Raw genomic sequence first — 131745 nt, 5'->3', positions numbered from 1 at the left:
CACATCTCGTGAGAGTCTTCCTTCCCTTCCTTCCTTCCTTTCCTTCTCCATCCTATTCCTTCCTTCCTTCCTTCCTTCCTTCCTTCCTTTCCTTCCTTCCTTCCTTCCTTCCATTCCTGATCCTTCTTCCTTCCTTCCTTCCTTCCTTCCTTCCTTCCATTCCTTCCTTCCTTCCTTCCTTCCTTCCTTCCTTCTTCCTTTCCTTCCTTCCTTCCTCCTTCCTTCCTTCCTTCTTCCTTCCTTCCTTCCTTCCTTCCTTCCTTCCTTCCTTCCTTCCTTCCTTCCTTCCTTCCTTCCTTCCTTCCTTCCTTCCTTCCTTCCTTCCTTCCTTCTCCTTCCTTCCTTCCTTCCTTCCTTCCTTCCTTCCTTCCTTCCTTCCTTCCTTCCTTCCTTCCTTTCCTTTCTTTCTTTCTTTTCTTTCTTTCTTTCTTTCTTCTTTTTCTTTCTATACGGAATGTTATTGCTCTTATTGCTCATAACTGGTTTTTCTAACCTTTGACCTGGTAGTGCTGGTGTTGTCACTGGTTTGCAATTCTCCATGTTAAAAGTTCTTTAACAGTTTCTATATAATTCTCCTGATCTAGTTTTATTTCGGAGTAAGTTTTTGACTTTAAAAAGTAAACAAATGTCTTCCTTCTGAAGTGAAAAATATTTGTATCCATCGTACGCATCCTCACTCATGAGGCCACATACATTAGTATGAATCAGCTCCAGAACTTTAGCTCGACTAGCACCCGATTTATGAATCGGAGCTTTGTTTACTTCCCCATTACACACGCGTCGCATTCTAATTTGTAAGTTGCGTTAGGAAAACTTACCCCTAGTGCTAACTTATTCTTCAATAACGTAAGATCCAAAGTGACCCATTGCCATAGAACCACACCAGTCAGCAGCGGATGCTAACGCCACATTCTGTGAAGAATATAGTATTTTATAAACACCATTCTCTACAGTGCCTTCATGCGAAACTTCACCCATTATCTTACATCCGTTTTCATAATTTTAAAACCAGATTTCTCAAATTGTACTGACAGATTTTTACTTAGATACAATTTTGCTTACACTAAGCAAATTTGATGATAGCTTTGGAACATACAATACATCACTGATTGATCCATTCCCATTTTCATGAACTACCATATCAATTCCTTTAGCGTATACTACCGCCATTCGCACAAGATATCTTTATCTTGTTCTCCAGTGTCTTACGGTCACGCAACCGATTGCGTTTATTGGTCATTTGATTTGAAGTATCGGAATGTAGTCGCCATTGCGCACTTATAGAACGCAGTTGGTTCTTTTCTCTTTGTACTTTCTTTGCTTTCTCTCCATTTCTTGCTTCGAGTGCACTAGATTCTTTATTAGGGCCAACATCGTATGCGTCTTCCATTTGAAACAACTTAGATTTCATATAATCGGTTGTTAACGTTATGTTGCTGTTCTCAATGGCCAATCTCATCGGTTGAAATTTGTCTGTTAATCCTTGAAGCATCATCGCTGCTAAAAATTCATCATCAATTTCTTTACCGATGTCACACAGTTGTTGTGCTATCATGATATTGTTGTTAAATATTCTCTTATCGTTAAAAACTGCTCTAACTTTAGGCTCACAAACTTTGACAGCAATTTGCAGCGATTATTAAGGCCCTTATCCTCATAAGCAACCTTCAATGCATCGCAAGCTTCTTTAGCTGTCTTCGCGTTACGAACATGGGCCAAACAATGCTTTTTTACCATGAGACAGATTTTGACTTGGCTTTTTGGCACTTTTTACAACCTAAAGTATCCGTTTGAGGTGATGTCGTAGTGGTATATTCCCACAAGTCTTCATGAATTAGGTATAATTCCATCATGAACTTCCATGTAGAATAATCTGCTCAGTATACGAACATAGATACAGCTAGACTTGTGTATTTTAGCTACTTTGATAGCATTATGTCCTATTAAAACCTCGAGATTATCTTCAAGAATTCTTCAAATCAATTAACATCCTCACTGTTGTGTCTCAGTACCTACATCTTTGATGTGCTTATTTTTGTCAAGTCAAATTTACATCTACTTAGGTATATACAAAAATTAAACGGAAGTAAATAGTGTAAACACTCGAAATAAGAACAAACTTTGTATGAACGTATATGTTCTTTGTATGAAGCCTGAATCTTCAGACTTAAAAAGGTTCGGTGGTCTTTCCTGGGTCAAAATATAAAATTATTCAATAAAATCCCTGCAGAGGCTAATTAATCTGCCAATGAAAAAAATTAAAACGTATGTTAAGAAAAAATACATGGATAAAGCGTATTACTGATAAAAGCGAATTGGTCCTAATGACAACTTTGCCACTCCACACATAATCTCCCAATTTTTATTTTACTGTTTTTTATTTTTTATATGTAATTTTTATTATAATAATTTATAATTTTATTTGTAAAACATGTACGTGATTTGTTATCTTCAAGTGTCTGAATTATACTTCTATTTCGACGAATAAGATTTGTAATTATGTAGTCATGGGAATCGAGCATGTCATGCTCACTCAAATTGTAAATCTTGTGGTGGCGTCGTGGGCCAGGTCGTGTATGTATATATATATATGAGCGTTTCTGTTAAGATATAAAAATCGAAAATCTAGAATAATATAGAAATGACGCCTTAACAAAAGTAGGTCAGCCTGATGAGCATTTCTTGTTGATGTATAAAAATCGAAGATCTGGAACACCTGAAGAAGATTCGTAATGGTCCAGCTAAACTATAGGAAATATATATTTCAGTCGTATGAGCATCTTCTGTATAGATATCGTTACGCTTTGTCTGTACAGTTACTTCTAATAATTTTGACTCCTTACCAAACATTGTACGACCACGCGAACGAAGTCGCGGGCATCAGCTAGTTACTGAATAAATGATTTGAATTTGCGCTTGAACTCATGTTTCATGTATCACTCGATCTTACCAAGTTTTCTATGTTTACATCTCCAGCGTTTGCCATAACATAACCTATGTTGAGGAGATAGAAATCACTTGTTTATTTATATTATAATAAATACATTAAACCAATCATTACAATAATGTACCATCTCAGAATAACAACCAACTGGCATGATAACATATTTTTTTCTTTTTAAGTTGTCATATTCTAGAGATTAAACCTCTTTACTCTAATAGAGACACGTACCGGCGTCGGCGACTTTAGGTATAACTAAAAATGAAGCGGAAATCAACATTCAACTAGACACCGGAGACGAATACGAACCAACGTTACGACGAATATAAATCAAATAAATCTTACCAGTCCTGCGGAATACGCGGTAAAGATTATTACATTTTATTTAGATTCTTTTCTTGGAAGAAGAATACACGCGGGCTGCATATATAATACCTACCGCACACGATCGGCACATTTGGAATATATATGCTTCGAATCCGCGAGTCGACCGCGCGGAGTGGACACTCGTGACCCTCATCAACTATATCGTTAACTTTGAACTTATAGCTAGAAAAATAATAAAAACACCGTTATATTTTTGCCATACCTAATAAAACAAAAAATAGTTTTGTTTTCTATTCCCAACAAGTTTCACACATCTTTGTTTCTGCGTGGAACTCCCTTGTATCCTTACTTTGCACGTGCTCTAGAAACACGCGTTTTTTCCGCACTCTTCTTATCTGTCTATCAGTGGCGTAGGTAGATACGTTGAGTGGGTGGCACCCGGGGCGGAAGATGGCAGTGTGACCCCATGAAAGTTAAAAATAATAAATGTTATAGTATAACTAACGTTATGGATCAATTAATACCTCGTATTCGATGGCTAATATACCAAGATTGCTATGCTGCTGCGATTGGGTTATTGGTTCCCGCAAATGGTTTTTTATTTATTTAACATGAAGCTACGGATTCGCAAACCGTCATGAACAATTTTAATAAAATCGAAACATTTGGAATTTGAATCTAGTGAATGATTGTGACGAATATATAAACGATTTTAAATTACACAAACAGCCTATGGCCTGTTTTTTTTCTGCCCCAGGGCCTTTGTATACCTACGCCACTGTGTATCAGATACCCGCAACTTTGTTCGCGTGCACTCTTTGACGGATGGTCATCGCTTATTAGTCCATCCTTTTCTTATATATTTAATATCATCATTATCACTTGCTAAACCTATTTTAAAAAATTAAACACATAATTCCAATTTTTATTTAAGTACTGCACAAGTTAATGAAAAGCAAATGAAGGAATAACTGATGATAGATGACAAATTTATTTTTTCCGCATGTTCATATTATGTAATCGACTAAGAATAATGTATGTGCCTACATGGCATCAGTAGGTACTCCGCGAAGTACTTATTAAATCCATGTGTAGGTATGTAATATTCGCTCGTTATAGGTGCAGAATCGTAATGTTATATCTGACAGAATCAAATAAATTTTGTTGTTCTAACTTTCATGTTTACATTTACACACATATGTATATATACAATTTGTTTTTTGTTTAAGTAGGTAGTCACATGTAGTAACACGGACTTTTTAATTTTTCCTTTCTAACAACTTCATTCTGGAGTAGTAAGGGTAATAAAAATTAACGGTATTACTACTGGTAGTAAGATTGGTACATAGTAACAAGTGCGACAAACGGATTTTTATACCTCAGTAGTAAATGCTCATCAAACTGAACAACTTTTGCTAAGGCGTTATCTCTTTAGATGGTCCGTTAGAAGTTTCCAAAAAAAGTGTCATAGCTATACAATAAGTTTCATTCAAATCTTCAAATCAGACATTTTTATTCTTACTCTATCATTGTTTCTTCATCACCCTAAAATATTTTTTTGTAAATATATTAAATGTATAAACTTTTCTGTTTTATTATATGTATGGATTTCAGAAATTAGACCTTCACAGGCACACTTTTTCCAAATTAAATATTATTTATCAATGCTGTAAATGGTCTTTACCATCAAGGAAAAAGGCTATTATCTGGAGATTTTCCCCTCAGACCGTTTGTTCTTCCCATAGGCGATAAGCTAGCAACCTGTCACTATTTAATCCCACCACACAGCTAAACATGGTCTTTGAGTTTCTCAACTCTTGGCTCTGTCTACCGTCTCACTAGTCCTATCACTACCACAGTGTGTAGATTTCAGTCTGTTTATCTACACATAGTATAGTAGCATTTATCATTAACTCACTGTCAGCCAAGAGTCAAGTCAAATGTCCAGTGTTGGGCAAAGGTAATATCTTGATGGAATAAAACAAAACATTGAGATAAATTTTGTTTATTTTGTTACAGAAATAATCACACTCCTAAACCAAACAGAGATGAAACATAGATAATTTTCCCATAATATGTGATAAGTATATATCAATAAAGTAACAACATTGCATTCACAATATTGTTTTGGAAATTGCAAATTAAAATTAATTATCACCTTTAACGTAATACATCATTATTTAAACTAAGCCTTATACCTAAATATAACCATATGGTGCAATGAACGACAATTATCTGCAATATATGGTAAAATTTATAGTTATAGAAGATATTAGAAAAATCCATACACATTTTCATCAGAAAAGGCTATGTAAAGGAAAAAGTCTTCATCATGATGTTCTTGGTAAAGAGAACCCATGGTAGCAGATGTAGGAGGAATGACGTTGTTGACGAAAAAGAAAAGTGCGTCTTCAGGTCGCAGGTGAATGCGTTTCCGAATCAAAAAGTAAAATTGGCCGACCGTAAGATCGGACGGAACCAGGTATTTCTTTTTGTCGAGGTCGCCAAGCCTTGCCTTCGGGGCTTTCTCAACAATTACTGGCACGCGATCTGGGTACTTCCTACGTATCTTTTCGCCTTCAGTCTTCCTTTTTTCAAAAGAATGTTCCTCTTTGTATTGGAATTTCATTTTGGGTATTATAACGTTCACTATAATTTCCAAATTTAATCACAACAAAGCCAAACTGGATACTACGACTTGTTTTTTGTTTTGCGTTATTGTCCGAATGCAATGACGCAATCAGCTGATATGACAATGCAATGAACGAACAAACAACAGACGAAATAATTCATGGACCATAAACTACAGAAACTAAGAAAATCGATGGATTTGTTGTTCCACCAGCCCACCACCCCGCAGGTGGGCTGGTGGATTTGGCGGGCGTGTGGTTCGGTCTAGTTAAAATAGGTATAGGACCAGACAAAAATTTATAAAATAGTTGTAAAATCTCAGTTTAGTGATTTTTTTATTACTATATTATCTAAAAGTTTATATATAAATATGTATTATAGACAATCTGTAGGTACTCTGTGAATGGACAGACAGATTGGGATCATTTGAGCCATGCTCACAGATATAAGAACATTCCTGTGACCTTTAATCACTACGTCATGGAATAGGGTGTATTACTGCATATTTATCCCGCCAGAGTACACCATTGTATGGGTACACAAAAGCTGTGCCGCCTTTTGTTATGTCGATTAAAAAGTTTATTTTAGAGTACTTTATTTATCTTTTCGTTACTGGGAAGTAATGATGAAGAAGAAATATTGGGAAAAATCGTTTTCCATAAGATAAAAAACTTCGAAAAATAATGCAGAACATAACCTAAAATAGTGTTATTATTTTCAGGATAATCCACTAAATCCTTCATTTTTCCTTTAAACTCGCACCAAGATTGCGTAAAAGGTATTTCTGTCGCAAATCTGTTTGTGCCCCTTAGTTGTACCAGTAGCGCCATCTGCGCTGAGTTTTGAGTAATATGCCCTATATAGATGTGGCGTGGCCACATATAATATTTATACATATAAATACTTTATTTATATATCAACATATATACTTACTATTTATAATAATATCATTTACCTCGCAGTACGACGAGTCGTGCCGTAGATTTGCAGTCATGTCGTGATATGTAACGGACCTAGCACAGCATGCGCGCGAGAGGTCGAAATTTAGCTACTTCCGCGCAGATTGCCGCTTTCACCGTCTCGTGTCACTCCGATGATGTCTGCTGCATCGTCCGCATGTTGCCTGCTTTGTCGTCGACGCTATCCCTGATGCATGCGCTATTTTACATCCTTACCGCCTAATAATTGTATTGGATAGTGTGTGAGGTGTTCATGTTACTATTGTGAAAGAAGATTAAATAGTACTGTTGGAACTCCACGAGTTTCATTTCATCAACTCGTCCGTGGATTCTACATATATTAGCGAAGTACTTACTAAATCCATGCACTAGGTACTACACTAACGGGACACAAAATCAATGGACATGACATTTTGACGCAAAGCATTGACATTGACGGCACTAAGGAAGATTAGATTAGTTTACTCTTTGGAAGGAAGGAAGACGACAGCAGCAGAAATATAGGAAAGCTGTACAAAGTCTACAAACAAGGTGATTGCAATCTATCCCCATAAAAGCAAAGCTTGTTTTTGTTTACATATTTAAAAAATAAACAAATTTATTTTAAGCGAGACGTTCTAATATTATACCTACATTATTTTATTATATTGATCATAATAATCATTTGTATTGATTTTTCAGGAAAAACAAATCAACCATGGAACCGAACCCCGTAATTATTGCAGCTACTGCTAAACAAACAGCATCTGTAAGTATTCAAATCATTCAGGTTACAAACTGTGCATTCTTGAAATTAATTCAATTATTTTATTTTTCAGCTTATATTTTTACATGGACTTGGTGACACTGGGTTAGTATCGTGTTCTGACTGATAGATCTAGAATTGTTGTATTTTATTTAAGTATAAGTAATAATTTTTCAGACATGGCTGGGCAAGTACCATTGCTGCTATAAGAGGTTCCCATGTCAAAGTAATTTGCCCCACTGCTTCAACCATGCCAGTTACACTGAATGCAGGATTCCGTATGCCTTCATGGTTTGACTTGAGAACTCTTGATGCTACTGCTCCTGAGGACGAAGAAGGAATAGTGCGAGCCACAACTTTAGTTCATGGGTTGATATCAGATGAAATTAAGGTAGTATACCTTTGTATAATATGTGCTTAGATTTTATGATTAGATTATTTTACTTATAACATCAGTGAATACTCCACCAACAAAAGCATAGTTTTTACATTGGAGAAGATTACTACAACTCGGTTGAGCTAACTGTGTACCTTGATGGAATGCGACGTCACGGCCACCAGGTACACAGTTAACTAAACTGGGTTGTACCTACATTGTTTTTTATCTTCTACTATCTTCTACATGCATTATTTTTACTAGGGTATCTTTTGTAAAAAATATCATTATATTTAATGTATAATGAAAAATATGCAATGGACATTTATTTACTTAGCAACCAATCAGATTATATTAAAACAAAAGATTACGAGTTATGGATTAAAATTTCAGTCATAATTGATTTAGTTACTACTTTGGTAAGTACTCCATATTTGGGGAATTCTGGGATAAGATTATATTATTATTATCTATTTTAAAAATCTTAAACTGAACTTAAAAATAAACTAAATTATTAAGATTTTATGGGCTATTAATTTTGTAATATATATACATATATATATTATATACCTATACATACATGTATATAAAAGATAGATAGATATGTACCTGTACCTGTAGGGCTTTGATCCTGTGGGAATTTTGGGATAAAAATAAAATGTTATTCCAGGTTATATTATACCCACATACCAAATTTCATAACAATCGGTCCAGTAGATTTTTCATGAAAGAGTAACAACACATCCTCACAAACTTATGCATCTACTTTTATTTATAATATTATAGTAGGAGTTAGTAGGAAGTAGATCTTTAAATACCAAAGGGACAGTGTTATTAGAAATGAAATGAGTGAGTCAGACTCACATCATAATTTAAAGGTTCAGTACAAGTTATTTAACAAATCCATGGTTTTGGGTTTCCTTTTCCATCTACTTGTTGCTTCTTGCCAAATTCTTGGTGTATAAGTACCTTATAGGATCAGATTTCTCTCATCTTATAGTTGTATTCCTTATGCCTAATATAGCATACTTTATGACTAACAGACAACAAAGTAAGAAATTCAATTCATTTGTATCCCTAGATTAGATTATAGAGAGAGCTGACAATGCTGATATCAGCATTGTCAGTAGTATATACCACTATACCCTATAATAATGTGTCACATGGTGTGTTTAATTTTAATTGATGTTTATTTGTGGTGTTGAAAATTGTAGGCTGGTATTCCTGCTAATCGTGTTCTGCTGGGTGGGTTTTCCCAAGGCGGAGCCCTAGCGCTCCACGCCGCCATGACGTACCCGCAGCCCCTGGCTGGTGTCATGTCGCTCTCCTGCTGGCTGCCAAGACATGCTCACTTCCCTGATGCTGTTAAATCACCTTTAGATTTGCCTGTAAGTGCAAAAGATACTTAACTCTTTATTGCCTCATTTACAGAGGAATTAATTACAACTAGTATTCAAATAAGCGCAAAGGCGGACTTATCGCAAATAAGGTAAGAGAAAGAACTGAACTAAAACCACTAAGTGTACCATCCCTCCTAATAATCATAAAATGATTTATTTATTGATAGGTGCTCTTTAAATATTTAGTATGGTCACGCGTAAACCTAGGGTTCCGAAGGTGCCATAGCTTACACAGATATGTGCAATATACGATTATTTGGAGACAAGTAAGTTCGTGACACGACAGGGGGACTTCGTTTTGTAATATGCTAGAAAGGATAGAATAAATTTTAAAGATTATCTTCTTTTATTTTTTAAAATAAATTGTTAATCTTTTCTTATACTATACATACATATCTATCACTCCAACCGCTTATTAGACTTTATTAATTTTTTGTGTAAATAAATACTTAATATAATTATTGTTCTATCTTGAATATTTATGATCTGCTATTGTTTTGGTATTAACAATGTAATATTTGCATAACAGTGACAGGAAGAAAGGGTCACACAACTTCATTACCTCTGTTTACTTTTGAACAAAAGGTATACAACATAGGTACAATCCATATTTTTTATTATTTTTATAAGTAATTAGGTGTTCAAGGCACGTAACGCTCGTTTCATCGTCATCATCAGCTATTTTTAACGTTACCACTATAGGGGCAGTGGCCTCCTTTCTCCATACTATCCACATTCATACTTCTATAATAATATTATTAAGAGGAAGCGTTTGTAAGTTTGCATGTAAGAGGGTAATCTCCAGAAGTAATTAAAAAAATTGTTTCACCAATTAGTATGCACATCGAAATGTCATGATGGACATAGGCTATATATTATTCCGTAAAATAACAAGGACTTTCCATGGTAACTGATTTTGCAAAGTAAATCGACGAAAAAACTGTCAAACGAAAGATTTCCTTACAAACGTTACTTTATTGGTGGGAGATAGGTACCTACATCAATAGTTTCTAGAAAAAATTGAGACCTATATAATACTTGCCCTACCCTACCCTATAAAAAAAGTCCACGGCAGCATATTTCTAGCTTCCATCTTTACGTTCTACAGCAACTACTTACTTATGTTTTAAAGATTAATTAAAAGCGGCAGGTGATGTTTAACTGGAGATATTTACTACAATTTTATTATTAATCCACATCAAAACAAAAAACAATTTATCGCCACTAGTACATAATATACCTACATGATTTTTGATTTTTACTGTATATAATTTGAATCAGTAGTTCACTAAATAATTTGATATACTTAACTGTATCTGTAGGCTCCCCGCCGCGTCTGCCGCTAAGCTAATAAGGTTTATTGTAACAGTGTACCTATAAATGTAATGTTTATCTTCCATATTTCTTTTCACTCTGTCCAACCTGATTTTATATGTTTTCTATATCATTGCATTCCATTTGAAACATACATATAAATTTTTTTGGAAATAATAAATAAGTAGGTAGCGAAAGATAAATGAAGCCCAGCCAGCTTCGGGATTCGGACTGTTTATGGAAAGCCTTTTTAACGAAACCCATTTCCAAACCGCCCATATTGTCGAAGAATCGTTTGACTGACGGTATGGGCCACTTCACCGACAAGGCAAATGTACACAATTCATATCAGCGACAGTACATTACCTTGAACGCCATATATTCGAAAGGCAAATAAAATCACACATATAAATCAACGGGTTTTATTTTTATCCACCTAGCTAAGATACAAAAATAATATATAAAAATAGTCACATACTTAATAACAAACAAATACAATATTACACACAAAAAATGTCTATGAGCGCATCTTCTCGGCGCAACTGATGGAAAATACGAATATTATAGATTTTTAGAGGCAGCTAATAATATTAATATTTAATTAATATAAAACTGATTATTTTTTAAATTATAATTTATAAATGTGTATTTTGATATGGAATCACTTTGACGTGCTTTTAAGTATATACGTAACTAACGATCCGCCCCGGCTTCGCACGGGTGTCTTATGTCACTCACTGAAAAAAATAATTAAAATCGATCTAGTAGTTTTGATTTATTAATTACTGCCCGTGGCCCGTACGCATTAAATTTGGAATAAAACAATTCCCCTTTCCCTATACCATGAAGATTTGATGCTATCATTGGAATATCTACCCAATAAGCAAAATCAGTACCTATAACTATCTTCAAGACTACTATTATTTTTACTTGTAAGCTACCTGGAGCATACTGTAAAGCTGGATTTGGGCGAATTTATAGAAACGTTCCCTTCCTATAATTATCTTATAATTAACTTCAGAATGTTACAAAGCACTTAGGGAAGCACTATTGTTACTAAATTGTTCTGAGACAACACATTTATAAGCTCTAACACTCTTTTTATTATCTGACCTGAGTATTTTGCTAGAGCAATCTTGTTTATAATGCACTAGTACTACTACTTGCTTGTCCTCTAAAAATACTGAAATCACTTTAGAAATAATTATCTATTTGGTAAATGTTGTAGAACGTAATTAGCAATTTCTTTTAATTATTATGTATATTTATCATCGAGCTTGTCATATTTATTATGTTTGAACTCATTGGGGATTTCATATTTATTGTAAATATGTACCTTAGTACCTTTTGATAATTTTAAAAGCGCCCTTCGAAAACAAGCTCATAGTATATTAAACGTAAAAAAATATTTTAATAATTCTCATATAAAATCGCCATGTTAAAAAAATAACTCTTCTTCAAGAAATTTTTGACTTTTATAGGTAAATTTGTACTTACAGCAGTCTCATCCCGGTAATTCGCCGCCATTTAAAAACAAATTAGGGTTCTCTATGAAATTGTCTATTCAATTCTTTTCAGGATGGTAATGATAAATTTACGTTTAGGACGGTGGCATTTTTGGACGTTGACTGCTTTTTAACCGAAGACGACTTTAAATAACTGAACGAATTAGAATGGCGTTGGAGAGTAACACATTTCTTTTATCAAAAAGTGATATGGTTGTGGATATTTAACAGACTCAAGACTACACTCGCACTTTATTGTTGAGTAAAGAAATATTAGAAAACTTCTTAATATAAAACAATTGTGGTGTAATGAGCCCACTATATACTATATATAAATACTATAGCCCACTTTTTTATGCCTTCATGCAATCCGCAATTTTTTTCTTACACAGTGGTTTCTTCAAAATCGCTGTTGTATTATTCCACAATATTGTCAACTTCTTCGCTTTCCGCGTTGTAGGCTAGGGGAGGCAAAATATTTTTCATCACGGAACCCTCATTATTGTCATCTGTATTTGCGCTTGACGCGCTAGATTTATTTACTGAAGATCTTGGTTCACTCATTCTACAAACCACTTTCTAATTTACTTAACTTTCTTCTATAACCACAACTCCTTTTAAATCTTTTCTAATCGCTTAAATCCATGATAATACGAGGGCTGCTATTTATGTATCCGGAATAACAAAATTAAACAAACATATATTATTACATATGGTTTTATTGTTTCTCGAAGTATTCTCCGCGATGATCTATGCACTTCTGCATACGATGAAACCAATTTTCAAAGCACTTTTTCCATTCTGATTGAGGTATGTCCAAAACGTGTGTTTTGAACGCATCAACGGCCTCTTCGCGGCTCGAAAAACGTTGACCACGTAATTTATTTTTAATGTTTGGAAATAAATAAAAATCATTGGGTGCCAGGTCGGGGCTGTACGGCGGATGACCCGTCAATTCAATCTTTTGACCCTCCAAAAAATTATTTGTTTCAGCCGACTTGTGGCAGCTAGCATTGTCGTGATGAAGTATGATTCTGCGTTGTGGGTTGTTCTTTCGTATTTTTTCAAAGACTTCTGGCAAACAAATGGTGGTGTACCATTCAGAATTAACCGTCCTACTATTCTCTAGTGGCACTGTAGCTACATGTCCGTTGATACCAAAAAAACAAGCGACCATTTGCTTTAAAGTGCTTCTCGCACGAACAACTTTTGTTGGATTCGGTTCATCTTGAAAGACCCACACCGTTGACTGCTGTTTAGTTTCAGGGTCATAAGCATAGATCCAGGTTTCGTCACCTGTGTAGATATTATAAACAGCTTTTGACGTGCCACGGTTGTATTTTTTTATCATTTTCTTACACCAGTCGACACGAGCCTGTTTTTGATCTACGCTCAAGTTGTGCGGAATCCAACGCGAACAAATTTTTTTAACAATTAAATGTTCGTGTAATATCGCGTGTATACTCGTCATACTAATGCCCAGAGACGCCTCTATCTCGCGGTATGTAACATGACGATCTTGCATTACTAATTGTCGCACAGCATCAATATTTTGTTGTACCATTACCGATTTAGGACGACCCTCCTTAATTTCATCCGTGAGCATAGACCGTCCACGTTGAAATTCCTTAAACCAATAATACACAGTGGTTTTCGATGGTGCTTCATCTCCAAAAGTTAAAATCAGTTGTTCGATGCACTGTTTTTGAGTTAATCCACGCCGAAAATCATAATAAATCATCGCGCGAAAATGTTCACGAGTTAAATCCATGGCAATGAAGACAAGCTATTTTCAAAATTGGCGCCAATTGAAAAAAACAAATGACAGGGACATTAAAAATATTTATTCTCTAGCCGAAGAGTTCTATTTTCAAATGTTGTAATTACTTTTTAAATATTCTAGAATTATTGGCCAGTTCCGGATACATAAATAGCAGCCCTCGGAGTAAGATAATATATTAACCTGAACAAAATGGCTGATGTTACTGACAAGTAACATATAAGAATCGTTGATCTTCTAACCCTCTTAAGTTTAATTACACTTTAAAGAGTCTTGAACAAGACAATAGACGCAAACTTATAATAGTCACAGAGTAGTACGTTATAATACCGGGCCGATACCGCCGCAAACAGTACGTCCCGCAATTTTTAAATCTGTAATATCTTCGAAAATATTCATTTAAATCATATGCTGTAAAGGGCCTTATAGATCTATATTAAATCAATAAAGTATTTAAGGTTGGGTAAGGATTAATTCTATATTGGTTAAAATCGCTTTGTAAATTAGCCATTATTTGTTGTAAAAAGTAAATGACAAAAAAATGTTATTATGGGATATCAATAAGAGATAGACATACGCCAACTGTCGCCGATATGGAATTGCGTACATTTGGCTTGTCGGTGAAGTGGCCCATAGGTAAATTCTTCGTTCAAAAAAGTTCTTCGATAATATGGCCGTTTGGAAATGGGTTTCGTTAAAAAGACTTTACATGAACAGTCCGAATCCCGACAGTTTCTTTGGCGTTGTAGCGGGAGCTAGGTTATCATGCTCGATCGCCACAAAGGGAAGATCTTCCCGCCAGGCTAGGTGTTGCACGCCATAGTGCGCATGCAACCTTTCCCCCGCTAAAATTGCTAGAAAGATTTGAATATTTATATTTTAGTATTTTTCTTTTTGTTGACCTATCTAGATTATATACCTAAATGTTAAATTAAATAAATGTCTGATTTTTACATATATATCAGACCAGAGTAGCTTAATCAGCAGTCGTGTTTTTTAAAATCAATACATATAATAAAACAGTAGAAAAAATATCGGTACATTTAATACATTTACCTAAAAACAAAATTAGGCAATAGAGTCATAGTAACAGAGTAAGAATATGAAAAAAAGATCTGTCTGTTTGTATGTCTTTCTGTTTGTACAAGCTAATCTTCGGAACTACTGGACGGATTTGAATGAAACTTTTTTGTTATATAGCTATTAAGCCTGGGCAACATAAAGGTATAAATGATTTAAAAAAATCTGGTAAAAATCACCTGATGGTGAACAATGATGGTACAGTTAAACTACCTATAGGAAATATAGAAATGAATGACGCCTTAACAAAAGTTGTTCAGCCTGATTTCTGTTGTGGTATAAAAATCAAAGATCTGGAACACTCGAAGATGAGTCATAATGGTCCAGCTAAACTATAGGAAATATAGGTTTTCAGTCTGATGACTTCTGTATATGTATAGGTATCTTTACGCTTTGTCTGTACAATTAAATTTTTTCTAATAATTTTGTCTCCAATAGTTCGGCCACGCGAACGAAGTCACGAACATCAGCTAGTTTCATATAATTTGTTATTGCTTTCAGGTATTCCAAGCCCATGGGGATTGTGATCCTGTTGTTCCCTACAAATGGGGCCAAATGACCGCGTCGTTCCTGAAGACATTCATGAAGAATATTGAGTTCAATACATATCAAGGCTTAACACATAGCTCATCTGAAGCAGAGCTTAAAGATATGAAAGCTTTCATAGAAAGGACTTTGCCAGCAGTCAAATGAGATATTTACTTAACACGCCTACATTTATATTTTAATGATAAAATGGAATAGATACATAATAGTATAATGTAAAGCTAATTAAAATATTATAATTATAATGAACAGGGTTACTTGTAAAACCACCAGCAGCAGCAACCTCGCTGTTCTAAATAAGTAGTCATCATAAAAAACGTTTGCCCTTCGAGTTTTGACAATTACCTTCATTTTATTTTCTTACAAAAATCATACAATTTATATAAATAATTAGCACACGTCTTCGTCCGCGTAATTCGCTTCGCCGCATTCCCGAGGGAAAATTTCGCGGGCAAAAGCTTATAAATGCGAAAGTAAGTTTGTCTATTTGTTTGTTACCTCATCACGCGTTATCTACTCACCCAATCTTCTTGAAATTTCGCATATATATAATTAAGAGATGGAGCCTTCTCCATCTCTTAATTACCCCCATGTACCCTACTCTTGCATGAGGTACTTTTGATCCCGGAAAAAAATCCCGTGGGATTTGCGAAAAACCTGTATTTTCTTATAGATGGCGCTAAATGCGCTGAGTGAATTTTAAATCATAATGAAGTAAAAATTTTTAGCAGAAAGGAAGATTATAGCTAGGAGACGTCCGCTAAGAAAGAAATTGTGAATTTTTTCCCCTAAAGGGGTGTAACAAAAGGGGTGTAACAAGGGTTACAAAATACTATATTACCCTTTAGGCGCGATTGGTCCAATTCACCTAATTCGCGATTGGTCTATTTCGCGCTTGGTCCACTTCGCGGTTGGTCCAATTCGCGGTCGGTCCAATATAAACTATTTCCAAAATTAAATAAAATTATACATGTTTCTTTAAATATATATAAATACAACCGCGAATTGGACGTTTTTTGGAACGCGATTTGGACCAATCGCGCCTAATTTTATTGAATACGGAGAAATAAACTGTCTCCGAGTAAACAGCTAGTATTTTCATACAAAAATGAATAGTAGGTATTAGGCGGGGTACTGAAGCGAGGGTGGTCGCTCACGCAAAAGCGCAACATAGGCACACGATTTTCGGGAAACTCGAAAAATTATTATGAATGTTTTTAATCTAATTGTGTTAAGTAAAAACTTGTTAAAAATGAAAGTCGTTGCTGGTGTTTTAAAAATAACTTTGTATATTGAACAGAACACTACTATCAATAATTAAGAAGAGGCGTTTAGGTACCTACCTGCATGGTAAACGATTTTCAAGTTGCTATTTATTAAATTACATAATATGAATTCAGTCTGTTAAGCTAAAGTAGAATATAATGAAGTACAGAAATATTTAACACATATTGGCTTTTTTTATAAACCTGTAGTCAACCTGAAAGTTCCCCGTAGATTTGCAATGGACGGCGTCCATGATGAGGTGTAGAAAAATTATAAGACAACGGGTAAATTTATTATAATTGTAGTAGGCACATAATGCATGTCATGATACCTATACCTACAAAAAAATATGGCGAAAAGTGGCAATGGGTCTTATATTTTCTCAACTAACTTAAGCTTAATTTGACAACTCTGCACGGACGCCCTATGTCCAAAATGAAAATTTATTTCGGGTAATAAAAGTGGTGAAAATGGCTTTTCTAATAGAACTTCTCATTTTACCACTAAATTCATAACATGGAATTAGTAAGTAGGTACTTGTACGAAGTACTATAACGTATAAAAAAACATAAATAATGAATTAAAAATCCTTATAAATAGCACGTAAATTAATTTAAAATCCTTATGTACTAATAGAAATATATATTATTCATAGCATACATAATACACATCACAGAAAATGGACTAAATTTTAATATTTTAATAATATAGAGAGAACAAGATTTGTTTTTTTTTGTTAGTAACGAACAAGCTCGAAAGCTACCTCACTGATTTTGATGAAATTTGGCACAGAGACAGAAGAAACATTCAGGATAGGAGTGACATAGGCTACTTTCTTTTTTAGTAGTTGACCCCAAATGGGTCGAAATTGAAAATGTGTAGGAAAAGGGAATAGCTTCAAAGTGCGGCTGTAGGATGAAGGGAAATCCGGTACCGGAGCGTAAATCCCCAAAATATTTGGGGATCCTATAATTAATTACAGATCTATCTTAATAGATAAATAGGAGATTAAAATTTATTTTAATCTTTACACATTAGAATATAATCAACCAATCTTTTAGTTTGACATACAAGACCATGACAAGACATTATCAAGAAAAAGTTCATTTCATAAAAAAAGATTTAAGCTATAACAAATACCATGTTTTGTCACTTTCTGTTAATGATGCCTTTGTACCCGGGCCGAACGCTATCAGCGCCGCCGGAATATTACGCAAAGCTCGGCGCAGATGGCCCTACTGGTACAACTAGGGTACCTACACAAACATTGCCAATGGAGGCAAGAAGCGATTTTCAATATTGTTGCAGATTTACAGTCAAATCTACCTTCTACGCAATCATGGTTCCAGTTTAAAAGAAAAAGGAATTTAGTGGATTATTTGAATAGGCTTTTAGAACACAAAGTGTTAAATACAAGACGAATTTGCTAGGTAAATGATTTAAGTCCATTGTAAAATACAATACCTTTATTATAATTATTGAACACTATTGATATCACATTGCACTATTTGTGAGATTGGAATATGGTATATTATTTTCGACCACCACTTCTTCAACATAATTAATTCACTACTTCCACGCAAAAACTATTCAAAAAATTCAAATTTATATCCAAAAAAATATAATCACAAAAAACCATCTATAGCGTTAACTTCATATACGACGACACATATCTATTTGATTTTTAGCTTCACATTTAGCATTAGCAGCTTTTTGTGGCGTTAAGTACACTTTTAAGACTTCAGTTTCAGACCAAGAGAAAACTGAAGGGCCTGAAAATAATAACACTATTTTAGGTTATGTTCTGCATTATTCGGTCAACTGTGGTGATAAACTGATATAAAATTGATTTTACTGAAGATCTTACCTGTATGAAGTCCATATTTTAATAAGTTTTCAGGTGTTAAATGTTACGAACTTTTTTACACCGTTTACTGGCTCGAAAATTTTACAGCGTAAGGCGGTTTCTCATAGTTTTGTGAAGTTTTTTATCTTTTGGAAAACGATTTTTCCTAATATTTCGGCACCCGAATATGTAACATTGTTGTAACAAACAAATGCTTATATAATTAAAAGATAAATAATCGACTTAGCAAAAGGCGGCAAAGCTTTCGTTTACCTAACACACAGTGCTGCATTCTGGCGGGATAAATGCGCAGTAATACCCCCTATGGCAGGGGCTACCCGACGCAAGAATCGGCCAAAGACTTTGAGATTGGCGGGAAAACAGGGCGGATTTAAATTTTGATATCCTTTTAAAAACGCCAAATATCGCGGGTACCCCCTTGGAGGTCGAATCTTCTCTCGAGCCTGCTTCAGTGACTCAAAGGGCACCTAAAGTAGCTGAATCTCCATATAGAACATTTTATATGCAAACTGACCCAGGCCCATATATGGTACAAGCAACTCTGATATCAGAACCCATGTCAGGTACCACACTGCATCCCCTGAAGTTTGGCAGCTTTTTGATGAAGAATGGATTAGGAAATATACTTCAGGATGGTATTAAACGAATAGGGAGGAACCGCATTTCAATTACTTTTAAAACATATAGTGATGCGAACAATTTCTTAAATGTAATGTCAAAAAATTTAGATTATAAGGTTGCCATCCCAACATTCAATATTTGTAAGATGGGCTTGGTTAAGGGAATCCCAGTAAAATGGACCCATGTAGATATAAATGAATTTACGAATATCGGACGGGTATGGATGGACCAATAGTTAAGTCCCGCAGATTGAGTAGGAGGACTGTAAACTCAGACTCAGTTTCATGGAGTCCTACTCAGTCAGTGGTCCTAACCTTTGATGGACAGGCCTTGCCCTCAAGAGTTTATTCCTTCTTTTCGAGCATTCCAGTGGAACAATATATTTTTCCATCTATTCAGTGCTTCAATTGCTGCTGTTTTGGTCACACTAGAAATAACTGTAGGAGTAAACCGAGATGCAGCAAATGTAGTGCGGAACCCAGTGGGCTCTCATGCCTGGTGACTGAATATGTCTGTGTCAATTGTTCTGAACCTCACATGGCAACAAATAAGCTGTGCCCTGAGTTCTATAGGCAAACAAATATCAAAAAACATATGTCTGAAAACTCAACTTCTTATCAGGAAGCAGCAAAGCTATTTCCCTTTAAGAATACCTATTCTCATGTAGCGACTTCCTTGCAATCCTCACATCCTCTTCTCTTCAAATTCTGTTCTTGACAATAACAATATCCATTGTTATAAGAAAACTATTGTTAAGAAACCTAAACAAGCACCAAGTCATTCTCCAGGTTATGATAAGCAGGAACATAATTCCTTGATATGCTCCATCTCCTTTGAAGAAACTAGAACTACAGGTACAGCTCTCCCAGCAAATAAGGCACCTTTACCCTCATCAGAGGAACTTAATAAGTTGTTATCAATACTTGTTAACATTATTGCTAATTCTAACCTTCCAGAATCCGTTGCTGTTACAATAATAAACAATATTTCAATATCAATTTTAATTATGTATATAATATATTTAAACATGGATCAAGTCCTCCAGTGGAACTGTAAAAGCATTACACCTAAAAAACATGATATAATCAATTTGATTAACTCATATAATTTATTTCTTTTAGCTATTTCTGAGACTTGGTTAAAACCCAAGTCCAACTTTCATATCCAAGGATTTAATATTCTTCGACATGATAGAACTGATCCAGGTTGTGACGGCATTCCTTACTCTTTTGTAATTCATTCCAGACCTCTTACTCTTAGATATTTACTAAACTTAATCAATGCGTTTGTAGACTCAGGCTCGATCCCTCCTTCGTGGAAACATCAAATTATTATACCTATATTAAAACCCCACAAAGATTCTAATGATCCTACATCGTTTAGGCCTGTTGCTCTTTCATCTGTCTTGGCGAAATTGGCAGAACATTTAATTAAACAAAGATTAGAATGGTACATAGAACATAATAATCTATTTCCCCCTTCACAGTTTGGGTTTAGAAAAGGTAAAAGTGTTGCTGATAGTCATGCTTTATTTACCACAGATATACTAACGTCCTTTACAAAATCAGAATCAGTTGTTGCTGCATTTTTAGATATTCATGCCGCGTATGATAATGTTGACTTAATTAAATTAAGCGAGAAGTTGCAAAAATTGGGAGTGCAATTGAAGTATGTCAATTTCATCTTTAATTTATATTCAGAAAGAACTATAACGGTGTACGTTCCTGGATTTGAAAATGAAAAACGAACTATTTGGAAAGGCGTTCCACAGGGGTCTGTACTTAGTCCCCTGTTATATAATATTTATACTTATGACTTACATTCGAATATAGATCTGGCATCATGTTGTGTGTTACAGTATGCAGACGATGTTTTAATTTATTCATCTGACACTGATATTCAAAAGGCAACAGGAAAAGTAGTACATTACATAAATTGTCAATATGGCTCTCGGAGCATAATTTTCGTTATCCAAATCCAAAAGCACAGTAGTTGTATTTACTCGTAAAAGGAAAATTCCATTCATAAAGTTTCAGCTGATAATGAAATGATTCCGATGTCTGATAAAGCTAAATTTCTTGGACGCTTATTTGACACTGCTATGAACGGTAGCGCTCATATTAACAATGTGATCACAAAATGTGGAAATAATGTAAATATAATTAGAGCTGTTAGTGGAGTTTGGTGGGGATCACATCCTAGTATACTTAAATTAATGTATAATGCTTTAATAAGAAGCCTATTAGATTTTGGCTCTATAACATTTTGTCTTGAAAATAAAACTGCAGTTCATAAATTAGATTTATTACAATTTAAATGTCTTAGGATAATAATTGGTGCAATGAAGAGTACACCAACAAATGCACTACAAGTCGAATGTTCCGAGCCTCCGTTGGCGTTACGTAGACAATATCTTTCCGATAGGTTTTTTTTAAAAAATCAACAATATACCAATCATCCGTTAAATTCAAAATTACGTACTCTCACTGACACCATTAATGATCGGGATGTATTTTGGCGTAAAAAGAGCATACCACACTTGATATCTAGCTACAGGAGATTTGAAGGCCTTCAGTGCTCAACTCACAAATACTATTGTCATCCTGTGTTTTCATACGATTACGATACTTTAATTTTTGAGCCAAAAGTAAATTTGTCCCTAGGCATTGTTAAAGGAACAATATTAGCAAACTCTAAATTTATCTCATATCTTAAAGATTTGGATTCTAAACCTGAAGTATTCTATACAGATGCTTCTAAATGCTTAGACCCTAGTAATAATAGTGTAGGAGTTGCCTTTTTAAGACATTCATCAGGCTATTTTAAACTTTTTAAATATCCAAATTTATTATCTAACTTTATAGGAGAAGGCATGGCTCTTCTTGAGTGTATTAGATATATTATTTAGAACAAAATTAAAAACTCTTATGTTTGTTCAGACTCGCTTAGTTTTCTTCAATCAATTTTATCTAATCCCTTCAAAAAACAATTTTCTTGTCCTCTTGGTGATATTGATCATCTTCTGTTCAGATGTCCAAAATATGACTCAAAGCCTCTTTACCAGTTCCTTATAGAACTCCGTGCTCCTCTTCCTTGTGATTCCTTTACAGATTTTAAATATATTAAAGCTCTTGCTTCTTTCCTTTCTTACCATAATATTTATGTTTAAAACTATTTATTTACCCTTACATTACATATGATAATATATGTATTTATTGCCCTCATTCTTCAACACCGCCTAAGTCCTATCCTATCGTCCAATAACAGTGTAACTCGACACTGGCAAAAATAAGCTCTATTGAAGAAGTTTGATTGCCACAAAGAAGAAAAGAAAAAAAAAAAAGAAGACCCAATGATCGCCCTATATTTATTGCCATTTGTCAGATCAAGCGATCAAAACAAAAGTCAATGTCATAAACTGACATCAATAGTCTAATTGATTGACACATAATTACACTTAGGTAGGTACATTGGGTGGTAGGTATCTACCTATCGTGCGTGTTGTGTTTTAGGAGAAATACGGGTGATTGTGTTCCACTTGTGTTCTGTGTCGCAACCGCAACACCATGGATGCTCCAAAAAGTAAAAAGCGACGTATGGATGTAGTTGGTATGTTAAAATCTATTTATGAACTGGTTTTGTTTTACTATAAATAAGAGATTAAGGGGCATAGTGCCTAGGTACAATGCCTGTAACTTAACCTCTGATTTATAGTAAATAGGTATGCATGTCCATCAATTCAATTTATGAAGTATTTTTACCGCCGAATTTCTAACTGCAAAATCCACTCTGCCTTTTATGATAGCAACATATTTACTATCATGATCTTGCAGTAGTGGGCTCATACTATTTTATTGGGAGTGACCATATTGTGAAATCTATATAGACTTACTCCAAAGTATTATTATATCCTTGACTGTTAAACCAATTCTCTTTCAGTTATTATTTGGAAGAAATTATAAGGAGATTAACATATATATTGTAACATTCTTAAAATTTAAAAGTCAAATATAAATACTCATTAATTTTCATTTAATTAAAATCTAAATTTTTAAAATTAATTCTGGCTTGAGGAGTAATTCACCTATATTTTTATGTTAATTGCAGGCCAAAACAATTTTGAAACTTCAACAGAGGACAGCATAGATTTAAAAACAGGATGTAACAGAAGAAGAGCGAAAAAGCATATTCCTAAGTTTCGTCTGAAAACTGCTGGAGAATGTGCATCAATGTTGATAAAAGCAAATGAACGCATCCCTCTCATGTTAACTGATATACAACACCTTTTGCTACACTCTTTGCTCGGGAATTTAAATTTATCACAGCCTCCACGTTGGTATGTGTTAGATAAATGCAACCACATCAGCCAAACAACATGCCTTATTTTGGAAGGAATTTCTATTTTACATTGGGAAAAATATGCTGAGACATTTGCAAGTACACAAAGCTTTTTTGATGATTTTGTTGAAATTCTTACACCATCTATTTATAATGGCTCTCTTGTGCAAGAGCTAGCTTTGGTGCCTTTATCGGAAGTTGAAAAAGAGGATATCATACAAAAATATGGTAGCATGAACTTGGCTTTAGAAGCAAGAAAAGATCTCATGGTTATGATGAAAGCAGTTTTTCCAATTGAAAGTAACAATGCACCTGTTATTGACGACACAATAAAAGATAAGTTTCCTAGAACCCAGTTGATATTGTCCGCTTGGCAACTTATTGAAGAAAACTATCCAATGCCTTTAAAAGGTAAATTGAAAGATACCTACACAGACTATGTTATGACAAAAGATGAGTATGAACCAGTTACAGCAAAGTCCCCTTTATTTGGATTAGATTGTGAAATGTGCTTGACTAATGCAGGCTCAGAACTTACTAGGGTGTCCATAGTCAATGAGAAACATGAAACTATTTATGAGACCTTTGTGAAACCTTATAATGATATCACTGATTATCTTACACGATTTTCTGGCATTACTAAATCGAAATTAAATGATGTCACTAAAAGATTGGAAGATGTCCAAAAGGATATACGTGAACTTCTACCTGCTGACGCAATTTTAGTTGGTCAGTCCTTGAATTTAGATCTTCATGCTTTGAAAATGATGCACCCATATGTTATTGATACCAGTTTAATATATAATTTCACAGGGGAGCGAACACGCAAACCAAAACTAAAATCTTTGGCTAGAGAATTTCTCAAAGAGGATATTCAGTCTGGAAAAAATGGACACTGTTCTGTTGAAGATTCTTTGGCTTCCTTGAAATTAGTTCAGCTAAAACTTAGTCAAAGTATAGAATATGGAGATGCTGTACACACCAATAGACAAAAATATAAAGAAATAACACAGACCAAGGAAATTGCGTTATCTATATTTAATCATATGATAGAGCAGAACAAAACTTCTTTAGTTGTTGGATGTGACAATATAACAGGTGATTATCACACTTATTTAACCCAAGCAAGGGAAAGTGTTATAACACATCTGAAGAAGGGTAAGCAAAAGAAAGTAAAATTAAATACTGTGGATGATGTTGATGAAGTCATTGACACCCTTGCAAAAGCTACCAATGAGTACAACTTGTCTATGGCGCATTTGAAATTAGACATCGAAAGTAAATCTGAAACAGAACAAGCGCAACAAATCCAGGTTGTTGATAGATGGGTAGCCACAATCTTAAATAGTCTCAAACAAAATGCTTTATTTGTTTTGGTACTTGGTGGCACTGCTACCCACAATGGAGTTGCTATGGTTAAAGTAAAAAGTACTTTATAATGTTGTTTTGTATTTGTAAAATAATATGTAGATACTATAACTATTACATCAAATAATGTTTCTATTCTGTAGTCATTTCATACAGCTAAGGAAGTGAACTGGTATCATAATGTAATCCCACTAGAATTTCCTTTGTGTTATTACAATAACTAACTAGACCACCCAAAAAGTATACTATTGGTTCTACCCAATTTTACGGATACTGAAGTGTTGAGTGTACTTGGATAATATTTACAAGTCACAGATTTCACGTAAATTCTTTAGACAAAATTTCAGCCATTTGTTTTCTGTGTTGTGTGATAAAGTGTAAAAATAAAGTTTACGATTACAGTTTTATTACACGTCTCCCGTACACGTGTTTATAAGATGGAACAGTCAGGGTGAAGGGGAGAGGTTAGGCGCTAAAGTCCCTTATTATTTTATTTTAACAGGAAGACCAACATCTACATTTATATAGGTATACAAGTAAACATAAAACTAGTTACAAAGGAGACAAAGGTTCTCACCAATATAGGGCCGCATCATTAAGGTAATAAATCATAATTCCACATATTGCCGTGGGATCTTATTCACAGTTTTGAAGCTAAAGAGAACATTACAAAACACATGTAATTTATAATAATTTAATTAATTAATATGTTAAAATATTAACCTACTTAGAGAGTGCATAAATTTGTCCCGTGACGGGATCGACAGCAAGGGAAGGGGGCAGTTCAGCCGCGATGTCCGCCAAGGCTTCCCATCTCGTCGCGCGACTGCTCGTCGACTGGCTAGGACTGATGGCTTCTTCTAATTTTTCTTCTCTGAATAAAAAAAAACAAATTTTAGGGCACACGAAGGAAATAAATTAATACAGGTGGAACGGCCAAAATTCGAAATCATTGTTTAAGTTTCAAACACCACGTAATATCGGACATCATGCATGTGTTTCTGTTTGTTATCATCTCCCTAGTCTCTATGATTGAGAAGGGCGGGGAGCGGAATTGCGAATACTTGTTAGGTAGTTTACTTTTACTCACATTATTTCTGTAGTTTCGTTATCTATATGGGAGAAATTTATTTTAGAAGATTCTTCAACCTTTTCGTCTATGTTGTTATATGTTGTATTTGTCAGTTCAGCTGAGCTTTCTGAAACATTTTTAGCGATATCTATGGTGTTTTCTGCATCTGCAATATATAACTCTACAACTTTTTCCACTACGTCTTCTAGCGAAGAAAATTTTTCTTCGAGTTGAGAATCTTCTTTGTATATTAGAGTATTATCTCCATCCGTGTCATATTCATTCGTGTAAGCATCTGAAAATAAATCTTATTATAAACTATAAACAATCTTTGGTAAAGGAGTCAAAATTATTAGAGAAATTGAACAGAACTGTACAGACAAAGCGTAACGATACCTATACAGAAGATGCTCATGCGACTGAAATATATATTTCCTATAGTTTAGCTGGACCATTATAACCCTTCTTCAGGTGTTCCAGATCTTCGATTTTTATACATCAATAGGAAATGCTCATCAGGCTGAACAATTTAAGGCGTCATGTCTATATTTCCTATAGTTTCGCTGACCCATCATGGGTCTGCATTAGTTGTTCTAGATCTTCAATTTTTATACCTCAACAGAAAACGCTCATCAGACTGAACAACTTTTATTTGCGCGTCATTTCTATATTTCCTGTAGTTTAGCTGTGCCATCAGGATCTTACATCAGGTGTTCCAGATCTTCGTTTTTTACATCTCAACAGAATATGCTCACCTAACCTAACCAAACAGGTTACTTTTAAAGAAAATGATATTTTACCTAAGTACATCTTTCGCCTGTCTTTCGTCCCATGTCTGTCTGTCGGTCTGTATCTCACGTCCACTTTAAATTAATACTTATATAATAGAAAATATAATTACTTATATAGAGACAAAAGCTGAAATTTGGAGTTATTGGTACCTAAGTATTAGTAAGACAGAGGGCCCTACACCTATTTGATCGAAAATCACTATGGAATACGAACATTCTACATATATACTTCATTTACATTTGCAAAATCATCCATATTGCCGAGAAGTATTGTGGTTTTGACACATGACTCAAGAGAAGCCCCGCCGGCCTCCAGCACGTGCCTCAGGTTGTCCAACGCCATGATCTAGAACCAAGACATGGGTCTGCACCCATGATGGTCCAGGTTAACTATAGGAAACTGTAGGAAATATAGAAATGGCGCCTTAACAAAGGTTGTTCAACCTGATGAGCATTTTCTGTTGAGGTATAAAAGTCGAAGATCTGGAACATCTTATGTATTCCCATGGTACAGCTAAACTACAGGAAATAATAGAAATGACGCCCTAATAAAAGTCGTTCAGTCTTATGAGCATTTTCTGATGAGGTATAAAAATCGAAGATTTAGAACACTCGATGCTGACTCATGATGGTCCAGCTAAACTATAGGAAATAAAGAAATAGAAATAAATTTGTTCATAACATACACCACAGGAAATGAACAAAATGTTAATATTACAAAGGTACATTAAATATTTATTTATTTACTATTTAGGAAGACTTCAGCTAAGTAACAAAAACATAGAAATAAGAGTAGGAAACAGAGAGCCAATTAAAAGTCTCCACAGGTAACATAAGAATAAGAAATTGTAAAATCTAAGCAAAAGGACAGTGTCACTAGAAACTACACTAGCCAGAAGTTATCTATATACTAGAAACTGCATAGAAATTTTAAAGAAGGAAAAAAGAAACAGAGTATTAAAAAGAAATAGTAATTAAAATACTAAGTAATCAATTAGCTGCTATCAAAAATCTACACTAATCTATCTAGATCAGAAAAATAATCATTGGTTAATTCATAATTCACGCCGTACCTTAATACCATCTGTGAATAAATCAAGGTCGAAGACATTGCTTAAACTGTTTAAAATATCAGCTGCTCGCCATGTGAAAGAGTTACTGCGGTAATTTGCTACAAAAGGGTACCACTCAGCTTGTGCCATAACGCTGATTTTCAGTGATACCAAACAAGATGGCACTACCAGAAAAGAGTTTGCAAGATAAATCCGCGAATCTCATACAATTGTATTATCAAAATAACAATGTCAAGATGGATGAACATTATTAATGACTGGGAGGAAAATACAACACAAATAACTATAACAAAAAACCTTAAAATATGAAAGATGAAACGAATAAAAATAATCTATTTAATCTAGGTATTATCACAGTACAGCACGGCTATGTATCTGATTGAGCTTTTAATAAAAACAATTTAAGACGAAGTGAAGTGAACTTAGAACTTAAATGAACTGATAGATTTGAAGTTGAAATAAAAGTATACATAAAAATGACGCCTTGACAAAAGTTGTTCAGCCTGATGAGCATTCTCCTGTTGATGTATAAAAATCGACGATGTGGAACACCTGAAGAAGAGTCATAATGGCCAGCTAAACCATAGGAAATCAGTTGTAATGAGCAAATGAGCATGTTCTGGATAAGTATCTCGTTACGCTTTTTCTGTTCAGTTAAATTTCTATAATATTTTTGACTCCTTACCAAAAATTATACGGCCACGGGAACGAAGTCACGGGCATCAGCTAGTTTAATATATGTTTTTATTAAAATGGTAGATAAGATCCAGCTTCAACCTGACGACATCGAGGAAGGGTACCTTATCTATGAGGTGTTACAGTTTGATTTTAGGGTTCCGTACGCGAAACATTGGCAATACAAAACTTTTTTAAAACTAGCTTTTTATAAGTATCTATATTAGTAGATTATAAAAATAAACTTTTTTTCTCTACTACAAAATAGTAGTATCCGTTGATTAGTATGTTTTATTTTTTATTATTATGATCTTTTGTATGGTAAGTATTCCAACATATTTACTTACCCTTATCACCTTGCCCATGAGAGGTTTCTGTTATAGATTTATTATTCCTAACTAATTGTATTGATTCATTTAAAGCACTGACTAAAGTATCACACGCAGGAAGCACCTTTTCATTTGCATCATTAGAACTGTTCAATTCATCATTATGTCTGTCATTTGTTGTATCTTCCGAAAAATGTATTATTTTATCTGAAACAAAAATAGGTGTTCATTATTCTACGAGGTCATTTTTATAATTGGGCTAAAAATAGAAATGTACTTAAGTAGGCAGGTAACTGTGTACGACTTAAACCTATCCAAATGGACGTCACGATTCACGTGCCATGTGCAATTAAAATTAAACCGCTGTTTCGTCTTATGAACTTTGCCTAGTACTTAGGTATTCCGGAAGTATAGCTATAACCTTAATATTGACCTCCAGGACAACCTTAGATAGGTACCCATGATTAATTTGTTTTATAAATACTAAGTACGTAACGTTAAATATTCACATTTTTGTTATTGTTATACTTATAAAATACTTGAGTTAAATCATTAAAAATAATAATAATAATTTTTAAAATAATAATTATAAATAAATTAATTAGTGTTAGAATTCTAGGTATTTTTGCCCCTATTATAAAGGAAAAAAACAATGAGAAATAGAAACGATATGAAGCAAGGAACCAACCTGTGGGATTAGCATGGGCAGTGACCATATTTGGAGAGCTGCTTGTACAGCCCATGTTGGGAAGTCTATACAGGCATGTGGGTGCCGATACTAAATAGTTGAAGATGTTGATGTGTAGTCGGCGGTTTGCGACGCGGCCGTGGCCCGGACGCCCAGACCAGCCGCCCGCACCAGCCTAACCCTACTGCCCGCGCGCGCTCTCAGAGATCGTATCGTAGAGCTACCTATTAGTGGAGGGAGTCCACTCAACTGACCTCGCACCCCCATCGCGTTTTTCCAATTAAACGAACATAGTAGGTACATTCCATTACACTGACGCGCATAATTTTACTGCCTTTCTTTTCACTTTCAAAATAAACGATAATCGGCTTTATTTAGTCAGCCGAGATAAAATGTACCTACTTTAATATGATTTGTATCTGTATGTTCAGTCTAGCTGGTATTTGGACTAGGTATATCTCAATGTTCTATTTAAAAAAGCGGTCAAGTGCGAGTCGGATTCGCCCATAAATGGTTCCGTAGCACCAAGTAACATAACATAAAAGGGGACACACATTATAACACTTTGGAAGTGTCCGCAAACTATTAAGTTTAGAAAAAATATATATTAGAAACCTCAATATAATTTTTGAAGACCTATCCATAAAATACCCCGTACTACATATAAAAATATTTTTTTGAGTTTCAGTTCTAAGTAAGGGGACCCCCAAAAATTGTTGTTTTGAGTATGACACTAGTCATTTTTAATTAAATATCAAAAACTACACCTGCGTGTGCTTTTTCCACCCACAATCGGGGCCCAACGAGAAACTCCTCAACGATTTACTGCACGGACAAGATACCATGACGATGATCCATGATACCATGACCAGTTTACTGGTAGGAATATAAAATTTCCGACAATCTATTCTTCTGATGATATCCTATATATACTGACTAGCTGCGCCCCGGAGCTTCGCTCCCGTGGGAATTTCGGGATAAACTCTATGTATTATTTAAAGTTCTATTCTACCCATGTACCAAGAAAGAAAAAATAACAAACATACATATACACATCCTAACAAACTTTCGCATTTATAATATTAGTACGACTTATTCAAAGATATTACACAAAACTAATTCCTACTCTAAGTTTGAATACTCTATTGCCATTTTTTGGTCCAAACCCATACTCAAATAGAGCTTAGAGGCAATCATAGCCCTTTGTCCTTAAATACAGCTGTTTGTAGTTCACGCAAAACCTCAACTTTCTGTTGTATAAATTATACCGCCCCGCCCCCTGGGTGCGCGCTAAATGTGCTGCTCGTGGGTTTCATGACCACCCACTCTAGGTCACAATTTAAAATAGTTAAGTATCTTATTTTTTATAAGTAACCAACGAACAAATCACGGTCAAGTGTTGCTAGTATTGATAAGGATAGAAAATATAGAGAATAAAGTACTTACATAATACTTTGAAATACTTTCGTCATAAAGTCAAGTTAACAACTCAATACCTGTATAAAGATGAATAGGTACTTACTTGAACATACTTAAATGCCTAATGAAATTTTTAAATGAATGGTTTGGAATTAAGTAGATGCCTAAGTGTGCATTACCAAGATGCATTTTGTGTAATTATTGCAACGCAAGTGCTAGTTCGTTTTATACAAAAACATACTGTCAAAGCACAAAAGGTCTTCGGTGATCGGTCAATTATAAAGTCTCGCTTATATATATTGGTAGGTTACCAACATATCAACATATATAAGGCAAAGTTGGTCATAAACCCCGATGTTTTGACTGGCCGGATTGTTCGGAATCGGCTGTTAACAACGTGCTAAATCAACCATCCACACGCACATTCTTTGGGCTGAGGCCGACTGTAGTTGAAAGGTCCCCGACCTACATTATATCAATAACAATATACTCGTATTAAAAACGTGCAAGGATGTGTGTATTTTGAACCTAGAGTAAAATGTTAATTAAATCACCGTCCCAAGATTAGGATTGGGCTACATGACTTAAAAAGCTTGCTAACACGAAATGCTCACGTCGGATTGGGAGAGCGCACCGTGATGTGGTGGTGATGATGGCCCAGCTGTCAAGGTTAAAGCTGCCGCGCCGCCGCCAGAGCGCAGAAGCGTCGGAGCTATTGGAGCATGTGAAGCCGACACGGAATGGATGAAGAAGATATAGGGGTGGTGCTGTTGACACCGTGTGATTTTTAGCAGAATCAAGCCCCACATACATACGAAGGTCTTTTCCACAAATGTTGCTATCTGATTTTAGTCAGAAACGTGTCTTAATCTCAACAATACATATTTTTGTGAGCACTTTCAAAATCCTTCATCCTTCGACTGCCGACTGCCAGATGAAGGACGGTTAATCCTATAGCATACGAGTTAAATGCATGAGGATTCCAATGTCAAAAAAGCTTCTCTCCAAGCAAAAAGGTGAAGGTTAAAAAAATTTTTATTTGCACTGGCAATGCGTGGGCAAAGGGTAAATTACACATAATAATAAAGCTGCTCGCTCGGCTGAATTAGTAATATTAACATAACCACATGTGTACCCCATTTCTTTGATGCGATTCGACATCTATATGTGTATTAATAACTATAGTATTAGAATATTATTATTGCGCAGATGTACATTTATCAACCCTGATATTCATAAAAAAGTTAAAACATACTTAAAGTACGTTTTGTCTCTTTCTGTTAATGGCAAATATTATAAAGTGCGAAAGTGACATAAGTACCTATGCTAACGTTTTTATGAATAACAGAAAGAAAGTCGGATAGAATACGTACGGAACCTTCAATAAGTATTAAAATAATTAATCAGTCAATAATTATCGAAATATATTCAAAGTTAGCTAATTAGTTATGTTCTAGAAAATGCGCCACGGTGTAAATGCAATTATAACAATAGGTACTACCTATTTATGTGGCAAATATGGTAGATATATATTAAAATATATAATAAAAGTAAAGTAATCAAATGCTGATACTCATGCAATCGATTCGAACATAGAGACCGCACCACGAAGATATAGAGATGAGAAACTATCAATAATATGTAGGCCACGTTGTTGTTTTCAGTAACGCCACACGGTGCGGATTCTAATGTTGTGTTTGAGATTCCTAAGTGCGGGCGCAAGGACACGGGCCCGCCTCGGCTACCACGAGGTCCCCGCTGAGGGCGATTGCCTCGATCTCCACTGCGGCACCCATGGGCAGCTTGGCCACTTGATACGTCGCCCTAGCCGGGTAGTCTTTCGGGAAATCTGAAAATTTCCATTATAATCTTGATCGCACTATTTATAACAATGTTCCTACCTACAAACTTACTTAATACAATAAGTACAATATTTTGTTCTGCGTGTCCAAATGAATTTTCGCGGCCACCAACCAAACAGTTAGGTTAGAAAATGAGATTTTACCTAAATACATCTTTCGCCTGTCTTTCGTCCCATGTCTGTCTGTCGGTCTGTATCTCACGTCACGTCAGAAAATATAATTACTTACATAAATACAAAAGCTGAAACTTGGAGTTACTGTTACCTAAGTATTAGTACGGCAGAGGGCCCTACACCTATTTGATCGAAAATCATTATGGAATACGAACATTCTGCATAGACTTCATTTACATTTGCAAAATCATCCATATTGCCGAGAAGTATTGTGGTTTTGACACATGACTCGAGAGAAGCCCCGCCGGCCTCCAGCACGTGCCTCAGGTTGTCCAACGCCTGCCGCGTCTCGGCTTCCGCGCCTCCACACACTAACTGCGCCTCCATATCTAGACCCAGCACTCCGGACACGTACAGGGTTTTATCAGTAAGAATAGCTTGACTAAAAGAGAGAAACGATCATCTATACATATAATAAAACAGTAGAAAATCCTGTATTGAATATATTTACATAAAAACAAAATAGGCGATAGAGTCATAGTAACAGAGAAAGAATTTGAAAAAAAAAACTCGTCTGTATGTCTGTATGTCTGTATGTCTGTATGTCTGTATGTCTGTATGTCTGTATGTCTGTATGTCTGTATGTCTGTATGTCTGTATGTCTGTATGTCTGTATGTCTGTATGTCTGTATGTCTGTATGTCTGTATGTCTGTATGTCTGTATGTCTGTATGTCTGTATGTCTGTATGTCTGTATGTCTGTATGTCTGTATGTCTGTATGTCTGTATGTCTGTATGTCTGTATGTCTGTATGTCTGTATGTCTGTATGTCTGTATGTCTGTATGTCTGTATGTCTGTATGTCTGTATGTCTGTATGTCTGTATGTCTGTATGTCTGTATGTCTGTATGTCTGTATGTCTGTATGTCTGTATGTCTGTATGTCTGTATGTCTGTATGTCTGTATGTCTGTATGTCTGTATGTCTGTATGTCTGTATGTCTGTATGTCTGTATGTCTGTATGTCTGTATGTCTGTATGTCTGTATGTCTGTATGTCTGTATGTCTGTATGTCTGTATGTCTGTATGTCTGTATGTCTGTATGTCTGTATGTCTGTATGTCTGTATGTCTGTATGTCTGTATGTCTGTATGTCTGTATGTCTGTATGTCTGTATGTCTGTATGTCTGTATGTCTGTATGTCTGTATGTCTGTATGTCTGTATGTCTGTATGTCTGTATGTCTGTATGTCTGTATGTCTGTATGTCTGTATGTCTGTATGTCTGTATGTCTGTATGTCTGTATGTCTGTATGTCTGTATGTCTGTATGTCTGTATGTCTGTATGTCTGTATGTCTGTATGTCTGTATGTCTGTATGTCTGTATGTCTGTATGTCTGTATGTCTGTATGTCTATATGTTAGTACACGCTAATCTTCGAAACTACTGGACTGATTTGAATTAAACTGTTTAGTTATATAGCTATTAAGCCTGGGCATAATATAGGGTATAAATGATTTTGAAAACTGGAACACCTGATTTAGACCCATGATGATACAGCTAAACTATAGGAAATATAGAAATAACCACTTAACAAAAGATGTTCGGCCTGATGAGCATTTTCTGTTGAGGTAAAAAAAATAAAAGATCTGGAATACCTTATGCAGACCCAAGGTAGCACAAGTAAACTACAGGATGTATAGAAATGACGCCCTAATAAAAGTTATTCAGTCTGATGAGCATTTTCTGTTGAGGTATAAAAAATTAAGATCAAGAACACCTGATGCAGACCTATGATGGTCCAGCGAAACTATTGGAAATATGGAAATGATGCCTTAACAAAAGTTGTTCAGCCTGATGAGCGTTTCCTGTTGATGTATAAAAATCGAAGATCTGGAACACCAGAAAAAGAGTCACAATTGTCCAGCTGAATATATATTTCAGTCGTATAACCATCTTCTGTATAGGTATCGCTTCGATTGTTGACAGTAGAATTAAATAGGCACATACGCTGCACTCTCTCTATACTATCAATATGAACCTTGTAATGTGGAGACCATATTAGACTAGCGTATTCTAAAACACTTCTGACAAGAGTGCAGAAAAGGTAAAGAAAAGAATGAGTGCTCTAAAGTCTTTAGTTGATTTAAAAATAAACCCGAGTAGTTGATTTGCTTTTCCCGCTATGCGGTGGTAAATAAATATAACTAAATATAGTAGGGCAAATCACACAGATTGAGCTAGCCCCAAAGCTTGTCTCGAGACTTGTGTTATGGGAATACTAACTCAACGATACTATATAACAAATACACATATAGATAAACATTCAACACCCGGGTCAATCAGAAAAAGATCATTTTCTATCATGACCCGACCGGGGATCGAACCCGGGACCTCCCAGTTCAGAGGCAAGCACTTTACCATTGCGCCACCGAGGTCGTCGAAGTAGTGTTCGCGAAATGTGAATCCCGAGATCTTTAGCAACACGTGATCTCTTTAGGTTACGGCCATCAATGCTGTAATCATTAACGATTACGTGACGCTTTTTAGTAAACGTGATAACGAAACATTTATCACTATTGAGGTACATTAGACATTTCTGCACCAGTTAGAAACAGCATTCAAGTAATTCTCTAACAGAATACAGTCACCCAATGAGTTTATTGTTTCAAATATTTTTAAGTCGTTAGCGTATAGCATACAAGTTCGTTAATGAAAACAACAAATGACAGTGGTCCCAGATGAGATCCCTGAGGCACCCCGACGATTTAACAGTGGAAGATGATGTGTAGTGTATCCTCTTAAGGCCACCAACTGACTTCTTTTATTAGGATAAGAATTCAACCATCGAAGGAGACCACCGTGAATACCGTAAAACGCCAGTTTGTTACGGAGTAGTATATGATTCACTTTATCAAAAGCTTTCGAGAAATCTGTGTATATAGAGTCAACCTGCCCCTTGTGGCAAAACTCTTGCATAGGTAGTTTTTATATACAATGTCTTACTTTATTATAATATACACACATAGGCTTCCATTAAAACGTCTTTTCCAAAATCACCCATTTAAAAAATGGACTATATTTTTTCTTCTACAGTTTTATATCCGCGTAATAACATAATATGTAGTTAGGTACCTACCTATACCTCTATCAAATTATAGGTTTTAAGGTCCAACAGTTTCGGAAGCGATGATGGATGGACCGACAGACATGATGAAACTATAAGGGTTCCTTTTCTTTTTTACTTCGGGTCCCTAAAAAAAACTGAACAGCTTGAGTACCTGTAAGGCCCAACGGGTTTGTAAATTTTCGGAGATGTGACGATGGTTTTTGTCACTCTATGAGCATTCGTTTTAGGATTATCTTCGGGCACATTCATTTTCGCTAACGATTCCATTTTTAGGTTGCCTCAAAAATTAAAATTATTAGATATTTATTTTCGAGTGTTATATTGTAATGTCTCATAAATGTAGGTACTATGACGATCAATAAAAATCTGATAGATTGACGGAATTGTACTACACTGACACTTTGTTGTTCTTTAAAGCAGTAAAAAGGTTCCGCTTTCCTACTTTTTCGTCCCTCTGTACACACGCGACGCACAACACAGCTGTTGAGTGTTGGAGCCCAAGTTCCGCTTTCCGTCATTATGTCACTGGGAAATCGCTCAGATAAAAGAGAGAGTGTAATCAGAGGGATGTAATAAGTTTGACGTGGATGTGTGCCTGTAAGTAAATCCACAAACATATATATATAGATCGCAAGATTAGCCGGCTAGATCTAGGTGCAGTCGGTCTCAATTGGCTATACCTAGGTGTAGCCTGCTTATGTTTGACTAGGCCTAGGTTTAGCCTTTATAATTTCAGCTAGACTTAGGTGCAGCTGGTCTTCATCTATATCCATCATCATGTATATCATGTTTTTCTTCAGCTAGCCTTTATCATACCGGCTAGACCTATGGACAGTCCATCGGAAATGATTTCTTGTAGATCTAAAATGTAGTACCTAGCTTTTTTATGAATAACGGGGTAGATGTAAGATATATTAAACCGAGCGAGCGAATCGAGCGAGGTCTATCATTCCACTTATTTTTTTGTATGTATGTTTGTAACGCGATAACTTTCGAACCGTTGATCCGATTTTGGTGAAATTTAAAAGGTATGTAAAAGGTATGTAAGCTGTCAATACAATTTTTAAGTTCGTGGGGCATCTAAATCGGTTCAGTCGTATTTGATATATTCATAATTTTGTAAAAAAAAAAATATGTTCGCGAGGTCTAATTTCGCGGCGCACCACTAGTTGTATACAAAATTAAGAATATGAATGATTATAGACTAAGTTTATAGTATCTACAATATCACTAGCTAAAACATGACTCAAAATTGGGTCACTATCATTGATTTAGTACCATGTATATGTACCATGGTCACCATCAATCACCAACGTACATACGCTTATCACGTACGTTTATTTTTTAAACAGTGGTCTAGTAGTATAGTAGTGAGTGCTTCTATCGTCTAAGTCTTACACCCTACGGCTGTATGGGCTTAGATATCTTTGCCTGTCCTTATGGATAAACGAAACAAAAAATTCTATACTCAATGGTCTATACCCAGTCAATACAAAAGACTTGGGTGTATGGGCTAGTACCCTTTGCCTCTTCAATAAAACGAGGGAATAAACCAAAAAAGGTCTTGTCATTGTCAGATTACATAAGTGTCAATTTATACATCCAAATCAAAATACGAAACAATTGTACCTAGGTACCTAGTAATTATTTTATTTTACTTAGGTAATACATCAATTATTTGTGTAGTAGGTACCTACACCTACCTACAAAATATAAGTACGCAGCGAATGAATGTTAAAATAGTTTACGTTGTGTAAATAGCGGAAATTTTGAAGTGAATTTATAATAGATTTCTTTTTAAATAATACGTTCATTGCTCATACTTAAATATGAGTTCTGATATTCGAGGTAAGAGTACGTGATATTATGTAGAAATTGGACATTTTGCAATTTTTTGTGTTTCTTGTTAAACAAACTAAAAGCCCGTCTCTCCAATACAAACCATTTAGTAGAGTACCTACAGTAATTTTAGTTTTCATCTTATCGTCTAGAAAGACTTGAGTAATATAATAGGATACCTAGCTATTTTCTACGGCTTTAAGTTTCAACGGCTGTCATTCACCAGTTCACTAAAAACCACCTCAATCCAGTTTTGTCTTGAAATAAGGTCAAACACACTTTCAGATTTGTAATAAGCATGGAGGAACAATATCCCTAATGTTTTGGGGATAGTTTGTAATAATGGCGAGTATCTAGACCAATTAGGTAGATGCTTGACCCTTAGGGAGCTGGTCTAGCAAAATCAGACTGCTCATAAGATAAAAATCATTTATTTGTCCAATTTTTTATGTAGACCAAGACTGTGCTGTTTGTCTACAAAAACAAGATTATCCAACTCAATTGCCATGTGGTCACATCTTCTGTTTTCTCTGTGTTAAGGTATGTCCTCATGATATAAGCCTCATGATTCACAAGCATATATGCTTGTGAATTATGAGGCTATACATTATCTATGGATCAACTGCTCATAATCAACAATTTATAAAATAACTCTTCTGTTAATGAGACTGACTGACAGACAATGTACAGCCGAAGCTACTGGGCGTAGGAAACTAAAATTTTGTGTGATCACTAAGAGAGGATTTTTGGAAATTCTACCCCGATTTTGGGTTTTAAGCATCCCGGTATGTTGCTTAAAACCCGAAATATTGTCAAAAATAAGTTATCAGTGGACACAAGTAATAAAAAGGCGCGAAGCCGCGGGCAAAAACTAGTATACACCTAAACCTACCTCAGGAACCACACTATCTATTGGTGAAAACTGCATGAAAATCCATGCAGTAGGTAGTTTTTGAGTTTATCGCAAACAGACAGACGCAGCAGAGAACTTTGTTTTTAATATGTAAAGATAAGGATATGCATGTCACATAGGTACTTTGTTTTAAAAGAAAAACAACTCATTTTTGGCATTTGCAGGGAATTGCTAAACAAAGCAGAAAATGTGCAATGTGTCGTGCTGAGATTCCACCTGATTATTTAGATAATCCTATCATACTTGAAAACTTGGAAAAACCAGTAGATAGCACAGTTGCGGCTGAAGACTACCAATGGTATTATGAAGGGGCAAATGGTAATAATTTGTCTCATGTGAAAAAATAAATAGCATTGGCTATGGTTGTCCATCTCATCATGTCAATGTCGATCAAGAGATGGGCCATCTCTTAAAGAAATAATCTGGGTGTAAATAATATTTTAAAGTAATTAATTCAAACCTTTAATTACAGGCTGGTGGAAATATGATAAACGAAGTAATGTTGACATTGAAGCAGCATACAGAGATAAACAGGCTGATTGTACTTTGCTCATAGTAGGAGAACTGTATATCATAGACTTACAGAATATGGTCCAATTGCGAAGGAATGATACAACCAAGCGTCGTCGTATTCGTCGTGATACAACTGTATTACCTGCTAAAGGTAGGTCTATTTCCTGCAGCACCATATGTACTTCAGTAAAATCACACATATAGCTGAGTGTTCTCATTATGTGGAATGAAACACAACTGAATTCTTGACAGTATTATTTGTCATTGTCTTCTCCATTTTTAGCTACTCAACAACTATATAACAGGTTTCCTTGTGATATGTTCCAAATATTTTGTTGTGTTACTGTTACATGTGATGGTTTATGAAAATACACAAGTCAGATGTGTACATACAAACTTATGTGACACAGGTTCCTGCCTGTGACACATAAGTATGTATGTACTTTAAAACCTGGGTTCCTTATGATTCACAGTCCACTATTCCCTCTTTGGGAGTCAAGCCTGGGTGCAACATCAGGTCATGCTTCTCATAATGATATTGACGACCTTGGTGGCGCAGTGTTAAAGTGCTTGCCTCTGAACCGAGAGGCAAGCACTTTAACACCGAGGGTTCGATCCCCGGTCGGGTCATGACGGAAAATAATCTTTTTCTGCTTGGCTCGGGCCTTGAATGTTTATCTATATATGTTTGTTATAAAATATAGTATTGTTGAGTTAGTACCCATAACACAAGTTTCGAACTTACTTTGGGGCTAGCTCAATCTGTGTGATTTAAATATAATAGGACAAATCACACAGATTGAGCTAGCCTCAAATTAAGTTACCAGCTCAATTTATCACTTATTCAGAAATTAGGCCTTCACAGGCACTTTTTCACGTAATATTCTAAATTAAATGATATTTACCAAAGCTACAAACTACTAGCATTTCGGAACGACCACTGCTGAGAAGAAATGCCGAAAGAAACTCATTCAAATAGTGTTGGTCCCTATTATGCCTTAGAAGGGCTTACCATTTTTAAAATATAAATTTATGTATATTTTTTATCAACAATAAAACAATGAAAATAAGATGAAACTAAATAAGCTTGTAAAAATAAACAAAAAATAGGATTTGAAATACCTAGGTACATATTTCAAATCCTGAAAAGAAGCCGTTTCCATTGATATTCACATATTAAAGGTCACAAGGTGATTTTACGAAACTACCTATTTTTAATTTTCAAATTTACACCAAAAAGTAATACCGAAATAAAAATTCATTTACATAAGTTGCTTGTTCGCCTTTGAGACATAACTTACATGTGTTCAAAATGTTCAACTCAATAGGTACTTAATTTCAGAGACGTACCGACCATACCTCAACTTCAAGATCAGCTATGGCTACGTAGCAAAATTTCATTGAAAATGTTTTGCACAATTTCCGTTTTATGTGGAAATTTTCCATGAAAACCTCTAAATTAAACTTGCCGTTCAAAATTCTAAGTCTCATAAAATAATAATCTTAGTAAAAAAACTATCGTTTATATAGGTGTAGCTGGGATTAAAATGAAAGATAATAGAGATCAAACAAAAAGCACAACGGAATCGAACGAGACAGAGCAGGGAGGCGATCCGATTCAAGAAGAAAATGTAATTACTATTCCTGATGAGAGCTACAATGACGTCACATCTAATAATAGTATTGCTAATATTTCATCAGATGTACATAATATTAGTGATAGCGTCGTACAAGCATTAAGGTAATTTATCTATCAATTCTTACTTCCTCACTCACAAATCTCATGATGAAAAATCCGATCTAATGCAAGCTCGTGCACTGACGGTCAGTGATGTATTATTCCGAACCTAACCCAAAATCATAACCCGGTCGCGGGTTAGGCTAGAAACTTCAAAAAAATACAACATTTATTATTCAAATTCAAATAATTTATTCAGAACTTTTAGACCTTCACAGGCACTTTTTCTCGTCAATTTTTATATTTATAGTTATTTCTCACAAGCTACAAACTACTGGCATTTCGGAACGACCACTGCTGAGAAGAAATGCGGAAAGAAACTAATTTGAACAGTGTTGGTCCCTATCATGCCAGATCGGCTTACCATTATTGTATCTTACAATGATTTTTTTTAGTAATAATATATAAAAATACATAATGTACATAGTCAAAAGGTATATCAAAACAGGTTATGATTGTGATCCGAGTGTTTGATTATAATATATATATATATATATATATATATATATATATATATATATATATATATATATATATATATATATATATATATATATATATATATATATATATATATATATATATATATATATATATATATATATATATATATATATATATATATATATATAGAAAAAATGTATATATACATTTCCTATCGTAACCCGAATTGTGATATAAGTAAGAATATAATATTATCTCCTTCTCTATATGGTACAGTCAATAGCACTTCAAGTTGCCCTGCCTGAACTCTATGGCGCTGTAATAGCGGCGAAATCAATGAATTTGGGTAGGTTGATATGCTGTTGACTATATATAATTGTTATGGTTTAATCTGTATTGTAAATTTTACCTGTAACTACGTAAGCCCTTTAATTCTTGCCGAATTTCATGAAGTTGGGTTTGGTACATACATTGCACACTATTATGAAAGAGTTTCAAGTCTTCATTTTCGTTTCTTTTATTTCAGTTCTATAAATATAGATGAACCAGATCAACCAGTCGATCCAGAGGATCCTGTCACTGAAGACACGTGATTGTAAATTCGACTCGAAAGAAATATTTCATACCATTACCATTCCAACACACTAAAGTATGGTCAAATATAACAATTACCTATTATATTGTTGCTTGATATATGTATTATACTACCAAAACGTAAGTAGAATAATATAGCTGAATAAGATTATGAAATGAAATCTGTTTAAAATGATAAAAGATAAAAAATGTAGTAAAAGGCCTGTTTAATTAATTTTATGTCCTACATAACTTTATTCGCCAATTAGAATAAGGGAAGCAGCACACATCAAGAGCAGAACAGCATTTTTGGAGAACAACAAGACCTGTTCCTGTTAGTGACTATGAAGTATAAATATAGTATTATCACTATATATATTACTAGATGCTGCCCGGGGCTTCGCTCTCGTGGGAATTTTGAGATAAAATATAGTCTATTGCAATCTTGGATAATGTACATTTGAAAGGTGAAAGAATTTTTAAAATCAGTTCGGTAGTTTCGGAGATTACCAGCCTCAAACATACAAACTCACAAACGCCTCTTCAAACAATATATAGTAAGTGATAATAAATCTACCAGTTATTTGCCAGGTACTTTCTTCTTCCCTTAATTATACCCTTAAATAATTCCCTTAAATATCATGTCTCCTTATGATAATATCATGTTACACAATATAACAATCTCTGAAATATTATTTAGCAGATATAACACACCATATATTTGTTTCCTATAAATATCTCTTTACTTGCCTCTTCCCATTAGTTGAAGTCTGCCCTCCTTGTTCTCATGTGCCTAGTTATAAGTATACCTGGTCATGTAGTGTGACCCGTAGTGATATTAGAAACCACTTTGGAATTTATACATATTAAATGATATACCTATACTGTTATATTTTAACATTTTTGTAAGTAAATAAAGCTCTATTCTTTATTATTTCATTTTTCAAATAAAATTGATCCACAGCTGGTATTGAGTGCCCTCACTTCATATTCATATTGGCCTTTATACCTGTTTTTATTATGGCACTTTAGTCCCAACAAAGAAGATTGGCCATTTTGGAACTAGAGTGTATCAAGTTTACATAGAAGTACGTCAATCGAAGGCTTGTAATAATAGCTAAATTTTATTTTATTATGACACCACGCTAAGATGTGAGGAGGGAAATAATTTATTGAATTTTTGCAATACACACACATTCATAAAACTTGTGTGAATAATGTAGCAGCTGTATTTAAAACAAAAAATTAAATAAATATAGAGCTAGCTTAACTCCTAAAGAACATACAATGAAATATAAGATTAGGTAAAATCAAAATTGCATGTTCTATGTTGCACTTCATACTTTGCACAGGTTAATTTAGTCTGAGAGAATTCATCTAATAACCAAACCGTGAAATGTAAAAAATAATAATAATATTTGGGAATTATTTTTTTTATACAACCCATTTGCAATATATTTATTGACATAGGTATTTCATTGTAGGTTTTTTTATCCACTTGATCCAGGAGATAATAAAGACAATAAAACAACAATATGATTGCAGTCCATCACCTACAGGAATTTTAACCAGCTCATTGAAAGTCATTGTATGGAGGGATCTTACAACAATAATTATTATAATATACAAACCGAAACTATTCCGATGAGAATACAGTGGTTACATGATTGCATCACCACTCATTTTACTTAAGTTCTATTTGAACTATAGCCCATGAATAGCACAATATGGCTGAGTGACATAACTTGAGAAAGAAATCAGGTCCAGGAGAACTCAACAAGAGTGTATGAAGCACAGCTGTTTTGTTGATGTATCTATGGCAGCACACAACAATATAATATTCTTGATAATACCTACTACACAATAAAAACAATGATGAAGTAAAGCTAAACTCATTTATTTTTTAATATCATTACACAGATGTTACAGATTACCAAGGTCTAATGGGGCTTTGGCTAGCATGAGTCAATATCCAAGTGTTGTGTGGTTTGGGCTTCATGGACATCTGTTTATGACGGGGATATTTTGGACAGATTACATATGTTCTTTCATCTCTTACTACAAAGTAGCAGGATTTACAACGTCTTCGCACAATACCTTTGACTTTAAAATTGCTAACAATGCTAAACATGGGTGTCCACGGAGTCAATAAATCTGATCCACTCTCTAGAACTGACGAGACAAGATTTGTTTGCCTTGTTATAAGGACAGGAGTTTTAATTGTTTTAACAAATGATAATAATCTCTGCATATTTTCGATGACCTGAAATCAACATTATTATTATGGTTTTATATAGGTTATAAAATATTTTTTACATTACCGAAAACTTATGAATTGAAATGATTTTTCTTTGTCCTTATAAAATCGATTAATTACCTGAAAACTATATTAATTATATCACAAAAAATTACCTAGTAAGTACCTACTTAGGTATGAAAGAAAAAAAAACTCTGTTTCAATTCAACATGAGCTGATAACGAAACTAGATGAGAATGAGTTTGACTTATCATCTTTATAAATAAATGTACTCTGTGGGCAGGTCGGCCACCTGACATTGACAGAATAAGACGAATGGAAAGGCAAGGGAAAGAAAGCGTACCTACCTACATAAGTACAGCTATATTATGTAGGCCGCGCGTGCAACTTTAGCTATAACTAATAGGTGATTCGGTCTGGCTGGTAGGTAGCTTGCATTATGTCAGATACAAATATTTAAAAATTGCAGAATTTTTATCTACCATCGTTATTTATTAACGTGTATTCTATTTCACACCACTGTATGTTAGGTACACAAAAGCTTTGCCGCCGCCGCACTATGTCGATTAAAACGTTTAATATTAGAGTACTTTATTAATCCTTTCTTTATGTAAGCATTCGTTTGTGAAAATATACAACTTTTTGCCTTGTTGTGTTTTGTGTCCTTAGTTGTACCAGTAGCGCCATCTGCGCTGAGCTTTGCGTATTATGCCCTATTAGTACAGCTACACTAACGAAACAATATACAATGTAAAACAATAACAAAAAATATACAATGTACAAATTTTACCTTTCTTCAGTTCATTTATAATGTATCTACCTATTTGATGATGATGTATAACAGATCGTATTATATATTTACTTGTCTCCACTTTACAAATTCTATATATTAGTCAAAACGTGTGGCTTGGCCATTTTGCTACCGTCACAAAGATTTCATAGGCATTCGTTCATTCAAGGATTTTTATCGCGCGGAATCCGCGCTCCGTGTAATAAGGTTGGATTTTTTGAGTTTATTTTTTCTTCAAAATTATATAGGTATTCAAATCTAAAGTATAATAGCTACGACATTCCGACTTTGTATGTTTAATGATTGGACTGATGGCATTCTGTCTTGAAAAGTAACTTTTTAGCATCATCCAAATCAAAGTTATGAGAGTTCAAAAAAACGACGAAACGTTTAGAGAAAATGTAGGTTCTGCCCTTGCGCTTCGCTTGGCTCGTCTTGGCGGGTGTAAAATAAACAGTTTCGATAGGCGACTGAAGCACGCAAATTTAAAACCACTAGCGCATTTTTTGCATCTAAAGTTTAAATGCGAAAAAGATGCAAACGTTTTAAATTTGCGCGCTTTTTCTTAAAATAAAATTGGAAATAGATGACACTAATGGTTTTAAATTCGTGTCTTTATTCAAAAATATTAAATACTTAAATTAGATGATTTACTTACGATACAAGATGGAAGAACAATATTTTAGAATAAAGTATATAATCATATATATTATATACTTTAAATATTGTTTAAATTAGGAGATCATAGAGTACGCGTGACACCTTAAAGTTTCCCCCTGATCTCCGAAATTATTGAGTTTAAATTATATACTGTTTATTTTATAATAATACCACATCTATATTGCAATCCACATAAATAGCCTTCATTTGAAACAACATGACACTTTAAGCAGGGTTTGTAAAACTTTTTAATTTCCTAATTTACCCCTGGAAAATTATTAAGACTTTAATAAAAAATTATAACTGAAGTTTACAACATGTTTATTTACTCTGCAAATCTATCTTAACAAATTTCATCTGATTTGGTGGAGTGGATTGGGAACAAGACTGACAGACACATGAGTGATCTTATAAAAGTTCTGTTTTTTTATTTTTCTTTTCTGTATTGAAGATATTGATCAATAAATATTTGTCCTCATAATAGCTGCCTGTCTATATTACTCAATAAATAAATAATACCGCCGCATACCTACATCTTAATCTGAGATTTAAATCATAGGTTTTTATAAGGAATCATAACCACAACAAAATAAAAGTCACAATTACTGTATTGAACATTTATTCCCCATTTTTTATAAAATGACTGTTACATAAGTAAATTGGAATGAAGTGCCAAAGGAAAACCTGTTATTTGATAAATTTACTTCCACTTAACTAGTTTACATCGAGTAAACACCATGTATTTACTTGTCTCTTACTTTGATAAGATCATTTAGATCTAAAGCTACACAAATTTCTTTCGAATCTGTGCGTGGATTCCTGTCCAATATTTCAGTAATTGGATAGTAATTGTCACGATTATCAACATTCCATCCAGAATACTGAAAAAAAAAAGTAACAGTCATAACAAATTCAGTACTATTGTTGATCATTTATACAATAAGTTACAAAAACCCTGCCTGATCTGAAAAGAGCATATAAATACCTAAAAGTTTTAAGAAAACAAAAAATTTAAGAAAAGAAAAAACTATAATAAGCATAAAAGAGTTTTGAATTTAATTTTCATTCATTTCCCTTTAAACTAGCAAATTCAAAGAAAGTGACAATACTCTCAAAGTTTGACTTGGTCATGAGGTCAAACCGTCTCCAGCTGACACGCGCCGCACCTCATGCGCACCGCACCGCACTCATGTTGCCATGTCAGTACCATTACCGTTAAAATTTAAATTTTATATTATTTTTGTTAGGGGTAATTTTATATACTTATTCTTTGGTGAGATACTGATAGATAGAATCTACACAAGCTTCATCTTCGGCCATGGCTTCGTCTGGAAAGAACCGTAATAAAAAGTAGCCTATGTCACTCCTGAAGGTTTCACCTATCTGTGCTGAATTTCATCAAAATTGGCCCAGTAGTTTTTGAGTTTAATCATTACAAACAAAAATACAAATCTTTTCTCTTTATAATACTAGTATGGATAATCACAACTTACCACACAAGTGCATTTATGGAGTGTCTTTCCATTGGATTCCATTGGAATGAATTTTTGTAAAAGTGCTTTGCCATCTATTTTCCACAAATTCAATTCATCCAACTTTGAAACGACTGTGTCTCCATCCCATTTGACATCAGATTTTAACAAAACAAAATTCCCCGACTGAAATAAAGTATTATAAAAGTGAAAGTAAGTTTAATGTTCACAATTCACTCTTAATCTGCTCAATAGGCTCAACCAATGTCTTTGTAATTTTGCATAAAAGTGGTTTGAAGTAAGGAAAATTAAAAAAAAATCACTTTAAAATGTAGTATGTAGAGATACGAGAGAGACCACACAAATTGATCAAGTGTGAATCCTATATAAAACTCAAAAGGTAACTACTCATCTCTCAAAGATTAAATAACTTACATGGAAATGCTTTGGTACATCCTTAGATTGACTTGAATCAGACTTATTGCCATCCGAACCATTTTTTTCATCATCAGACCCTTCTTCCTCATCAAGATCTCCCTCCTCATCTTCTCCTTCTTCATCTTCCTCCCCCTCTCCTTCACTCTCTTCAGATGTTGAGTTTTTACGTTTTTTCTTTGAATTATTCAATGAGGTTTTTGTGGCTCGTTTACGTCCACCACCACGTGCTGGTTGCTCATTCTGTAATAGGTATAATTTACTTAGTGATTAGATGTAGGTTACATCTAACTTGAACATTTCTAGATACTTATTAGGTTTTGTTGTCCATGAACATATTCTACTACTCTCATCAAATTAGTGAGATTGAAATAAAAACCATGAATAAATGATAAAAACTGAATAAAAACATAGCTATTATTATTTATTTATTTTACTGCCTTGGACTGAGCCAAGAGTCGCAAGTCCAATAACGGACAAAGATGTGACACTTTATATGTGTATTCATTCAAACACACATATATTTGTTTAATTTCGTATCGAACTCGAGGAAAAGAAACGGACGACTACGCTCTGTGGAGAACTCACTACACACGCCGGCCCTGCTGTAACATAGTATTTTACATAGGTTTATGAAAGATGTCAACAAATTAATTAAGAACTTCAATATTTCATAAATCGGCTGTATCGGTGTTTTTAAAATAGAAACTTTTTGGAATGAAGGTACCTAACCTTATATTCAGAAGCATTGACGGTGGCAATGGCTTACTCGCCACAAGATAGCGAAGCGAAATATTGGGCAGCGTGTTTTTACAAGAATAAAAGCTACATCGGAAGAAAAAGATTAATTTTACCGAATCGGCATCCGGCGTCCAATCTTCTCCTGAATCTTGGAATTCTTCTGGCTCACCAGCACCCGATCCCTCGGAATCATCGTCTTTTTTTACAGACTTTCGTTTGCGCATATTTAGTATTAATACAATTTACGGGAATTAAAGAATCAGGGAAAATTCTACCCACGCCACTAGCTAGTTCCTACAAAAATGTAGCTGTAACCGTACAGACAGAATCACGAAGCTTTTTCTTTCAACAAAACGACGCGACCAAGCAAGCAAGAGCCGGCAATAGACACACGGCTTGCTTTACTTCATCATAGACAAAGGTTTTTTTTATAAGCTCATAAACGTGATAGATGTCTCAGGACGATGTAGACAGAAAGCTATAGACTCCATTCCATTACACTCATACAAGAAAGAGATAGGCATATTAAAAATACTTGAAATGAAACGAGATAGCGCGTTGACATCTTTTGTCAGTTTGTCACCCTAATCTGCCACTTGTATGACATTAGCCGGATTTGCGCGGCGCGGCATCCGAATTCCGAATTTGAAAACGTCGTCAGGAATCCTGATTCGGAAACCGAACTTAACCGTGCTTAAGTCGAGAAGTTGTATTAAAATTTCCTATCTCAGTTACATTTACATTCACGGACTATTATATATAATCGTCCGTCGACGGTCGCCCGTCTGTACGACACAGATATTAGAACATTACATTTAAAACCTATGTACCATGGAATTACTTTGCACCACATATTTACAATAATGTAATGTTTTTATCTATTACTATTATTATTGAATTACTAGGTAGGTACTTCGTTGTACGGAGTACCGTACAACGAAGTACTTTTATACTAAATCCACGGTGCTTCGTTACAACTTGAGCATAGAGATAACAAAAATGGCGCTAGTTTCTTCGTAGCTGTCACATTTTTGACGTAAAATGCATGAAGTATGGCAACAATTGTATGGAAAATTTGTACGTTTTCTGTTCCCAGACTATTACGTTAGTACATAGCTAGAGTAGTAGTAGTTAGCTTATGTGTAGTTTATTTAAATATTTATTTCTGAAAACACTCTCCTGATGATTTACTTAAAATAGTATTATTTTTTTGATATTATAGTTTCCTGAGTAAAGCCATATTTAAGAAAAAGGTACCAGCCAAAAAACTAGCGTTGCATTAATTGAAAAAGTTAAAATGTCAAACATAATACTTTATGGCTTCTTGTCTTGCTCGTTTTGCTAGACTGGATTTGCGTGACGCAGTTTTTTTAGCAAACAAAATATTTTGGTTCATCAATTGTAATATACATTATCAAATACCTAATTAGTAAAAGATTTGTGTTTGTGAGCTACTGGTGGACAATATCCAACATTTTCAATGGTAGGTTTACATGTGGTATTTCCCTACGATCTGTTAGACTTGCGTTTGTTGATTTTCTGGTCTTTTCTTTCATATATTTGACCTTAAAAGTTATCTTACATACATGTGTACATGATATAAAAGCATTCTGAAAATTAAAATTGATTATTTTATACAAAATGTAGCTTTCATAATATGTGCATAGTGAAAAAAAAACTGAAAGTGACCTAGAATAATGTAAATTTGCCTACATTAGGTACTTAAAAAAGTAGACAGGTACATAGGTACGTAGAGTACGTACTTATCCTAAAATTGATCAATGAAATTTTTTCATCTTTACTGAGCCCATATTTTTCATAGAAATCCTTGGATTTCCGTCGTTTTTTGGCATTTATTATTGACAACATAAATTATATATGTATATTTCAAAATTTCGATATCTTTATTTTCAGAGAACATGGCTAAGGAAGATTTATTGGGAGTTGAAATGGGAAAACTAGAAATTCAACCTACTAGGCCTAATGTTATTGTCAAAGAAGATAACCCATTCACTAACCAAAACTATGGAAAATGTGTATTTACAAGACATATAAATAAGTACAAATGTTCTTGTATATTACCTAAAAGAAATATAAAACCTATAATAAACAAAAAGAAAAATAAAAAGGTGTTGAGGGAGCCTGTACTCAAATTACTTCAGAGTAGCAGTAAAAATGACCACAAGGAGACAAAAAATTCTTCAGACAAAATTGATTGTTCAACACAAAGCCTTCACTCAGATATTATAAGTTTGTGTGCTCTTGTTGATGACTGTAATCAGCTGAGGATATCTTCCAATGACACAAAAAAGTACTGTGTTAATTCAGCAGAAAATAATCATAATCATTGGTGGAAAAATAACATATCACAAGCAAAAGTAGTTAGAAAAACTGTAGTAGAACCCAATCAAGGAAGCTCTTGTTCACAGCAGGCTCTGAATCCACCATGTGATGTCACGATTGATGAATTAGCTAGTTATTTTGAAACATTGGTCCATATACCAAAAAAAATGTCATCCATGGCTGAAATGATGTACATTTAAAATGTTACTTGACTTTTGGTAATTAATTATGTGGTCCAAAAATGCCCTAACAGCATTTCTGCAAATTAGTCTGAAGTAAACTGTATTTTTGTGAAAAGGAGTTGTGATTACAATTCAATACTTCTTGATGATTTATTAAGATTTTAATGTTAAATATTTCTTTTTTAATGAAATTATTAAAATATATTCATTATTAGAACAAAATATGTTACTCTTGACCAAAGTCAGTAAATTGACATTAAGGGATATTCTATTCAAAATCAAATGATGTTTGTATAATGATAGATCAATTTCATAAATTACTAGCAGTCTGTCCTGGTTTCACTCAGGTAAAAACATATTAAATTATACATCTAAACCTTCTTCAGGAACCACACTATCTATTGGTGAAAACTGTATGAAAATCCGTGCAGTAGTTTTTGAGTTTATCTAGAACAGACATGGCAGAGGACTTTGTTTTTTGTATTATTATTATAATGGAATATTTCATGGGGTTCGTCTTATCTAATATTCCTATAGGAGTGAAGCCCCAGGATGACACTTGTCAACTATAGAAAAGGTATTGTGATTATGATTGGTGATATTTTGAGATATCAAAGGAACTTAATTCTTCTGCATATTCTGGAGTTGTGGAGTGAACTTTCTGCCTAGGTTTTCCCAAAAGACTACATGGAGTTTTTAAGAAAGCATGAAAAGATTCCCTCAGGGCTGGCAACACCAATTAGTATAATAATGATCTATTCTGGAAATGGAGATAAGAGTCCCAAATGCAGGTGGGCTGTATGCATGTTTGCGTACAACCAGTATATATACATTATATATATATATATATAAAGAAATAGTGTTTACCTCATTTGAAATTTTAATTCAACAAACTCAAACTATAGAGCTCATAAAAAGCATATTATTCTCATACACGAGCAAAGCAAATGTCATTCGATTTCGAATAGGGGATCAACAGGCATTTGCCTGTTTTTTTATAGTTAAGTAATTTGATAAAGATGTAACATAGAGGTCATTATAGGTAGTTGGAATTTAGGTATTTGAGTGGTTTAAAAAAGTATCCTATAGCATATAAGTCTGTATTTTTTGTTCAATAAATGAAGATGTACTAGGAATGTCTATTTACTGACTTAAATTGGAGTTTAAAATAATGATTAATAAATATATAATGTCTCAGTTAACTGATTTTTTTTTGCTTACTAAAGCCCTACGTGGCAAACATGTCGGTACAGCTCATAGATAAAAGAATAATAATGGTACAGCCCAATCCCACTTTAGCTTTACCGACTTGGCGCCTACGTCTACGATTCAAGTTTTGAAGTGCATTTCGGTGTGTCAAATAAAATGATGGGTGAATTTTACTAGCGATTTGAACTCCGCCGCGGGATATCATTAGTGTTTATTAAGTTGTACAATACACAGTAATCAATGTATCTATCCTATTTTATAAATAAGTAAAGTACTGGTACAATGTTAATTTTATAAATGTAATTTTTTTTTAATCGGACACTAATAAACCCTACACGCCGCCTAAACTCTTGTGAAATTCACCCCTAAACGACTTACACCCACAGTGCGCTTCACTGCTTGGCAGATCTTTTGACATTTTTCGATATTGGTTTCTGCGGGGGTGGCAATAGTCTGTCCTCGACAGAGATTTGTGGGAAATGGAAGAGGATCCCATACCTATGATAAAAATGTGATGGCATATTAGCTCCACCACATTTTTATCAATTTATTTCACTTATTACATACTTAAAACTAAAAAAATAATCTATACAAAAATTAGAACACTACACTAGGTAAAAGATTGAATAGTTCATACGCGAATATAAAACTTAATCGCGAAAAAACGCGGACGGAGCGCTAATCAAGATAAAAAGTTCTCCAACTCAAAATATATTGTGGCCATTGTGTGGTTGAGAATGTTGAGAGCTTCGGGTTGGCTCACAGATATGGATTATATGTAATGTTCTTATACCTGTGTTTTAGCGGAAGGGTACCTAAGCCTTGCCATGGCCTCTCCATGAGATATGGGATCGCTGGCATCGTCGGATACCTTCGGCGGCCGCATCGTTCATACAACAGTTAAAACAGTAATCTATATATATATAATATAAAAACGAAAAACATTCACACTCATCTCGAAAACTACAGAGCCTATGAAGATGAAATTTGGCAGGAAGGTAGATTGTGACTAGGAGACGCTAAGAAAGGATATTTTAAAATTCCATCCCTGGGGGGGTGAAATAGTGTTTGCCACTTTGTATGAAACTTCGTAATTTTTGAAGTGAGACACATGACAATTTAAATTTGTAGTTAGTAAAAAAGAAATCGATTTTGAAAATTACATTTCTATAGAGGTGAAATAGGTGTTGCAAGTTTGTATGAAACGTCGTCATTTTTGAAGTGTGACCGTACATTTTACATCTATCGTATTTTTTAATTTAAATTTGTAGTAGGTAAAAAATAATTATGCATTTTCTCCTCAACTCAACCCCTACAAAAGGGGGATGAAAAATTGTATGGAACTTAATACAATGTTCAAGATAAAAAGCTGAAAATTGGTAAACATACTCTTCATCGTTTTTGAAGTGAAAATAATTTGACATGAGAAAGATTGAAGAAGAAAATATAATAATGCATTATCTATTTTTAATAAATTGCATCTCTAGGGAAATAAATAGACACGTAAAATGTTTGATTTAAGTTTGTGATTATTAAAAAAAACGGGACGTAATACGTCATGGAAAATAGAACGGCACGCGTTGCAGAAAGCGGAAGTGGGAGACGTAGCGGGAAATGGGACGGAGACACGTCGTGGAAAATGGGCGAGGCAAAAAGTGCTAGTACTATATATGCGAAGTTTCAAGAAGATTGGTTGAGTAGATAACGCGAAAAGAGGTAACAAACAAATTTACTTTGGCATTTATAATATTATATTGAATTGGAAGAACATCTGCCAGTGGTCTCACTTTTCAAGAAAAGCTTGGAAATAAAACACATGGAACTTATTCCTACCTACCTACTACTAAGAACTCATGCAGTGGTGATCTATGTTCATGTGCTAGGTAACTAGGTAGGTACCTATTTCTCTGAAAATTCTTGAGACAACCTCATGTCATGTCCGTCCGCCCGTCAAATAAGAACTATTCTATATCACAGTCAATCTATTTAACACAGAGATAAATATATTTTCCTAACTCTTAAATTTATATTTACAAAATCATGTGATTTCCCGATCTTTAAATTTGTAACCAAACTAAACAACCCAGATAATGCAAAACACCAACCTAAGTTTGTACAAAATAATAATGAATGCCTACACATATACAACAAATTATTTATTTTTTTGCCTCGCTGTGGCTTTGGCCTCTATACTGGGTTTGTGGATCTATGAAAAACCAAATTTTTATAAGGTACGCTGATTAATTTCATTAAAAGGTATCAAGCTCAAATATACCTATACTATATTGCAATAACAGTGTAGTTGCAAGCTCCCATAGGTAGGTGGCACATACAATAGGTACAGGTTACAACAGTTTACCATATTTCTTTTATCTATACCAGTAAACTTACCCTTAGGTATATGGACATGCAATATTAGCGTTAAGTAATAATTATGTTTATTAAAAATAATATGCTAGGATAGATATAGAAGTAAGTACTTTTACATCTATCGTACTTAGCAAATTAAGTACTTTGCTTTGACCGCTGACTGATAATCATGGTCCAAACTACACCATACATGAAACCGATCTGCGTTAACTTTGACCTGATCGTATGCACGCGACAAATCTGAGTAGGTAGGCGTGCGAGACGGGAGTAACTTAGTGCTATTTGTGTTGTGTACACAGGTTGAAGGAGAGCCGAATAGGCCTGCGATGTCTCTTTGTACTTATTTAGTGCCTTGGGCTTTCCCAATAGGTATCTACTTAGTATAGATCCCTATGGGTAAGTATTTAGCTGAAGTTTGTTACCAAATTTAATCAATTCCTTTTCAGCTGATATTTAAGAAAAGTAAGCAATCAAGTATAATGAGCACAACCCATAGTCAAGTAATACAAAATGGAAGTTACAACCGCTTTGCAACAACAATCGCAGCCAACCACGAGATCGTCCGAACGATAGAGGCTGACGGAGTCAAAGATTTAAATTTGAAAAAACGCATGAATCATTCTGAAACAACAGAGTAGACAGACATACAAGTAATCTATATATCTAAGTACAATGCAGACTGCCCCGGATGCCAATTTAGTATACATGTTCCCCAGTTAAACCGGCCTTTTCTCGCCTGATATATCGGGGCAGACGGACGTCATAGACTTGCCAAGTCGCGGCAAAAGTATAATCCCTTTTAGTATCAGCAGCTTGCAGGCCATGGATGAAAATCGTAAAAAAGTTGTGAGTGTAGGTAAGTCAGAAAAAATAAAAAATATGCTCTTAGGTACTTGCTCCCATTGAATACTGGGTCCCTGGGTCCTTGGCCAGGACTACGCACCACGCGCACGCATCGTTCGGGGGCGACAAAAATTGATGAAGTCGTCGTAGCGCAGCAAATTATGAAGCAACGCCATTATTCATATTTATTTCAATTTTATACCAATTTATGTTAATGAATCTAAACAGTCAAAACCTTTGGCATGTGGTGAGTTTCCGCCAAATGTGACCATTGCATACCATCACGTTGATGTTGTAGGAATCAATAGACTGGATGAAAGTATTAATAAAGTACTCTAAAATAAATGTTTTAATCGACATAGCAAAAGGCGGTAAAGCTTAGGTACAACAAGTACCTAACACATAGTGCTGTATTCTGGCGGGATAAATGTGCAATAATACTCCCTATTAGACCAACAGTACTTTCTATCTTCCAAAGATAAGTACAGAAATACTCTTCTGCTTTATTCTTGTTTAGGCATTTCATGTAAAAGAAAATGTTACTTACTCATTCCGAACCGCACACAAACGGAGTTACGGGCACAGCTAGTTCAGGCATTTTAAGGTTAAAAAAAAAGAAACTTTAATTACATTTCTATTAATATATGTTGTATAAACTTCTTGACGCAATCAAAACATTTAATTGCAGGTACTTTTTTCTTTATACACGTTAGAAATCTTTAACATCTATGTAATTAATTTGTGAAATAACTAGTTAATAATGTAATAATAATATATATATTTCATAACAGAAGCAAAATATAATGTAGACACTACATACCTAGTTTTTAAGCAATTACCTAAAATGCTTACATTAATTAGTACATTGTTAGGTAAGCTTGGACAAATAGTGTAAACGCCAAGTTCGAATGAATAGCACTCATGTTTTTTATTATTATATATGCATATTTCCCGTTAATACAAGTAAAATACATGTATTTTTTCTTAATGTAGGTATATAGAAATCTGATGTAAGTAGGTGTGTCATGTGAAATAATTTAAAATTTAAATGTCAACCATTCTCATCGTGTCTACTTTGTAAACAAAACTATAGCTGATAAAAGTGAAAGATTCAAAAACACAATACACGAGACGACAACGCACAATTTTTTATGGGAAATTTTGCATGTCTTTATAACGCTACATATGACAGGATTTTGTTATGACAGAATATACACAAATTTTGTTATTTAGCACATAACAACTTTTAGTTTGATTGTAGGCACAGTCCAAAACATCATTTTAATTGAGTACCAAATCTGTATCTTGTTTATCAGTGAAGAAGAACTCCCTTGTCACACAGATAATAGTCTTAAAGATCAGGTTTATTTAGAAAGTGATTCAACAAGTCAAAATTTTAATTCTTTAATAATTATCTTATAATTATAATTTGATATTTTTAAATCGTATGGTTTTGTTCTAACATGCTAATGTCACTTTATATAATCTAATAAAACGCGTGGAAACATCACATGATGTACTAAACAATAATCATATTACACAAAAATCGAGTAGCCCATACAAAATGGATTAACTAAAATATCGTTGTTTCCTATGCACAAATAAATGGCATGGAGGTATTTAAAAAAATACAGAGTGATGTTTCGAAATTAAATTCAATGCCGGCTAGATACTATGGCGAGAGCGAGAGAGACGCGAATAAACGAAGATTACATAGTTTGTAGACACCTTTGAACAGCAATGTATGCCGAATCAGTCAGTTTGGCGAGATGTTCGCCGACATTTTCGAAACCGAACAAGCGTCAATCCACCTCTATGTTCAATGCTGTCCTCCGTACTACTTGGTACCAAGCAAAATAATTCAGTTCGTTCATATGCTACTATATACTCTTTGTTAGGCAAACAATGTATTTTTATTTAAACATACACTTTAATCAATTACAAATAAAGGATATAATTTATTATATCATGTACATTTGACTTATAGTGCAAATTTGGTATATAACAATTAAAATGAATATTTGAATAGCAGAGATTAACGTAAGATTAACACTAATTTGATGAAATAATTGATTTATTATGCCTTTAAATTCGAGTATATTCTGTACTTTACAATCAATACCAATTTGCAAACAAATCGGCGTTTCAAAATAATATTCAACTGTTTTGTTTAAGTAATTTGCATTTATTTTTTAGTCATCTGTGACTAAAATTATCCTACATCATGTCAGAAAATGAACAACGTAATATCATTTATTTATCTTACATCGTGTCAAAAAACGAACAACGTAATATCATTTAGGTAATTTTAAACAATTGCATCAAGTATTTTTTGCATTGGATAATGTATTTCTAGAATGGGGAATAAAATTGTACCTTTAGCTAAATCATAGCAACTATTTATAATCACTGGTGGATATAGCCATAACATACCCATTACTAAATACCAAATCACTCAAACAGTAATTAAGCAGGTATTTGACGAGTATTAGTTTAACATTTTTGGTTTTGTTCACTAAACATGCATATACATCAATCAATACTATGTATTGTCTTTTAAGTCATTTTTACACTTATAAGTCAATAATAATTCCATTGATTTACTTACTAAGATCATAATAGGTAGGTACTACAATAGAAAATATTACAATCGTAAAATAAATGAACATACTTAACGTAACAATAATGTGGTTTCGATCTAGCTTAAAAATACAAATATGATCTGTTTGGACATGATTTAAAATTTACGCACTGATCATCTTTACAATGAAGACATAAAAACGATGATTACATATTTGCTTACGGCATTGTTGTGCATTAATTTTTAAATTCATTATATTTAATATACATAAATACATAGAAATTATATAACATGATTGACTACAGTACCCCATGTATTGTCCAGCAAATCGCCGCTGTAGTGGGGTATTAGTGAAATATTATACATTATCATACACAATTCCACAGCTCACTTTGCGCACCATTATAAAAATAAATATAGATGCTCCTAAACTAATATTTCTGATTTATCTTGGCATGTGTTCACTGCAAACCTGAAAATTACAACAATAATTTGTTAGATAAATAGTTTTTACAAAATAATCTTATTGCAATGCCTGATGGACTTTTATTAATTATATTTAGCAATATTAACAAGGAGGAAGATTTGATACATGTCTGGCTGAAATGTGGTCAATATTTTGCCCTACGCAATAGATTTTCAAAGTGCCCGTGTGTAATGGATTGCTGAACATAGAGTTGAGCAGTCTCAATCTTAGGTGGCTAAATCCATTTATATCTAGTGGACAAGCATTATGAAAGCTAGATAAGTTTATATTAGAAATCCCCCATGAGGCTGACATAGTCACACAAAGTGCACTGAAGCCTTGTCAAAAATTTAGAAGAAAAAAATATATTTATCAATACATAAGGATGGGTCTTACTTATTAAGTCTATTTTAAGCGGGTCTGCACAGGGTGCACAATATGAGAAGTGCCCCTTTTGAGAAATGCACATTCTGCGAAATCTTACTATGTTTATTACTTTTACCAATCTGTGTAGCGAATTATTAATAATAACTAATAAAAGTAATTAATTTCAATTGATTATTCACATTTACCAAATCACGTGGTTATTATTAATAATGTTGTAAAATTATTAATAATTTTTAATTAATCAAATTTACCGTAACATACATATAACAATCAATATATCTAATAACTTACAGCAGTTGAGCAGGAGAGTGGTGCGTAGTTGGTCTGTGAGTTTGGAGAGCCTGGGAAAGTATTTATTGGCGGAGGCGGAGGCGGATGAGTGGCCAGAGGAGAAACCGGCGGCATAGTGTTCATGCCAGCACCGGTATTACTCGGGCTTCCTGTGGTTGATAGCCGAGAGAATGCTGCAAGAGCATCTGGGAAGTTGGGTGGAGTAGCCGGAGTATTACATGGTGTCATCAGTTGCTGAAAAATCAAAGCCAATTAAACTATTTTATTGCCCATACAATTAGACACGTGTACATAGCCATAATTGAAAATGTAGATGGGCTCACATCGCTAGAATAGAGTCCCAGCGATGGAAGCAGCGACATTTAGAATGGAGACCACAAGCACATACCAACCAAACAGCGAGATGAGTCAATAAATTACAGAAAGTCGGTATATTCAACATGCCATTATGTAAAATGGCGAATTTTGCAATATGGCTGCGATATAAAGATTGGTTGAAACTAGATTGGTATTTTTATTGAAATTTGGTGGAAATAAAATTAAACTAATTTTACAAAAAAACTATCTTAAAGTTAGTTTCATTTCCACAAATTATCATAAATATATGATTAAACATACAAGTTGTAAACATGGACAGGAGAAAATATAAAATTTAATGAAACTGTAGTTCTAGGAGGTTTCTAATAAAGAATCTTTCTGTCTCTCACATTTGCATGTTTCTAGGTGCATTTGTGGCTGTGAAACACCAAGCCCAGGGTCAGCATAAAATCCTTAAAATTTTGAAGACTATGGTTATGGAATTAATTAGGCTGGCTAAAAACCTTATGTGTGGACATCCTGGTCTGATAGTCCGTTAGAAAGCCAGCCAGCGATAGTTTCCTTATTAGATTTGCTCATCATGCTCTATTGTTACTTATCAGCTGCCAAATTAAATTATACTTAAATTTATGAACTTCAATGATAATATTGTGATCACTTTAGATCTACATATTGCTAGACCTATTTAAATGAAAATGAAATTACCTGACGATAATGTGGAGCTGCAATTCCATTAGCACCAGCTGGTATGGCAACTTCTTGGAAGAATATTGATAGTGCCGTCTGAAACATGTGATAAAAATAATCCAAATTTTACTTTGTTCCATTGAATCTATATAATACTGTATAAGTAGTTGCAGTGTCAAGTTATGTACTATTGTGTCTAAAAATTGCACTACTTTTCCATCTGAGCTACTATGATGGTCATAGGTTGCTTGATAAAAATGTTGATCACTTGATTTTAATTATGTTATTGTACTTAAGTTATGCTTTCACATGCCTATAATAGTAATGTTTACAAACTACACTTATAGGTAGGTACCTAGTTAAATTATACATTGACAGATGTTATGTAAAAAATGATAGGAAATTTTTAGGTTATGTTATTAAAATTATAATAAAAACAAAATAACCAATGTCATTTACTTTTGCAAGAAACTTGACATTATATCGAAATGTTATCACAAGATGCCACATTTTTTGCAGTTATTGCGTATTAAGTCGTCAACCAATGTACATTTAATAGGGTACGTAGATCTAGGACATTATAATGTGTATTATATACAAAGGTATTTATGCGTAAATAATAACATTAGATTGAGATTTCAATACAATCCGAAAACTTCTGTTTGCAATTTAACTGCACTATGAAGTATTTGTTTTCAAACCAAAACTTGAGGCTATTACAAAACACAAAATAAAGCAGCCATTTCATGATTACTGTTTGTTTACATATAAAAGAAATTTACCTCGAATTGCCAATGAGCGGCTTGTAACAATTGTCTTGCTTGTTCTTGAGCACATCCTGCTGCCAAAACAAATTGATTTATCATAACTTGCTCACGTAAAGCTGAATCCATTGTATTAAATAATAACTATAAATAATCGAAAGAGGTCCACCGACTGAGCAAGAGATAGCAAGGCAAACAAGCGAGCGAGCGAGCGACAGCTCAGCGAAGATACCTACCTACCTAGGTAGGTACCTAACCTATTTTTTTAAATCTTTTTTTATAGCTGCTTTGCTGTCAAGTCGAACCGTAGAAGCTCTATATCATTCACTAGGACGGCCGTACACGTTCGGTTTCTGAATTCCTGATTCAAACCTTTTTTAATACAATATACGAAAAGGATATGGGAATGGGGTGGAAAACGAAACAACGTCATAGACGGTGTGAAAGTCGAAAACATGAAGGTATCAGATATTTATTTATTTCATAAATTTAAAGCGAACGCAGACTTGTGTCACACCGTACGCGCCGCAGTAGCCGCATTTGATTTCTTGATATGAAGTTATATACGGCGGCCGATGCGGCGCGGGTGTCGTCATTCGCTACTTATTTATTATTTTAGTGTTTCTGCGATTTAAATAATTAGTTCTAGATTTGAAAAACCGCTTAGAATATATTAAATTAGAAAATGAATTAACAAAATCGAGTGTGATGCGTGTGGCGACAGGGACGACTGTGGTGACTGCGGCGCGGGCATATGTGTGAGGCCATCAACAAAAACGATAAATGTGGCGACTGCGGTGCGTGCGGTGCGGCCAAGTCTGCATTCACCTTTAAACATTTTTCATAACATAAATTTATCTGCTAGCACTTAGCAGATAAAGCATATGCTACACTGCCAGCTTCCACGTCTGTGCCACTTGTGTTGCCATTGCCATTGTGTAGTAACCCTTGAAAGAAGAGCACCGAATAGGGAGTATTACTGAGGATTTATCCCGCCAGAGTACCGTACTGTATGTTAGGTACACAAAAGCTTTGCCGCCTTTTGCTAAGTCGATTAAAACATTTATTTTACAGGTTTTTTACTTTATTAATCATTTTATTATGTATGCATTCGCTTGTGAAAATATACAACAATGTAGCATATTCGGGTGCCGAAATATTGGGAAAAATTGTTGATGAAAAACTTCGAAAACTATCATTGAGATATACCTCACGCTGTAAAATTTTTGAGCCAGTAAACGGTCGAAAAAATCTCTGAACACTTGAAGACTTATTAAAATATGGACTTCATACAGGTAAGATCTTCAGTCAAAATCAAGTTTATATCAGTTTATGACCACAATTGACCAAATAATGCAGAGTATAACCAAAAATAGTGTTATTATTTTCAGGATAATCCACTAAATCCTTCCTTTTTCCTTTAAACTCGCACTACGATCACGTAGAAGGTATTTTTGGTCGTAAATCTGCAATAATATTGAAAATTTGCGCTTTTTGCCTCTATTGGCAATGTTTGTGTACCTCAGTTGTACCAGTAGCGCTATCTGCGCTGAGCTTTGCGTAATATGCCCTATTGGCAATGTGTGTGTACCCTAGTTGTACCAGTAGTGCCATCTGCACTGAGCTTTGCTTAATATGCCCTATTCGGATTCCTTTTTCAGGATTCGGAAACCTAATGTGTGCGCAGCCCGGTCAAATGTCATTTTTTTTGTTACCTCCCCTTACACCTCCCTCCATGTCCCTCCCTTCACCATCACCATCAGGCAGAGGAACACGAACGAAATGACACCTTCATAGATAAGAATATCACTCCAGTTTTGGTACTTACCTAGTGTAACCTAGATTGGTACATACACCTACGAAAAGAAGGAGAGGAAGAAAAAACATTCGTATCTAATATACCAACCAACCGTTTCACATAATAATATAAACAACTTCAAGGTTTTGCAGTGTTGTTGCAGTGCACAATAAAATTTAAAGTTAAAATTCTTATCAATTATAAATTGGTGGTCTTAGTGAATCAAGAATTACCTACCTACTACAAAATTAATGTGGAAGTTCAAGAGCATCAAGAAAAACATAGAATAATAATGATGAGAGTTTATTATGGAAGTGTATTCTGGATCTGTAATGTGTTTATTTTTTGTTTGACTCATAATTGCTATGGGCATTTTGTCGATACTCAAGAATATGTGGAGAGAGAATTGTCAAGGCTAAAAAGATCAAGTGACGTAAATTTGTCTAGTTCTAGTGAAGCAATTCCTTCTGATGTTGCCAAGTCGGCTATAAGCTCGTCTACTGAAGGTGCCGTAGTATACGAGATTGGTCCCTCCAATAATTCCATATTATCAATTATTCAAGTTAATATTTCGTCATCAACTGCCCCTAATGTTTCAATACCCAGTCCTTCTGACCCTGCACCATTACCAGCTAAAGGTTCAGCTGAAGATGAACATAATAGTTCAATGGCCATATTCTTTGTTCTATGCATTCTGGCTTTGGGAATACTTTTGATTCACTTGATGTTACAAACTGGCTTCTCATATCTCCCTGAGAGTGTAGTCATTGTATTTCTTGGAGCATTGATTGGCATGTTAATTAATGTAATGTCTATAAAGAATATTGCAAACTGGAGAAAAGAGGAAGCATTTTCGCCAACTGCATTTTTTTTAGTGCTTTTGCCGCCAATTATATTTGAGTCTGGGTATAATCTCCATAAGGGTAATTTTTTCCAGAATATTGTATCTATATTACTCTTTGCCATAGTAGGTACTGCAATCTCTGCTTTTGTCATTGGGGCAGGTATTTATTTATTGGGGTTAGCTCAAGTGGTGTACAAATTGAGTTTTGTTGAGTCTTTTGCCTTTGGTTCTCTTATATCTGCTGTGGATCCTGTAGCTACAGTAGCAATCTTCCACGCTTTGGACGTAGACCCTGTGTTGAACATGTTGGTCTTTGGTGAGAGCATTCTCAATGATGCAGTTGCCATTGTGCTAACTACTGCAGTGTTAGATTCAAATGGTCCAGATATGTCAACTGGGGAAGCAATACTGTCCGCTATAAACAGGTTCTGGCTGATGTTCTTTGCATCTGCTGGTATTGGAGTGCTCTTTGCATTGGCCAGTGCACTTTTATTGAAGCATGTTGATTTAAGAAAAAACCCTTCATTAGAGTTTGGTATGATGCTGGTATTTACTTATGCACCATATGTACTTGCTGAAGGAATACATTTATCAGGTAATTGTTTACTTAAATAACTTGTGAAGACATACATTCATATGGTTGGAATGTTCTAAGTAATGATTAGTTATTGTCAATTTTGAATTATAAAGCTTATAGAAATGTTTCTCTGTTTTTAGGAATAATGGCAATCTTGTTCTGTGGTATTGTCATGTCTCATTACACTCACTTCAACTTGTCTACTGTGACACAAGTCACAATGCAGCAGACTATGAGGACCTTGGCATTCATTGCTGAAACATGTGTCTTTGCTTATTTAGGATTGGCTATATTCAGGTAAACAAATTATTTTTATGCTCTTTTTTGGTATTTGTAACTTGTAGTGCAACGGGGATATGTCTCGATTCTGCGCGATCGACGGACTACAAATAAAGAGGTGGTACAGGAAAAAACCCACCCATTAAATATATGATTGTGAAAAAAAAGAAATGCTGATTTAGAACGTATGTATCCTATTAACTATCTTATAAATCCAAGCTATATAGTCATTCAAACTTTCTATTTACTTTACGAAGTAGTAAATGGAATTATTACTTTCAGTTTCAAGCATAGGGTTGAACCAGCACTTGTTGTATGGAGCATAGTGATGTGTCTGCTTGGAAGAGCAGCTAATATTTTCCCTCTTGCTCTATTATGTAACAAATTTCGAGAACATAAGATCACAAAAAAAATGATGTTCATCATGTGGTTCAGTGGTAAGTTATATGCATATAACTCAATGAATAAAATGCCCTTACTTGACATTAATTGCAATTAATGTCAAGGCATTTACGAGGGGAGGTCAATAAGTTCGCGGAATGGAGGTGTTGGTGGGGGTAGGTTTACTCGTCCAGGTAGTTACTAGTTGAGCACCTCATTAAGAGTATATGTATCAAGTTTGAACGTAATCGGGTCATTAACTTTTGTGTTATCGACCTGTAAACAACTGAATCCGGAAGAAATCAGCTAGTATGGAGAAAATTGAACACCGCGCCGTTATTAAGTTCCTTACCAAGTAAGGAAAATCCGCTCAGATTATTTTTCAAGAGCTGTTGGCTGTTTACGGGGACTCTGCCCCTGGAAAAACCATGGTTTACAAGTGGCATGGTCTTTTCAAACAAGGAAGAGAGTCCATTGAAGATGACCCACGCTCCGGACGGCCAATTGAGGCCACCACTTCGGAAATTGTCGAAAAAGTAGAAAAACTTGTATTGGAAGATGCCCGGTTGACGAAGAAGCAGCTTGCAGCAATGGAGTATCCGAAACCAGTATTTTGAATATTCTACATGATCATCTTGGCATGACTAAGGTCAGTGCAAGATGGGTTCCGAGAATGCTCACGCCACTTCAAAAACGTGAACGTGTCGAGTGTTCTCGTCAGTTTTTGGAGCTCTGTGGAGAGAGAAAGGAAGAAATTATGGCCCGGATTGTTACTGGTGATGAAACCTGGGTTCACCACTATGAACCTGAGTCGAAGCAAGAGTCGATGCAGTGGCATAAAAAAGGCACACCTCCTCCAAAGAAGTACAAAGTGACACAATCGTCTGGCAAGATCATGGCGACTGTCTTTTGGGATACAGAAGGCATTTTATTGATCGATTACAAAGAACGTGGTGTGACTATAACGGGACAGTACTACGCTTCTTTACTGGAAAGATTAAAAGAAGCTATTAAGGAAAAAAGAAAAGGAAAGTTGTCAAAAGGTGTGCTCCTTCTGCTTGATAACGCACCCGTTCACACGTGCCATGTTACGACGGCTGCCATTCACCGATGCGGCTTCGAACAATTGAACCACCCACCCTACAGTCCAGACCTGGCACCCAGTGACTATTATCTATTTCCAAAAATGAAAAAAGAGCTGCGTGAAAAAAAAATTGGCGACGATGAAGAAGTGAAGTCGGCAAATTCGACCTATTTTGACACTAAAGATAAATCATTTTTTTTCGATGGTATAAATAATTTATTTGAGAGATCTGAAAAATGTATTAGAGTTAAGGGAAAATATATTGAAAAGGAAAAATAGTTTAATGTTTAATTTCAACTCGCTTCCCCCTTATTCCGCGAACTTTTTGACCTCCCCTCGTAATTATTGCTCCAATTAATGTTACGGTGAGGCAATAGATTCTTCCTCATTGTCTTTAATTTCAAGTGTTTTACATACTATTATTTTTATTTTTTATTATTATAAGTGCGAAAATCTTTGGCCTTCACGGCTAAATCACTGGATTGGTTTATATGAAATTTAGAATTGATATTGAAGACCAGAGGCCAAACACAGGCTTCTTTTTTAAGTCAAGTCCTAAAGTGCCGAAATGTCGTGTGAAATTTTATATGAAAAACTAAGGATTTTAGTTAGCTCTAAATAAAATATACAATAGTATTATAGGTAGTATCTACACTACAATCCCACATTAGCTATACATAAAAAGTCAAAACATACTTTAGGCTGAAGTATTGTTTTGTCGCTTTCTGTCAACTTCGTACGATAGTGACAGACCATATTTTAGCTTGTATTTTAATTTTTTTATGAATAATGGGGAACGTCATCCACTTTTACATTAGGTACTTAAAAATATATGTTTATATCTGATGTTATAATACGTTTACAGGGTTACGTGGAGCTATTTCCTATGCTCTTTCTCTGCATCTTGGATTTTCTGACGAGACTCGTCACGTCATTATAACAACAACTCTTATCATTGTGTTGTTTACGACGCTATTTTTCGGAGGATCGACGATGCCATTGCTGAAGTTTTTACGGGTAATCTACCTATGTATTTATTTCTTATCTTTTGGTCATGCATTGCGCTAGCGGACCTGGGCGTCAGGAGAATAAAGATTTAAATTTAATTTATCCTCTGCTCCCTCTTCCTCACAAAATGTAACAGGGTTTTTGTGTAATATAACATAAAGTTTAAAGTTTATTATTATATAAAGTTTATAAAGTTTGTTAACCTTACATACATAATATTACAGGCCAATAAAAAAACTAAACGCTCAAAGTCATTGAGGAAACAAAAAGAAGTCAGTTTGTCAAAGACTAAAGAATGGGGGCAAGCAATTGATTCTGAACATTTATCAGAATTAACAGAAGAAGAACTAGAGGTGCGTATTTAACTAAAGTAGTGATGCGGAACTATAGCTAGTTACAATATCGATACTTTTGAAAACGACTGATAGTTCCACTTATTAAGGAGGCTAAAATAAGCTACAGAAACCATTACTAAGTAAGCCGGGTCCAGTGAAAGTTTATTGAAACTTTGTTTCTAAAACATGTTTATTTACACTATGGACAAAACTTAGGTTGAAACTGGCAGATGATATAATGACAGTTCCCAGAACTTTGACCCGTGGAATTTTGTGTATGTGTTTTCCAATGGGCATGGAACGCAAATACATTGTTGATGCAAGCAAAAATTCTAACAAAACAATGAAGCAGTGTGAATTTGTTAAATGTGTAGGACAAAACATGCGCTGTGGACTCGGCTAATAGTTTATATATAAAATAACGTAAGATTAGCGAGTGCAGATTATTACGTAAAGTTATTTATCACACTGAATTTCATGATTTCAGGTAAATTACTCTCATGCAACGAGATTAAAAGGTTTTGTGAGGTTGGATATAAAATATCTGATACCATTCTTCACCAGGAGATTTACGCATCAGGTGGGTTGTATGATTTATTTAATCACTCGTACCTACTGTTGATCTATTGTGATCATATTTGGTTGTAGGTATGTCTTTAAACAGGAATATTGTAGTTTTATTCCAATAATCTTCTGATAAATTGCTATCATGCTATTAATATAATGGGCTCACATATTCCATATTTTCACAAACTTTTTTTAACTTTCAAAGTTAGGATTAGTTAGGATTAGGATGTAGGTAGTAAAGTATGTAGGTAGGTAACTACATTTGTTCGGGTGAAAACAAATATAGTGCCTACCTATATACTTTGCAACTAATTTTCGAAGCATACATCTTTAACCGATTGAGCTAAAATTTTGCGTCTTTTGACCCACAAACACGTGTTTTTTCACGTATTTTATGCAATAAAAGACAATAAAAGTCATTCCAATCGTAAACTTCTTGAAATTTTTGCATACATGTAGTTTGAGGTATGAAGATTGACATATGGTACCTTTTAATTCGGAAAAACAAATGTTCCCGTGGGAAATTCACGCGGGCGCATCCGCGGGTAAAAGCTAGTAAAATATGTTCAATTTAATATTCTTTATATTCATATAAATGTGTTCTTTGCTGGGCATTATCGTGTAAAAAACTTATTTTCATAAATAATATGTCAGACGCGCCCCTTTTCTGTATGACGGCAGTATTAAGTATAGATTTAGTATATTTTCATAATTGTACTGTTTCAACTTTCAGGAGCTGAAAGATTGCAAGAGCCAGATGACAGATCTTACCAACCAGTGGTACCAAGCGATCAGGGTCACAAACGATCGCGAGACAGACGAAGAGGAAATTTTGCCAAGTTCTCTGTCTAATTCCCACACTAGTCTCCAGAGAGGCGTGTAAGATATCTGAAAGATTTTTACACTTAAGTTGTTTTTCCACTAGAGACATGCACTCGGCGGTGCATCTTCGTAGCATAGTACAATGGAAACGGCCACATAGTTTTGTACTAGAGCTTACATATATTTGTGCCATAGCTGCATATCACATTTATGGCGAAAAAGCACTCTTTGTGTCCGGCCGCCGGTGGATTTTGGCCTAAACCATAGCTGAATCAAAATCAAATCACTCAGAAATTTTGTTCCAGATTGGCTAAAATGTAAAAACCGTTATGTGAACTGGATTTGTATAACAAGATAAGATTTTTTTACAACTTTTATATATATTTTTCTTATGTGCCTACCGAGGGTCGGATACAATTTTTAGTTCATAAAATTTTACAATTAATACACATGTATATGTTACTTTTGACTTATTGTACGTACTTTTATGTCATGTTTGGCTGTAAAAAATAGATAACTTTGAATGTAAATCAAAGTAGTACAATGTATTAGCAAATGTTATTTGTTTTACCTCATATGGAAAATATTTAGATACAGTTGTACTGAGTGATAAGACTCATTTGAGTTACAGTAATTTATAACCAAACCTCTCATCTCCGCATGTTGTCGGTTGCGTTCAGGGCTGTGACGCCCGGGATCAGCGTAAAAGATAACTTTAAAAGTTTGAAAATTCGCTTGTGATTTTACAACTGTCTGCCTGCTTAACGTCGACTCGTACGACATTCACGAGAGGATATGGAGTGGTCATATTTTTGGCCGGAATCACACGCCACCAAGCCCCAAGTAGTACAATGTATTAGCAAATCTATGATAATATGGACTATTCAGTGTGATTTATCTGATGTTTGGAAAAAATATTGAGGCGTAGTCTATTTGAGTTAATTTATAACCACATAAGTATATACCATAAATCTGTAGAAAGATAAAACCAAATAGTTTTAGTATAGAGTTTTTTGTTAGTATGAAGTTTGCAGTAAAGTCTGTTTATCGTATTCTAGTTCTCATCTGCCCGAAAGCGAAACAAAATAAGACACCTGACAGTGTATAGAACAAACCGTATAGCGGCAGCGGCTCCGACGCTGAGGAACCAACCGGGGATACGCTCAGATATATGAGAGAGGAGAAAATTGTCCAATGTCCAACAATTATATGTATATTCAAATATTTTATTTTTTTATGTTTATCTACAATTAAGAAAAAAAGTTGAGGTGACGCATGACCGTCCAATGGTGGATGTTCCAATCAATTACGACAACTTTGAAACCAACATCTTGTATTAATATTTAATTTGAATCAAATTCACAGTTTGATTGGAACAGTGGTTTAGTTATAAGTACTTAGCTGTGGTATAAACGTGCTATAAGCATTTTATAAGAATTCAACTCTAATGTCGCAGTCAAACGTATTATGTAAAATTATTTATTGTATTTTTTAGGTAGGTAGGTACATACTTGGTTTATAATTTTTACTAATTTTTTTCATCAATGTGATAATTTAGTCATGGATTGTGTTATTATGTTCGTTGTATGACGAATAGTCGCAGCGTGTATTTACCCGGATGGCGAAGTGCGGGTTTGCTCATTCCTCACTATCGAATCGATTTGAAATGGGACGGACGCAGCGAACTTATCACATTGCGGGTTTTCGTTGCGTCACAATGGCGCATTGTGATTGTTTAGCTACGTCTCACTGCTAACCGACACGAAGTGAGTTGTAAATAGCAAAGTCGCACTACGCACTCTAAACGTGACGTGGCGGCGGGGATGTGATTTCTGTATCGCGGACGGATGTAAACCTTATGACTGCGTAACATAGGGTGATTACTAATGATTTTGAGTCGGATCTGTTGTCCGAATTTTTAACGGACCGCTTAATAAACGAACGTAGGTAAATGTGAAGTTCGCCTTGGTAAAACTGTTAATCAAAAGACGTCACTTTCGCCCGACGTCGTTTGTGGTATGATGTTATAATGTAACACCAAAGTACGTTACCTAAGTTATATTTATTTAATATTACCTGTGTTATTTATTTACATTAAGTGGTTGTGCAACAAAAATACCACATCAAATGTGATTTTATTTAAGTGACAATAATTAGTGAGTTGTTTATTTCTTTAAAAAAAATAATTTGAAATTTTGTGTGAATGAAAAAAATGTAACATACATATTTACGAAAGTGTGAATTTGGCTCTGAAATTGCCAAGTTCAGCGAACTGTTTTCCGATAGTGTATAGCAGGCATGAGATTTTACGTGTCCGAAAAATCATAATAGTCGTATTTGATTTTGACAAATCTTTTGGATAGTCATTATGTAAAGTTTAAAGTAGGTTTTGTTATCCTCAAATAGTGTATTTAGCACATGGAATTAGTAGTTACTCCGTACAACCGGAATACCTACTAATTCCATATTTGTAGAAAAATATTAAGTTTGCATTATGATCCGAAATTGATGAATTGATTTGTGCAATATAACTTTTCCTGTTTCAAGAAACTTGTCCGTTCAAATTTTTGTTGCTTCTGTCTGCAATCAGTTACATTATTTGTTTACAGGAATTATTGACTACTAAAAGCATTTAGAAATGAAATATTTTGAATCTGAATGTTTGGCCGTCGTCCTTACCATTATTTTGTGAAATGTTTTGTATATATATTGTTACCGTGCAGCAATAGGTAATACTGGAGCACGAACTGCTAAAATCTTTTTGTTACAAAAGTACATATATTAGTATCTCTTACATCTGTGGCCAGATTCTTGCGCGTTTAAAGGTATATTACTTTACGTTGATTACACGTTATACTTACTTATTTGTATATCTCGCAATATATGTATAAGTGAGGTCGAGCCACAGATGAAAGAGATAGCATCTTGCATGAATTACCTGAAAGTAATATAGCTTCAAGATTGTTACTTTATTGTTGTGTTGTATATACACCAAATTATATCTATTTCAATAAAATTTCTTTGAGGAAGGAATTATTTCAAAAATTTACTACAGATATTTTTTATAAAATCATTCTGGTTTTGTTAAAACTCGACGGATGATAGGATCGACGGGCGAAACACTTCGGAATCACCAGGTACCTAATTTGGAACAGGTTTTGTATCATAATTATTAATATATATAGCTTTTAAAATTGACATTGTACTACTATAACCCATAGAATATAGAATACTAGAGTATTTAATAATCTAAGTATTAACCCTGTTATGTTTCCAGCAACGGTTTCCAGTTAAACTTTTGAAGTTATTAGATTTAAATATTTATACCTATTTGTTCCTATATAATAAAATATTTTAGAAATTCAAAATATTTTTTTGTTTCGCATGCTGAGGCAGTATATGCTGTACAATCATAGTTGTTTGCTCTCCCGACCCGTGGTGTGGTCCATTTTGTCGCAATGTCCCATATTCATTCGCCTCATCACTTTTTAAAATCTCAAATAGTTTAAAATCACGACACTATAACTTAATAAAAATTAAATAGTTATACTTAGCATGTGATCATGTACCTATGTGATGAATATTGAGTTAGACATTTCGCAAGTACCTTCTTTGTCTAAATACTGTGATCTAATGCGATATCCAACTGGTTGTACCACTTAACTGGACTGGAAACTGGACTTAATTTTACCCATGTATCATTATGACAAGGGATGATCATCAATCATATGACTATAGAGGGTTATAGAGACAACAAAGTAAATCCAGTTACAATAAAGTGGAAAGACATTTACAACATTACAAATTTATTAGAACCATATTTATTTATAATAATAAAGCTGTAAACTTTCATGTTACAGAACTACAGATTGCTAATTCAGCGTTATTATTAAACATGCATTACGATGCATCCTTCATTTCTATTTAAAACAGTAACAAAAATATCAAATATTTATTATTGAAATACTAGATTGATAGAATATGTGCCAGAATCTTCACTATCTATTACCATAAATAATATTGTAAATGTGGAAGTTAAAAGTATTGCTATATTTTTATGAAAGTCTGGGCTGCAGCTAGTTAAATTTAGAAATAAACTAAAATCAATATGTAAATACATAATTATTTTCTCAATCATCTTCCTTTTCCAAATTGATGTGACTTCCAAATTTTCCATATAAATGTGCTTTCAGTTCACTCATTTGGGATTTAAGTTCTTCACATTTACCTTCTAATTCACTTATTTCAATCTTCTTTTTGGACTTGGCTTCTTCTAAAGATTTCTGAAAAAGAAAAAAATTGTTAGGTTCATATTATGGTTGCATAGCATAGGTACCCAAATTACATTTATATTGTTTTGGATGCTCTTCAGCTTTACAATACTTTTCATTTTTGATAATTTTGTACATAGGTACACACTTTTCATATAAGGGCTAGCTTGTCATTATTCTTCTTAAAATATAGCAAACTAGCTTTTGAGTCTAGCTTCATCCATATTAACAGTGCACATTTATGGAATTGAATGCTTGTGTTTATGCATATGGAAAGAAATCTGTACAGTAATAGTGGCTAATTCCATCCAATAAATGCTCTGGTAAGATTTAAACATTCGGTCAGTTCAGCCTTTATGATGGCTCCATACTATCCATCTCATACAAAATATGTAATTTATATGCATTCGGCGTCTCGCCATTTGTAAGAATTGGGCGAATAGTGTGGAGCCTAGATTTAATGTAATAGCAAATTAAAATCATCTATCTCACCATTGTATCCTCTAAACTTTGGCAAATAAATACTTCACCAACTAAATAAGGAATTTTCACACAGTCATCGTCAACTAATTCTAATTCATCCACAGCTTCTTCCAGATTTTTCATGTCATTTTGCTTTACTTTGAGTTCATCTTTGAAATCGTCAACCTTTGCGTTGAGGCGTGCAAATTTGTTTATTTTCTGTTGGTCCTCAAAAGAAATGTGAACATCGGAATCCTACAATGTACAAATAATGGTTATAACGAAAAATGTGAACATATTTTGTAGTTGTAGGTTTTGGAAATATTCAGTATAGCTTAGTTTCTTACCGGTTGAAATGTTCCCTTTCCTGAATTTGCCATAATTGTAGGCTAAATTATTAACATCAAAGTTATCGTATTTCACAATTATATTATTAGCTTCGATTTTTATTGTACCTACCTATTTCGAAACTAGCAAGCACGCACCCACCCACTCAATTTATTCAATAGGTACCTACCTAGCAGCCAAGCGAGCATTGGCTTGTGTATTTTACCGTAATGACATGTATTTGACATCCTGACATTAACATTTCCCAAAACCATTTTGGAATTCATTTACATGGGACTTGTCTCAAGCATGGATATAGTTAAAGTTTCTTACAAGTTTTGTTTTAAAATTGCCGGACGGATTTTAGTAGGTACGGTTTTATAGATAGTAATTACCCATGTTATTTGCATGGGTAATTACTATCTATAAAATTTACTCTTTGGTGTGATTGCCGTTGCCGAAAGACATTTTAATCGAAAAAAGCCATACTATCGATAGACCCACCAATAAGACACTATCGTACCTTGATGGCGATTAGACTGTCGATACTATTGATCTAGTATTCATTTGCAATATTAGATATACTTTATGATATATAATTTAAGAGCAAGGCTCTTGTCGGTGGAGTTCGTTCTATTATTATCTCTCTCCAAAATCAACTTTCAAACCCTCTCACCTAAAATATTCTTCGCCCAATAAGCATCGTTTCAATTCTTTCTAAAATAGATATTAGAGAAGGTTACTTAGTCCATTTACAATTAACTGAATTTCTGGAGTCCAATCAAATTCTCTCAGAAGCACAGTTAGGATTCAGAAAGAAACAGTACAGTCACAGCCTTTCCTGACGTTTCTAGTAATATATTGAATTCCCGTAACTGCGTTTACCGTTTAAAAATTTTATACATAATAAGAGATTATCAACTTAAACTTCGAAATAGATCATACTGAAATAATATGATCATAAGTTTTGTCGAAATTTAATTAAGTTGCTCTGTTTATGGACCGCGACTTTTAGCAAAAATCAAGGCACTCATTCAAAAAGTTCAAAATGCTTGTGCAAGGTATCGCTTTAACATTCCACCTCGACAACATGTATCAGCTTTCCCCAATTCTGCAAAAATGCTAAACATGTCGTCACGCAATATATCCATCTATCTACTCTCCTGCTCTTTGGAATTGTTAAATATCGTAAACTCTCATATTTATTAGAAAAGCCAAACTGGTCCTTTAGAATTCGCCTTGGTCTTCTCATTGTCCAGAGTCACAAATTAACAGCTTTTAAAGGATGCCTCAGCTAAAATCTGGAACAATTTACCTCCCCCTTTTCGTAATTTGCCATCTGTTACAATATTCCGTAAACGCAGTTTACTGCGGCAAATTGATGAAATTTAAAATGTAGGTAGGTTCGATACTATCTGACATCAACGCAGCATTTCTTTTAGGTAGGTAGCTATTTAAAAGTTACACCTTCACAGACACATTTCCCCATACAATTTTAAATTACTTAACTAAAAATTATCACAATTTCTCACGATTCCCGAATGGCTTACCATTATCTTTACCTTAGGTTTTCTTCCTTACATTATATATTACTAGTGGTTCGCCGCGAACTTAGACCTCGCAAACACAATATTTTTTTACAATATTGTAAATATTACAAAAATGACTTAATTGGTTTTGATGCCCTACGAACTTAAAAATTCTATTGACAGATCCTACATACCTTTAAAATTGCATCAAAATCAGACCAATAGTTCGAAAGTGATCGCGTTACAAACAGACATATAAAAAATGTATTTTTTCCCAAGTTGATTTGTAGACCTAGCTCGCTCGCTTCGGTCGCTCGGTCAATAAAATAAAATACCTACCTAGAGTCTGTCTGTATGTTTGCGACAAACTCAAATGGATTTTCATGCGGTTTTCTCTATTAGATAAAGTGATTCATTATGTTTCATTAAATTAGCGTTAGTGTTGTAATGGTTAAGACGCTTGTGGATCGAAAGGTCCCAGGTTCGAATCCTACTCGTACCACATACATTTGTATACAAATCTGATTCATATATAGTAGTTTTCGTCGAACACCACTTGCTTCCGGTGAAGGAAAACATCGTGAGGAAACCTGCACACTGGTTGATTATTATTAACTTGTGTGTGAAATGGAGAAGGCAATGGCAAACCATTCCATTAATAATGCCAAGAAAGTTGTTGTGTGTTTTCATTCCACGTAATGACCACGACCCTCAGCCTTGAGGAATACGACTATGAAGATAAAATTATTTGTTTGAGGTTTGAGGATTGTACGAGGTTTTTTTAAAATACCTTTTTACCGCAGATAAATATAAAAACAATGTTCTTATTTGTTCTTTTTACATATTTTAAATTTATTATTATACATTTCGTGTAGGCCTAGATAGTAAGAATATTTATTTGCACCTTTCGGCCGCCATGGCAATGTATTTCAAAATCAGCTGTGAAATAATTTATTATTTATTTTATTTTTTGCCAACAAAATCTTACACAATGTAAATTTTTGGCGAGATAGATGCTGATCATGTTTGTTTCTTTACGGTCTATTCCTTTTGAGTTTCTTAATAAGTATTTAGATGATATTTTGCTTAAAAATCGTCATGTCCAAAGTAAAGAGTAAGTAATGTTCATTATGTTGGCTCCAAATAAGAGAGAGTGACTCAGTGACAATTATTTGACGACAGTCTCCGAATGTCACTGTAATAACCACCATAGGCTGGGCAGGGAAGTGAGCGCGACATCGACGTCCCCACTACGCTGCGCCTACGCAGCCTGTAGGTAGACATTCACTTTGCCGCACTTCTACTTCGACCGTCATACATTGCGCGCGTAATCAACGAGATCAAAACTTTTTTTGTGAATAATTTGTAATCAGTTATGGAGAAGGAGCACCAGCCGGACTCCATGGCAACCATAACCATGAAGCCGGAGTATCCCCCGTCTGAAGTATACAGTACGTCCGAACCACCACCGGTAAGTTTTATCCGTTATGTACTAAGTACCTAATACCTATTTACCTACGTAAAACACGAGTCTAGAAAGGAAGGCAACCGTCGGTGGTACTTTCCTTTCTAAAATTTGTAAATTTTGGAAATAGATTCACGAAAAAATTTGATTTATAAAATGATACCTGTTAGGTATATTTCGTAATATTTATATTTGAATAAATTCGTCAGAGAATTTTGATGATATGTATTACCATCATAATAAATATTGAAAAATTAAATAATAAGCAAATTATAATAATTATGTCCATTCATCTTCTACTTGCAAATCCATCTACGTCCTTCTATACATAACTGTAGGTACTTGATAAGCTAAAAGCCGCTCAAGGAGAAAATACTAAATTATATATCGCATAATATGCGCGAATAAACTAAAATAATAATTGTGTAGCTGAGTGCGATATAACTGCGGGAAAGCGCCTTTCTCTCGGCCGCGGCTTGCAGCCGCTGACGCGTAGCGGCTTGTTTGTAAACACTGGGCTCATTATTGGTGATCACTTACATTTATCTGAATCATAACACTATTTCTCGATATGTTGCTCCATTATTTCCTGTGAGAATATTTTTATGGTACAGAAAAATTGATATAAGCACGTTAAAATTCCACTATCATTAGTAATTCCCGACAAGGCAGCTTGTACTGTTTAATACGTATTTATGATATTAGTAGGAGTAATTACTAGGATTAAGATAGAAAGTTTTTATTTTATTTATTTGCGAAATCTAAAAAAATAATCTTAATAATTTATTCTACACTAGGTAAAGCGAATTCACAGTTATGTTAATTCATAGTTAAAACTCTACACGGATTATGGTCGCTACCGTTTTCGATTTACCTTTGTTGTATGTTTATCCCTCTGCCAAGACCTCCTATTTTCGTAGGAACAACAATATTACAATAAACAAGTTAACTTACAGCTTGTATAAAACAATTACTGAACCTCGGAGCGCGAGTCTAACTCGCACTCGATCGGTTTTTCACATTTGTAAGCTTTCGATTGTCAGCTACTAAAAAGAATCTGATGGTGCTACATTAAGGCGGTCTAGTAATCTATTTGATACCGTGATTTGATTCTAAAACCCAAATGCGTCTTCGATACAAAGTTTAACGTAAGGAAATAATAAACTTAACTACGAGATAGGACCCTTTCTAAGAACTGCCTCATGTATGAATGTGGGAAATGCATTGTTCTATTGTGCCTGGCTGCCTACTATTATCATAGCCATTGCCAATTATCACGCAACTTCATCATAAACATGTTTATTTTTATCATGTCCAGCCAGGATGCAAGCGTCATCATAGCTATTATTCTAATTCGATATTTTCTTTTGAGTTAGGTACATAGCTGTCTGACGAAAGAAAATCCATTTTTACACATCTCTCATTCTCTGTAAAATAAAGAAATTGTATTATTACACAAGTACTTAGTTTATTAAGTCTTAGTTATATTGGCATTGCAAAAACTGAACGATTTATTGGATATTACACATATTTTTTTGCATTTACACTTACACTGTTTTTTGCATAAGTAGATAAATAAATTATCGCTTGGATGGTTCTAGATTTAAAGTGAAAACGTAGAATATCTACCTACTTATTTATAATAGGTAGTTGACCAAGCTGACACAATAGGTCTTACGTCATCATAAGGTAGGCGGCCAGAGAGATCGCCACACAAATGAGACAAGTAAATATTATTGTTTTTGTAACATCCTAAATTTAAAAAGCTGTTTTAGAAGATAGGTACACGTCATATCGATTGTAGGACAGCCGCTGTCCTATAGTGAAAAGTACCGCTGCGGTGCTCTAAGTGTGTGCGCAAACAGGTGCAAAGCAGCTGTGCCTCCATGAAAATATTGGTCTTATTGCCAAAAAAACCTTACTTACCTTATAACATGACGATGAAAGATGAAAACATGCCAAATAAGAAATTCACATCCCTCATTACTATTCGAGAATATTTAGATATAGATATAATTGATTTTATGCATTGTCCCCAATTGTCTCACAATTCCCTCCCCCCACATGTTGTGGTTCCTCAACAAACAAAAGATTTAATAATCTGCTCATCTGTTTCCAAAAACCTGTAGTACCGGCTTAGCACCTGAGTATTTTTTTCCGCCAAAGCTATATATATCGTCTGATAATAAGATGTGTAAAGATATAGGTAATGTTGTTACACCAAGTCATTCTCTTTCCCTTTCCGTTCCTTCCTCAGCTAATGAGTGTCTCTCTCATTAGACCAAGTATTAGGGCCTAAAAAGCGTGTTGTTTCGTTGTGTGTAACGGATGTTTAAGGAAAATCCTGTTTGTATCCGGTTTGCAAGAACCGATAGGATCTCGGATTCTCTGTTCAAGTAGCCGGATAGTACCTAGTTAGGATTTGATTTGATAAAGTTAAAAGAAAACAACATGGTACCTACTTCGAGAAGGTCGTGAAAATATTTATTCCTAGTCGGCAACGCGCGTGCGACATACATCTCTAGCGTTGCGGGCGTATACAGACTGTGACCTCAGGTGGTGATCACTTTGTATCTGGTGAGCTACATGTCTGCTTGCCAGCTCAGGTGTATAAAAATGTATCTTTATTTCATGTCTTCTAGTGGTTGCTAATCATACTAAATTCAAAGTTGTGCCGTGCATGACAAATCTCCTTTAAAATTTGCACGTTTTTTTCCAATTGTGAGGCGAAGATCTCTCATTACAGAAAAATAATGATTAGGTAGAACGTCTTACTTCAAATGGCATATCACAATGTCCGGCCGGTCTTAGGTACATGAGACAACTTTGAATATTAGATTACATAACATGAGTGGATAATAGGTGTTTTTGGGACATTGCATATCATAACAGCTATAGCACTTTGTGAATATTCGTGCTAGTCTCGATTGACTGGAATATTTCTAGTAGAATCAAATTTATTTATTTAAATTCGTTAACAATTTACGCTCTTACATAAGACCGCATAAAATGTACAGACATTGTAACGCTAATCTAAGACATACTTACGTCGTATGCCTAATCAAGCGTAAACTAAACGAAAATACGACGAATTATTTAAAAGCTAAGTTAAATCCCGCCCTATCATAAGAGGCACGCAATAAAATATTATTACAAGCTGCATCAATTATATTCGCAGCTTTATTAATTTCTACAGCCAAATTGAGAGCATGTTTCTCGGACTTTTTCCAACCAATTCATATCATTGCATTGTCCGAAACAATAAACAAAAAATGTATAAAAATTCTGGAACAAACTTATAATTTTTGTACTTACTTACTTTACTAAAATACGTGTAGGAGTAATACGTTACCTAGCACACTCAATTCTAAAATTAAACGATAAAAAAGTATGCATGAAGAATTAATGAATAGAAATGAAGAAACATCCTGACTTAAAAGTAGGTAGATAGATACAAATAAGTATATAAGACCATTGCGTCACAGTCACATACAGGTGACCACAAACACGTAGACGTACCTACTCAGACACTTAGTCAATGCCAGCAGGCACAGATTAAAATAGTGCTATATCGCCATGAATCGAAACTTCTTTATTTTACTTTGTCCCCTCACACTTTATCCCCTATCATTATATGCTCTACGCCTTTGTCGTTCCTTGTTAAACTCCTTATAAAACAGGTACGTTGGGGTTTTTACTTCTCCTAAACCATACTATGGATATGGATAGTCGGATTTATAAAACACTTTTTTGTTAGACATAGGTTCGGAGTCCTAGTAGGAATTCCTGAGTGTGCACTCAATCTGCAATATAATTTTCAATCCTTACATACCAGTATTATAAAACAGACTTAAAATGGATATGCATGCGGTTTTTACCAAAACATAGTGTGATTCCTGAAACATAATTTATTATACGTATTACGTACACGGTTTTATATTTTTTGCTTAGAAGATGATATTGCTCTTTTTATATGTGTGAAAATTTGTGTTTTTATCATATCAATCCTTATAGAATATGCATGTTTGATATTGAACTCGAGTCCTCTGGGTTTTCACCAGAGAAACGATATTTTCCAGGCCACATTCTGTAAACAAAGCTATCGCAAAAATTCTGAACACGTTGTTACGCCGATAGCATACGGAATCTTGTTTTATTTATGATTGCAATACGATGGACATATAAATAAGGTGCCATTGACTCACTAGACGCATTTGGTCTGTCTTATGTGAATATGAGTGGATACGTTTCTATATTAGTTCTATATGTAGGTATATATAAATGAAAAACAGACGATCGTAATCTTGGCGATGGGCATCAAATGGTAATCACAGTGTTCTATTCCAATAAGATTGGTTCTGGATGATCTAATATTAAATGAGTTCGAATCTGACTAAGTGTATTGTATTGATATTATTAATAAATATAACACAATGCATATAATTGATCCGTTTGAAATCCAGTAATTTGAAATCATTTTGGTGTTGTTGTAGGCACAGCTAGTACCTAATAAGTATATTTGAAAACAAAACTTTAGTACGAAATTCATTCTTGGCGATCAATTTTTGTCAATATGATAAACTTAGTAATAAATATGAAATTGTTTGGGTATAAATATAAGTAGGTACCTAATCATTTTCAGTTAATCGCAATTGATACCCACTTAAGAATCTCTCTAGGCATCAAGATTGACTAATAGATAACTTTCACATGTATAATATTTTTTAAATTCAATCCCAGCGTTTATTACTTTATATTAACGAAGATTAGTTTTATCGTGAGTTATGAACACGATGTTATAAAAAACGGGTTTTTGGAGTCATTAATGACGCAAACATGTCGTCCGTATTAAAAAACCTGTATTTTGTTTATTTCCTAAGTTTTTAAATGAGATAAACGTGTATATAAGAAACAATTCCCCGGGAAAACATGTCTGGACAACTATAATTTTCCCGGGGAATATCCAGATTCAGGGAAAATATTTTACAAATCAGTCAAGTGCTAGTTGGAGTCCCGGAGTAAAATTAACTTATTTTTGTTATGTATAATGTACATTTTTGTTCTTTTTTCGTTTAACTTTGTTGTGAATTTTACTTGCCATGTTTCATAATTCTAGGTTCACGGGACCCTATAGGTAGGTTTCGATTCCCTTGGTTCGAAAGTAATCGCGTTACAAACATACAAAAAATGTATTTTTGCCTTAAGTTAGGTTGTAGACCTCGCTCGCTTCTCACAGTACCTATATTATTCAAATCGATACCTCTAAGCGCTCCTGAAAGAAGAGGTCTTGAATTGACAGACGGACAAATAGGTGGATAACGAAGTAATGCTTAGGTTCAGTTTTTACCTATTGAGCTACGAAACCCACAAAATGAACCGGTACAGGTAAAAACTATATAGTTATATAAATATACAATATAACAATATAATATAATTCACTACTGATTGGCGGCGAGTTCGTATACCTATTGTAGTAGCTTGCAATTGCAAGGTCAAGTCTACATAATGTCGTGTCATGTCAGTGATGTTGGATAGCGAGTGCAATTCTTGACAAAGTGGTTTGCATAGTCTAGTCACTGTAACATTAGTTTTAGAGTACTCAAGTACATTTTGTATGACTCATGATTAAGCTTGGAACTAAAATAAATAAATGCATCTGAAAACTTACAATGGTGTACGCACTGTCTGCATACACTGCATCAATTGCGGACGTGACTATGAGGTATATGAGTAATATGTATTATAAGCAGGAAACTATGAGATAGGAGATTCTGCGAGCCTGCAAGGTGCAAGTTTTGCATTGAGCTAAACACGATGGTTTTCTTGACTGCACTCGTTGAGCACTTTCACTGCGGCCCCTCTACCAAACCCTGCGTGCAAAAATTATGTAATGATGTCTGAACAAACTAACCAACGGCTCAATCTGTAAACTTCCCACTTCATTACAATATCTCGAAGAAGTTTTTTTTATGATTTTCCGGAAATGCTTTAGTACTTCTTAGATAAGCAAAGTATGTAATGTTTTCGCGAGTTACGTGCTCAGTAGCTGCAAGTTGAGCGGCAAAGAAAGCGCGGAGAAAGGTCATGGAGATTGTATTTAGGTATGGTGCTTCTGAATTATCTAATCGTAAGCCAATTATTACAGACTATAACAGGAAAGCGTTACGAAATATTCGATTAAATAGATTTTACTAAACTTTTACCTATAATTTTCTGTTTCAATTTTTCATAAAAGAGGTCTTTTTACTCCCTACAGAATGGGGACAAGGAGGATTTTTCGATTAGGGTAAGATTATTATCTTTTTGTATGGGTGTACATTAGTGTGCATGTAATTTAAATTATTTCTTAAAAACTGATATAAACCTATGCGCTATTATATATTCTTGTTTACCTCCTTCGTTACATACAAGTATATTTTCAAAACAATGTAATATACAATTTGTTACACAAATTTCGCAATATTTACATACTTCGTTGCAAGCTTGCATTAGTAATTGAATAATGATATAATAAGTTGAGAGTATAATAATAATATTTAATAACCATGAAATACTTATTTTATCAATACTAAAAAGATTTCATCAAAATATAAGTTGAGGGTCCAATATGGCAGTATTTAATTTAGCCGAATCACCAAATTTGATACCAAAGTAAGCACACATTATGCTTAGCCTGCTCAGGTTGTTACATTTCAAGTTAGTCTATCTAGAAATTTTAAATTAGTACCTATTTTAATAAGTCACCTGCATTGCAATCTTTATCAGATTTCATAAAATATTAAGTATGTATAAAAAGAAAAAGAAAATTTCAGGCATTTGATTCATGGTCTCTTTTAGGCAAAACTAGAATTACCACACTGTATGGTTGTAAAAATAAAAGAACAGCTTTTTATATTTAGTTCTTGCTTCGACTGGTGCACGTGGTTTCTTACTCTATGTAACCTGAATGTCTTCTACAAAAGTAATATATATTAAAGAATAAGTACAACAACATATCAAGGTAACCAAATTTTCAATGCATTGTCTTAACTGTTGTGATCATGGCGGCGGGGTGAAAAATGTGACACGACAATATGTTGTTGCAGGTTGACTTCGTGTCGTGTTGTTGATTACCTATTTCATATTTTGCGTTGTGCAATTCATTTGAATGTTTATTTTAATAAGTACTTAAGTATATACAATACATACATAGAAAATCTTTATGTAATTAAAGTAGATTTTTATTTTCAGAAATTAAATTTCTCACAGCTAAAGCTCAACATTTTAAATATCTCTCCTAAGCCTTTGCTAAACACGGTAGATAGATAACATCTACGGTCCACGGGAAATCCTAACGAAAACTTTTACCTGTTATTACTGCGTTTAAGAATAATTTATATGGTAATAATAATTCTAGTATTCCTATACATATGTAGTAATAAATATGACTTTTTTTGCCAGGCGTACCGGCACAGAGTGTCGTCATCGGTGCAGATCGCTCGCATCGCGGCGCTGACGGTGGTGGCAGCCTCGTTCATCCTGGGCGCGTTCATCCTGGCCTCGAGCTGGGTGGCGGCACGGGCCTCGTGCCACCAGCTCGAGCAGCTCGACGCCATGCTCGACAAGGAGCTGGCCCTTGAAAGCAGAGCCTACGGGAACGATGCTTTGGTGGCGGTATGTACCTGATTTTTAACAGATTGTCGGATATTGCCTAATGTGATGAATGATGTTTATCACCATGAATTTGCTTTTCCATGAATTATTACAAGGTGAGAAGAAATTTTATTATTACAGGTAAATAAGTTATATGAAATACCAATATACCTACTACAATCATCATTCGTGAAATGAATAAATTAATGACCAATTATTTTTTTATTACAAAAAAAAAAAACAATAACGAGAAACAATAATTTAGTGATTAATATAGTATGTTTAAACATTGTCATGTGATCAGGTAAAATGCCACTGACTCCTGACGATAAGTGGTAATATCAACTCTACGAAAACATTTATTGCACATCATCTAAAAGTTAAAATTAGTACTTAGGTACTCGTACATATACATGAACAGGTTTTACCAAAATAAGAACAAGCGCAATTACGTTCTTCGACTTTGTTATTGTTTATACAGCTAAAAAGTCGACAGTTTTTTATATGAAATATGGGATAAAAATGTCTGAGTATGACTTTCATTACTCATGTTCTGTAGAACCTATGGTCATCTCAATCAGCAAGTGAATTTTGTAATAATTCAGCATGTAAAAATTAAATTTTACGCTCGCAATTCAAATGTGTATACAAAACGTTTGAACTACTAGCCATCGTCATTGCCTTATTTTACATTAAGATGAGAAGTGAAGCTCTGAGATGACGGTGCCTCGTCGCCAGCAGCAACAACTTGCTCACCTTGAATCCTCAGTGACGCAAAGCCACGTTTCTAATGTTATTGTGATATTTATGCAACGGTTCAGGACTCGACGGAAGGCTGTTTTAATTGGCATATGTATAATTAGAGTACCTACTGCAAACAAAGAAGATCTCATTGCTACGATTGCAACAATGATATTCATGATAATTATTAGAAAATCATCACTCAATGAAGCATTTTATCTATTTATATAATTTTATCAATATAATAATATAGGTATTATAAAGATGAACTGATTTATCATAAAAGTTTGTGTATTAATTTACTATAGTAAAGAGGATTACGTTTAGAATAATCTTGCGGAATTTACATTAAATTAAGTAGACTTTTTAGGACAATGTTATTATTTTCATTCAAGAGGATTCATTTTTACAACATACAAAATAACAAATTGTTAGTTATCTTGGTTGATGCATTCTTGTGGATCTTGGTTGATGCAAGGATTAAGCAATTGCTTGGTAATAAAATAAATGTGTGGTTTATGTTTAGTTACATTATTTGAGCAATAGCCTCAACCGCTGGGGTGGGATAAAAGTCAAAGGTCGCGGCAGCAACGATCGCAGGCTTCGGTCATTTGCAAACTTTTATGAATACCTATAATATCTAGACCTAAGTGTGAATGTGTGTGTGCTTCGTACTATTTGTAGGTCCACTGAATACAATAATGTATACTGAAAGTCGTTATATGTCACTGTATCTGAAGACAGAATTTGTACCTCCTTTCAATTTGATATTCAAGGAAATTTTTTTTGCGCATTTTGTTATTGTTTTGGTCAGTTAGGATACAAACGATAATAACGTCAATATGTTCGTTTATTAGGTTATTTTTGAGAGGTTTGCGTTTACCTGAGATTATTTGAACTAAGTTATTTACCTACAACCTTTATTTTATCGACTTATATGAGGACTTTCAAAAGTTTTTAATTTTAATTCATCCAGAAAGTCATTGAAGAAAGACCTAGACGAGCTCTTTTTCATATCAAATTTCCAATTATACTTGTTTATACCAGACAAAATTACCTACTTTTATGGTTATTTTGTCTAATATAATACCTAACGAAACACAAAGTTAACAAAAATGCTATAATAATTAATCCAATTTATGTGCTGTAAAGGACGAAATTTATCTTCATAAAATAAATTATCTTGTGTAGTAATATTTGTCAAAATGCACCTTATAATTTACATTATCTTTTTATATATAAAATGCCTTATAGTTACTTAATTATAAAAGATAGATGTATAGTGTCGCGGACTTTTTTATAGATCTACTAAAAACCTATATTTTTGTGGTACATCATGTATAATCAACAGTAGGGACAGCGCACACACGTTAAGATTTTCGGTAGCGCTTTTTTTTCGGATTACTTTACAAGTGTTCATTGATATTGCTGAAAAACAAATATATACCTATAGCAATATCTGATAATGTACCTTCCTAAGTATGGTAATCGTGAAATAAGTTTTGAAATCGGTTTGGTAGCTTCGGAGATTACCCGCCTCAAACATACAAAATCACCTCGCAAATACCATTTTTTTTTCAAAATTGTGAATATTTCAAAAACGGCTTAGCCGATTTTATTGCCCCACGAACTTAAAAATTCCATTGACAGATTGTACATACGTTTTAAATTTCATCAAAATCTGACTAACGGTTCGAAAGTTATCGCGTTACAAACATACATACATACAAAAAATGTATTTTTGCCCCAAGTAGAATGTGAGACAATAACTAGATCATTTTTATTAATTAGATTATGAAAATTGTTTCTGGGACATTATAACTTGAGGATAAAATAAATCACAGTCATTTTATAAAAATTGCAAAATATCGCGATAGAAATTGAGAAAAAATGTTACTTGTATGTAATCATACCCGTTAGGTGATAGTAACGGTGTACGAGAGAGCGGGGTAGTAATTAAGACTACAGTAAATTGAGAACAAAAATGGACAAATAGTACAAAAATAATGTCATGAAGTTATTTTTAAAAGCATGACCGCACTTTCTTTTCGAGCTACATGTTAACTTGACGAAACATTTCTATTGTGGGCTGTGTACGTTTATACATACCTTATTATATATTCGTAATCCTCTATTGTTATGTTAAGTATCTTGCTATTTTTGTTTGTATTATTTTTTGGTTAACAGTTAACACTAGCCATAGTATCGTCATTGCCTTATTTTACATGTAACACAGGTACTAAATAGTAACAATGTATGTTATGGACACTTTGCATTTGACGCACGTAACATAGGTATATGTAAATGAATAAAACTGTATTCCAAGTTGTTGTATAAGGATAAAAATTTTAAACCGTCTCCGCGGTTATATTTTTATTATTTATAGCGATTATATTTTTTTTATTTATAGGTACTGAAATGATACTCCTAACCTCCTAATAATAAAGTAGTTGAAAAGGTACCTGGCACTTCATGCCTACAGGTATGAAATCTTTGTTGGATTTCTCAACAGTACCATGTACAGCAGGAGGATGGCCAAAAGTTATGTAAAGTAAAAAACGTTGAATGTTAAGAAAATAATGATTTGGACCAGTGGTAATACCACACTGCACTGAAATTTTAACTCATAATATTTTGAGTGAGCGTAACGAAGGAATGTAAACATCTGAGGAGCATTAAGTTCTTGATTCGCCTGGCGTCATGTCGTGGTCGTGACCAATTTCACTAAAACTTAAACATGTATGTAGGTAGCTGTGTGTTTAGCTTACCCGATATGTTAATTTTAAATGGTCCGTGTTGTAATAATTGTGCATGCTGATAACAAATACAAAAATAAAATTAAAATCCTCAAAATAAATGATCTTAGTATAAGTAGATACTCAGCAATCTGACATTCTATGGAGTCTCTGTGGAATATGATGAGCTACCGATACTAGCTTGTACGCTTTAGATGAAAATTGGAATAGAAGTCAAACATAAGTTTGAATTCTATTCCAATTTTCATCTAAATCGGCTCAGCGGTTTATCTGTGAAAGCATGATAGACAAACTGTCGTACTTATAAAATTAAATTGAAAGTATAGATATATCTTCTCTTAACTTACTAGGTTACAAAAACGTGATTTAAAAAAAAGCAGACTTTAACTAGAAAATTTGTGTAATAAATAATTTTTCCTCGCACACAGCTCCGCTTCCTCGCACACATCATCCGAATAGATACAATAGTCAACTGTATTCAATCTATTATTTTAACTGAGTCACGTGTAAATAATAAGTGTGTTAGTTTTTGTTTGTAACGGAAATGAGTGATTTTCTGCGCGCGCGCCTCTGTCGTCCTCTGCATCCGTTCTCATCGGAGCTCTCCGCGTGTCATCGGCTAATTGTTATCTCTGATATTCTAATTAATTTTCTATGCTTTGCTGCTCAAGATAATGATGTAAATGGTGCTCTCGTTACTTTCTTGTCCAACCAGATTAACACTGCTTATTCGTAATTAATAATATAAATGTATATTTTTATTAATAAATGTCAGATAGGTGTCTGCGACGAAAATACAAAATTCGTGATAGACATCTGACGCTCACTAACAATGCCTTTGTTTGTCAAATTTATGTCATACTGGATCATTAGCAAAAAATGGGGAATTCCATTGAAATAAATGAAGTACAACAACGACATTGGTAATTTAAATTTTAAAATAACTAATTTTAAATGTTTAATATACACTGCCTGATACCGATCAAATTTTCCACTGACCAACGGATCAGATGGTGGCGAACTCCGCAAAGTACCAGTACTTTGCGGAGTTCAACACACGCGTCTTCAATTTTTAACGGTCAAAATTGTTGCTATGTTCTGACTTATTAGAAGTCCTTTATGATACAACCATGAATCAGACTGGCCTAACAAATTAATGCATACAAAAGCCTGGGCTTTTTTGACCGTTAACAATTGAAGATGCGTATGTTGAAACATTACGTAGATGTAGAGTCTGGATCTGGTGAAAAGACAATCGATACAAAATAAAATTATGAATGAACACGAGTATGTATTACCAAATAATATTGTGGTAACTAGTTAATATACCCACCCTGTCACATTTACATAAATGAAATAATGTTTCACGGAATTTAGCAATATAAATATTTACACACGTTTTTTCATTTAATTTTCGTTCTGCGTACTGGAGTCCAAGAATCATAAGTGTTTATAGATATTTGTAAAAAATATTCTTAGGAATTCCATTGTGGCTTGCAAATTTTGAAATATGATAAATTAAAGTTATGTTTATTTTATATACCTATAACAATGACACGAATTATGTAGCCTTCGCGTTCAATATCAGTGAAGGCCACGTTTATGCCGCATTTGGCGAAAATATTAAAATTAATTCGTTCCAATTTAAATTGAAGGATATTGAACGCAGAAGTTAGCGTTAAAGAGGCATAATATGTAGGTAGTAGTGATTTAAATATACATGTGTATGATGATAGCTGTTGTCGTTTATAGATTTGCAAAATTAGTTTGCAAATGTGCCCATCCCATTGGTCAACGAATAGGAAACCCATCCCACCCTAACAAGATAAATATCAGAAATTATTGAAAGGCATCCCATAATTTAAAGCAAAGTTAAAACCACCATGAGTTAAAGTAATGATTCCGTGTACATTCTAGGTTAGGTGTTTCAATCCGAAACAGCTTCCTACGCAGATGATTGCACTTTGTCAGTGTTTAGAGACGTGTAATTTGCTCGTTAGCTTGCAACGGTCGCGGCAACCGCGGCTAAACGTTCAAATGTTTCGCAAATCCAGTAAAAGTCTGGTGGATGTAGATAGTGCACAATACGAAAGGCGACAATAGTGTCACCGACGTAATCACCGTTTTCTATCAGTTGCGGTCGCGAACACTTCGCGCTCGGCTGCTTTACATCATTTTCCTACTTGAGACATCGACATTTAATTTATCTGAATTTAAAATATAACGCACATATACTTAGGTACTTCAAGGTAGAATGGTGAATGACACAACACGTAGATATTAGCTCACTAAATACTTGTGGATGGAAGCAAGTGAACCTTGGATTGAGATTCGCTTGGCTAGCGACCATTTTCAGGGTGATATTAAATTGCGACATTTAACAAATTGCGGCGTTGTATATAAATGAGCAAAGAAAATACTTTTGTTATTGTTAGAAGAGAATACTTTCCTTTTTAAAATCTGCTAAATGTACAATAATACCTTAAAGTTATTCATAACCCTAAGATTCCCCTCGTAACGTTAGTAACCTTGCACTTTTGCTAGAATGTTTTTTTAATACTTTGCATGACTATGTCAGTCGTCAACTCCAGCGATTATCCAGTGAGAACGCGGCAATTGGCATGAACAATGATGAAGCTCAATGCCTGAGTAGGTAGGTACATGTATAGTATGTACCGTACACCGACCTATACACTGCGTACCCATGCAAATTACGTAAGAGACTGCCTTCATTCGAAGGCATCCGACATTTTACGATGAACACCTATGGTTTTTGCGTTAAAAGTAAGCGGCGATGTTGGTCATGTTTTAAAGGTTAGGTACTATTAATGAAACGATTGGCTTTGACCGAGAGAGACCGAGCAAACCACAAAAAGCGATTATACGGAAAATTACTCCTTTTTGTCGATTTATAATGGTATCTAATAAACGACAACCTTCTTTGGTCTCCTTGACGGGAACAATAAGTACAGCAATTATAAATGATAGGTAGGTAAACTAAAATATTTCACGGTACTTCAATGTTTTTTCTTCCAGAGGAGAAATTACTGTCTACGTGCTATCATCATATCAGACATGCGCTATAAGTTATAGCAATTGTTTCATTCGTTCGTATGAATTTAGATGTTAAAATTACTAACTTTAAAAAAAAAATTAGTGATAACTAAATTTTTTTGTCTAGTCGTTAAAGATTAAGAAAACAAAGTAAATTTCGCTTATGTCTGCTTGAGGATGATAGTGCAATAAATTACAAATGAGAACGTGAATTTAAAAAATATTTTTTTTATCTTCAGGATGAGCCATTGCCAATAGCTAATGCTCACGCATTGCACGGAGTTCCTCCACCTACTCCGGTATCGACGGCAGCTACCGCGCAGCCCAGCCAGGCTCCTACGGCTGAAAACCAGCTCAAGGATGACGCACTGAACCACGCAGAGTCCAAGATTGATGAGGACAAATTACAGGTAATTCTAAACCTGCTGGCCGTCGAGGTCAACTTAGCACTTATTAAAAAAGGTTTTCATTAAATGCTAAGTATGAGAACTTTTTATGTCAGTTAAAGCTGAAAAAAACATGGGTATATAATTAATGCGGTAAGTTTTATTTTTCTATAAGCTTCAGATTTATATATAAGCAAAACTTTGTGTTGTCGTTTGTATTTTTTTGAATAGAGATGTTGAGATTACAGTTCCGAACTTGGAACGCAAAGTGAATCGTGAATACAATATAATACATATCGTGAATATAATATCGTGACCTGAACTAGGTTTTGCGAATTAAGGTTTCAGACATTTTGCCATAAATATTAGGTCTATTTATTACTGCCACAACACCTCTTGCTAAGATTTCATAATATTGTTCCTAAAATAGACGTAAATGTAACGTAACATTTTACATATCAATTAGTAATTAAACCTATCTCTGCAAGGAAATGATTGGCTCATGCGGGTTATATTAGAAGGTTTGATGAACATTACACAATATTCCTGAGGTGTTTATGTATGTGCGATGATGCGCGGCCGGTGTAAGTGGTGACGTCACCGCTTTCACTCCAACTGGATTGATCAGAGAGAACGAGATGGCAGGATTGCAAGCGCGGTGCTTGCAACACCTTTACCAACTCACTCCATGTTCCACGGGCATTGCTCCGAGTGCGTGAAAGTGCCAGTGACAGATCTTTATTGTTTTTATTGCCAATGCTGTTAAATATTTGATAAAAATAATTACTTGCATAAAGTATGCACTTTTATTGCCACACTTTAGAAAGGCGGATATTTAATTGAAGTGAAATATTAAATTTTTAGTTTAAATGAAAACCCTGATCACGTTGTGGTTGGTAATCGGTTCAAAAGTAGGAACATATAACATAAGTATTTTTTTTTACGCGCTAGGTAGAACGAATTATTTGCCTAATTTATTTACACCATGTATTGTGTGTGCCGTCCTATTTGTCACATTTAGCTGCAAATCGATTGGTATTGCGTCAGTATCTAGTAAAATAGGATCTTATAATTGATCTACCATTTACGGGTCCTTCTCTGTAAATGGTATATCATGACAATCACCTAATTATGACAATTTAACACAGAAATTTAAGTATGCACAAGGTATTTTATATTATCATACTTATTCTATTAAATACCAGCCAGGTCCAGAATAACTTATATATATAACTTATTATAGTTCAATTGTTAAACTGAGCAGTATATACTATGTAATATTTGTGTTATTATTTATTATAGGTTGATCTTTCGACTAGCAATCAAAATGCTAGAAAATGTTTACAAGCGGAGGGCGGCGAAACAATGGTGCGCGGGCGCATTGTCTCGCGCAGGATGTCCGAGCGATTGTGTCTGGCAAACAGCACAGAACGAGATGTGCAGATCAAATGGAAATATTCTCGTCTCGTGCCTAAAACATTAAATTGATTGTTTATTGTTAATTATTGGCGTATTGGATTCAAATATCGGAAATGACAAAAGTTATTCCAATAGATAGACTAATTGCAACATTAAAATTGATTGAGATTGGCGCAATGTAATGAACATATATGGAAAACTGGTCTTGTATCAGTCTAGATAGCGTATGTTATTCAGCACTGTTTAGAAACCTATACCTGCTTATGTATAACTGATGTGATTGATGTTTTCCAGAAATTTAATTGTCACGTTGGCTATTTATCCAAGCGTGCTAATAAACAGGCACGTAATGCCAACAATCGGCTTTTTATTATATACGTAAGCACTTAGTGTAGCGTTCGCGAATAAAATTGCTATTTGACATTAAATTATAGATTTTTAAATTGGTACTAACGAAAAGTAGACTGATCGTTTCGGAGGGTTGACACATGGTACAGGTGCGGCGATCAAAACTAAATAACTATATAAAAAAAAGAACGCTGAGTAAATAAATGTTATTTTTGATTTTACATGTGTAGATCAATTTGAGAGGACAATGGTCAGTGACGAACCTCACAAGCAAATCAGAAACACAAATTGCGACTTGGATACCTAATTATTTTCTTGGCTGTACCTGAATAGGTAGATATAGGTCAGGTCGAGGCCGTTGCGGTGCACTTGCACTCAAGACCGGGACATGCCGGGCGAACTCTCGGTGTCGCACAATGCAAACAATACTTCGAACATCACTTAGTATTTTACATAGAAATCATATATTGTGGCAAAATTCCAGAACCTTTATACCTAAATTATAAGTAGAGCGTTCATCGAACGTATAGTTAGAAAATATTATTTAAACCTCATTACATTTTGTTTGGAATAAGGTGAAAAACGTGTTATTCTAAATTATGCCGTACACAATTATGAAAAGTGAAGAAGTGATTCATGATATATAAGTTAGAATAGAAAGTTAAACATACGCCGATATTAGCACGCCCGGCCGCCGCCGTTGTTGCCGCTGGGGATTAAATCCCGGGTCGTTGCTACGGCCTTCGTACTCTTACTTAAATATTTCATAGGTAACTATAGCTAAACAGTATTGACGAGCTTTTTCACTCAAAATATTTCTTTGAAACTTTATATATCAGTTTCGTAGTTCTTACTCTACAATTTTATTCGATATCTGAGAATTTGAGATATTCCAGACACCAAGAAGCTTTTAAAAGTCTCGAAGATACCCAACAAATAATGGAAAGTTTTGCAGGCTGTTTTACTCAAATATTCGAAAAAAGGTAAAATGAAAACATGAAAGTAAAGATTTTTCACGTCAGCGATTTGTTACGACTAACGGGTTACTTTTGTGTATGTTGCAAGTACATGTAGGTCTATATGTATGACACAGGCTTTGTTTTAGTTCACCGTGGGTGGTGATGTACGAGGATAACCACTTATGTATAGTATTTTAGGCTATTTAGAAAGATTTTTTACCCCCTAATAAGTATTTCTTTTCATAAAAACATTACTTGCTGAGAGTAAATTAGGGAGAAAATCCTAATCTTTAATAATATAATTTCTTATATTTCAATTTCTAGAAAATTGACGACGAAGTCTCCAAGAACGAGTCTCCCAACTCGAGTGACGACAGCTCGGAATCAGACAGCTCGGCGGAGGAGGACGACGAATTCGACAACCGGCCCATGTTGAAGCTGCCCATCCAGTTCGACCTGGACGAGCTCGCTGGCGCCTTCCTCGCCAACAATCAGAAGTCAGTTCCAGAATCACATTTTCTTTTCTATCTTTTAACCTAATTCACTTGAAATCGGGTCTCTTCATAAATCTGTGTTCAAAAATATACGTTTACTTATATCCTATTTATTTTGCGTAAACAATATCTCATATTGACTATGATGCCAGCAGAAATTAACTAGCTAAAGTCCATGTTCAGAAATTAAACCGTAACAGGAACGTCACATAAAATCTTCATTTACTTTACTCAAAAAATTACAACTACTAAAAAACATTTCCGGTACGACCACTACTGAGAAGTGACACAATTTCTTTTTGAGTTTTAGTCGTTAGCTGAACTCACCGGAAGAAAGTAATTGGTATATTATTATTTTTCTCTTTTATTCCAGACTAGCATTATAAAGTATCGAGCTAGGTGTACAAACGATGAAATATTTACTGCTTGTTAATGCATGTTTAGTTACCTGACATATGAAAAGTTAGCGTTAGCGTTGGAGTTAGATTTCAATTGCTTGTGTAGGCGTTATGCTTCCAGAGCCGCAAACAATACAGGTACTTTCGACAACCCAGTCTTCCACCATTTTGAATTAATCAGCAATCCTGATGTTAAAACATTATCCCAGACATTTTGCTGTTAAGGATAAAGTCGTGAAACTGAAACCATTTGTGAAAGTATTATTAAACCTGGTTCAGAGGTCGCATGAACTGCGTAGTGGAGCGGCGCCACGACGAGCCGATGGAGAAGCGCTTCCCCTTCAACATCCTCGGCGCCTTCGCGCCGCGCAGCGCGCGCGCCGAGAGGATCGCAATCATCTGCCACGGTGGTGACGAGCCTAGGTAATACGTACTTCTATTTATGTAAATAATATAATGAAAGGCAGGCTGGGATCGGTCTGATAATCTTTTTAAATTCCATGAAGTATATCGCAACGTATAATACTGCCACCCGATAGTTGAAAAGAGGCATTTCAAATTATTTTTCGAAATTGTATAATAAGTACTACATGCTTGGAATCATCTTTTTCTACTGATTCACTATATGTACTTATAGAACTCATTTTAGAAGAATGCGAGGTGCGCCTTTTCAACTCGGATAACCGTTTAGGATAGTAGAATAATATAATTACATAAAACGTTTACTATATGTAATAGTAATTTATAAAGTATTTATTGCCTCTGTCACTACCGTTATTTACAATCGGCATATGATCTGTTTCGGTATTCATTGGGTAATTCAGCTCTTAAATAATAATTAAAATTAATATGAATTCAATTAAAATTAATATAAATTAAAATAAAATTAATATAAAATCGTTTATTCTCAGATAACAAAGATTCACAGTCATGTTAGGAATAACTTAAATTATGTTACTAAATTTTATGAGATTATAATTAAATCGAAAACAAATAAATTAAATTGAGAAACGTATAGCCGTGAAATTGTAAATTAGTTGATCTGCATACACACACTACTCTCTCAGGACAGTAGTAATCATCATATAGTTACAATAATACTAGAAGCTTACAATATCACTAATGAATCAGCAGTAATACTGAAGCTGGACTCGCCATGTGCAAACAATAGAACTTACTTGGTTCAAGAGAAAGCGGCTCAAACCTCGAAGAACAAATATGAGTATGTGGGTTTATTTGCGATTTCTGGTTATACGAACAAATAAAGTTAAACGATCTGTGGTTTCCATATACTTACTCGAAATATTGATTTGTTTTTTTTTCTTTTTAATAATAACGATACCTACTTACATAACATAACATGAGGAATTGGTACGATGCTTTGTTACTTAACTTCCAGTCGGTTATGTAAAATTGGCATTTCTTGTGCAAAAGAGAAAATTAAAATGTATATATATCAGTAGCCGTAACTGTTTACTGACATTAAAAAAAATAATAATGGCGTGGGGTTTTGGCTGACCATTATGCGAAATAACAAAATATTCAAAGCGAGTTTTGGTAGCGGCGCGACCTGGACGTAACTCCTCTGAAATAGTTATTACCTTTTGTATGCAATTTGTTTTGTACTTTTTGTATCAATGTTAATAAGTCCGCTCATCTGGCGTGTACCTGGTGATATTTAGGATGTGGAAAGCCAAGAATCCGTTGGAAAAATAAACAAAAAATGCATACATATAGGCAGTACAGATACTTTATCAGCAAGCGGTGAAACAAGCCCCAATTATACCAACTATAAGTTAAAGAGCAACTTGTGATATGAAATACTTCATAAGATCATAACTTTGTTCTATTACCTACTTGCCGAGCGAGGCGAGTCGTCTTGAGGCTCCGGTATTTTTCATCTCCTTGTGGTATTTACGTGGCGTGTCATTCTGAATTTCATCGCATGTCGGAGTAGAAGCTCGGGTATCTTCACCCATGTAACGTAAGTGAAAGATGCGATCTTGCTATGTTGTATATCTACCCTTCCAAGATCTTCTATAACTGTTTTACCAGAAACTTTATGATATCGTTTGTGTTTGTGTTTATATTTTTTGATATAACATTCTATACCAATCTTTAATTTTTATTATGGCTGACCAATATTATCCAGGCACGTACACGTACCCAATAGAAAATTATAGATACATTTATCTAACATTATCTCGATACATTATGTATTTTTGTTGGCAAACGATGCCCTTCTTTTTTTAATAAACTCAGTACCGTAAACACATTTTAAGTCAAATTTAAATTATCAGTACTTTAATTTAGTACTAGCTTTTTGCCCGCGGCTTCGCCTGCGTAAAATTCAGGAACACTTATTTTTCCGGGAAAATTTCAAGAAAATTGGTCGTGTAGAGTAGATAAATAAACAAACTTACTTTCGCATTAATAATATAATATTAGTTAAGATAATATTTATCTCAAAGCTAGGTACGAACTAAATAAGCACACTGTCCAGTAGTGTCCACCTAAAAGTGGCATCCGACTTTTACGACTGTTGACTCTATCTATCCCGTTAGGGATGGAGAAATGATACTGAATCTTTTATCAGAATTTCCGTCTGCTTCAGTAACAGAGCTTAGTACCTGCCTAACTATCTCGTTATAGCGATAACTCATAAAGATGACGACACGTGCAAACAATATGTTACGCGAAGTTGCTAACTTAGAAGTAGTTATGCGGTGGGAATTTACTTAATTCGCACTTATGTAGGTACTTGAGGTGAGAAAGTGACAAACGGCTTCAGACTTCGTAACGTTGTAGGTCTATACCACTAATCCCACTTCCCACTAATATTATAAAGGCAAAAGTTTCTTACCTCTTAACGCTCAAACGACTGGGCCAATTTTTATCAAATTTGGTATTGAGTTAGCTGATAACTTCAATCACCGACTTATATACGTACTAGATGTTGCCCGGGGCTTCGCTCCCGCAGGAATTTTGAGAAAAAATATAGCCTATAGCAATCTTGGATAAAGTACCTTTCTAATGGTGAAAGAATTTTTGAAATCGGTTCGGTATTTTCGGAGATTACCCCGTCTCAAACATACAAATTCACAAACGCTTACCTCTTTATAATAATAGTATAGATTAACAAGAAGTCTATACCTTCAATAAATACAGGCATAGATATTATTAAAAAAATACGCGATCCCCGCCGAATTTACTCAAAAAGTCTGATAGTCATTGGCGCTTTATAAGTAGATGTCGCTACTGTATTTAAAATTAAAAACGTATTTTAAAAAATAATTCCAATGAATAAACCGCGGGGTACACCGGGTGCAACTAGTAACTTATATTTTGTTCTAACCTTAGCAGAAGGTATTTACCAAGCGTGCTAATCAGTCTTAGTAAATGTTTGAGCAAATAATTGATGAATACATCTGAAGGCCATTGAATACATAACAATTGAATTTCTGATAGGTAGAAATCAATTTAATTTCGTATAGGTCCCACCTCATTGTCCCACCCGACATTACAAATGAATAATTGGATGCAAAGTAAATAGAATCTCCCGTAACTCAGATCCAATTACTTACTTGCACCTGTTCTTTGTTTAGGGTTTGGTATTTACTTGAACAATAACTTTTTAAATAATAAATAAATAATAAATAATTTATTTGCCAACAACACAATTTCTGTACAAAATAGCTATATGTATAATGTAATGAGTTACATTGGTGAGAGAACATTTATCTATCTTGACCCATTTGGAAGCCCATCCTCGAACTAGACGTGAGTCTGTATCTCGAGGAAACTGCGTATATTGTAAGTACTTGTATACCTAACAACGTTCCAGTGATGTCTAGACTATATTGTGAGGTTGAGTTTATTAGTTTTGCATCGTGTAAACAGTAAAATAATTGGAAACGAGACGATGAGAAACACTTAATGTCTCACATATGATGGCTATCGAGAGTACGTAAGATGATTCCTGATGTTATTGTAAAAAAATAAAATAACTACATTTAAACAAAATTCATTTGAATTATGTTTTATAATTTCAGCTTTATCACCATAAACACTGTATTCACAAATGTCGGTCATAGTCCGATTTCTATTCATATTTTCGTCGATGTAAATTTAATGACATCTATACCAATTATCATTAATAATAGTATTAATTAATTGGGTAATGTGATAAATAAAAATTATATTTGTATCTGTAGATAACTAAAATTCAATAAAATACTGTAACGAATTAACCATTTCTATCTTTATTGGAAGATCTTATTAACTAATCCGCTTTGTATAAGCCTGCGTAGAATATGTGAACGGACATTAGCATGGCGGAATACCATTAGATACGGGTGGTATGAGAAACATATACCAATTGAACGTCAATAATTCAAGAACACAAACTTGATAAAACATAATTGTAACCCAGCAATTTTGTGTTATTAAGAGGGTAGTTGACAAGGTCAGAGATTTGACATATATGAAATTATAAAAACAAACTCGACCACCATAAAAAACTAAAATGAGTTTGAATTTTGAAATATTTTGACCTTTTCAGTTTTCTAGTAGACTTTGAGTGGTATCATCATATATCAACCCCACGATCATGGTTTTTGGTTAGGTAGTAAACAATAAATATAACTAATATAAATAAATATAAATAAATGGCTAAGATAAGATCTAAAATAAAGGTATAGAATAAGTAAAGTGGTTTACTGAAACAAAGCTTTCTCGAACCAAGAGTATAATGATCGAACCAAACAGATTAGCGCTGTGTAATCTCTTAATCCTCCGACAACGGTGCTCGCTCACAAAAATTATTTGTCTAACAATATAAATTTCGCAGATGCTCTTAATTTAAACATGTTTGAAGTGGTTCTGCCTTCGTTGTCAGTAGTTCCTATATTGGCTCTTTCAGAGAAACAAATAATACTTTATATCGCGGTAGATGGAATGCCAAACAGCGGGTTAAAAAGGGCTCTTAAGATGTAATATGACATTGGTTATGATATGACACAGATATGACTAACCTTCATTGGTGTTTGGCAGACCCGTGAACATGTTCCCCGAGCCACAGTCTCAGGTGTTCGCATTCCCGCTGTCGGGCCCCGTGAGGCTGCCCCTGAGGCCCCAGGGCGAGCGTGCTCCCCCGCCGCCCCCGGCTGCTGAGCCCCGCATGCCATTCGGACCCATGGCCAACCGCCCTATGCCTTTCCCTCTGCCGGTAAGTACCCTTATCTTATACAGCTTTCTTGTGTTTAATCACCTACAGGCAAACAATAAACGTCTACATCTTTGTTCGAACGTCAAATATTTTTAAATAAAGTTCACCTTTAGAAAAATTGGTCTGCTAGCTTTATGGAACACAATTGAAACAACTTGTGAAACACAATTTTTAATGTTATCTGTTCGATACATATAGACTATCAGATACTATATCAGCAAGTGGTGAAACAGGCCCTATAGATATATTACATTTATTTCAAATAGTTAAAAAACATACATGTGTTATCCAATAGGTATAATACAAATTGTTGGCCTGATGGTCATTTCCTGTTGAAGTATAAAAATCGAAGATCTTGACCACCTGAAGAAGAGTAATAATGGTGCAGCTAAATTCGGCCACGCGAACGAAGTCGCGGGCATCCGCTAGTCCAATATAATAAAAAACCCTTTATTGCATATTCATAATGATTTTACTATCATAATATATACAGTACACCATAAATTTTTAATTATGCCAAAAAAAATTAAAGGCTTATAAATAATAAAGATCCTATTAATACATGTGAGTAATCATGATATAATATTATCGTTTATCACCAAGTTATTGAGGTTTGCGTTTATCCTAAAAAATCAATGAATTTATGGACTAGTTTGAAACTTCAATTATTCACATTCATTGTTTATAATGTTTTATCTTACTCCCCCATGCAATGGCCCTGGCATAGACAAAAAATAAATAAATAAAAAAGAATTTACAATGAAAATCGACTTTGTATGAACCACTGCACTGAACCTACCTTTAATATGAATCGAGGTGGCACACTCTAAATATTATAACCAATTACGTATTATAGATTTTTTTGGATAAATTTTGGATTTCGATTTTTTATGTTTTGACTATTCACACATTATCAATAATAGGTACTGATAGCCCCATTTTATTTTTTGGCATAATTAAAAATGTATGGTTTATTAAATCAACATAAAATACCAAATCTTTAATCCTTGTTTTGACGGTGGCGCAGTGGTAAAGTGCTTGCCTCTGAACCGAGAGCCGGATTCGATCCCCGGTCGGGTATTATGATGGAAAATTATCTACTTCTGATTGGCCCGGGTCTTGGATGTCTATCTATATATAATATGTATTTGTTATAAAACATAGTGTCGTTGAGTGAGTATAGTATTATCCATAACATAAGTCTCGAACTTACTTTGGGGTTAGCTCAATCTGTGTGATTGTCCTAATATATTTATTATTATTATTATTTAAAAAAATAGTTCTGCTAGCTTTAGGATTACGCGAGTTTACGCGAGATTACGAAACAAAGAAAGCGAGTTTTCAAAGTAGAATTATTTATATTTTATTATAAAACAAGTGTAACAAAGTAATAACTGTAAGTTAATAATTCGAGAAAAGGATGGTACGGCCGTGCCTCTTTTTTGTTCGACTTGCGGATCTATCAAGCATGCTAAAAATGGAAAGCCATTACATTATTTTGCATATTGAATCTGTTATATTCAATTATCTCAGACTCCAAATTGGAGCATGTGGGTTAGAAGTACTAACTCCAAAAAGCATTATCATGATTAAATTAGGCGACAAAACGAGAAAGGTTTGGAGAACACATTACACATGTGATAAAATGTCAGGACAAACAATTCCAATACAAATATATATTCTTGTAGGTTTTTTATGATACTTTGGAGATTAATAAATTAATAATATTATTATTGATATAATAAGCACAATACAAATCACTTTAAAATTTTCCCTAAAATAGGGCACTTGTCTGTATATAAAATAAAGCGTATAAATGCATTCACATAATGGAACGCGATAATCAAGTGTTGTTCTTATTGATCAACTTGTATTTGATTTAGTATTATATTGACATTTAGTACTTTTTTGTTCTCATTAAAGTATTAGGTCCTTAAATATGAAATTGGCGTTTTGTTGTACTGGCCAATTTAATCAAAATTTCTCCTCTTTGGTTAGGAATTGCAAATTCAAATTTGTACAGCTATTTACACGTGTATTTGTGTTTCGTTAACTGTTATTCATTTGTTTTTTTCTTCTGATTTTTCTGTTTGCGTCACTCAGTTTAAAAAATGGAAAACTTGAAATATCGCATTATTTATGAGTACGAGTTCCACCGTGGCACCAGTGCTGCGGAAATGGATCGAAAGGTTAATGAAATGTATGGCGGTCGTGTCGCAAAAAAAAACACAGTGCGTGTTTGGTTCCAACGTTTTCGTTCTGGAAATTTCGACCTGCAGAACAAGCCCCATGGACGGCCGGAGACCCTAGTTGATAATGAAGAAGGCTATTGTGGAAGCGGATCCACGCATCGCAAACCACGTCCGAGTTAGCTTCAGGCTTCGGTGTTAGTGATAAAACAATTTTAATCCACTTGAAATAAATTGGGAAGCACCTCACGAATTGAGTGAAGCAAACTAGCAAACGCGTGTCGACTGCTGCGCTACATTATTTAACCGGCACAATAATGAAGGGTTTTTAAATCAAATCATTAGCTGTGATGAAAAGTGGATTCTCTACGATAATCGGAAACGCTCATCGCAATGGCTGGACCCTGGCCAGCCAGCCAAATCCTTGAGGTAGGAAAATTGACCCAAAAAAAGTTACTTGTAAGCGTTTGGTGGACGATTGGCATTGATCTACCAAACATCCTGTATGCATACTCAAATCACGCGAATGTCTAGGTCGAATTTATAACAAGGAAAGTGTGCTAATTGTCTCAGGAACTAAGTAAATTATGCATGACAATTGCCTCGACAATATGAAAATGTTCGCGGAAAATATTCTTAAAATGCAGCGTTGCAACTTCGCAAAGAGTGGCGCAATGTGACACGCAGTCATGCGCGTGCCTCGGCTTAGCATATACATATATTTATCATCTGTATTTTAAAAATATGTTATATACATTGTATACAAATCATAAAACATTATGTTTTTGTTTTAAAATACACCAATAAGGTTAAAAACATAGGTGACTAAGACCTGCGGACCAATTTAGTTCCTTCGCTCGGTACCACAACGTGTAGTATTTTGTTATTTTTAAGCTAACTCAGCAGAAAAGGAAAAATATCGTCCAGTATTAATCATTGTATGTACATATTGTACATGCTATATTCATAACCCACATTCAGGTATGAATACATATACATAAATGTGGTTAAGCTGCTCTACTTTAATTGCAGACCAACGACAGGACTATTCAAAGCGCTGTGCCTTTGATGTGTACTCACGCGTCTTTTTCCACAAGGCAATGTGAAAAGAAAATCCCGTTTTTATTATGAGACATGACATAAAGTGGTGTAGATAAATCAGTTTCTATACTTTGAGCTTCCTTTTTCATCTTAAATACACGATGAAAGTTTTGAAGAAATCAGAAGAAATTGCAATGGTAAAATGCAGGTCAATTTGTAGCTTTTTTTAACCCACTAACAATAAATATATTGACCGAAGTTACTGCCGCATTTGGGTATATATTTTTTATTACGCCTAAAATGCAAATCTGATTTTAACTGTAATCAGTGTACGGGTACCTACGTAATCATAAATGGGTTTGAGACCAATATTATTCCTATTTCATTTTAAATAGTCCGTTGAAACCCCAACTTACCTAAATGGGTTTGCGCCGGACTTTTTGTCAATAAATTAACGTTATTACGTACCGGCAGTATCATAGATTTATTCCAAATACGAGTAGTGTTATTTGTGTACAAATTATCTGACGATAACGACTAAATTGCCAATTCGTGAAATGAAACAAAAATGCGCAATATATACTTATAAATATCGGTCATATTATAAGTGTTCATTTTTAACATAAATAATATAATTATACCTTATAAAAGCTGCAGGCAGAGATACTTAAAACTTGTTGGAGTCTACTTATAATCTGCATCAATGAAGAACTTATAGTAATAAACGATAAACCACGTAGTTATAACTTCCTGGGAGCAAGCACATCATAGGTGACAAGGAAGTAATATCAAGTCAATATTTGATGTGCACATAAAATATCTATATAATTTTATATACACTCGTAAACGTGGAATGAGATGACGTTCGTAGTTCAAGGCTTAATTTCAAGTCACTACAAATTTGGATTGAACTAAATTTTGACGATTTTCATGAAATTTATACACTTACATAGATAATGTAAATTTTGTTCAATAATATTAACCAAATCCGGTTATTTTATTGATTGTAAGAAAGATAGCTCAAGTAAGAGCTTAGATCATATATAAAAGAATAATTAGATCCATATTAATATAATAAAAAGAAAAGATTTTTTGTAATGAATATACTCATAAACCACCAGGCCGATTTTGATGAAACTTGGCACAGGGATAGACAAAACATTCAGGAGTAGGCTACTTCTTCAAGTTATGAACTTTTATTTATTATAAAGCCAGGACGGGCCGCTAGTATAAGAGCTTATTGTATATAATGAAAACGTACTCAAGTTACATAATATTTTATATGCAAAAATAATTATGTTTGGGTCGGGTTGGGTCGTTGTCCTCTGAATTCTGCAACAAGAATGCAATCGTGGAGGTTCCTGTCCGGTTTTGCTGTTGACTTATTTTAAAAAATGTTATTGTTAATTTGGTTATTGTTAATAGTCGATTCGCCACCTTTTCAATATACCATACAATTAATTCGTCACTTCTGTAAAGAGTTAAAAGTAAATTCATCCCTAGTACATACTTGCCATTCATTCCATATTTTTTTTTAGTAAAAAGTGCTACATTCTGTCATGAAAGTGATAAGTATAAATATGAGGGCACTGTCTCCTGTCGGTGGCAACACTGTGTGTTTATCGACCAATCTTAACCATTCTATGTGTTATTGCAATGGCGAAAAAGTGTAGGTCGTTAAAAATCCGATATTTTCATTTTCTTCACAGACTGTAACTGCATTTGGTTGTCATCCTCTACCGTGGGATAGTTCCTAGCAATGTCATGAGGAGTCTGTGGGTGAGGAAGGGCAGTAAACGACCCTGCCCTACTTTTTGAGTGTGTTATTGCTAACACTAATGTCAAATTTAGTCAAGTAGCCATGATGAAGGCTGCCCGCCCTTCCTATTTCTCTGCTTATTTGCATAAATTATTGTAAACTGTTCTTTACAGGGTTACTGGTATCAAACGCAAAACCTCCTAAAGAATACTTGGGTACATAAACAAGCAATTTTTATTCTACGACTTTTCGTAATTCATAGGTTTTTTTTCATATAAAAAAAATCTCATTTGCCATTCTACACAACTAACTCTATGTAATAGCCAAGCAACATGATACAGTAGGTGGTAGGCATAGTAGGCATAGGCAGTAGGCAGACAGGGGGCTTAGACAAAGTTACATTGCTTCTTAGCGCGATGTCGCAGTTCGACATAAAACATCAAATAAATAACATGAAATTGTAAACCTATTGCTTAGTATAAGTATTTTATTTTTATTGATGTATGTACAAAAAAACTTAAGACGAGTCAACTATACATAAATTGAATAATAGTACCGAATTAAATATAAAAACGACTCGGTACTCGTACCGAATTTACACAAAGTTTTAGGTAACGAATGAACAAATAAACCAAAACTTAAAATGTACAGTTTATGTGTGTGTACACGAATACAGATGAAGATATTGCTCTCGTATAAATTATAACGGTTCTTTTCTTTATATTTGATGATGAATCATTGGAATTCGACAAGAGTATGATTTTTGTTAATTGAATTAAAGAAAAATATTGTTTCAAAATGGAATGTCTTCTGAAGAATTTCTAAATTACCATCGATCCATTTTTTACAAAATCTCTTGTAACGGCAGGCGTATCAGGGGTGAGGAGGGTGGGGAGAGTGAGGGTGGATTTTGTGGCACATTGAAGTTTTCTGGAGTTTGGACACGAGGCGCGTAACGTAAATAAATGTAAACGTTCCGATCATGGCAAACAAACCTTATAAACTGAGCCCCGAGCAATCGAGTACGACTGTCTACCTACAGAACATTGCAAATACGGAGTACGAGATAAAGACATCAAGCTCATATTAAAAAAATATTTTTTTTAATAACTTTTCGATCCTGGAGATAATAGGAATAATTGAACAGCAATAGGATCTAGTTAGATCGGTCCGCGCGGGAATTGATACATAAAGACTATTTGTTAATGACTAAAATATCTACAGAAGTACATGTGATTGAAACAGAACTGACTTATGGGGTCCTTCAACTACAATGGGCTGTAATGTCCTAGTAGTCTGCGCTTTGAGTATTTGATAGTTAGTGTTAATTTTATCATGTTTACAATATGTACAGTTTTAGTTATTATATATTTAGAGTTTCCTACAACTACCCTTCGGTACTTGTAGGAAATACTATGTGTTTGTCATCTAGAGAGGAGCTCATTTTGTTCCGAGCTTTAAATCTATTAACATAATGTAAAGTATAGCGTATATACGAGGAGCGGGCTACCCGCGGCCCCGGCCTGTATACTTGTTCTCTTCATGCTAAACTTAATTATACTTACTACTTATTATTGTGTCAGAATCTGTGCCTGGTCGTGGACGTCATGTTATTATCTTACTATTTTTTGCTCGCGGCATGTCTCGGATGTTTGGAATTCAGTAATTATATTAGTGCTATTAGGTACCAAATACACCTTAACCCATGTGGCGGATTGATTATTCGAAAAACTGTTGCGGCAGTTCAGATAGAGATAAAATATCGCACTTTTTGTTTGTTTTTGTAGGTACAGTCGATGACATATAAACCAGACCCACCAATGCAAGTAAGTAGGTGGTAGTTTTATTTCTCCCTGACTGTACATCAAAATATTCTGATAAAATGTTCTGTTGCATATAATTTTGCCGACTTTGTACTGGGAAATAATAATCATCGTTTATAATATTGACTAGTCTTACGTTATTTTGCTTCCTGTTTAGTGTTCGTTTCTACAGAGGTTATATCCATTATTAATATCCATTATTAATATCCATTATTAATATCCATTATTAATATCCATTATTTTTACATATTACTATAGATATTTCTAGTTTTTACATATTAAGCCCTGTATTATTCATGAATGTATTGTTTTCATATTTTCCGGTTTCTGACGATTTATCTTACTCTAAGTCATTTGGTGGCCTCTAACATGAAATATCTACATGTTAGGAAGTATTTAAATTTTCTCAGGCATATTTCTTTTGTCATTTAAATAATAATAAAGAATATCGAGATTATGATGTTATCGAATATTTAAACTTTCACCCGGATATAGCATGCTGTTTATGTGAAATGGTCGAACATCAATGGGACATTATTACATTTTCACTTTAGTAATCGCATCTAATGGATATTAATTTATTCAAAGAATTGTTAACGTTTTCGAGCAGAGAAAGTTTTTAAAAATATATTTTCATAATTGGAGGTACATATATGTGTTATATTTTGTTGGTACCTCTGTGTCCAGGGTAAATTACTCGTTTGCATTAAGGTTTTTGTTCACCAAAATATGTATGAGGGATTATTAACGTTGTGTAACATATTTGCAATAAAAAGAGGGCGAGAAAAAATAGAGTAGGTACGATCAATGTGTTACTATTTAGGTTAGTATAATATTTGTTTGTTTACAGATTGAATAATATTTCTTCTTAATTTAGGTATGAGTACCTATATAGAACACCATTTAATGCTTAGAAACAGATTTTTGTTTAGATATTCTTCTTTTTTTTTTCTTTTTTCGCTAGGTAGTTATAAAAGTCATGTCAAACACCTTTAGGTGACTTAAATAAAATCTAAGACCTGGATTAGTAATTTAATACAACTGGCAATGATTTTTCATTTGACATTTACCTGAAAATGTTATTTTGATAGTCTTAAAGGTAATGCAGATAATTTTCCTTACTATAAAATGAAGTCCACTCCTACGTCTGTCTATTCGCGATTAAATCTGCTGCATGGATATTAATGCGGTTTTCACCAGTAGATAGTGTAATTCCTGAGGAAGGTTTAGGTTTTTAATTTATTATGATTTTACCCGAACGAAGCAGGGATGGGATGGGCCGCTAGTGATGTAATAAATTATATATATGTATATCTGTATATCTAGCTAAACTTTGTTTACGAGCGACCATTGCGTAAGTAATTTACCTACTGTGATTGACTGATAAAAACATAGGTCAAGTACAACGATGTCGTTTTATTTAATAAATATAGTTTATGGGAATATGAGTCACTCTGATGGTCAATTTGCTACATAGGTATACATATTCGTACTACATTTTTGAGAACGCAGAAAATCGTAGGATGTTAATAATATAACATTCATAGTCTTATGATACAATTCGAGGCGTAGCTCTTTTGCCTTTTTTCCATTGGGCTCAGAATTGAATTTACTACTGTTTAATTAGCTATAATATTGGCAATTATAGTTTTTGTTAGGACCTACAATAATTTTTGAGTACTTACCATAATTCAAATTCAATCCTATAAATGACCATAATAATGTGTTAATTTAGGTGTATCAAATGCAATGGAACATGGCCATCGACGTTTTATTTTTTTGCTATAAAAGAATTAGTGCGGGCTTAGACATGGTAGAAATAAATACAAGATGTGGTCGCAATAACGAGATCACGTTCGAAGCGATATTTCGGTCAGATATGTTTTATTGCTTGTCGACATCCAGCTAATGGCGCCCACCGCGGTATCAATGCGGCCTGATGAGAACGCTATTGATGTTATTTTCAGAATCAACTCTCAATTTATCTCTATTATTTTATTGGAGCTTCATTTTGTAACATGTGTGGAATGTAACAGACTAAATTGTTCAAGTTTAGGTCAGTTTTCTGTGAAAAAATGGATTGACCCAATTTATCAGAAATTGTGTCAATCCATCTGTATAATCCCCGATATACGAAATGTGGTTTGTCTGTGTCAAATAGCCTAAGAAATCGTCTACGGCGCAAGTAATCTATAGATAGGTCTGTTCTTTCTTGCCGCGGATTGTACACGTTTCATATATTATCAATCAATATAAGTAAGTATATAAAACTCTTCCGTTACTGAGTGACTGACTGACTGACAGATAACGTACAGCCGAAACTACTACTATTGTAGGAAGCTGAAATTTGGCATGAGAGGATTTTTGGAAATTCTACTTCGAAGAGGGTGAAAAACTTTTATATGAAAGTTCTACATCGTTGAAGTTAGTGACTTGAAAATTTGGTTTTAGTTGTTTTTGTTTTATTTATTTTAGTTGTTTTTGTTGTTACACATCGTGTATGTACACTAGCGGTAGTGGAGTACGATTTCGTCGTAGATGAGCTATACTTTCAAATTAGAACATTCCATTAAAAATTCGACAGTCACTATACCTAAGAAAAAACTGTTTGAACAGTCGGGTATTGGGGGCTTCGCCCTATTGGCCTCCGTGTCCTGAATTTCTGCGGATAACTCTCGAGAGGCGAATAATTACTTGTGTGCAGTTTTCGAAGTAGCGGTATATATGATCGCGAGGGCATCAAACAATTAGGTGTTAGTGGGCCAACTACAGACAGCTGACTATTACTCGTACATTCATCCACTTAACTGTTTGACGTTCTTTTCTTTGTTCGATTTCACTTGTTAATTTTAATAAAGTGCTTTATTGACTTTATGATAAACGTAAAATATTCAGGTTGTGTTCATGAAATATTTAGGTAGTGGACATATATTAGGCAGTTTGATGACCTCGGTGGCGCAGTGGTAAAGTGCTTGCCTCTGAACTGAGAGGTCCGGGTTCGGGTCATGATGGAAAATGATCTTTTTCTGATTGGCCCGGGTCTTGGATGTTTATCTATATATGTATTTGTTATAAAATATAGTATTATATATATATATATATATATAATACTAATACAACAGAATATATATATATATATATATTTAAGTATTTTTCAATAAGTAATTAAATATTAATATTCTATTTCGATTACAGGGGCTTACCAAATTCAGCCCGAGCTCGCATATTTTTCATATATTTAAATAGGAAGTAAGATTACTAAAATGTACAGAAATAAAGAGGAAATAATGAATACAACGAATACCAAACAAGACACACTCATTTATCTTTCAGAAACTACAAGCAAATTGCTTCGATTCCGTGTTAGCCTGTCTTGCAGGTATTAAATAAAAATAATTGATTATACCTAGTTATCGTCGAAGGGGTAACGAGGTGACAAGGGCGCGAACTAATTATCATAAATATAATGATGAACTAAACGATTATTGTAATTAGAGAATATAAAAGGATACGATATCTATTGCGTGCGAGATGGTATACAGAAATTATTTTTATTTGGTGAACTCTTTAGGTAGGTATCGATATATTACAGGTTGAATATTTTACAGGAAGAATGCAGTTTATTGTTGGTAGTCGACTTCCAGAACCTGTTTATTTTGAGTTATTCTCAATTTGCAGGTGCAAAGACCCAGTCGTGTTCTTTGGGTGATGTGTAAAAAATCGTTCAGTAGTTATATAATATGAAGGCAAATTTGATCAATCCATTGTACAGCAGTCTACAGATACGGAACTACCAAAGTAAACGTATAATTGAATTGAGGGAGCTTATTGAAATAATATTTTTTACGTTAAGTCATATAAAACTAATAATGTTCAAATAATGGAAGATGATTTGAATGGACATTTTAATCCAAGTTAATACTTTAAAAGCTTTAGTCAGTTTGTGAGATGTTGGTATGAGCACCGGCATCTCAGTGTAATTGTGTAGGAGTTGAAGGGCAGAGGGTAAATGCCCCTTAACAGGGCTGGCGCGGCGGCCGCTGACAACTTGATAATCAAAGTTAAAAGTTAGTCCATTTAAACTTAAATAACGTTTGTCCAGCTTCTCTGTTCTTCGACTTAATCGATACACAACTTATACTCATAAATCAGTTAGCTATCAATGGATTTCCTGAAATTACTGTGGTTGCTACTATTAATTAGTAAAGATAAAACATTAAAACTTTCACTATAAAATGTTTTTAACTATAAAATTATACATATTTTAATTTCTTCTTTCATTTCAATTTATTGTAATACTTATTTTCGAATAATTAAATTTTTAACAAATATTTGAAGTGATACTATTAACTTAAAGCTTTTTCAATATTTTACGTACAATTTAATTATACGAGTAGTTATTTCAATCAAATTAAAAGTATTGATAAAACATCCCAATGCTGAATCGGAATTATGTAGAGTACAAACTGATTGAAAGTATTTACCAATATTTTAGAGTTTGCGTATATGGTTTTATAAATAGAATACAAAGTGCCTACTGAAATGTTCACAAATAAATAACAATTAGTCAGCTTCAATAGCTCGTAACTTTTTGCTGTACATTTTAATAGTTAGAAACTCGTAGGTGTATTGTGGTGTATAATCATTTAACAAGTTTTTATCTGACAAGCCTCATGAGAACCAGTTATTGATAAAGTGGGTCGATTAAATTATAGACAAAAGTAAGTTCGCGGAATTGTATCGGGACGCGAAACACAGTCTGCTACAAAACTCATAACTGCAGTTGTATTACAATATCTTGTGTATAAAATAATACCTTAATATAAATCTAACTTTATTCGTGTCTTGATTGGAAGTTTTACTTCTATTAAATTATTACCAATACATGATCAAAGTTGTAACAACGTGAAAATAAATACAGAAAATTGGATATTATTTCACTTGTGATGCTTTTGGTTAGGCCCACGTAAAGTAAAAATGAATAATTAAGCTTTAAAATAAGTATATTTATCAAAACATATTTGTAATACTACTGGAGTCTGAATGAGGTAAACCATATTATATAATTCCAAATAACCCTTGTTTAGCTCCGTTTAAACCGAGTTAGCGATCACCTTGGCCCGTGCCATGCTCGTGAAATCGTACATAATTGGGTAGATACGTTTATAATTGTTGGTAACATTTTATGTCAGGCTAAGCTTAACGATTAATGAACACTAGTTTTGCTGTACATGGCTGAGTTAAAGTTGGCAGGACTACGTGCCGTGACACCGATTGTGTCGGCTGCGTTTAAAAATTGCATGCATTATGCTTCATTGTTCACATTACAACATGATAGGGTCTAATAACTGCAATATTGCTGTAGCAGGTATATCGAATTGAAACTCATAACATTGATATGTGTTAACACTATTTTTTAAATAAATTGATTGATTTTATTACTTTCAGCACGCACGCATGTACTTAGTTATTCATTATCGTGATACTCCTTTATCTAGATAATCACCCGGACCATCGCACCTAATGCGTAAAAGTTAATGGTTTAATTGAAGTGTTTTGTTCTTGCAACCATATAAACTTAAAAGGATCAGGCTATTCAAAGCTACGAATGAAACAAATTGTACGTAGTAAAATTTATCTTAAAATAGAAATAATTTATAAGAACTATTAATAATTATAAGACTTATTGTACACATTTAATTACTTGTTCTTTTAATTGGAATCTGTCAATCGTTGCCTTCCAACCGTAAGTAACGGCATAGCATTAGCGTTCGATCACAGCCACATAATTTCGATAACAAAATATAGAAATAGTCTGAATGCACAAGGGATGCACTTGACACATAGGGGTGCATGGTGCCGGCCCGCTGTAGCAGCGGCTGCAGCCTTGACATTTGGTGGAGGCCTGCGCGGTGGCGCGTCCTCTTTAGGGGCCACTAGCCCCATCTGCGGAATCTGTTGTATCTCGGGACAGGCAGGTACGGATACCTCGCCGGCACCCTAACGTTCTCCAAATTGTATCCTCGTCGCGTCCGCACTAGCTCTGGCCCGGAATCACTTTCCGTTCGCTTCTTGTCAGGTCTTAAAATTGTCACAACATTCGATTCTAGTATCACATTGTCGTATGCCACCGGTTCATCTGGTTTGAACCTGGTTATCAATTTATTTCCTTTATTCTTCTGGGAGGCTAGATATTCATCACTCAAAACGTACGAGTCAAGGAGTTTTGGCACTTGATTGAAATTGGTGGTGTCTATTTCTCTTTCGTAGCCGAGTCTATCGCGGGGCAAAGCAAGCGCGGGCGCCGCGAGCGCGAAGGCGACCGCGAGATACGCGAGCATGTTGTCGAGTGTATGAGGCGCGCGGGACCATCTCACATTTTATATATGAGCAATCGATACCATTCGTTCCCAATTTAAGTAGATTTTTTGTATAATCATATATTCGCCGCGAGCCGTTCTTGAACTTGATAACGTATTGCGGAGAATTTGATTTACAAACCCGGCGAAGCACGCGCATTGGCGGGTCGCTAAGCTGGCGTTTTATGCTAGAATATTGTTTTATCGCGCTGCAATTATTCATAGGTAAGTATAATTTGATGCACCGGTTGTTACATACGCTTATGAACCTTGTTCCACTTATATTAGCCGGTATTATCCACGATACTCTCGACTCTACAAGGTGACTATTACAATCGCATAGTGAACATTATCAAGTTAACTATATATTATGGGTACAACCCGTAGGCGAATGCCGAAAATAATATATTGAACCGCATTATTGAAAAGCATTTTATCATTGTATCATTATTGACGTACGTCATTAAACTTATTTATATTCCAGGATCCCTCTTTCGTCCCAAAAGTAGAGTTGTTTAACATTAAAATTTAAAATTGTTTTACATTAAAAAGAGTTATATTAATTTATTTATTTTTTGCAGTTAATTATGCATGTATGTATGTTTATGTCGTTATTTATTAATTATAGTAGTGCTAATATACTTAGGCTTTGTGGAATAAGTTGGTAACTAACTCTAAATTATGAAAATAATGCTCAATTATTGGCTAAATGTGGCTTCTTATATCTAGCAAGGATGAACATTGCCTCTTTAAAGTTGAAGGTTTGCTTCTAACTGAGTGCGAGCAATGCAAAGCCTTCTTAAATTGCGTATTTATGTACATCATAGAACACGATTTCTTCAAGGATAATATTTAAACATCTGCACAAGCACAATTTTACTTTGAATTCCTATGCAGTGCATTTATGAGAAGAAACTTAATGTATATTAAAACTTGCTTCGGTTCGCCTCCTCCGCTTAGTTTGATTGGACGTACATACATTTATCGGTTTTGTTGTATCATTAACATTTTCACGTGTTATTTTTATAACACTCAAAGATCATAAAATAAATAACATGTGAATAATGTTACTTATTTTTGAATTGTTGATTTATTTTCAATTTTCGAAACATTATCTACCTAGGCTTTGTGATTGGTCATTACTTAGGTACAAAATATAAAGTTCCTAAAATAAACATTCGAATTTAAGAACACTTTGCACTGTCTATCCCGTGTTGGATATAGACGTGTTACTGTGTCTGTATGAATAAATAGAAAGTAAACACTCCAAAATGAATCCGAGGCTATTCCAATACATAAATTTACAGTAAGTATCCAAATATTGTAATAGAGAATATGACTACAGGAAGCTCACTGCTAGAGCCGTCGACCTTCCAAGATTATTTTCGCATTGAAAAATATGTTAAATAGCTCATGTAACCTAATAGTGTTGGTAGACAAGTTTATAAGACTAATTATTGTTTTAACTAACACCAAGAAAGTTTGTCGAAAGCTGACAAGAGAAATTACGCATAAATTTGTGAAAAAAATAATATACCTATGAATTTCCCAAAATAATTTATGGCAATAACTGTGTATTATATTCTTGATGCAGTTGAAGTACAGAACGATAAAAACCAACTTGCCAGGTTAATTCTTGAAAATACTGCAAACATCAATTTCAATTTCATCAAAACATTAATAAAAGATTCTTAAAAATATTAATCTTGCTTTACACGATGCCTTTAAGTTGGTTAATTAAATAAACCTACCTATGTAAATTCGGACTAGCAATTACATGAAAATGACAAAATATTACATTACATTGTAATATTTTGTCATTTTCTAATATAAATAAATAAATATATTAGGACAAATCACACAGATTGAGCTAGCCCCAAAGTAAGTTCGAGACATGTGTTATGGGATACTAACTCAACGATACTATATTTTATAATAAATACATATATAGATAAACATCCAATATGTACACACACATCCAACAATGTTTTAATTGCCCAAGTTACATTATGTAACTGTATTTTTTTTGTTTCTTACTGTTTAACGTGTACATTTTATTTCAAAATTTGCCCTTCATAGTTACTTCCATTATCTTGTTTAATGATTTGATGGTAATAAAAATCAAGTTTTGGTTCAAGAACAGAGCGGAAGTAAGCATAAAATAAACGGAAGTGAGATAGCGTCGTCGACACCCGCTGCACAGGGCGTTTCGGTCGGTAGGATTATAAAGATAGAATGTAGCCGGGTTTTACGGATTATGCTTATTATAGTAGCCAAGGTAAAGAGCAAGCAGCTGGTAGGCGCCGGCTCCCTTCCAAATTTCATTAACAATTATTAGGAAATACTTCGTGACATTTCCAGCGGAGCTCCTAATCGCGAGCAATTACTTTTTTAAACCGTCAAAGTGAGGTCGAAGGTTACGAAAATTCGATCCGATAAAATGTTTGCAAACAAGAGAAAGCGAATCGTTTATCGTTTTACTCGTAACAATTTATAACGAGATTTTTTAAATATCAAGTCGTAGTATTGATAAAACGTCTGCCATGAATGTATATGTTAATTATAATCATAGATGAAACCGTGAGCAAGACTTATCATGAAGATAATTAAAACAATTACTCTTCATGAAAAAGTTGTCAGAGCCGGTCCTTGGCGAGGGATTAATAGTCGCAATTATGTGTAAACACAAAGGCACATGGCATAACATGAGGCTCCGTATCGCGGGCTCTGATATTACGATATTTTCTTTACATAGGTACTGAGTGATACTTCACCAAGGACCCCGGACAATGCGAGAAGCGACACATCTTCCGTGTTTTTGTTTCTTGCCGTATTGATCACTGTGCCGCTGTCGCTAGAATATTAATATTAGTTTTAACTGACACTCAAAGTAGGCTTTGTTGTGTACCTGACTAACTTTTTGTTATATTTTTTGTTTATATGAACAATCTCCAGTCTAAGTCGATGGAGTAGGTGCGGTACCGGTTCATAGCAATACGTACGTTCGTAGTAATTAAAACCCAATAGTGTTAATACTAATATTTAGTATTAACACTATTGGGTTTCATTTGTGTTGAAATGTTATTGGCATAATGAATTTGAGAATTTTGTAGTAGAGATGCCGTGACTTATTGACATGTTGCTTTTTGAATACTGAAATCGTATTGATATGTTTGACGTGCCGTGCTTGACATGGGAATCGTCTTCTATGATATATAAGGGTGTGACGTAGTCAGGTAAATGAAACGAGTGAATGCTCGAATAATACTACTATATTTGAAGGAATAACACAATTATATAGGTGGTACAAAGATTAACATAATAGAAGATTAAATAGGTACTTAGTCTAACCTCACATCACCGCACTTATTGAAAAAAAAAAATGAATTTATATAATATATTTTTTTTTACAGTCAAATTGATAAAATATAATCTATTTTTTACGTTTTATAATAAGGTTTTGTACGGTTTTTATGTACAATGTCTATTTTACCATACTTATTTATTATCTCTACGTTTGGTGGTATGTCCTTAATAACTTTATAAGGGCCTAAATATATATTATCTAATTTATTACTAGGTGTATTATTTTTTACTAAAATTAAATCATTTTCCTTATAGCTTACAGGATTAATATTTTTGTCATACACATACTTTCTATTTATCTTACTTCTTAACAAATTATTTCTAGCCTCTTTTTGAGAAAGTTGCAAACGGTATTTCAATTCATGTGGATAGCTCTCATAATTATAAAGAGGTTCTACATCATTTGTCAGATTACTAGGGAGAGAACATTTCTTACCAAACACCAACTCGTACGGGGTGAAATCTGTTTCAGTATGAACTCCTGTATTGTAAGAGAAACACCAAAAAGGAATCCACTTACTCCACATCTCCGGGTGATTCTCTGTTTGAATACGTAGAAACGCATTCAAATGTTTGTGAGTGACTTCCAGAGCTCCTATGGACTCGTGATGGTGGGCTGTTGAGTTGAGTTGTTTAATATTTAATAATTTACATACCTCTTGAAAAATTTCTGATAAAAACTCCTTCCCTCTATCTGTAGCTATACATTTTGGCACACCATACCTGAGAATAAAATTATTAACAAACGATCTTGCTACTTCATCAGCTTTTTTGGAAATTAAGGGATAACCTTCTACATATTTTGTCAGTTCGCATTGACACGTTAGTATATAAGAATAATTATCATTATCTCTTTCCAAAGGACCAACAAGATCTAAGAATACTTTTTCAAATGCAGTATGCGCTGTACTAGTAATTTCCATTGGTTCTTTCTTTGGTATTGAATGTTTTTGACGTTGCCAACTGTCGCAACGTTTTACAAATTCTCTAACATCTTTATCAATACCAGGCCAGAAATAATATTTCTTTATGTTGTTTGACATTCTTCTCATACCAGCATGGCCACTGCTAGGCAAGAGATGAAAATCATTTAAAATTATTTTTCTATCATGTTTATTCTCAATTCTTTTTACATTACTTAAAATACATATACGCGGTCCGGACCTATTCTTATCGTTTTTTATTTTATCTAATAATTTTTCTATAAAAATTTCATTATCTTTACTCTTTAATATGTATATTTCTTCTAACTTTAATAAATTACAAAAATTATCTAAATCTCTCACAAATTCGCCTCGCGTCATTTGTGATTGAGAATCTAGAAATTTCACATAAATTGTTCTTTTACTTTCAATATAGCATAATATTTTATTTTCTTTTGTGATAATTCCCTCTTTTTTAAATTGTTTTAGTCCCTTAATATCAATAAGTTTTAATTCTACTGATTCTTTCGGTCTTATATGGGTACTTACGACCTTTGGTTGATCAGGCCTCAAGTCTAAAGCATCCATATCTACCGATGAATCTAGTTTATTTAATTTTCTTGCGCCCGCTCTTGTCATAACATTAATAACACTTTCGTGCATTTCTTTTAAATCATTTAATGTGATTCTAGACAATGCATCTGCAGCTGCATTTTCAGAACCTTTAACATATTCTACTTCAAAATTATATTCCTCTAATATGATTCTAAATTTCATGAGCCTACTCGAAGGATCTCTCATATTGAACAAGTATACTAGTGGTTTATGGTCTGTCAGTATTTTAAATGGGCGTCCATATAAATATGGACGAAAATACTTCACAGCCCATACTATTGCTAGCAATTCTTTTTCTATCACTGGATAATTCTTTTCACCTTTATTTAAGCTCCTACTAGCATAAGCTATTGGTCGTCCATTTTTGTTTGATAAAATTGCTCCTATAGCATTATTTGAAGCATCAGTTTGTACTATAAATTTATTTTGTTCCGAAAAATCGGGATACTGTAACACAGGTGGGCTTATTAGTAGTTCTTTTAGTTTTTCAAAAGAGTTTTGACTTTCGGTATTCCATTCAAATGGTACGCCTTTTCTAGTTAATTTATTTAAAGGATATGCGATTTCTGCAAATTTTGGTATCAATTTTCTATAGTAATTCGTGAAAGCTACAAATCTTTTTACTTCGTCTGAATTTGTAGGAACTCGATAATTTTGTACTGCAGATATTTTTGCAGGATCCGGCCTTATACCTTCATTAGAAATCACATGACCTAAATACAAAATTTCTTTTTTAAGAAAATCGCATTTTACTGGGTTCAATTTTAAATTGACCTGACGTAATCTTTCAAAAACATCTTGTAAATTTTTATTATGAATTGTTAAATTACGGCCAAAAACAATTAAGTCATCTAAATAAATTAGACATTTTTCATAATTTAGACCAGCCATTGCCAATGTAATCATTCTGGAAAATGAACTTGGGCTAGTTTTAAGTCCCATTGGCATACGTGTCATCTGATACTGTCCTGAATGGAAAGCTGTAAATTTTCTACTGTTTTCATCTAAATTAACATTATAGTATCCTTGATGCAAGTCTAAATGTGTGAAATAAATGCTACCTGACAACGAGTCCAGAATTTCAGTAATATCTGGTAGTGGGAATTTATCGTCTTCAATCTGATTATTCAATTTCCTATAATCTACGACAAGCCTCCATTTTTTGTCTCCTGTTGAATCTGATTTTTTAGGTACTAACAGTATTGGACTAGACCAATCGCTCTTGCTAGGTTCAATTATCCCTTCCTCTAACATTTTATCAATTTGGCGTTTAATTTCGTCCTTTTGAGAGTATGGCAAACGATATTGTTTTGAAAAGATTGGATTTGTATTAGGTTTGACAGAAATAGTATGTGTGTATACATCAGTAGTACTTAATTTATCACCAGGGAGGTAAAATATATCTGAATATTTAGCGCAAATGTTCTCAATAGTTTTTTGTTCCTCAATATTTAAATGTTGCAATTTCATTAATGAGAAAAGTTTTTTCACTCTATTTGAATCGGTCGTTGACTTTTCAAATTCACAAATATTATAGTTACTAACTTTATCAATTTTTGGATTTATTTCTGTGAGTTGAACATCATTTTCAGTAACATTAAGTATTCTAACAGGAATCAATCCATCTTTTGGTGAACATATGGAACTTGCTAAAAATATACCATGTTTTATTTCTTGAGATAATATGACACAATCTTCATTAATGTCCGTATGTATAAAATGTATTGACTCGCTTCTAGCTGGGATCTCAAAAATAACATTACATGTATTTATTAAAGGTAAAGTAATTTTCGAATTAATAAATAATGTCAAAGTATTTTTACTGAAGTCTAATTGAGCTTTGCATCTATTTAAAAAATCACGGCCTAAAATTCCACTTCCTTTAATTGGTAAATTTTGAAAAACAAAAAACTTATGATTGAATGTTTCATTATTAAAAGTTAATGGTAAAAATAAGTATCCTATTGCTTGTACACTTCCACCTAAACCGTTGACTGTTACATTCTCCTTATGGATTGGAATGTTACATTCTATAGCATGTTTATACGTACATGCCGATATTGATGCTCCAGAATCTACTAAAAAATATTTTTTGTTATAATTATTACATGATGATGAAAGTAAAGAAATATAACAATTACTATCACTGGCTAAAATAAATTTTTCACTATTCCTCACGAAAAAACTGATTCAAAGAAAGTTCTGACTCTTCAAATTTTTCGAAATTATTATTATCATTATCATGCATTAAATGAATATTACGATTATTACGCATCCCTTGATTTCCTCTAGTTGAATTAAAAAATTTACCTCTCTGCTGTGGACCTCCGCTACTTCCTCGCGTGTACTGACCTCGTGACCCTTGTCCTCGAGAAGCTAGATGAGCTGCTTGCTGTCCTCGAGCTCTTCCTCTATGTACAGGATAGCGGCAACGTCCTCCACGCCAGCTTCTATAATAATTTGAACCATTGTTGAAATATTTATTATGGTATGGTTTCTTGTACATACCCATGATTTCTCCAGATGTTGAAGGAATTGATACTTCTTCATCTTGGGCTGCCTGTACAGCATCTTTAAGTGAACTATAATTCCTGGCTGAAATAATCGTACTAAGTCGACGATTACGCAAGCCGTCAGCAAATTGCTTAACAGCCATTTTTTCATTAATAGGTTTTAATATTTTATAGCATTGATCATTCCCGTCAGCTTGCGTTATCGTTAAATCAACAAATAGTTCCGTTATTTCTTTACCATAGTCAGCAATTGACAAGTCATTTTGTCTAATTTTTTGTAATTTATTTTGTATTGCCGTTGCAGCTTTCTTACACAATAATACATTTCTCATATCAATAATTAACTCATTAACTGATTCATATTTTGATTTTAATTTTAACTTAGCTTCAGGAGAAAGCCTACTTTTTAATACGAAATTAATTAAATTTTGTTTACATGTATCTTCTTTCAATAAAGTATTATAATATTCAATGTTATCAATCAACTGTTTTGTATTCGACTCCTCATTTGTCATAATAGGTAAAAGATTTAACGCCGTTTTTAAATCAAAAGAATTCATGTTGAACGATGACTTCGGCTTATCACTATTACACAACACTAAAATATTTTCATGTAACTCTAAAAATCGACTACAATAATTTTTGATTAATATAATATCATCCGAACTATAATATTTTCTCTTAAGTTTTTCTTCAAAACCTATCAGCCACGTCTCATATTTCTCATAGATTGCATTAATCTCATTTAATTTGTTTACTAACACTTTTTCCGTTCTTCGACTGGCTCCTAATTTAATTAAATATACTCTAATTTTCTTTAATTCCTCATACAATGATATAATAGTTTCCATTAGTCACTTACCACCATAACGTAGAGTAAAATATTCTTGTACCTGTGCACATAAAGAACATAACACATTAAAAAATAAATAAAAATAGACTTTAAAATATAATCGCGATTACAATTAACACTATCAAGTCCAAAGTTCAGTCACAGTGCATCATCCGTCCGTCCGTATATGGAAAGTCGCTGCATTCCTTACCGGTGACCTATATCTCGTACATAAAATTATTATTAGGATATTTGATTATATATTTAAGATACTTTTTTTTTTTTTTTTTTTAAGTAGATTATTGTATTTTATTATTTTCACTTTTTTTTTTTTTTTTTTAATATTTATTTTTATATAATAAATTTTCACTTTTGAAATATATTTATGCACTTTTATTTTTATTTATTTTTTACACCATTTCTTTTGAATAGATTTTTTGGGGTGGGTTAAGGTCTTCCAACTGTCGCCGGAAAAGTGATCTTCTTATAGTCGCCCGATTTATCTCCTTAACAATCCATTTTCTATGGCATTTTCTATATAGTCGATATATGAAGAACAGCACGCCACACAGTATAATTAACAGGATAACACACAGGATAATATTTGTGGTGCTCATATGAAAGCGAATTTGTTCTGTAGTTGCTTTATTATCGCCAGCCGCAGCATTCTGGATGACCAGGGTTTCTTCTTTAGACTGTGGGGAGCCCATTATTTTTGTGAAATTTTTTATTCACGTGTACACTAGCGTTTAGTCCGAAACAAAGATAGAACTGGTACTTTTCCATTGTCCTTATTAACGATTACACGAGTAACGTCTCAAATTCGCGGCGCGGTGGAAGATTCCATAGGCAGGGTCGCCATATAAGGGTGTGACGTAGTCAGGTAAATGAAACGAGTGAATGCTCGAATAATACTACTATATTTGAAGGAATAACACAATTATATAGGTGGTACAAAGATTAACATAATAGAAGATTAAATAGGTACTTAGTCTAACCTCACAGATAATTTAACACATAACCATTTTACATGGGCGATAATTTCTCTGATTTTGAATCACATTAGGTAATTTTGACCTGTGCTTAATCTAAGTGCTCATTTTTTATCACACATATCGTTGGTAGCTGTTAGTGATCACAAGTACAATATTCGACTCGAGTGGACGAGGCCGTATCACGGAGTTCGTCGGCTCGGTTCGGCTGCGGCGCGTCCTCGATCAGCGGCGGTCATTGCTTCCTGATCACCGCCTCATCTCGCTGTGATGACGTTCCATGCTCCACGTTCATTTGCGCAACACGCCTCTATGCATTATGCATACAGGCTATTCTGTTTCTATTAAGTATCCTTTGTTCTTTGATAAATTCAACGAGATGATTTGTCTTATCGCATTAGCTTAGAAATCTCCCGTGCGTTCGTGTCGTTAATAACTTTAAGTATACCATTAATTAGTACAAAGTAATTTAGGACTACTATTTATATCATTAAAGTGATACAATCTTACGTAACAAGTACATTGGCTATTATTCTGACCTATATCTACTGCTTTAATAGTGGTTTAAATACAGCATCATTTAAGTTTATAATGTCTAAAATATATACATAACTATAACAATAATTTGGGTAGGTAGTTCCTATAATTATGAAATTCAAAAACGACGGTCTACTAAAAATTTAAAATGAATGCGGTTACAGAATATTTTCTAAATAATATGGTTTCCAAAAAGTGATATACATATTAATTAGTAATGATATTGCCCGCAGTTGCCATGGGACTCGTCAGAGGAGCAGATTGGTGCGCCCCGCGAGATGCGCATCCATGTTCAGCGCGTGATCGCCATTCCCAACCCGCAGAACATACAAAATATGCCGCCCCAGCCTGAACCAGTGGCCCGCTTCCTACCTCCTAACATGCAGCCGCAGCCGGAATCTCCCCGCTTCGCACCGCCAGCCATGCCTGAGTCCCGAGAACAGAGCGAGGTATGTTATAACACTATTGCTCCAGTACCAACTCCCGTAACATGTTACTTGTGCCTAAATGTCCGTAAGTAAGTATTGATGAAGTAAGTAAGACCTAATTCAAAATAGCTTATTTTTCCTTTATTCCCTACTTACCACGATAACTTAAATGAGCTCTCTATGCGGGCTTACAGCAAAGATAACCGTTACTTACTTAACAGAACTCAATTTGTAAATTCAATGTGTAATAACACAGACTAAATGGTAACAATCAAAATGGATTCGAAGTCTATTGCGAGCCACATCAATATATAAATCTAAAATAAGAATAAGAAATCTCGTACACAAAAAAGATTCCGTTACCTGGTTATTTACAGCATCGCACCGACTACCAATTGTGTGCTACACGGAAGTCAGCCTAATGACACTTGCTAATGGTTACAAATAACAAATTCGGGTATAAATAAAAAATTAGGTAGTTTATCTCGTGATAATGATTATATATATGTTTGTGTATGCTGTGCTGTACGTTGAATATGTGAGAAACATAGACACATTTATAGTTTAAGAAAATAAAACGATGGCTTGTCATAGTTATATTATGTAGAGTCTCTAGTTTTCATTCCTGTTCTTAGAACCTAGACAATAGTATACGCTACTATCCTATTTCTAAGAATACTTCGTTCTATTAGAATATAATATAATAGAATAGAAAATAGTTTATTCATTCACCACTAAGTTATAAACATATATGATGGTGTCACTCTGGCCTGTCGATTTATTAAAATAAAATAGAAGGTTTTTGTTTACCTTACAATTTACATAGCGTTAAAATTCGGCAACTTTTAAAAAAATCGTGTTTGCTAAAACAACAGGAAAGATACATTTGGTCATGTGACCACTGAAGCGTTAACCTAGGGGTTAAAGAACTAACCGAGGACTCTCGTCCCGTCTCCACATGGTGAGCGCGGGTAATTTGAAATGTCTTGCGAATGCTACGATTCCTAATGCCCACTTCAATTTAGAACTGAATAGAACCAACCGTAAAATTATATTAGTAGTCACGAGGTAATTTGCTAAGAAGTTTGAAACGACTCAATACGAATTCGGTTTTTATGTCTCCTGGTAAATTGAATAGTTCCTGCATACAGACACCTAGAAACTATACACATGTGAATGATTAATTATTAATTATTCTATAACACAAATTGAATCAATGATTATAATACGTATTCTCTTTGAATCCCTCATATCTTTAAATTTATTTCAATTTAGCTTCGCCCCGGGGCTTCGCTCTCGTGGAAATTTCGGGATTGATTACTAAGTTATATTTCCTGTGTGCACCTACTCTCTCTCATCTGAGCGTCTTCCTGGTTACTTCCTCAGACATTGAGCGATGGAACCCATGGTCAGCTTTCAGCAAATAATTTTAAAGGTGTTTTTATTTTATTTTATTAATTTTTCAATTCCAGCACCCGAATGTGATGCATCAGTTCGTCCCACAGCCAGCGCCAACGCAGGAACTGGAACAACCCGAAGTAAGTAACTAACTTTAGGGAAATGCATCAACAAATGAATATGATTATCTATTTAAGTAAGTACCTATTAAAATCAATATATGATACTTACCGTTTTAGGGATCCTTAGCCAAATGGCAATAACGGAAACCTTATAAATTCGTCATGTCTGTCTGTCTCTCCGTCTGTCCATATGTCATAGCCACTTTTTACCGAAACTATAAGAACTAAAAACTATAAACTGTTGAAACTTATTAAGTAGATGTATTCTGTGAACCGCATTAAGATTTTACACAAAAATAGAAAAAAAAAAAACAATAAATTTTGGGGACCCCATATTGTGAACTAAAACTAAAAAAATAATAATATCAAACCCATACGTGTGGGGTATGTACACAGTACGTATGATGTGAGCTTATATGAAGCTGGCAAGGATTAAAAATAGGCTACACATAATAACGAACCATTCATGTTTCAACAATATTGAACAAATCCCTCCGGAATATTTATACGCTCACCCTGCGTTCAGCGCTGTGACGACGTAAAGCCGGGCGACCGATGACAGGGTAAATAATAACCTTTTTTTGTATGTCCTTGTTTTGAAGATTCGACTGTTATTTTACAGCCAGACGCCTGCCTGACTTAACCCGTGAGAATGCTTTTTTATTTATTTATCAATTTGTGTATTTCTATATCAGCTGCCTTGGCTATGTATCCAAGAGTAGGTATCTTATTCCAGGGCGCAACAACTCGCCGCGACAAAACCACAAGCCATCTAAACAATTAGTATTTATCTCTAATGTGACAGGATATTGTGCTTCCATCATATATTTATCATAATATGTAGAGCTATTTCATCTATTTCTATGTACACAATAGCTATTATATCCTGACCATGAGCAGGAATATTGAATTTGTATTTTCTAGCATAGTTCAAATCGAAAATATGAGATTTCAAACATAGAAACGTACAAACAAAAGGCAGTAGCGCCTTGCTCTACCACAAAATGTTATGAACTTGTTTGTTCAGGTAAATTCATTTAAATGAACCATTTGTTTTAATCGACTTTGTATTTTTGACAAATAATAAGAAAACAGGCAATTTTCAGGGGTAGTAACAAACAACCTTACATTCTTACAAACCCTAGCATTTATATTAAAAGGATTCGAAGGAAGCCAACCTAAAATATGCCTCTATTCGAAACCTGTATTATTCCACCAATCAGATATGCTCAAATTAATTTCGAGTGAACTGAAAGGCCCTTTGATCTACAGCCACGGTGTATTAAAATAACACAGAATTTCCTGAAATTCTTATTTTTTGTTTAGTATTTAATAATACAGAAATAGCGTTGTTTGGACTTTTCTTTTATGAGTTTCTTAAAATAAATTTTCAGACATATTTATAAACGTATTTTTGTTCAAAATCAATTAGTTATTTTAATTTTGGCAAAAATTTAACATAAAACATCTGTGTTTAATTCTTCATGTAATTTATTTGAAACGTTACGTAATTTTTAATATATAGTGTGTTATAATTTGTGGAGTGCAATAAAAACTTTTAGTAATTTGTATTTGTATTTCAAAGATTATAGATAGATGATAAAAATTAATTATTGAATGCATATAATTATGAATAAAAAATTGAAAAAATATAATACATAAAAAACAAACATTATTTTCAAAGAAAAAAAAATAAATTATTTTTACAGTTTGGAATCATTTCGATAAAGCTTCGAATATTAGTATGTTTTTGGGTTAAATCAATGATTGAAGGGGATATTATCAAGAAGTTTGCCTACAGATCTTTTTTGGAAAACTGTAATCAACTATTTATTTTGTAGTGTGTTACTACTATGATGTCTAACCGGGAATATCAAACATATCCTGCTTAAATTTTAGAGTAATTAAAAAAATAATATTGCTTAGCTATTTAGTTAATAAAAATATTAATTTGAATAATTAATACGTCTTAGTGTGAGTTTCCACAGGCCACCACTTGCTTCCTTTGAAGGAAAACATTGTGAGGAAACCTGAAACTTGACTATTTAGTTAACTAGTTATTGTAACGACTTTTGACGACTTGAATAAAATCTGACACCAGTGTTAGCAATGATACTCGTTAAGAAAGAAGTCTCGTTAGACCTTTGTCACGTATAGTAGCATATAATAAATAAAAGTATGTAATTGTCTTAGATGAAGAAAGTCCAGTTGGAAGGCGCGCCGATGAGTTTGCCGTGGGGCCTCAGTCCCGACGACCTGCTCGCCATCCGGAACGCGGAGCAAGCCGCCGCCTCGCATCACCGCGACCAGCAGCTCGACAATGAGATGCAAGAGGTACTTTAACCAAAGAAATTGATCGAGACATTTTGTATTTAAAACCTGACGTCTCATGCGGACTGCAATCGAAAGCGTATTGAATTTCGCGGCGAGCAAGAAGCCGTCCAGGCGTATTAAGCACTACTATAGTATGTCCTTTACTGATTATAAACATTAAGCTTTATCTTCTTTCCTTTCTTACCATGCTATTTCTTTGTTACATTATAATTATTTTCTGATTGGTGCCAGCGAGCATTAGATGGATGATTGTTGCTTCCAATCTGGGATTTTTTCAAATAGACAGATCCCAGAGACCATTGGCCATAAAACCAGTATTATAATTTGGTTTACCATTGCTTTGTCCAATTCACACGCTAAATAGATAAATGATCAACTACAGCAGTGCTCATTGAGTGAATTTACAATGGTCACTTTATTTGTGATCTTGTTATGTTTAAGTCAGAGAAGTCTGCACTTTCGCATTAGGTGTAAATCTGTAATGGTAGTTGTTACTGTTAAGTAAATAAATAAATGTTGGATGTAGGTGAAGACAATAATGAACTCGCTGGCGGCGGCGGAGGCAGAGGAGGAGGCGGCGGCGGAGGAGCGGCGCTCGGAGGCGCGCGGAGAGGCTGCGCAGGACGCGCCCGCGCCCCGCGCGCCGCGCACGCTGCTGCTGCCGCAGGACGTGCCCATGGACGAGAGGCCGCATTGTCAGTTCTTATTTCAGATATTTTTATTTTTAAATATGCAGAGATTCTTTTACACCCAGTATTTTTCCAGTTTCTGTAGGTAGTAAGATTTATATCGTTGTGACTTTTTGTCTGGGAAAATGCTGAGAGTAAACCCATCTGTGATCACGTAGCTACTGCCCTAAAACAAGTTTCATTATACATATTCGGAATCGGCAAAGATCGACGATTCCGATAATGTCCTTACAACTTTTTATTTCGAAAGAAATCAGATCTGTGTGCCTTATATATCCTCTCTCCAGAGAAAAATCTATTTACCTTATATTTTTAAAATATTATTTCAAGTTTTATCTATTTATTTATATTCTACTTTCAAAATATAATATAATTGATTGAATTGAGCTGAAATAGTACGTAAGTGGGTGGTGCTATTATGTGAAGAGATTAATCCGGTTTTTCCTAGTCCTAGGTATTTATTTGAAATAAAATACTTACATTTTTTCAGTATCGACATAATATTTGCAATGGATATTATGTCGAAACTGAAAAAATGTAATGAAATTACTGTATGTTCGAATTATCATGATCTGTAAACCTTTACAGACATGCAGCCACGCTCAGTGCGCAGCGTGGACGGGCTGCTGCACCGGGGCGAGCGCGTCAAGCGCTGCGCCTGCGACTGTGCCTAACGCTGCAGCGCCGGAGGAATCCCTTATAGCTGTGGTCAAGCGCTGCAAGCGCTGAAATACAAACAACCACACGCGGCCTTTCCGTCCATAACATGTCACTTTTTTGTAACAAACTAGGATACTTTATTCTTACGACTCTTCGCTGACAGTAAAGCTCTGTAAATAAAGTTGTTAGTTCCCCACTTCGATAAGTCGTTTTTATTACCTATCAAAGTTAAGCATTAATTTATGAAAATTTTATTTTTTTGTTATAATATTCACACAATAATATCAATTTTGAATTTCAAGTACTTGTCACATTTTACCTTACTGTGATCTGTTAATGGTTATGTGATTAAAAATATAAGGTGTATCATAATAAACTTTTTTTCTAATCATGAAGTATGATTTTAAATGGAATCTGATATTCGACTATGTTGCATTCAGCAAGGTATGCCAGGATGTCACCCTTATTAAAATACCATAATCAGTGATATTTTTAATGTAATTTAAAATAAATACTTACATTCTTTATTGTGATCCTAAATTAAATTTTTATTAGTTTTAGATCGATTGTTTTTTTCGCTAATTTTGAAATCCATGCAATGACCACTGCCAGCCGAAGTGTAAATCTAATCTTTGTTTATGGTGATATCAAAACCACTAACAATTTGTTACTTTTGGAAACCTACCAAATAGCGAAGAATTGAATATCACCCGAAACCGGAACGTCTATAACTATTTATGCTAAGTCTTATTCCAGATATTGGATCAAAAAAATAAAAAGTTTATATATTTATATATATGTAGTTTATATTAATATATTGTGTAGGGTGCATTACTTTTTTTTTCAACACAACACGCGAGGATGAGATAGATGTTTGGTATTCCTCATTGGTTCATATAATTTTCAGATTGCTGCGACTGCGATATATTTTCGATAGTGATTTCATCTTGCAATATTTCTGTAATTCAATTTTTCTGCAAACATGCATTTTCACTTTTCGCTCGTTGAATGTACTGCTTGGGTGAACTTACAAAACTAGGATATAAAACGTAATAACCGTTTTCTTTTGGCTCACAGCGAAAATTACATTTAATTTAAAGTATAATAAGGTAGGTATAACAGGTACTTAGGAAGACAAGGTAAAATACTTATAATTTGATAAATATATTTTTCTGCCTTATAAAATGTACAAAAATATGATTATAGAGATAGAGATAATAGGCGTTATAGTAATATATAAATGTAGGTGTTTCCATATAATATAAATAAACTTGTCATGACTTAATTTTTAGATCTTTCAGAATCCAACCATACTATTATTCGGTAACTTCCCTGATGATATTGTTCTGCATTTGTAATTTAAAGTTATTAAAGTTATATACAAACAAAGGATGAGGAAATTCAAAAAGAAACCCAATACGTAACTTATTATAACAGCAAGGAAAGAATTGAGACACCAGAGATCAATTATATCTTTGGTAAATAAATATAAGTTTATAACAAGACAAAGCAAGAATGTGATAACTGCAAGGCTTCTAGCGAATTTTCTTATTTTATCTTTGAGAACTTTGAACAGTATCGTCAAATAAAGAACTGTGCCTATTAATATCAGCGGCCATCTAATTGTGCAGCAAATAAGTAACGATATTGTCCATTCACTGAGTACGTGAAACGAAACCATTACCGTACATACCGCAGTTATCGGTAGGGGCAATAGCCATGCAAATGCTAATACTTTCAGTAGATTATTTTGACTTATTTTTACTAGTACTACAATCAGACTGTCATACATGTGCTTTACAAAAAATATAACTAAAAAAACGATCACGAAATCAATATAAAATTGACAAGTCAATAAAGATATGTTAGCATTTGCGGAAGAAGTGATAATGTTGTTATCTTTAAAATAAACTAGCAAAAATATCAGTCTTTTTAAAAAGCGTACCACACTGAGCTGCATCAGCATTTGATTCCTGTAGTTATTCCTCAAACGTGGCATCTTAAGCGCGGCCGCTATCCATATGCACAACTCCAAAGCTGTCATCACAATTTCAATTATAATAAAAGCCCCGAATACTGACAAAGTGTCTGGAACTTCGCTCTGAAATGACTTCATGTCGCTTTCTCTAATCGGAATTTGTATCTCCGGGAGCGAAAATAGGGGAAATTCTTCGTTTAGACCTATTGATGATGTTCCGATAGACTCTGTCGTGAAGTTTCCATCACTCGTATCACTGTAATCCGTTACACTTTCCGTTGTCATTTTAATTAATATTTGTTATTAAGTTGAACTAAGTTCGAATAAAACAATTTATAATAGAAGTCTGACTTGTGGCGGCGGTGTCAGCAAGACTAGTGCGTTGTCGAAGTTTCCACTATGCAGGAAACGATTCACTAATATTACTCATAACACAAATGTTCCGCACATTTACTAGAAATGGATTGTAAAGACGTCATACTTTTGTTCATAAAATACCCAAGAGCATGTATAAGATAACTTTACGCTTGGGCGTAGAATACTAAGTTTAATTTATTACTTTTTATCAGTAGATATTATCGATACTATTATCGACTCTATACTAACGGTACAGTTAACGACTCACATGGCTTACATAAGAACATTGGTAAGAGGAAAAGTAGTTGAAGCTGAGTAACTGATTTGTCTACCATGAGTATTCATATACATCCACTCTATACAATAATACAATTGAAGTGACTGTCTGCAATTTCAAAATAACTTAATTTTTTTATTGCATAGTATTAATAAACAGTTTCCATTACTTAAACATATTTTCTTACAATTTTTGTTTGTCTGTCTGTTTGTTCGGTAGCAGTAGTAGTTATCGTAATGATGATTCGAATGATGACGTTTATTTGTAAACGTCTGTCATTTTCAATATGGTAAACTACAACAAACAAAAGATTTGTTCACACCTGACTCATGAGTGGGAATAGTTAATAGGAAGAACTGGTACTT

General features: G+C 34.2%; 15 protein-coding genes across 24 annotated transcripts; 6 read left to right on the top strand and 9 right to left on the bottom strand.

Annotated features, from left to right (window-relative positions):
- Positions 1 to 5257: 5257 nt before the first annotated feature.
- On the bottom strand, positions 5258 to 6033 carry LOC128672899 (gamma-aminobutyric acid receptor-associated protein). The gene has a single exon (XM_053750404.2). It carries the CDS (start codon positions 5895 to 5897, stop codon positions 5541 to 5543), a length of 357 nt encoding a protein of 118 aa, XP_053606379.1. The 5' UTR covers positions 5898 to 6033; the 3' UTR covers positions 5258 to 5540.
- A 1201-nt stretch (positions 6034 to 7234) lies between these two features.
- On the top strand, positions 7235 to 17053 carry Apt1 (Acyl-protein thioesterase 1). Its single transcript, XM_053750403.1, has 6 exons — positions 7235 to 7389; positions 7540 to 7606; positions 7677 to 7708; positions 7781 to 7994; positions 9194 to 9367; positions 15560 to 17053. Exons 2-6 carry the CDS (start codon positions 7556 to 7558, stop codon positions 15749 to 15751), a joined length of 663 nt encoding a protein of 220 aa, XP_053606378.1. The 5' UTR covers positions 7235 to 7389; positions 7540 to 7555; the 3' UTR covers positions 15752 to 17053.
- Positions 17054 to 22801: 5748 nt separating this feature from the next.
- Positions 22802 to 25471, top strand: Rexo5 (RNA exonuclease 5). Of its 2 annotated transcripts, none has more exons than XM_053750660.1 (2): positions 22802 to 22967; positions 23466 to 25471. In XM_053750660.1, exons 1-2 carry the CDS (start codon positions 22925 to 22927, stop codon positions 25133 to 25135), a joined length of 1713 nt encoding a protein of 570 aa, XP_053606635.1. In that variant the 5' UTR covers positions 22802 to 22924; the 3' UTR covers positions 25136 to 25471. The 2 variants fall into 2 exon arrangements, with proteins under 2 accessions (XP_053606635.1, XP_053606637.1); XM_053750662.2 differs by having other exon boundaries at positions 22964 to 23079.
- Positions 25472 to 25513: 42 nt separating this feature from the next.
- LOC128673062 (uncharacterized) lies at positions 25514 to 29816 on the bottom strand. Its single transcript, XM_053750663.1, has 4 exons — positions 29693 to 29816; positions 29023 to 29211; positions 26155 to 26431; positions 25514 to 25938 (listed from the first exon to the last, which is right to left on the bottom strand). The coding sequence occupies exons 1-4, from the start codon at positions 29745 to 29747 to the stop codon at positions 25788 to 25790; spliced, it is 672 nt and encodes a 223-aa protein (XP_053606638.1). The 5' UTR covers positions 29748 to 29816; the 3' UTR covers positions 25514 to 25787.
- Positions 29693 to 36595, bottom strand: LOC128673063 (2-iminobutanoate/2-iminopropanoate deaminase-like). Its single transcript, XM_053750664.2, has 3 exons — positions 36361 to 36595; positions 33302 to 33528; positions 29693 to 32960 (listed from the first exon to the last, which is right to left on the bottom strand). Exons 1-3 carry the CDS (start codon positions 36474 to 36476, stop codon positions 32818 to 32820), a joined length of 486 nt encoding a protein of 161 aa, XP_053606639.1. The 5' UTR covers positions 36477 to 36595; the 3' UTR covers positions 29693 to 32817.
- A 1202-nt stretch (positions 36596 to 37797) lies between these two features.
- On the top strand, positions 37798 to 44493 carry LOC128672987 (E3 ubiquitin-protein ligase rnf146-like). 3 transcript variants are annotated; one of them, XR_008405022.2, is made up of 7 exons: positions 37798 to 38057; positions 38503 to 38588; positions 39126 to 39279; positions 39434 to 39625; positions 41005 to 41215; positions 42183 to 42786; positions 43714 to 44493. XR_008405022.2 is itself a non-coding variant. In XM_053750546.2 (6 exons), the coding sequence occupies exons 1-6, from the start codon at positions 38039 to 38041 to the stop codon at positions 42247 to 42249; spliced, it is 729 nt and encodes a 242-aa protein (XP_053606521.1). In that variant the 5' UTR covers positions 37798 to 38038; the 3' UTR covers positions 42250 to 43163. The 3 variants fall into 3 exon arrangements, 2 of the variants coding, with proteins under 2 accessions (XP_053606521.1, XP_053606522.1); XM_053750546.2 differs by lacking the exon at positions 43714 to 44493 and having other exon boundaries at positions 42183 to 43163; XM_053750547.1 differs by lacking the exons at positions 38503 to 38588; positions 43714 to 44493 and having other exon boundaries at positions 42183 to 43163.
- A 2045-nt stretch (positions 44494 to 46538) lies between these two features.
- On the bottom strand, positions 46539 to 48981 carry LOC128672988 (cell division cycle and apoptosis regulator protein 1-like). The gene is made up of 4 exons (XM_053750548.2): positions 48698 to 48981; positions 47844 to 48086; positions 47430 to 47594; positions 46539 to 46817 (listed from the first exon to the last, which is right to left on the bottom strand). Exons 1-4 carry the CDS (start codon positions 48806 to 48808, stop codon positions 46680 to 46682), a joined length of 657 nt encoding a protein of 218 aa, XP_053606523.1. The 5' UTR covers positions 48809 to 48981; the 3' UTR covers positions 46539 to 46679.
- An 800-nt stretch (positions 48982 to 49781) lies between these two features.
- LOC128673136 (uncharacterized protein) lies at positions 49782 to 52311 on the top strand. Its single transcript, XM_053750768.1, has 2 exons — positions 49782 to 50067; positions 50499 to 52311. Exon 2 carries the CDS (start codon positions 50504 to 50506, stop codon positions 51125 to 51127), a length of 624 nt encoding a protein of 207 aa, XP_053606743.1. The 5' UTR covers positions 49782 to 50067; positions 50499 to 50503; the 3' UTR covers positions 51128 to 52311.
- A 3981-nt stretch (positions 52312 to 56292) lies between these two features.
- On the bottom strand, positions 56293 to 61258 carry LOC128672791 (UBA-like domain-containing protein 1). The gene is made up of 4 exons (XM_053750186.2): positions 61044 to 61258; positions 60280 to 60357; positions 59257 to 59490; positions 56293 to 58584 (listed from the first exon to the last, which is right to left on the bottom strand). The coding sequence occupies exons 1-4, from the start codon at positions 61152 to 61154 to the stop codon at positions 58558 to 58560; spliced, it is 450 nt and encodes a 149-aa protein (XP_053606161.1). The 5' UTR covers positions 61155 to 61258; the 3' UTR covers positions 56293 to 58557.
- A 1476-nt stretch (positions 61259 to 62734) lies between these two features.
- Nhe1 (Na[+]/H[+] hydrogen exchanger 1) lies at positions 62735 to 72088 on the top strand. 2 transcript variants are annotated; one of them, XM_053750184.2, is made up of 8 exons: positions 62735 to 64262; positions 64385 to 64541; positions 64806 to 64960; positions 66854 to 67005; positions 67221 to 67349; positions 67819 to 67911; positions 68632 to 68777; positions 69779 to 72088. In XM_053750184.2, the coding sequence occupies exons 1-8, from the start codon at positions 63116 to 63118 to the stop codon at positions 69807 to 69809; spliced, it is 2010 nt and encodes a 669-aa protein (XP_053606159.1). In that variant the 5' UTR covers positions 62735 to 63115; the 3' UTR covers positions 69810 to 72088. The 2 variants fall into 2 exon arrangements, with proteins under 2 accessions (XP_053606159.1, XP_053606160.1); XM_053750185.2 differs by having other exon boundaries at positions 62738 to 64262; positions 68632 to 72088.
- A 421-nt stretch (positions 72089 to 72509) lies between these two features.
- On the bottom strand, positions 72510 to 73964 carry Pfdn4 (Prefoldin 4). Its single transcript, XM_053750187.1, has 3 exons — positions 73801 to 73964; positions 73484 to 73708; positions 72510 to 73003 (listed from the first exon to the last, which is right to left on the bottom strand). The coding sequence occupies exons 1-3, from the start codon at positions 73831 to 73833 to the stop codon at positions 72851 to 72853; spliced, it is 411 nt and encodes a 136-aa protein (XP_053606162.1). The 5' UTR covers positions 73834 to 73964; the 3' UTR covers positions 72510 to 72850.
- A 2628-nt stretch (positions 73965 to 76592) lies between these two features.
- On the top strand, positions 76593 to 129328 carry Msr-110. Of its 6 annotated transcripts, none has more exons than XM_053751065.2 (13): positions 76593 to 76780; positions 83031 to 83060; positions 84215 to 84427; positions 91197 to 91367; positions 94394 to 94566; positions 95241 to 95384; positions 100014 to 100188; positions 106965 to 107003; positions 123371 to 123586; positions 125038 to 125103; positions 127285 to 127419; positions 127946 to 128114; positions 128697 to 129328. In XM_053751065.2, the coding sequence occupies exons 1-13, from the start codon at positions 76685 to 76687 to the stop codon at positions 128780 to 128782; spliced, it is 1713 nt and encodes a 570-aa protein (XP_053607040.1). In that variant the 5' UTR covers positions 76593 to 76684; the 3' UTR covers positions 128783 to 129328. The 6 variants fall into 6 exon arrangements, with proteins under 6 accessions (XP_053607040.1, XP_053607038.1, XP_053607044.1 ...); XM_053751063.2 differs by having other exon boundaries at positions 127279 to 127419; XM_053751066.2 differs by lacking the exon at positions 83031 to 83060 and having other exon boundaries at positions 76594 to 76780; positions 127279 to 127419.
- On the bottom strand, positions 111407 to 113496 carry LOC128673306 (uncharacterized). The gene has a single exon (XM_053751072.2). It carries the CDS (start codon positions 113339 to 113341, stop codon positions 112937 to 112939), a length of 405 nt encoding a protein of 134 aa, XP_053607047.1. The 5' UTR covers positions 113342 to 113496; the 3' UTR covers positions 111407 to 112936.
- On the bottom strand, positions 118960 to 122616 carry LOC128673304 (uncharacterized). The gene has a single exon (XM_053751070.2). It carries the CDS (start codon positions 121625 to 121627, stop codon positions 120431 to 120433), a length of 1197 nt encoding a protein of 398 aa, XP_053607045.1. The 5' UTR covers positions 121628 to 122616; the 3' UTR covers positions 118960 to 120430.
- Positions 129329 to 129555: 227 nt separating the features above from the next.
- Positions 129556 to 131128, bottom strand: LOC128673305 (uncharacterized). The gene has a single exon (XM_053751071.1). The coding sequence runs from the start codon at positions 131029 to 131031 to the stop codon at positions 130066 to 130068; it is 966 nt and encodes a 321-aa protein (XP_053607046.1). The 5' UTR covers positions 131032 to 131128; the 3' UTR covers positions 129556 to 130065.
- Between the last annotated feature and the right edge of the window lie 617 nt (positions 131129 to 131745).

This window comes from Plodia interpunctella, chromosome 10 (assembly GCF_027563975.2).
Source record: "Plodia interpunctella isolate USDA-ARS_2022_Savannah chromosome 10, ilPloInte3.2, whole genome shotgun sequence".
NCBI lineage: Eukaryota > Metazoa > Arthropoda > Insecta > Lepidoptera > Pyralidae > Plodia > Plodia interpunctella.
This window is presented reverse-complemented; position numbering and strand designations above follow the sequence as displayed.

What these genes read in the sequence shown, in the direction of transcription:
- LOC128672899 (XM_053750404.2), bottom strand. Translation starts at nt 5,897, where the DNA reads ATGAAATTCCAATACAAAGAGGAACATTCTTTTGAAAAAAGGAAGACT.
- Apt1 (XM_053750403.1), top strand. Translation starts at nt 7,556, where the DNA reads ATGGAACCGAACCCCGTAATTATTGCAGCTACTGCTAAACAAACAGCA. An exon ending in CTGCTAAACAAACAGCATCT is followed by an intron (nt 7,607 to 7,676) that starts GTAAGTATTCAA and finishes TTTATTTTTCAG; the next exon opens with CTTATATTTTTACATGGACT. An exon ending in CATGGACTTGGTGACACTGG is followed by an intron (nt 7,709 to 7,780) that starts GTTAGTATCGTG and finishes ATAATTTTTCAG; the next exon opens with ACATGGCTGGGCAAGTACCA.
- Rexo5 (XM_053750660.1), top strand. Translation starts at nt 22,925, where the DNA reads ATGGATGCTCCAAAAAGTAAAAAGCGACGTATGGATGTAGTTG. An exon ending in GCGACGTATGGATGTAGTTG is followed by an intron (nt 22,968 to 23,465) that starts GTATGTTAAAAT and finishes TGTTAATTGCAG; the next exon opens with GCCAAAACAATTTTGAAACT.
- LOC128673062 (XM_053750663.1), bottom strand. Translation starts at nt 29,747, where the DNA reads ATGGGCTGTACAAGCAGCTCTCCAAATATGGTCACTGCCCATGCTAAT. An exon ending in TCATGGGCAAGGTGATAAGG is followed by an intron (nt 26,432 to 29,022) that starts GTAAGTAAATAT and finishes ATTTATTTTCAG; the next exon opens with ATGCTTACACGAATGAATAT. An exon ending in AACGAAACTACAGAAATAAT is followed by an intron (nt 25,939 to 26,154) that starts GTGAGTAAAAGT and finishes TTTTTTATTCAG; the next exon opens with AGAAGAAAAATTAGAAGAAG.
- LOC128673063 (XM_053750664.2), bottom strand. Translation starts at nt 36,476, where the DNA reads ATGGAATCGTTAGCGAAAATGAATGTGCCCGAAGATAATCCTAAAACG. An exon ending in AAACCCGTTGGGCCTTACAG is followed by an intron (nt 33,529 to 36,360) that starts GTACTCAAGCTG and finishes TCTCTCTTTTAG; the next exon opens with TCAAGCTATTCTTACTGATA. An exon ending in AAATGAAGTCTATGCAGAAT is followed by an intron (nt 32,961 to 33,301) that starts GTTCGTATTCCA and finishes GGAAATTTTCAG; the next exon opens with ATTTCCCGAAAGACTACCCG.
- LOC128672987 (XM_053750546.2), top strand. An exon ending in TCTGTTTTCTCTGTGTTAAG is followed by an intron (nt 38,589 to 39,125) that starts GTATGTCCTCAT and finishes TGGCATTTGCAG; the next exon opens with GGAATTGCTAAACAAAGCAG. An exon ending in AACTGTATTACCTGCTAAAG is followed by an intron (nt 39,626 to 41,004) that starts GTAGGTCTATTT and finishes TCGTTTATATAG; the next exon opens with GTGTAGCTGGGATTAAAATG.
- LOC128672988 (XM_053750548.2), bottom strand. Translation starts at nt 48,808, where the DNA reads ATGCGCAAACGAAAGTCTGTAAAAAAAGACGATGATTCCGAGGGATCG. An exon ending in ATGTACCAAAGCATTTCCAT is followed by an intron (nt 47,595 to 47,843) that starts GTAAGTTATTTA and finishes ACTTTATTTCAG; the next exon opens with TCGGGGAATTTTGTTTTGTT. An exon ending in TCCATAAATGCACTTGTGTG is followed by an intron (nt 46,818 to 47,429) that starts GTAAGTTGTGAT and finishes TTTTTTTTTCAG; the next exon opens with TATTCTGGATGGAATGTTGA.
- LOC128673136 (XM_053750768.1), top strand. Translation starts at nt 50,504, where the DNA reads ATGGCTAAGGAAGATTTATTGGGAGTTGAAATGGGAAAACTAGAAATT.
- LOC128672791 (XM_053750186.2), bottom strand. Translation starts at nt 61,154, where the DNA reads ATGGATTCAGCTTTACGTGAGCAAGTTATGATAAATCAATTTGTTTTG. An exon ending in CCGCTCATTGGCAATTCGAG is followed by an intron (nt 60,358 to 61,043) that starts GTAAATTTCTTT and finishes CACATGTTTCAG; the next exon opens with ACGGCACTATCAATATTCTT. An exon ending in CAGCTCCACATTATCGTCAG is followed by an intron (nt 59,491 to 60,279) that starts GTAATTTCATTT and finishes TTGATTTTTCAG; the next exon opens with CAACTGATGACACCATGTAA.
- Nhe1 (XM_053750184.2), top strand. Translation starts at nt 63,116, where the DNA reads ATGATGAGAGTTTATTATGGAAGTGTATTCTGGATCTGTAATGTGTTT. An exon ending in TGAAGGAATACATTTATCAG is followed by an intron (nt 64,263 to 64,384) that starts GTAATTGTTTAC and finishes CTCTGTTTTTAG; the next exon opens with GAATAATGGCAATCTTGTTC. An exon ending in TAACAGAAGAAGAACTAGAG is followed by an intron (nt 67,350 to 67,818) that starts GTGCGTATTTAA and finishes TCATGATTTCAG; the next exon opens with GTAAATTACTCTCATGCAAC.
- Pfdn4 (XM_053750187.1), bottom strand. Translation starts at nt 73,833, where the DNA reads ATGGCAAATTCAGGAAAGGGAACATTTCAACCG. An exon ending in GAAAGGGAACATTTCAACCG is followed by an intron (nt 73,709 to 73,800) that starts GTAAGAAACTAA and finishes TGTACATTGTAG; the next exon opens with GATTCCGATGTTCACATTTC. An exon ending in AAAGTTTAGAGGATACAATG is followed by an intron (nt 73,004 to 73,483) that starts GTGAGATAGATG and finishes TTTCTTTTTCAG; the next exon opens with AAATCTTTAGAAGAAGCCAA.
- Msr-110 (XM_053751063.2), top strand. Translation starts at nt 76,685, where the DNA reads ATGGAGAAGGAGCACCAGCCGGACTCCATGGCAACCATAACCATGAAG. An exon ending in AACCAGACCCACCAATGCAA is followed by an intron (nt 107,004 to 123,370) that starts GTAAGTAGGTGG and finishes TATTGCCCGCAG; the next exon opens with TTGCCATGGGACTCGTCAGA. An exon ending in CATGGACGAGAGGCCGCATT is followed by an intron (nt 128,115 to 128,696) that starts GTCAGTTCTTAT and finishes AAACCTTTACAG; the next exon opens with ACATGCAGCCACGCTCAGTG.
- LOC128673306 (XM_053751072.2), bottom strand. Translation starts at nt 113,341, where the DNA reads ATGCTCGCGTATCTCGCGGTCGCCTTCGCGCTCGCGGCGCCCGCGCTT.
- LOC128673304 (XM_053751070.2), bottom strand. Translation starts at nt 121,627, where the DNA reads ATGGAAACTATTATATCATTGTATGAGGAATTAAAGAAAATTAGAGTA.
- LOC128673305 (XM_053751071.1), bottom strand. Translation starts at nt 131,031, where the DNA reads ATGACAACGGAAAGTGTAACGGATTACAGTGATACGAGTGATGGAAAC.